The 133448-nt window shown below is 47.0% G+C and overlaps 14 protein-coding genes, 1 long non-coding RNA gene and 2 pseudogenes across 20 annotated transcripts in view; 10 read left to right on the top strand and 7 right to left on the bottom strand.

Annotated features, from left to right (window-relative positions):
- LOC120685501 (thaumatin-like protein 1) overlaps positions 1-5277 on the top strand; it is a 7709-nt gene extending 2432 nt beyond the window's left edge. Inside the window, exons 1-3 of one of the 3 annotated variants that reach the window (XM_039967477.1) lie at positions 3032-3172; positions 3289-3985; positions 4378-5277. In XM_039967477.1, the coding sequence (XP_039823411.1) occupies positions 3121-3172; positions 3289-3985; positions 4378-4594 (966 nt within the window). In that variant the 5' untranslated portion in view covers positions 3032-3120 and the 3' untranslated portion in view covers positions 4595-5277. Of the gene's footprint in view, positions 1266-3031; positions 3173-3288; positions 3986-4377 lie in introns of those variants that run through there. The other 2 variants (XM_039967468.1, XR_005679608.1) reach the window with 2 other exon arrangements.
- A 17460-nt stretch (positions 5278-22737) lies between these two features.
- On the top strand, positions 22738-25640 carry LOC120685495 (thaumatin-like protein 1). Its single transcript, XM_039967455.1, has 3 exons — positions 22738-23126; positions 23265-23952; positions 24607-25640. Exons 1-3 carry the CDS (start codon positions 23057-23059, stop codon positions 24779-24781), a joined length of 933 nt encoding a protein of 310 aa, XP_039823389.1. The 5' UTR covers positions 22738-23056; the 3' UTR covers positions 24782-25640.
- A 12537-nt stretch (positions 25641-38177) lies between these two features.
- LOC120696140 (E3 ubiquitin-protein ligase EL5-like) lies at positions 38178-38943 on the top strand. Its single transcript, XM_039979286.1, has one exon. It carries the CDS (start codon positions 38198-38200, stop codon positions 38777-38779), a length of 582 nt encoding a protein of 193 aa, XP_039835220.1. The 5' UTR covers positions 38178-38197; the 3' UTR covers positions 38780-38943.
- A 651-nt stretch (positions 38944-39594) lies between these two features.
- Positions 39595-42058, bottom strand: LOC120685486. 3 transcript variants are annotated; one of them, XR_005679601.1, is made up of 4 exons: positions 40839-42058; positions 40516-40754; positions 40253-40339; positions 39595-39795 (listed from the first exon to the last, which is right to left on the bottom strand). XR_005679601.1 is itself a non-coding variant. In XM_039967441.1 (3 exons), the coding sequence occupies exons 1-3, from the start codon at positions 40684-40686 to the stop codon at positions 39727-39729; spliced, it is 327 nt and encodes a 108-aa protein (XP_039823375.1). In that variant the 5' UTR covers positions 40687-42058; the 3' UTR covers positions 39595-39726. The 3 variants fall into 3 exon arrangements, 1 of the variants encoding a protein (XP_039823375.1); XR_005679600.1 differs by having other exon boundaries at positions 40516-40699; XM_039967441.1 differs by having other exon boundaries at positions 40516-42058.
- Positions 42059-46217: 4159 nt separating this feature from the next.
- On the top strand, positions 46218-46842 carry LOC120696139 (protein TIFY 11b-like). The gene has a single exon (XM_039979285.1). The coding sequence runs from the start codon at positions 46274-46276 to the stop codon at positions 46769-46771; it is 498 nt and encodes a 165-aa protein (XP_039835219.1). The 5' UTR covers positions 46218-46273; the 3' UTR covers positions 46772-46842.
- Positions 46843-54563: 7721 nt separating this feature from the next.
- LOC120695458 lies at positions 54564-61057 on the bottom strand. The gene is made up of 3 exons (XM_039978704.1): positions 60603-61057; positions 58958-59228; positions 54564-54665 (listed from the first exon to the last, which is right to left on the bottom strand). The coding sequence occupies exons 1-3, from the start codon at positions 61055-61057 to the stop codon at positions 54564-54566; spliced, it is 828 nt and encodes a 275-aa protein (XP_039834638.1).
- A 957-nt stretch (positions 61058-62014) lies between these two features.
- On the bottom strand, positions 62015-64128 carry LOC120685467 (annotated as a pseudogene).
- A 148-nt stretch (positions 64129-64276) lies between these two features.
- Positions 64277-68065, bottom strand: LOC120685474 (protein XAP5 CIRCADIAN TIMEKEEPER). Of its 2 annotated transcripts, none has more exons than XM_039967432.1 (12): positions 67714-68065; positions 67161-67226; positions 67010-67074; positions 66790-66902; positions 66009-66081; positions 65830-65906; positions 65660-65721; positions 65443-65574; positions 65292-65345; positions 64835-64900; positions 64678-64752; positions 64277-64575 (listed from the first exon to the last, which is right to left on the bottom strand). In XM_039967432.1, the coding sequence occupies exons 1-12, from the start codon at positions 67876-67878 to the stop codon at positions 64525-64527; spliced, it is 999 nt and encodes a 332-aa protein (XP_039823366.1). In that variant the 5' UTR covers positions 67879-68065; the 3' UTR covers positions 64277-64524. The 2 variants fall into 2 exon arrangements, with proteins under 2 accessions (XP_039823366.1, XP_039823359.1); XM_039967425.1 differs by having other exon boundaries at positions 66009-66084; positions 67714-68064.
- A 1295-nt stretch (positions 68066-69360) lies between these two features.
- Positions 69361-73278, bottom strand: LOC120685461 (E3 ubiquitin ligase BIG BROTHER-related-like). The gene is made up of 7 exons (XM_039967406.1): positions 72894-73278; positions 72435-72807; positions 72302-72351; positions 71232-71273; positions 71008-71129; positions 70813-70921; positions 69361-69762 (listed from the first exon to the last, which is right to left on the bottom strand). The coding sequence occupies exons 1-7, from the start codon at positions 73131-73133 to the stop codon at positions 69679-69681; spliced, it is 1020 nt and encodes a 339-aa protein (XP_039823340.1). The 5' UTR covers positions 73134-73278; the 3' UTR covers positions 69361-69678.
- A 308-nt stretch (positions 73279-73586) lies between these two features.
- Positions 73587-75353, top strand: LOC120696138. The gene is made up of 8 exons (XM_039979284.1): positions 73587-73726; positions 73820-73975; positions 74076-74138; positions 74210-74350; positions 74576-74650; positions 74884-74967; positions 75043-75096; positions 75172-75353. The coding sequence occupies exons 1-8, from the start codon at positions 73702-73704 to the stop codon at positions 75255-75257; spliced, it is 684 nt and encodes a 227-aa protein (XP_039835218.1). The 5' UTR covers positions 73587-73701; the 3' UTR covers positions 75258-75353.
- Positions 75354-76164: 811 nt separating this feature from the next.
- On the top strand, positions 76165-77379 carry LOC120695457. Its single transcript, XM_039978703.1, has 3 exons — positions 76165-76396; positions 76480-77231; positions 77323-77379. The coding sequence occupies exons 1-3, from the start codon at positions 76225-76227 to the stop codon at positions 77377-77379; spliced, it is 981 nt and encodes a 326-aa protein (XP_039834637.1). The 5' UTR covers positions 76165-76224.
- Positions 77380-92189: 14810 nt separating this feature from the next.
- Positions 92190-93187, top strand: LOC120685460. Its single transcript, XR_005679566.1, has 2 exons — positions 92190-92934; positions 93029-93187. It is a non-coding gene; the product is annotated as an uncharacterized LOC120685460 (long non-coding RNA).
- Positions 93188-96463: 3276 nt separating this feature from the next.
- LOC120685456 lies at positions 96464-99538 on the top strand (annotated as a pseudogene).
- Positions 99539-100588: 1050 nt separating this feature from the next.
- LOC120685437 (triosephosphate isomerase, chloroplastic-like) lies at positions 100589-104426 on the top strand. The gene is made up of 9 exons (XM_039967366.1): positions 100589-100980; positions 101078-101104; positions 101817-101886; positions 102549-102672; positions 102885-102969; positions 103056-103188; positions 103300-103473; positions 103690-103772; positions 104105-104426. The coding sequence occupies exons 1-9, from the start codon at positions 100819-100821 to the stop codon at positions 104159-104161; spliced, it is 915 nt and encodes a 304-aa protein (XP_039823300.1). The 5' UTR covers positions 100589-100818; the 3' UTR covers positions 104162-104426.
- Positions 104427-105337: 911 nt separating this feature from the next.
- Positions 105338-108650, bottom strand: LOC120685427 (transcription initiation factor IIB-like). The gene is made up of 7 exons (XM_039967356.1): positions 108094-108650; positions 107313-107337; positions 106686-106815; positions 106454-106584; positions 106267-106355; positions 105748-105824; positions 105338-105675 (listed from the first exon to the last, which is right to left on the bottom strand). Exons 1-7 carry the CDS (start codon positions 108444-108446, stop codon positions 105542-105544), a joined length of 939 nt encoding a protein of 312 aa, XP_039823290.1. The 5' UTR covers positions 108447-108650; the 3' UTR covers positions 105338-105541.
- Positions 108651-109590: 940 nt separating this feature from the next.
- LOC120685447 (ER lumen protein-retaining receptor erd-2.2-like) lies at positions 109591-113225 on the bottom strand. Its single transcript, XM_039967372.1, has 6 exons — positions 112895-113225; positions 111553-111752; positions 110699-110839; positions 110542-110622; positions 110029-110153; positions 109591-109947 (listed from the first exon to the last, which is right to left on the bottom strand). The coding sequence occupies exons 1-6, from the start codon at positions 113115-113117 to the stop codon at positions 109899-109901; spliced, it is 819 nt and encodes a 272-aa protein (XP_039823306.1). The 5' UTR covers positions 113118-113225; the 3' UTR covers positions 109591-109898.
- A 5770-nt stretch (positions 113226-118995) lies between these two features.
- Positions 118996-121825, top strand: LOC120685419 (seipin-2-like). The gene is made up of 2 exons (XM_039967344.1): positions 118996-120036; positions 121303-121825. The coding sequence occupies exons 1-2, from the start codon at positions 119086-119088 to the stop codon at positions 121702-121704; spliced, it is 1353 nt and encodes a 450-aa protein (XP_039823278.1). The 5' UTR covers positions 118996-119085; the 3' UTR covers positions 121705-121825.
- The last annotated feature ends 11623 nt before the right edge of the window (positions 121826-133448 follow it).

The raw sequence follows: 133448 nt of genomic DNA, 5'->3' as shown, positions 1-133448 counted from the left end.
TTCGTTGAGCGAAGGCAAGTCCAACCTTTTCTCTTTTGATCATATTTATCCCAGTTTTTTTAAACACAACCCGTAGAAGCCTATTTAAAAGTGCATTCAATTGGTATATAAAATCTTAAAATATTTTACTGCTTGATGTAGTTAAATACCCAATTGAAAGGCCACACCTTGCTATTGTTTAAATTCTGATTATTCCTTGACAACCTAAGATTTATCTCTAAACATGATTAGCTCTGTTTAGATGAATGCCTTGATAAATGACACTAGCATGCTTAGGATTTATTTATGCAATATTACTCACTGTCATTTATCAAATGCACTCATTTACAAATGAGAAAAATGGGATGGTTGTTTTAAAAGGTGTGAGTTGAATTTATAAAGTATAATGAACATGGTGATGATGATGGTGATTACCCAGAGATGGGGCGGAATAGGGTCCATGTGTGGGACTACTGGAGGTTTGACTCGAGCCTGTATGGTTCGGTCTTGTAGTTGTCCGCCTTGTCTCGATTAAGAACCGGTATTTGACAGGATTCTAGTCAAGTATTATAGTGCAACCATATAGCTAAATGGGCACTGGCCTTAGCTTATTAAGTCAGTCGGCCCAAGAGGATGCTGCCGCCCGAGTGCTCGAGGAGCTCGTCGGTGTCGGGGTAGCTAACCCGGTCAGATGTATAGAGCCGAGACACTCCTACAGTCTGTCGTGTAGCATATTTTGGGTCCGACTGATGTAACGGCTTTGTCATGTTAGCTTGCCAACACATCTAAGGAATTGTGTATATGCTCGCTGATTATGCGCTGGCATCAAAGCGAAACATGTCGTATGGATAAAGTGTACAACCTCTGCAGAGTGTAAAACTATTCGAATAGCCGTGCAGAGTGTAAAACTATTCGAATAGCCGTGCTCACGGTCAAGAGCACTTGAACTAGACAGCTGGTTTTAGAGCTTTTAAAACCTTTTTGATAAAATGGGACTTGGGTATGATTTTGAAAATGTCCGGCAAGAGTGCCGTGGGCTGCTGCGGACGGGGTGTCCGGTAGCATTAAAAGTTGAACTCACTTCTTTTTATATATACTTATAAATATGACTATATTACTCTTTTGCTAAAATGCCTTTACAAAATCAACCATGCATGAGTAAAAATATGCTTTCGCAAAATAAACCCAGCCACTTCCTTGTACTCCATTATGCATGAAATTTTTATCCCCCTCCGTAGGGCGGGGTTGGACTTGCTGAGTACTTTTGTACTCACCCTTACCTGCGTTTACAGAGACGGTTCAACGCCGGAGAAATCTACCCGTAGTCGTCGCGTCCGCACCCGACTTGCCTGTGGCGTGGGACATCACGATGCTGAGTGCTTCATCAATGTTGTTTTAGCTTTAGCACCAGCTATCTTTCTTTCTATTCTTCTTTTATTTTGGATTGAAATTCATAAACCGCTGTCATACGAACGGACTGGAATTGTACCGCATGTGACTCCTGTGTAAGCGGGGGTCGTGACAGCAAATCAGTATGGCAATGGTATAAGCAGAACAAATTCAATGCAGTTCTGGGCTTAAACTAGATACTACAAAAGCAATGCCAAATGTAGGAACTATAATTGACGCAGTGGCACCAACCCAGTTCTCCTAAGTAAATCATCCCAAGGTAGCAATGCATAAACTTTAAAAAAAAATACGATGGCACGTGAAGATATCAAGTGAACCTTAGGTCACCCCACAAAAAAATTATGGAAAAGAAAAGAGCGAGCTCTAAGTCCAGCTGTCAGAAAAATACGCAAGCCATTCTTTCGAAAAAGAAAACACGCATGCAAATCCCCAAACTCACCTGAACTTTGCGATGGATGATGCGGAGCAAGTTGGCCCAAAGACGAAACACTCTTTGTAGCTTTGCCTTCAGCGATCGTACACGAACTACTGAGCTAGTACAAAAAAAAAGACGAAGAAGAATAGGAGCTGTTTCGGGCAGAAAAAGAACCACTTGGAAAATGATTGAATTTTCCAACTACAAAAGGCGCATTTTGCATCTGTCAGAGAAGCATGATGGAAGCAGAGTGCAGTTTAGTAGTGATCGCGGAGATGGGATCAAGCATGACTTTGAACAAATGCTGAAATGCAGATGCCGATGCGTGCACAGTTGGCGGCGAATTCGAAGCTCCCCCCAGTGAGATTCTCCACCGCGAATCCCGCTCGCCGCCCGCGCTGCCCCTGGGATGACGAATGTCTCTGCAGCCCCACACATGGGCATGGCATGGCGCATCTCCTCTAGATTCACAACGCCGTGTTCCTCCCCACGGCCCCCGGTTCAAAGCATCCGCTTCAAGCTACTGCAAAGACGGAGCGGATCTTCGGTGATCTAGCGTAAAGCAGGCATGGTAAAAACTGCAAGTGATCATCATTAGGATTAGACGGCGAAGCAGATCGGTAATTATGCATACTTGTTTATCTTTCTTCCATCTTCCACTTGCGGATGGAGATGGGTGTGCACAGTGGCTGACGGGTTCTTGCTGACAACTGACGCAAACCACGTGGACGCCCCCGATTGGGAGCTGCGCACTCGAACGTTGAGCCAGCTGCATCAAGAGACAGTGCCAGAGGCGCCACGAGACAGCGCTGTCCGATGCAGCGCCGCCGGAGCCCCCCGTCAGATGGTTGGCGGGCACAGGTGGAGTACAGGACAACCTGTTGACCGCACACTGTGTCACTGCGCCCCCCAACACGCACCACCGTCCATCACGAGCTCCCATGTCCTCTTATAAGTCGGCGCAAGATTTTACGGTGTCGCCGTGTTTAGTTGCAAAAATTTTACGGTGTAAAACACTGTATTACTTTCGTTTGTATTTGGTAATTATTGTCCCGTTATAGATTAATTAAGCTCATTAGATTCGTCTCGTGATTTACAAGCAAACTATGCAATTAGTTTTTTATTTCGTGTAGATTTAATACTTCATGCATGCGTTAAAAAATTCGATGTGACGGAGAATCTTGTAAAGTTTTGGAATTTTGGATGCAACTAAACAGGGCCGCATCGCCCGGCCTACAAAGTCCAATCAAATCGAGAACGAGCGCCATCTCCTGTCTCCTCTGATCTTGCTGTAGCCGTCTCTCTACCTTTCTGCAATGGCGGCTCATCTGCTGCTCTCCGTGTCTCTCCTCCTGAGCTCACTCTCCGGTACGGCGACGCCATTGGTGACCAGTCGCAAGCTTGCTTTTTGCATGCGTGGCGACGCGGCGTGTGCAATGTCGCTGACAGCGTCGTGTTTGCTTGCTCTGTGTATGTGTGTGCAGGGGCTGTGTCCACGACGTTCACTTTGACCAACTCCTGCGGCTACACGGTGTGGCCGGGTCTGCTGTCGAGCGCGGGCTCGCCGCCGCTCTCCACGACGGGCTTCGAGCTGGCGCCGGGGGAGTCGCGCTCCGTGGACGCGCCCGCGGCGTGGTCGGGCCGCATCTGGGGCCGCACGCTCTGCGCCGCGGACCCGGGGTCCGGGCGCTTCTCCTGCGCCACGGGCGAGTGCGGGTCCGGGGCGGTGGAGTGCGGCGGCGGCAGCGCCGCCCCGCCCACCACGCTCGCGGAGTTCACGCTGAACGGCGCCGGCGGGAACGACTTCTACGACGTGAGCCTCGTGGACGGGTCCAACCTGCCAGTGGTGGTGGTGCCGCAGGGCGGCGCCGGCGCGACGTGCGGCGCGACGGGGTGCCTGGTGGACCTGAACGGGCCGTGCCCGGCGGACCTGAAGGTGGTGGGCGCCGGCGGCGCCGGCATCGCGTGCAAGAGCGCGTGCGAGGCGTACGGGCGGCCCCAGGACTGCTGCAGCGGCGACTATGGCACCCCCGCGACGTGCCAGCCGTCGGCCAGCTCGCAGTTCTTCAAGAACGCGTGCCCGCGCGCCTACAGCTACGCCTACGACGACGCCACCTCCACCTTCACCTGCGCGTCCGGCACCGCCACCTACCTCATCACGTTCTGCCCTAGCATCTCCAGGTAACACACAATTAAGCTAATGCAAATTAAGCTACTGCTACGCACCATGCCACCATCATCAATTAGTGTCTACTAGCTAGAGATAGCCTTGTTGTAGTCATGCGTACCAGCAGCGACTGCTTCTGGAAAAGCCCAGGCAGACGCGAATTGAATCATTGGCACCAACGTGAGTCGCCATGAATGAAACAGATGGCTTGATCAATGCATGATCACGTATGCCTTATGCTATGATTACCCGTAGGTTTAGCGTTTTATGCCACCTAAATGATGAGCTCCTCGCAATGGAGTAGCAGTCAGCCAGTCATGTAGATGGTTGGTCGCACAACAGCAGATTGATTCTGTCACGTCCATTTCCGTTTTCGCTAACCCAGCTCTTGTCTGCACTGCACCAGCCTCAAGTCGTCCGTGAGCAGCACCACCAACCCGCCGCCGTCCGGCTCCCTGCCCCTGATCAACGACACGGTCTCCTTCGCCGGCCGGGGCGACGGGTACTCGTCCTCGTACCCCTACGCGTCCGCGTCGCCGCCGGCCCCGTGCCCCCTCGCGCTCGCGGCCGCCGCCGCGCTCACGTGGCTCCTCGCCGCCCCGCGCCACCAACTGCGGTTGTAGAGCGATCGGCCGAGCCAGAGCGCCCCACGCGCCACGGGCCACGGCGCCCCGTGGCGCGCGGTCGCTGCCGACCTCCGCGTCAGCGCGCGCCGCCCGTGCCCGGTGCCCCTCTCCCAGCCAGGGAGGCAGGCATGGGCAGGGGGGCTCGTGGAGCCGCGTGGCCGCCCATGCGCCGGCCATGTGCCGGGGCGGCCCGGGCGCTTTGACCTCGGGCCGGAGCGCTAATTGTATAGTCTAAAATTATTGCGGATCGGGGGAGTAGTATGATTTTGCAAGCGAAGCAAGGTGGTCTCTCGGGTACAAAGCTTGATTTGTTTAATTAGAATGGAGGGCGTTGATCCTCAAGATTGAGAACTCCTTGTTCGGCCGGCGGATTCAGCCGAATTCAGCCAGTCACAACAGTATTTTTCTCTCACGCAAAATCAGCCCAGCCACCAGCCAACCAGCCAGCCAACAGTATTTTCCTCTCACGCGAAATCAGCCAGCCAGCCGAACAAGGCTTTTTTGAGATGGGTGAAGTGAATACAACTGGAGAGAGCAGAACAGAACCAGGTGGGTTGGGTGCGAAGTGTGTGCAGACATGGGTCGGTGGATCACATGACTGACATGACATTAACTTGTTTTCATGGTCTCTGAATTCTGAACCCTGAAAAATGGATGGATCGGATGGCTATTGTTTTTTCTATTTCCTCTTTCTTTTGAACTCTTTTTTTTATCGTGCCATGGGTTGGTTTCTGGCTTCTGGGCTCCTGGCATGAGAACGGGGTTAAAAGTGCCGGGACTAGGGATAGATCTTGTTGGTTAATGGTTACTGTTTGTGCGAAGTCTGATGGTACAGTTGCACTGGTGGTATTTGAGTAGTCACTGTCTGATTCCTCCGCGATTTTCTGCATTCAGCGTACTCGGTCGGCAGCAGATCAGACCAGCCGGCTGCCCCAAAGTGTGTGTGTGGCTGGGTCCACCTAATTAGAGCACGCTGCACTGCATCTGCACGCATGCATTCATATGCAGGTGCAGATGCTGATTCTTTTGTCTCTTGCACAGCTAGAGCGGAATTATTCACCCCCAGTAAAATCCAGCAACTAGTGACCGTTTTTCTTTGACTCAGGCACCGTTTAGTTCCCACCCATAAACCTGGTAAACACAAAACAACATCACATCAAATATTTTGATATATACATGAAATATTAAATATAGTCTATTTACAAAACTTTTTATATAGATGGGCTGTAAATCGCGAGACGAATCTAATGAGCCTACTTAATCCATGATTTGCAACAGTGATGCTAATAACTATCCACTAATTATTAATTAATCATGAATTAATTAGCATCATTAGATTCGTCTTGCAATTTACAACCCATGTGTAAAATTTTTTATAAATAGACTTTATTTAGTATTTTAAATTAGCAAAATTCCAACATAAAAAAATTTACACTGTAACTAAACACGGGCTCATGTTAATTGGTAGTACTGTACTTGCACGTGTCGATGTCGACTTGACGTCCGCAATTCGCCAGTAAAACTTGTCTGGGAGCCGGGGCCCTACCACAATTCTCGGAAAAAAATCTCGTATGGATGTAGTACTAAATGAAATTTATTTGCAAAACTTTTTCACGGATGAGTATAACTTTTCATGACAAATCTAATGACAGTAATTAATCGATGATTGGTTACAGCGATGCTACAGTAACCAATCTCTAATCGCGCGGTCGAATGGCTCATTAGGTTCGTCTCGTGAAATAGAACAAGGCTGTGGAGTTAGTTTTGTAAATTGACTTTATTTAGTATCTCTAATTATTAGTCAAAATTTTTGTGCTACCAGTAGCACTACCAACCAAACAGGGCCTGTAAAATACCAGAGGCGGACGCGGGCGGTTTTTTCTTTTTTATATTTAAAAAAATTAAAATTTCAAAAATATATGTCGGTTTTGGAAAATTTCAAAAATATACCCCGGTCGCCCTATGGGGGGCGACAGGACTCAAATGTAATTTTTTTTCTTCAAATTTGCAACGAAGTCCCTGGAGAAAAAAAAAGAGGGGGGCCTGTCGCCCGTTGGGGGGGCGACAGGCCCCTGTCGCCCACCCCAGGGGCGACAGGCCAGTGGGCCCGCCAGGGGGGCCGGTCGCCCCTCCTGCGGGCGACAGGGGGGGCCTGTCGCCCCCCCCCCCCACGGGCGACCGGGTCAGCCTCCCATATAAGGCCCTCTCATTCCCTCCCCTCATTTCCTCCTCTCATTTGACCTCAAAAAATCCAAAAAAATCCAGAAAAAAGAGAGGGGTGAGAAGAAGGGAAGCGGCGAAGCTCTGCCGAATTCCGCACTTGTGATCTACCGGTAACTTTCGTATAAATTCGTTGATATTGTATAACAATTTAATTTAATTAGCAGATTAGCTGAATTAGATTTGGTGCTTTAGAACACTGGTTTAGTATTACAATTTGAGTACTATTACAGACTTTTTCAAATAAAATAATTATACATTAGAATAGAATTATGATAGTACCTTATTGATATTGCAGTATAAGACAATAGAATTATAACAGTACCTATATTTTCACGCATCGATTTGGTATACGATATGTGCATTGCTTAAATTATGGTTTGTTATTTGGCGCACCATACTATAGCGCCAATGTCTTCGTCAGGATCAACCTACATTCCGTAGAGCAAGTGTAAAGCCACCGTACCCAAAGGAATTAATGTGCCAATGTGCTTCTGCGGTTCGTTATGCAAGTTCATGCAATCTGAGGTTTTAGGAGATGACTACGGCATGAGGTTCTTTATGTGTGAGAACTACGAATATGATCCACCTAAGCGATATGGAAAAGACCGGGCCAAGGTAGCAGGATAACATATGCTATTTTTCTATATGACCTAACATTGAATTATGATTCTAACTTGTGTTGGACAAAGTCTCCTCCGCCTCTTTGTGATTTTATGCAGTGGTTCGACACCGTGCAGTCGCAGCAGGCAAAGGACATTGTGGAACAAAAAGAAAGATGGGCAGCAGAACGTTGGCGCCGAATGAAGCACGAGGAGCAGCAAGAGGAGAAGCGCAACAAAGACCAAGAAGAGATCCGCAAGAGGATGGAGGAGGTGGATCGTAAGGCGGTGGCCGAACGTGAAGCTGACAGGGATAGAAAGCGAGAGAGGGCACGCCGTGCGAAGGAAGCCGGGCCCGAAGCAATTAGGAAGGGCAAATATCCTAGGTGCACTCAGTAGAGTAGTACCATGTAATCCCGGTATTTTACATTCTATAAGGCATGGTAGGTTTAGATGCAACAAGAAATTATCTTGTCGCGTGCACATGCCACTGCAATTAGTTGTTTATGTTTTAAGTTAAGAGCTTAACTCTGTGTGTTGTAGCCTTTACCATTAATTTGCAGTTGTAGCCGGGAGTCTATGAAATCTTTGAACTTTTCCTTAATATTTTCGGAGCTTTTCATGTCACTAGAATACTAAAAAAACACACATTAATATAACGATAAGAATTAAGAACTAAGAAATACATCAGGGTCTGCTGCTAAAAAGCTCAGCACGGCGATCACAGGTTTCCCAAATGTCGCATTGTTTGCCTAGACATACGTGACAAAAGACGACAACCTAATAGCAGTGCTCTTCCAACATTTCAAAAAGATGTGACAACACGGCAACCACACCAGCTCACCTTCAAAGCATTCTCTCTGGCGAGGACGACGAACCTGTCATTATACAGCGAAGGTCTGTGGCGTGTAGTGGGGAAGGCGGCATCTAGGCGCGATCGACCGAGCGGCAGTAATGCAGTGCTGTGAGTCTGCATGCACAGAGATGCATCGAGTAGTGAAATTATGACGATTAGGCCGGTGCCCTGCAGTGTTCCGGGCGATGGGATATGTCGGGGCAGTGCAATAATCACGAGTGAGCGCTGTAGAGCGTGCAAGTGCTGAAGTCATGAGCAGTGAGACGTCGTGTCGTTGTTTAAAGTGGGAGGAGTGAGCGGTGTTGAGCGTGCGAGGGTACAAATCAAGAGCAACGAGAGGTCGTGTCCGTGTTTAAAGTGGTACGAGTGAGCGCTGTGGAGCGTGCGAATACTATAGGCTTTTCATGTTCATTTACACTCCACACTCCGGTTATCAGACCTTTGTGCGCCTATAAATACTCACCAGTTTGTGAACTCGCAGCACCACTCAAACACCAAAGCTTATTGTATACCCAATGTCTGGAGGTGGGTCTAGCGGGAAGAATTACTATGGTTTTGGGAAAGGAAAAGGGGGAAGAAAGGGAGACCCCATAATATGGGAGGGGCCTCTTGGACCTGGTTCCTTTCCGGAACCAGTGTTTGAGTTTCCGCCACAGCACAAGAGTGAATTTACCAATGAAACTCCTCTTCGACAATACGATAACCGTAGAGAACCGTGGCCAAAATACAGACATGGTGAGGACTGCTTAGTGCAGATGTGCACCGACGGGATGGATGGCGGTCGGCGTTTCTTTAAATGTCCACACGCATGGGTAATACTTGGTTGTTTCATTTCTTTATCTTCAAGGAGACACCTTACCTGGAATTTGTTTTGCAGTCTTCCGATGCTACAGAAAACTGTGGTTTTACTAGGTGGGTAGATCCTGCACCAATTGATTCTGTTCAGGAGTTCGTCGAGTACCTCCAGATAAAGATCTTTGATCTGGAATGTAAGGTGAACCATTATGAGGAAGTGAGCGAGGCTAACAAAGACGACGAAGTTGATGATACCAGCAATGCAGCCGGTTCACAGGATGAACCATGCACTATTCCTTACTACAACTGCCCTTGTCACAAGAAGAAGGGCCATGCGCCTCCGGCACCACCGCCTGCACCACCTGCAATGGGTGGATACTACGGAGAAGGCTCAACACAGTTTGCTACGTGGGGGTACGGCTACTAGGACTACCCTAGTGCTAGTGACATGCTGCATCATTGTGTTTATTCTGTTTTTTTTAAATTACCTAAGGCATGTTAGGTTAGTCCGGAATCTGTTTACCGTAGTTTGCAACGGGTTCTGACATGCCACTGTATGTGTGATGTGTGTTTCATTATCGTTGTATTATGATGTAAAATTTGGTGGTTCACATTATTACTTCTCGTCACCCCTCTTTTTTTTCTGAATTTTTAGTCTCAAATGACAAAGGGAATGGCGGCGAATGGTGGCCAGGGTTTAAGCAATAACGGAAGCAGCAGCAATTAGTGGATTCATGTTGAGTTCCTCGTGTCAAAAAAAAAGAAATGGTTAAGGATAAAATCAACCAAGAAATTATTACTTCGAACTTCTAAGCTCTATTGGTAGAAGTAACTAATAAGTACAAATAAATGATAATCGAAATCGTCCGAATTGCTTCGAGATCTCGTTTTTAGTTTCTAATCATTATAGGTTTGTGAAATCTGCATCTACCAGACATCCGCGCTGACAAAAAAGTTTATAGTTCGAAATCACATGAAAAGTAGTTTCTCTAGTGTCATCCTTTAGAGGCCGCATCGCCCACCAAAATTGACATCCGACACCTTCCGTAAATTTCATGATAATTCGAACTCGATTTCCAAATCCTTCTGCAAATATATCACAATAAATCTTCGGACGCTGGAGGAATTTTATGAAATTCAATAGGCTTTGTTGGCCACACAGGACCCTGTCGCCCCCCAACGGGCGACAGGGGCCTGTCGCCCCTGGGGTGGGCGACAGGGGCCTGTCGCCCCCCAACGGGCGACAGGCCCCTTTTTTTTCTCCAGGGACTTCGTTGCAAATTTGAAGAAAAAAAAATTACATTTGAGCCCTGTCGCCCCCATAGGGCGACCGGGGTATATTTTTGAAATTTTCCAAAACCGACATATATTTTTGAAATTTTAATTTTTTTTAAATATAAAAAAGAAAAAACCGCCGGACGCGGACACGACCAACAGACCGAGACAGGGCAAAACATAATAGCTGGGCCCGAGGCTACAAGCCAGTGGCCCAAGTACTGCTGGGCCGCCTCCACAATTCCACTCACGCACTCTTGGAGCTTTTTTATTTTTATATTTTTCGAAAATATTTTTTACAGAAATATATTTTCAATATCACATTTTACAGTTTTGTACCCCTACCGCCCGGCAGAGGGGCGGTAGGGGGCCTGCCGCCCAGCAGCGGGGCGGCTAGGACTTATATGTAAATTTAAAAAAAATTTATTTGCGCGGAAGCCCTTGGCGGGAGCCTGCCGCCCCCCTGGCGGGCGGCAGGCCCCCTGCCGCCAACCCACTGGGCGGCAGGAGGCCTGCCGCCCGCCAGGGGGGCGGCAGGCTCCCCACTCCTGTATAAAAGGGTTTCCCTCCCCCTCCCCCCTCATTTGCTTCCCACGACATCCAGAGAGCGGGAGGGAGAGAGGAGGGGTGAGGGAGAGAGTTGTAACGGCGAAGTCTTGCCGGATTTTGGATCCTAACCGCAGGTAATAAATTTTTCTCAACTTTCTCGATCTAAATTTATAGTATGTTTAATTCTATAATTAGTTTATGCAGCAGTAATGATATTTTCGCGATTTAGGTAATGTTTTTAATATAATTTAGGTAGAATTAAGATTAGGTAGAATTAAGATTAGTTTTTAGAAAACCCAATTAGGTTTACCAACAACTTTTGTGGTATTGATTAGTTGTTTAATACAAGAAAAAATTTCGAGAAATAGTCATAAATTGTAGAAAATATTAGAAAAGTATATGAAACATTCAGATAAATTGTAGAAAATGCAGAAAAATTTAGAAAATGTTAGAAAAATATATTTATAAAAATATATTGTAAAAAATTGTAGGAAATGTACGAAAATATATTTATGAAAATTTAAGATAAATTGTAGAAAAATGTAGAAAAATTGTAGAAAATGCAGAAAACATATATTTTTTTGTGTTAGGTATGGCCGGAGATACGCCAGCTCTACTTGACGGAGTCATAGACTCGTCGCACCGGTCCTTTCTTGCTGTGGTTCAGCGCGTGAAACTTAACGTGCTGCGTCCACGTCCACCAGCGGAGTTTATTCCTGTTGAGCCACGATGGGTGCCCAGGTGATATGTCGTCGGATTATATTTTTAAAAATACGTTTGTTTCGTATACGTTTCGTACATAATGTACTTACATTTGATCGTTCTATTTTTCAGGTTGAGTGAGGCTGGTCTTCTTACTATAGGTCGTCTTGCTGAGAGTGGTTTAGTATAGCTGGACAGGTCCCTACTGACGGCTCTAGTTGATAGATGGAGGCCTGAGACAAACACCTTCCACCTCCATTGTGGGGAGATGACACCAACCCTACAGGACGTTGCGATGCTGCTGGGTCTTCCTATCAGTGGGGATGCCATAGGGCCTTGTGTCGTCCCGCCTACATGGTTGGACGATCTAGAAGAGCGTTTTGCAAATATTGATATCACGATTGATGTAGAAGAGCACCCAAAAGCAACAGGCCCTGCCAAGACATGGATCCTCCAGTTCTAGGTACATACCTTATTATGGAACGATTAATGTTAGAGTTATGCTTTTTACTAGTGCAGTTATGGTTTTATTTTATAATTGATCTCGTACTCATAAATGTTCATCTTTTCTATGCAGCCCGACAATTTTGCACATGATGCTGATGATGATAGCGTCACTCGATCCCTTGAGGCATACCTGTTGTGGTTGTTTGGATACATAATGTTCAACAACTCACACGGGGCCTATGTGGATAGGGTGCTTGTGCCTTACGCACTGGAGATCGCAGAGGCAGCTGTGGAGGAAATGCCTCAATACAGTTGGGGTGCAGCGGTACTTGCAGCCACGTACCGTAGCCTCTGCAAGGCATCGGTGCAAAATAAGCACAATGCAATTCTTACAGGATGTCCAATTCTGCTACAGCTTTGGTCGTACGAGAGGATAGCAATTGGTCGCCCGATTGTCGACCACTCACCGTATGAGCTGGATATGTACGGTGACACCGAGGACGATAGGCCCACCATGGGGAATCTCTGGTACGCTCGTCAGGTACGGAAATAACTGCTACTCGTACTATTCTGTTGGCAATTCTGTTGCTTTGTTTTACCTTCTTTGTATTTCTTATTTGTACATATTATTATTAATTTTGTGCAGAAGAGGTGGGCCCACGTACAGTCTTGTCGGGCCTATCCTGATTTTGTTGCTGATTTTGATCGGTTGACACCTGAAGACGTCGTGTGGGAGCCCTACTCCGAGTTGGCTATAAACACTCGTGCACCGATCGGGATATCTTCGGTTTGCTTTCAGGACCAGGCCTTATGGATGACAACTATAGTGTTGGTGTACGACGTTTACATTGAGGCTCACTGCTCGGACAGAGTTAGGAGACAGTTCGGTCAAAGGCAGTTGTATCCTGTGCCGTCAGCATTGGATCGGGTCGAACGCCATGACCACAGGTAACAATTCATATACTATTTCAGTGACTATGCATTGTATAGTTAACTAATCATATTTGACTAAATTGTTTTCAATATTTAGTTTATCGAGGACTGGGCAACCCTTCTCCAACATGTGGGTGACAAGGGTGCAGCCTTGGGTCGACGGCTGGGACCAGGCAGAGGAGAACGTGGCGCTTGCGACTCCTGCACACACGGAGGCTTCGTACAGGGCGTAACTGAGCTGGTACCAGCCTCATACTCGTTGCCGCTTGATATATGCTGACATGCAACCACAGCCGCATGTTGCGACAGCACAGGATGGGTACGCACGACATAGGGATGAAGCATTAGCTGGGGCGGTGAGTCAAAATTATCATCGCTTTTCAAATACTTTGGATTACATTGTTAATGTCTTTTTTTTCTTGCTTGCAGTTTGAAATGTGCAGGTTGATGGACTTAGATGCCAGGGCGAATTTGATGAGGATTCGAGGGGGATCTATGATGGATAGGAATGAGCAAGAGTCGGCCTGGACCCGAGTTTCACAAAGAGCCCATTCCATGCTTGAAGCCTTTGGTAGCCGGACATCGTACGATGACTCGTACGGTTCGTCTCAAGCCTCGACCTCGTTTCCTTGTGGTCCCACACAGCAGCAGTCTTCCCAAGCACCTTATTGGTCTCAGCAGCATTATCCAGGTACGTGAGGATATTTACTAACTTCCTACTTTGAAGCCAACAATTAATTCTCAGTCCATACAGGTGATGCACACCCACCTTACCAACCTCACGGAGGGACTCAGTTTAGTACCATGGCACCAGCTGCAGGGATGTCATTTCAACCAACACAGGCACCACCACGACCTTTCGGTAAACATATAGTTAATATCTTAATTTCAATTAATTGTGGTACGAAGTCTAATTCCTTTTGTATTTACATATAGGATCACAACAGGTGTATGATGCTGGACCTTCTTCGTATTACCCTACGGCGACAGCAGAAGGAACGCAAGGTAAATACCTAATCTGTAGCCCGAATTTATCATGTGCTTCTTATCTCTATGAATATTTTAAATAATTTGAACGGTTTACAGGATCGCACCACCAGCTTCCTGATATGGGTCATTCCTCGTATCCACCACCACCAGGTACGTATGATGAATATATACCAAAATATATGACTTATAAGACGATATTAAGATATCTTAATTGCTACTGTATAGGGTCCACACAGGATACCTTTGAGGCGAACTTCGAAGATTGGAGTCGGTTATTTTCTACACCTAACCCGCAGGCCGATATTACCTTCCAGACACCTGTGCCCACCGGATGTCCAGGTAGAGACGTAGGGCCTCTAGAGCGACACACCTACTCTACAGACCACGTCCACGCTCAGCGTAAAAGAGGTCGACATGGCCGGGGTGGCCGGGGTGGTTAGGATGTGCTTCTAACTGTTTCTGTATTTTTGTTATGGACATGTCATCATGTTATACTTATTTCGTTCTCATACATCACCTATTTCGTTCTCATTTGTGTATGGGTGTGAATTGCTAACTTATACTTTTCATATTCATGTTCTTTACTAATGGTTTTTATTTGTATCCATATCTAAAACACATCTAATGGTGTCGTTCACAACAGGGAGCCTGCTGCCCCCCTGGCGGGCGGCAGGCCCCCTGCCTGCCAGTGGGTTGGCGGCAGGGGGCCTGCCGCCCGCCAGGGGGGCGGCAGGCTCCCGCCAAGAGCTTTCGCGCAAATAAATTTTTTAAATTTACATATAAGTCCCTACCGCCCCGCTGCTGGGCGGCAGGCCCCCTGCCGCCTCCTGCCGGGCGGTAGGGGTACAAAACTATAAAATGTGATATTGAAAATATATTTCTGTAAAAAATGTTTTCGAAAAATATAAAAATAAAAAAGCGCCGCACTCTCTCTTCAGGAGAAAAAAGCCTCCAAAGGTCCCAGAAGCAAATCCTACAAACCAAAACATGCTATGCTGCAGTCTTTACCAAGAAAACTGAACGAAACAATCTCGACCCTTCCGTCTCTTTCCTCTGCTACAGCTGAGAGAGGCGAAAAGGGGGCGAACGCCGGTTCCGGCAGTGGTTCAGCCGGCCTTCTCCTTCTCTGGCGGCTGGGATGGAGTTAGAGAGGGTGGAGGCCTGGGGAAGCGCCGTGCGGATGTACATAGAGTAGCTAGGTCTAGGGTCTGCTCGCCGGCGGTGGTCGTCGGCGGAGCTAGGTTTAGCCGGGGGGATGTTCCTCTGCGGCTTGTGTTCCAGGGCGGCGTCGACGAGGCGATGGCGGCGGCGTCGTGAGGAATAATACTTCAACTCCTCCTCGCCCTGATGGTGCTCCACTTCGGTGCCACCGGCGAGTTTGGAAGCTGTTGTACAGGAGTCCGGGCTTGGATCTTCGTCGCCCTTCAGGTGATGTTGCTCCTGCCCTTTTGCTTCAAGGATGCGGGATGTACTGCGGATGCTGTGGAAGGTGGCTGGATGGATCTGCCTCGGTCTTCCCTCGACAGCGGGGTCTATCGATGGCGAGTTCAGATCCAGGAGCAGGATGGGTCGAGGCGCGGCCTCGGTCGATGGGCGACCGCCGAAGGCTTCATCCCGCCGTTCGCGACGGGTGTCTTTTTCGACTCTTTTCAAAGCCTGTGGGCGATGGGATTCTTCCTGCTCAAGGTGATGCTCGGCGTCTTCTTCGGTGGCGGCGGCCGGCGACGAGGACGACGAGTGCCTTCGGCTTCCTCTGGATCCAGGGACTTCAGTGTAATTTTTATTTTCTGTCGGTTCCTTAGCGCAGTTCGGCTGGGGCAGCTGTTCCTGTATCCTCACAGTATGTTTCTGTATTTGTACGCATACTTGTACGTTTTTCTTACCTAGAAATACAAATACGTATTATCAAAAAAAAACTGAACGAAACAGCTGCTCCATGACAAATCTCAGATCATCATAAATGCAAAGATAAAAAGAGCCACCCACTCAGCAACAAAAGGCAGGCAGGGGGTCCCTGCGGTGGATCAGCAGCATCTAGCAGGTAAACTAGATTATCTCTATCTAGCCAGCATCTATCCATGGCAGTCAGGCAGGATCGGAATAGCATGGGAAGGGAGCGGCCGGATAGCCAAAAACAACACCGCGCTGACACCCCCGTGGCCCCCACCATGGCCCGCACCCAGAACCGGCCGCGGCCAACGAGAGAGCATCGCCGGACGAGACCGAGGAAAAAGACGATGCACTGAAGAACGCCGATGTGCAATGCCGACATGGCAGACGTATTCTCTTTATATCCCGGCAGGAAGAAGAAGAATAAAAGAAGGCGCCTCCCAAATCTCTCGCCTGCTTTTCCCGTCCGGTGTCCATGAATACATGCACGATTTGATTTCTTTTAGCATGCAACTTGACCCTGGGTTTCATCGCTTTGCTTGACATGGCACTGACATGACGCATCTGTTCTATCCTCCAGCGTCGTCTCCTGCACTCTCGTTATCTCGCCAGTAACTAGGCGTATAGCCCGCGCATTTACGTAGCTAGTATTGAAAATTCAAAAAATTATATGTCATTATGTCCTTACTTAAAGACTATACTATTTTTTTACCATACATCATCCTGTTCATTATTTTTAATTATGTCTTATTATTGATTAAAACAATTATCTACCTATAATAACAATTTGATTTGTTGAGCTTTAATAATATTATACAGATAATTATTCTTATTTTTAATTTTATTTTAATTGATTGTTGTTAGTTTTAGTTTTTTATTAATAGTATATATTTATAACTGTTACATAGCTAAATGATATTTTATATTTAATTTTTCATAATGGCATTGGTGGGTGATTTTTAATTAGGCACAGGGGTATTTTAGGCTAATTTTTATCGTAATGGCAGTGGTGAGTAATTTTTATTTTTCTATTTTTTTCGATTAATGTGAGAATTTCTAGACCTTCAGAACGAATGTGGAGGCTCCGTTTGTTGGCCAAATAATAAGATAAGTAGCAAGGTGGCCCGCGCTAATAGCGCGTGTAGCTAGTTTTTTTTATTTAATGTTTAAAAGCAGAAAAGAAGTTGCACCAACATTGGTAATAGCATAGAAAATATTGGTATCTATGTTTTTTATGTAAGCAATTTGCTTCCAACTAATATCTACCTGTGTCTTGCTGTGTTTTATTTTTCTTTGTTTTTAATTTCTCTAGCTATTTGTGCTAATAGCTCATGTTGTTTGTTTTGCGAAATTGACTGGAGGGCTTTGTTCATAGTTGGTTTGGCTTCTAACTATAAAAAAAACATCTCTTTATCATGGGACACTCATCAACCATCGCAATTTGCTGCAGGATATTATAATTTATTTTTTATTTAGAATAATTAGAAATGAATGAACGCAATTATACCCCTGCCGCCTAAAATCATTCCAAGTTCCCAACCCCATTTGCATCGAATCTCCAGAAAATCGAATCCGCCGGCCTCCACATGTTGCCTGCTCCGGCGCACGGTGGCCCTGGTGATGCTCACCTGTTATGGTGCATCAGCCTCTGCTTTGGTCCGTATAGCGTGGAGGTCCAGTTGCGGCCCTCCTACCGGCGGCGCGCTGGGGTCCTGCCGCCGCCAGCCGCCTGCTCGGCCCACCGCGTCGACTGCGCGCTTCGGTTTCTAGTGCACTGTGGCTTCGGTCGGAGCCCTCCTACCGGTGGCGTGCTGGCCCCTTCTGCCACCCGCCCATGCCGATATGCATCAGTCACCACCTCAGAACGCATGGCACGGAGCCTCCGGTCGCGTGCCTACTTCCGCCTGGTCGTGCCGCTGCACCAGCTTGCGTGGCGTTCGCCCGCGAGGCTGTGCCTGCATCATGGTGGGTCCGTCGGGGGACGTCCATCGCTCGGCTGCGAGTATGTGGCAGCAGCACGCCGGATCCGGCGGTCATGCAAATGGGAAACTTAAGAAATTTCCCTTTATTTAATAGCAGCTCAGATACAGAAACTCTTTACATAGAGTGTTTTTACTATTCGTTATATATATGTTTTTGTTAAAACAGTCAAGTGACTTAGCATTCTAATTTTTTTTACTGAAACATTTGTTTTGCTATCTTGCTTAGGTTTTTGAAGTAGCGAAATACAACCACAAATTGTTTTTGCAGTGAGAGCCTAGTGCAACCTCGAAGCTATGACACAGAGAAAGAAAGCCCACCGGTCAAGTGTGATGCTGGTGCCTTCTCGGTGACGACGCGCGGCGGCTCCGGCGATGTCGCACTCCTAGTTGGCCATCTATTTATTTACATGGCTGAGGGTGCGTTTAGTTGGTGAAAAAGTTTGGATTTTGGTACTGTAGCACATTTCGTTGTTACTTGACAAATAATATCCAATCATGGACTAATTAGACTTAAAAAATTCATCACGTAGTAATCAGTTAGACTATGTAATTAGTTATTTTTTTCAACTGCATTTAATGCTCCATGCATGTGTCCAAAAATTTAATATGATGGGTAATGTAGGAAATTTCTTTTGGTAACTAAACAGGGCCAAACTCTTTTCTTGTCCGAGATTTATAGCTATATCTATTGATCGGTATCTTTCAAAATACATGTATGTACCTGCTATACAATATCAAATACATTTTTTTGAAGGGTAGAGTACCAAATACATTTACCTACCTGATATGGAATATTAAATATTTTATTAATTGTGTTAAGCCAAGCCAGGTTACTTTGTCATGGCCGGACTCCTTTTCCGTCCAAGTGGATCTCTTTCCAATAGATTTTTTTATCATGTTGAATATATTGCCATGAACTCTTCTGATTATTTTAGACCGTTAGATCTTCATAAAATCTGACGGTGCAAATTCTTCTCTTTTTTAAATTAGTGAGAATTTCTAGACCTCTCGGCGAATGAGGTGGCTTCTTTGGACTTTTTTAACACTCCTTTATTAATATAATAGATATAATCCTTTCGTCATTTCGTGCTCGGACTCGAAGTGCATTTGCCTTCCTCTTCCTGTTCCTCTAGTCATGTCGAGACCGATCTGGCGCGGCGTAGACTCCACCTCAGCAGCACTGAGAGGCCTTGCCGCATTGACTTCAGGTCTTCCAGCTGCGTTAAGGGCCAGCAGAAACAGTGGCAGGGCAAGAGCGCACTCTCTGCTGCTCGCAATGGGGGAAAAGGATCCGCCGTAGTTCGGCAGCCTGCAGTTGGGCCATTGACAGGTGGGCCTGCATGTGTGGGGCCCACGTGTCAGGGACACCACTGCAGGGCACTCAACTGCAGCGGATCTCGTTCCGCAATGGGGTGCATGATGCGTCCTCTTTTGAGCACCCTTCTTTCGATGACCTGATCCGTTTATACTTTCCCCTTGCCATGCGTCCAAGAACAGCGGAGCGGAGTGCTAGCAGCAGCAGCATCCAGCATGGGCTGCTATTCGGAGGTCAAACGAATCTGTCCCATTTGGCCATTTCTCCACCTCGACAAGCAAAGGATCTACCTCCCTGTGCTTAGTCCGTAGTGAGTAGTGACACAGGCTCTGATGAGACACGAAACGGGGCCATATACAGAGGAGGTAGCTTGGGTTGGGGGAAACGCAACGCAATGCACGATTGCAAAGCTGGAACCTGCTAGCTCCTCGCCAATGGCCATGGTGGACGCGCCTGACTTGGCTTTGGCGATGCCAATGCAGTTCGAGAACAGTGGAGACTGACACACGAGACATGCCTTTTCCGCGGCTTCCTCTTCGCCTTTGCGTTTCTCCTTTTGTGAGACAGAGGAGAGACGACGCCGGAAAGGGGGGTCCAACGGCGAGGCGGAAAAGAGAGGGGCAGGGATCGGAGAGGAGATACACCTAGTGCCTAATCTCTTATCCGATATGCTGATCATCCGGGGCGCTTTACACGGCAGCAAATTGCGCGCCGAGGTTGGTGCGGGCGCCCGTCGTCGCTGCTTTTGCTTCCGCCCGAAGACAAAGCCGAGTCGACCAGAGCCCCATCGAATTGAGGTAACGAGCACCGTTCAGCTTGGCACTGCAATGCAGCAAGTCATCAGTTCTTAGTTTGTCTTTCAAGGACCGGGGATACACTCTGCAGCTTTGTGTTTTCGCTACTAGTCTATCCATCCATGATCTTGCATGGGCTAGTTAGAGATATCTAACAATTATCTATCTTACGCTTTCTTTAACCAATTAAATAATATTCTAATCCAGTATGATAAAGATACATATTTATTATTATGTAATTATAATAAATGTGATAGATTTTGTTATTAATAATTTTTTTTACTTTGCATCGCACCTCCATATATGTTTGATATATATTTAGTTGAGCACTTTGTTAATCTATGTGAACAATATAAAAATTGGTATTCTTATCTCTTCTCTTATACATAAATATATGATTAATATTTAATATATTAATAATGATAAATAAATAATTTATAATTTTATATTGATGCGCTTTAAAATTTTATACACGGGCTGAGGTTGGTTGCAAGCGTGTTGGGTCGCACATGCTGGAGCACACGCGCGCGCGCTCATGCAACTCCGCGCGCGCTCATGCAACTCCCCGATCTGCAATATCATTTTCACGCGAAAAGCTAGGTACTACGAACAGAACGTCCGGATTGAAATATCTGTCTAGAGAAGGAGCTTTTCGTGTCGCCGAACGGTGGAAAGGAACACATTTTTTCATTCCTCTTAATGGTCGGTCAGGTGCTTGTAATTCTCATTCCTCTTAATAAAATATGTGCTCAGACACGTTCGCGAAAAAAAAACGGTGGAAAGGAAGGGCTGCCGAACGCTGCTCTGGAGACCGGCCGGATCGAGCGCAGAGCCGCAGAGTCTCTGATCTGACGCCGTTCCAGAAAAAAAAAAAGCAGCAGCCGCGACGATCCAGCGTTGCAACGGCGCGATCGGTGTTGACTCTCGCCGAAAACGATGCTACCACGCCGTGTCCCTTGCATCCGACACTCCCCAGTACGTGTACCTGTCGTTGCGTTTTCACTTTTAAGGACGGACGAGACGAGAGTATAGATGTCCATCCGAGCGGCCCGGCACAGCCTGAGCCCGGGCCCGCCCTGGCCCGTTCACCTCCGGGCCGTGCGTGGCCCGGCACTATTCTTCAGCGGGCCGTGCCGGGTCAACCCACGGGCTCCGCCGACGGTCAGGCATGGGCCCACAGGCCTGTTTCGTGTCGGGCCAGCCCGCGGAGCCCGGCCTGCTTGTCGAGCTCGGGCCACCAGCGGCCCACGATGGGGGAGCCGACGACAGCGAGGCGCGGCCGCGCGGGTCGCGGCCTCGCAGGAGGAGGCGTGGCGGAGTGCGACAGCGGCGGGGAGGCAAGAGGAGAGGAAGTGCGGTGCTCGGCGGAGTTGCTTGTCGGCCGCGGGAGGAGGCTCGGCACTCGGCGGAAAGGCGGCGGAGAGGCGAGACCGTGAGAGGAGATCTAGGGTTAGCCGGCTAGGGTTGCGGGAGGAGGCGGCGGAGAGGCGACGCGGAGACGAGGAAGCGCGGGGCGGAGACGAGGAGGCGGAGGTCGACGCCGTGGAGCCGAGGAGGCTGCGGCCGGCGAGGCGGAGACGAGGAGGGGTGCGGGGCGGAGATGAGGAGGTGGCGGGGGTGCGGTGCGCCGACGAGGAGGTGATGGGGGAGGGCGCAAACTCGCTGTCTCGCGGAGACGAGGAGTCGGGGCGGGGGTCGGGGAGGAGGGGAGGGCGCTATGGAGGGGGGGTGGGCGGCGGGGCGCTGGGCTGTGTTGTGCTGTGGGCTGTGCTCCTGTGCTTTTGGAGTTAGCGGGCCGCTACCGTACCGGCCTGCTAACTCTATGCCGGGCCGTGGGCTGGGGCGACGGCCCAAGCCCCGGCATGAGGAGCGGGCCGGGCCAGTCCGAGCACGGTTTGAACCGGGCTGGGCCGTGCTTAGGCTAGGCCAAATTGGCCGTACTTCGGGCGGACTAACGGGCTACGGGCTGCATGGACATCTATAGACGAGATCCAGGCAGCCCTGCAGGGCTGGACGAGCAGGACCGGCCGACGCCCAGGCACCAGCGAGCCTGATACCTGTTCCGCGACCGGTTCTCTGTGCCGGAAACGGAGGAGGCCTGACGACACCACCCGCCGGCCCTGCGAACGACGGATCGTGTCGGGCCGAATCCGCCATGGGCGTTGCCTCCCGTCCCGTGCCGCCCACCCAAACCGACGACGGCGGGTGTGTGACGCCGCGCGCAGACAGAGGCCAGCGCCACGGCGAAAGGCAGGCGACCGCCACGCCCGAACGGAGCCGAGCAGCCGACGCCAGCGCGAGGCCCGGGGAGCTGAGGTCACCGCGGCTGATCGCGAGGGCTCACCCGCCGGCCTGTCCAAGAGCACACCAGTGTTGCGCCGAGAAAAAATAGCTTAGCACGGATCGATGGGGCGGCCGCCAAACGAATCGAGTGCCCCCACGGGAACAAACCATCGGAGGATGGTCTGCCATTCGTCGTCTCCTCTGCCAACGGCCGCCATGCGATGCTGCTTGACCTGCTTCGTTTCATCACGCTACATGCATGACACTCCTGACCAAGTCATCAGTTTTGTTTCTCTTTGGAAAAAAAAAGAAAAGAGGACAGAAGAAATCAAAGTCATAGAATAAGTGCACGAGGAGGTAAAGGAGCGTAAAAATCCCCAATCTTATCATCTTTTGAGAGACCTCCCTCCGCTCCGATTGATATCTGTGCACATATCATTGCTCGCCATGAGGAGGGAAAGGAACCGGGGGAAAAAGGGAGCTCGGAGTGGCGAAGGCCGCTGACGTCATCATGATCTATAAATGGCCAGGTGTGCAACGGAGTGAGCCTACAGCCTACACCAACCCTCCCCTCTCCGCCAGTCCTCCCACTCCGCAGTCTTGCACTGCACGACCCCGGTGCTGGTGGGCAGTGGCGCCACATCCTCCCTCCTCCGCCGGCTTCGCCTCTCAGCCAACCGCCGCTGCTTACCCCATATAGTTAGCTCAAACTGCCATTTCAAGCACTTGCCGGTCACCCTTGCCAAAATTGATGAGCCTCCTGTTCCTGTCTGGCACAAGCATTTAAAAATTGCTGGAGCTCGATTTCGTAGAAAGTCAGTGTCCGATGGCTTCTTTGATCAGCTCGTCGGCTTCAGTTCTCAGCCTGTCGTTCGTGATCCTGTCGACCTTTCAAGGTACTACTGGCAATGGTGGATCTTTGGTTTTTCCTGTTGAGTTTTGAGCTTCAATTCGTACGTGTCGCCCCGCATCAATCCATGGTTTTCTCGATCTTACCGATGGAATGTCTGACCGACTGTCATCTGTGCGCCCAGGGGCGGTGGCCGGGATCACGTTCACGTTCACGAACCGGTGCGGCGGCACGGTGTGGCCGGGGGTGCTGGCCAACTCGGGGAGCTCGCCGCTGCAGACGACGGGGTTCGCGCTGGGCGCGGGCGAGGCGCGGTCGCTGACGGTGCCCGCGGGGTGGTCGGGCCGGTTCTGGGCGCGCACGGGCTGCGCCTTCGACGCGTCCGGCAAGGGGTCGTGCGCGACGGGGGACTGCGGGTCCGGCGAGGTGGAGTGCCACGGCCGGGGCGCCGCGCCGCCGGCGACGCTGGCGGAGTTCACGCTGGGCGGCAGCGGGGGCAAGGACTACTACGACGTGAGCCTGGTGGACGGGTACAACCTGCCCATGGTGGTGGAGGCGGCAGCGCCCGGGTGCCCCGTGACGGGGTGCCTGGTGGACCTCAACGAGCGGTGCCCCGCGGAGCTGCGCGCCGGGCAGGGGCCGGCGCAGGCGTGCCGCAGCGCGTGCGAGGCGTTCGGCCGCCCCGAGTACTGCTGCAGCGGCGACTACGGCAACCCGGACACGTGCCGCCCCTCCGTCTACTCGCAGATGTTCAAGACGGCGTGCCCGCGCTCCTACAGCTACGCCTACGACGACGCCACCTCCACCTTCACCTGCACCGCCACCGACTACTCCATCACCTTCTGCCCGCCGCGAGCCGGCACGCCCAACAGGTAACAAACGAACGCCGCGCCACCCCTGCTTTGCGTGCGCACCGTGTCCAACAATCCCTTTTCGATTTGGTCTCGCTGCAGAGCCAAACCTTTCCAGCCAAACGCCTTTCCTAGCATCTGCTGCTTGAAAAATCAAACACGGTCAAGGAAGGCCCTCTCTGCACTTGCTTGAGGCAACAGCACAGCAGTATTGGGAGATTTCTTTTGCATTGGGATTTTTTTTTTCCTTTTGGAGGGACAGATTTTTACACTGGGGATATGGCGTGGCAGAAGCCCATGGTTGACACTGACGGACGTAATGGCCGGAGAATATGATAGGAGCATCTCCAACCTCCCGGATTGCTTAGAAAATATTTTTTTTTGTTGGCAACAGAAGCATCGAAATGGGATGGGGAAAGGAGGCGCTTTAAATTGTTCGCCTCGCTTCTTTTGCCGCCACCGCCTTTGTTCCTTCCCCAGTCACCAGTCCCCTCGCTAGTGGCGGTTGAGTTAAAAGTCGCCCGTGCCTAGTTGGCACAGCAAGCCATGGATAGCCCAAGAAAAGCTTCGAATCTTACCACTCACAGTTCGTCGATCGATCTTTGCTTATGAGAATGTTCAATGTTGTATGGCCGAATCGTTCTGATCAGAGCCATGTCGGCGACATTTCTGCAGCCAGAAGGCGACCAAGGACCCCTCGCCGAGGCCCAACGACGTGCAGCTGGAGGGCGACTCCTGGCTGGCGAGCCTGGCGACCGGCGAGATGGACGGCGCGACGTCGACGGCGGTGGCGTCGTTGCAGCTCCAGGCCGCGTTTGCCACGGCCGCAGTCGTTGCCTTGCTGATATGACGGAAGGGGCTCGCAGCCCTCGCGTGGCGAGACGGCGGCTCTCGATCGGCAGCGGGAGTGGCCGGAGTCGCTTTCGGGATTCAATACAGGATTGGAGCAAGTAGGATGAAGACGTGAAGCATATTCCTTTTAGCCTTTTGTCTTGTGGATAGAGGAGTTGACGAGGTGGCAACTATACAGCTTCTAGTGCTACGGTGACGGTGTCGGTCAACAAGCACGCTCTGCATTAGGCCCTGTTTAGATGTTTACCCTTTAACCTTGTAAACGCAAAAAAAAACATCACATCGAATGTTTTAACACATGCATGAAGTACTAAATGAAGTCTATTTATAAAACCTTTTGCATGAATGGGCTGTACATCACGAGACGAATCTAATGAGCCTACTTAATACATGATTTGCAACAGTGATGCTACAGTAACCATCCGCTAATTATAGATTAATCATGAATTAGTTAGCATCATTAAATTCGTCTCGCGATTTACAACCCATCTGTGCAAAAAATTTTGTAAATAGACTTTATTTAATACTTCAAATTAGTAAGATTCTATCGCAAATTTTTTTGCGTTGGAACTAAACACAGCCTTAGTTTATTTTCGATCCCTTCAGCAACACACATGTCACTCCAGTTTCTTTTTTTCCCTGTATACACTGTTTATTTATTTCCTTATTCTTCTTCTATCTCTTCTTGTCACATGCAGCATTCTAAGTAGAGAAGTATAGCAAGATTTAGCACACCTACTCGCCATGTCTTGATTTGGTGTTTTACTTTTCTGAAAGTTTGAGATATGGATGACACCAAGGACTTTGATATTCCTTGACATTTGTTCTCGCTCACTTCTTATGCTTTCCAACACTGAGTTTGAGATGTTAATGACAACCAAGGATTTCTTGTTTTTGAAGTTTTTTCCTATAGCAACCTTTTGAAGTTTAAACACAGATAAGAATCTCCTAGAAAGAGCAAGATTTGATCGATACTGTTATTTGAGTGATCATCACAGTTCATTTAGATACGGTGAATCAGCTAAAAAGAAAACGGGGGTGCAGATCTTAATTTCAAAGGATCCGTGGGCCCACGGAGATATGGTCATCAGAAGGAAAAGGTAAATGATCACATATACATAAACCTCGAAGAAACTAGATATGGCCTAGTAGGCAGTAGCAGTTCATTGTCAAATGCAGATAGACGTCCCGTCATAGTCACTGCAAGTAATTACTGAATGCCATTCTATCTCACAACTCCAGCAAAGCAGCATTTACAACAGAAGAGGTGATACCGACATCTGTTCTAAAAGTATCAACAGAACGAGCCTAGCTGTCTCCTGCATTTTTCCCCCTAGTGTCCATTCAGCACTGTTAAAAAGGCCTATGGAGTCAATCATAGACGAACAATATTGTTGGTCCCTGAAAAACATTCGAGCCTTCCTTTTCTACTTTCTTTTGGAGCCTCAGCTCAGCTCGGCATGTTGATGCCTGAATCGAATCTCCTTACAAACAACATTGCATCTTCAGCTACAATGCCCTCGCGGGCATCCCTTACTTTTCTCACTTTTGCAGTTCTGTCAGGCAAAAAACCCACCTGTACGATTCCGCTTACCCTTTACAGTTAACGAGTAATGGATTTTCTCCAAAATATCAAACTAGGAGCCTAGGAGGAATATGCCCTGTGATGTTACAGTAGATGACACCTGGCTTCTTACTGTTAGAAATATCTAGCTGTGTAGGAATTAATCAAGAATGTCACAATTATACCTGCATTATCAAATTGAAAACTAAGTACAAATTATACAGCAGTGATGTGATACGATTTTTTCAATGTTCACTCACCTTTTCGAAAAGAAAACCTGAGATTTGTACAGGTGCACTTATACCGTTACACATCAGATTCCACATAAAGCTAAGATCAACAGCATCCATCCCTTATGCACATATATATGCACAGAATTGTCGTTGTCTATTTTTGACAGATTGTAATATCGGTGTTAAATGGGTTGAAAGTATCTCCAAGGAAATTTCAATGATGTATGCTGTTTCAACATGTGCTTTATGGTGAGGTGCCATTGATGTGCCCTCCTGGAATAAAGTGAACCAAAGGTGATTCTGAATTGCAGGCTAACCAATTGTGATTTGTGAGCGTTAAAAAATGTGCCTGATTTGGATAGGGACATATGACATTAATCACCATGGACCACCCTAAAAATTTATGCTCTTCGCCATATTAGCATCAACTCAAACAAATTGTGTAAATAATCAGTACCACACAATCTGAGCAATATGCATGTTAGTTTCAACCTGGATAGTCAAGATGTAAAAAATTGTGTATGCAGTCCAGCAGATCTTGTAATCTGGTAGTTTTGTATAAGTTAGTTTACTAAAAGGGACAAAAAATATTCAAGTAGTAATTAGATCCAATTTTTAGTTAAAAAAAGTGTTAAGAAAGAAGAAAAGGTTTGGTAATCATATAATCCTGAATCACTCACTTCCGTTCATTAAGAACATTTGCAACTCACCACCAACCTTAGACAGCTGTTAGGTGCATCAACATGTAGTTTTATAACCTAGATGCAGTGCATGCACTCCACTGACCCACCTCATAGGCTTATACTCTCTTCATACTCGAAAAGAAAGTGGTTTTGGACAGTGAAACGGTCTCCAAAGTTTAACTTTGACTTATTATTTTTATAAAAATATTTATCGCAAAATGATATATTTATATTTTTATGAAAGTATTTTTCAAGACAAATCTATTCATATGGTTTTGTATTTTGAAACTCAACAACTTAAAAGTTATTTATGATTTATATTTCCAAAATGTTTGACCCAAACCTTGTCCACAATGACTTTCTTTTCGAGTATGGAGAGAGTTCTTCAGAACTGCATAGGTAATTCAGTGCACAGGTAAAGCTTAACAAGAGTAAAATGTTCGCCATCGTGTAGCCATAGTCACCAAGTTCCACTTCCCAGGACAATGAGATCGTCGGGAACATGATACATTTTACACAGCGGGGACGGAAATGTTACCGCGTTCACGAGGAATACCGGAGCGTTCCGCGTTCCCGGTGACTGTGTCTAGCTCGGTCAAGACTGGATGAATAAAATAGTAAAACAAAACGAAAATCCACAAACTGATGAAAGTTACTTAATTCAGATTTGTACTTGGTGCTACGAAGAAGAAAAGAAGTCTGAATAGATACTGCAGGATGTCTGATTAAGACAATCTGCTCTCCAAAAATCTACTTTTTGTCAGAGCAAACGAGATAAATGTAAACTCCTTTTTTTGGAACAAGTTCTGCACTCAACTCCAAATGAGAGCATGTACATATATGCAGCCAAAGAGGCAAGAATATCAAGATTAGTCAGTTTTATCGAGGCGTAACCCACCTCCGGCAGCCTATTTGCCTTACCGATCTACCTACCACCATGCGATTTTTTTAACCTTTTTAATAATATTTTAATTTAAACCCGGTTGCCGTTTTATTTGCACGGCATAGCCCGTTTGGTCGCGCCATCCGTACTGGCGCGACAATTAGCTTTTGTCGCGCCAGTCCGGGTGGCGCGACAGGCGTGCCATGCTGGTGCTGTGACCTGGACCTGCGCCACGTGGGCACTGACGTGTTCGGCTCTGTCGCGACAAGTTTTGTCGCGCCATGCGGGCTGGCGCGACAAGTCTAATGTCATGGGCCCGTGCCAGCCTCTTCTCCCCCACCCCCTTTCTTCCCTCTCTTCCTCCCGGCCACTCCGCCTCCAGAGAGGCCGCCGCCGGCGTCCTCCCAGATCCCCTCCAAATCCGGCGTTTTGGAGGGGGTAAAGTGGGGGGAATCGTTCCCCTACATCCCCTGAAGGTATTCCCCTAATTATTTCATCGTTTAACCATGCACATTAGTAGATATTTGTGGTTCATGGTGATTAGGGTTTGGTTTTTGATTTAAGAAAAAGTGTTGTAGTTGATATGGTAGTCATGATTAGATGTTTGGATGACATGTAGATGTTTATCTGCTCGCGATTTGGACGTGAGGTAGCACGTGCATGCACCGATTAATAGGTATTGTATGATTGAATAGAGGGAAAAATAATATCTTTGTGATGCCAATATTAACTACTTGTTCATGAATTTTTACATGTGCACATTGTAGTAGTTCTTCATTTTATTTGCACACTGCAACCTCTTTAATCATGTGAATGCTCGTAAAACTTGTAGTAAGCACTAAGTAGCTTGGAAATTTTGTGGTGCTTGCATAGATTTGGGCACAAATGAAATGAATTGAGCTAATATTTTTTTAGCAACTTAAGCATTAGCAGATGTAGGCTGTAAATATTTGTTGAGCTTAGATTTTTCATATATAAGATTAATGAGCACATTTCTGTCGATATATTTAGGCACATAGTATTATAGAGTACTTGTTGCTGCTGTAATTAATAGTGGCTTTGGATCATATTTTTAGATATCTGAATATACCTAGACATGGACGAATTAGTTCGGTTCTTTCACGGGGGTATGATTAAGGAAAATGGAGAGTTTGAGAATATGATAGAGGATGTAGAACTTTTCGATAGTTCTCCATCGTTCACGGATTTGGTAGACCGAGTTGTTTCAAAGCATTCTTGTGGCATTGATGAAATAACTCTGAGGGGCAGATTTGACGGCGGTAAAGCTAGAGTACATTATGTTATGCTGACATTGGAATCGGAGATGCATTGGAGGAAGTACAAGGATATAGTTGCGCGTGCAAATGTGGTTTGTTAGGAGGTTGTTGTTGAAATAACCCGTACATCTAGATCACAAGAACCAGTTGGGATAGTAGATGAAACTCCATTTCGTATTGAAAATATAACTCAAGAGTCAACTGTTGTAAAAGATGTCCCAAATCTCACTTGTGCTAGTGAATTTGTTGCGGATTATGATATGGCCGTCGCTTGCGATCGTTTCGACAATGGTACCTTCGAGGAGGAGGATGACAGGGGTGCTGGAGAGGATGATGATATTTCTTTAGGTTCAGAGGACAATGAATACGATAGTAGTGATGATGAGAACGATGATGAAGCCACTGGGGAAGAAGAACCGGAGGGTAATGCTAGGGCGCCCCAAGCAGAGCAGGAAAATGATGATGGCGACGGATCCAGCCCTAGTGATGAGGAAATAAGTGGTGATGAGGAGTGTAGGGATGGGGCAATGGGTCGGGCTGTTAATAATGCTGAGGCACGATTTAGTTATACCGCTGAAGAGTTGCGCATGATGAAGCTAGCCCATGTTGAAGTCCCGGCGGTTTCAAATGCTAAGGATCTTAGTAGGATCCATAGAGCCATTTGTGACTCATATATCTTTGAAAGCGAGTATGTAATTGATAGTGACAGTCCAGAGATTCGCAAGGGCATGAAGTTCAATTCACTTCCAGAGTTGCAGTTTTTCTTGGTTGATTATGCAGTGCGTCATCATCGTCCATTTAATGTGGTTCATTCGGACAAGAGCGTATGATACGATGTGCTATGCAAGCAGGGGTGCCTATGGGTGTATGGTCACAGATTGTTAGGGGCACAGGTCAATGGAAAATCACCAGAGTAATACAGCCTCACACATGTGCATCCTCGATACCGAAGCAAGTTCACGCGCAGTGCACGGCACGTTACCTAGCACATCGCATTCTTGGTATTGTTCGGAAGGACAGCGACACATCAGTTCCTTCGCTTATGGAGTCAATTTTCGGCATGTGTTCTTACCGGGTGAAGTACTCGAAAGCATGGCGTGCAAAACAACATGCTATAGCTCTTTGCTGGGGAGATTGGCTAGAGTCATATGTAAGGGTGCCCAGAGTCTTGACGGGCATGTCCCTATACAATACAGGGATTAGATAATTCATACACACGGGAAACATGATGCTTCCTCACAACGGAGTGTACAAGCACGTTTTACAAAGGGTGTTCTGGTGCTTTCCCCAGTGTGCTGAATCATTCCAACATTGCCGACCTGTGATCCTCGTGGATGCCACATTCTTGACGGGTAAATACAAGGGGACACTAATGATGGTAGTTGTGGTGGATCCAGAGAGACAACTAGTTCCGTTAGCCTTTGCTTTGACCGAAGGAGAAAACAACGACAGCTGGTCCTGATACATGAAGCTGGTGCAGCGATATGTCTTGGGTCCCTCCAGGCAAGTTTGTATGATTTTTGACCGGCACCATGGCCTCCTAAACTGCGCTAAAGAGCACATGGATGGATTTCCCCCTCTTGTGCATAGGTGGTGAATGCGACACTTTGCAGCAAACATGTGGAGGCGTCAGAAAAAGAAGGAACTAATTGGGAAACTAAAGTTGCTTTGTTCAGTGCTCACGGAGAAAGCTTTTGAAGAAAAACTTGCAGATTTGGAGAAGGAAATGAATGACACGGCCAAGGAGTGGCTGAAAGGCGAGATGGTTGACAAGGATAAATGGCCTCTTGCTTATGATGAAGGTGGGAAGCGATACGATATCATGACCACGAACAACACTGAGTCATTAAACAATATATTTAGGGGTATTCGGTCAAGACCTATTGCAGGCATTGTAGAGTACTCATTCGAGAAGTTGAATGAGTACTTCATCGATAGATGGGGTAAAGCCCGGAGTTTGTTGGATAAGGGTGAACAATGGGGACTAATAGCGGAGGAACACCTGAAGGATGCTGAGGATATATCGGTGAACCAACTTGCAGCACCTTACGGCCCTGAAAGAATGATTTATGGTGTTAGAGGTGCGGGTGGTACAAATATAGGAGGAGAGAGTCATAGAGGATGCCATTACAAAGTGGACCTCAGATCTGGCGAGTGCACTTGCATGACACCACAGCTGTTACACCTTCCATGCTCCCACCTAATAACGGCATGTAAAGCTCGAGGACTTTGTTTCAAAAGCCCCACTTATTTGAGTCCGTATTATGCTCGGTCGAACACAATCAACATATGGGAGTCCAGTTTTGAGCCTTACCTCGATCCGTCCCAATGGCCCGAGTACAAGGGACTAGAGTACGTGCCGGATGCGTCGCTATTGAAACCTAAAAAAGGAAGGAGGCGGAAGAAAAGGCTCAAAGGTGACATGGACGAGTCGCAAGGTCGGGCTAGTGCGGACTATGGCACCGGTGATTTCGATGAGGACAGGAGCCAGAACCGTTGCTCCAAGTGCCATAGATTTTGTTCTCAGTGCAAGTGTAAGAAGAAAAAGAAATAAAAAAGAAAAAGAACGGCCCAACTTAACCCGAGTAAGAGAAGAAGGCATAGAACACAGGTTTGTGCTTAGTATGAATAATAATTAGCAATACAAGTTTAATTAGAGTTTATTGTTACTCTACAATCGTTGTTGCGATAATATTTATTAATCGTCTATATTTATTGTTTAAAATAGAGTTCATTTTTCTGTTGGTTCTAACTGATCAAGTTTTGATTTGTCACTGCAGGATGGCGCACCCCAGGTTCCCCCTACTGGAGATGTTCTACGACTCCAAGCACCGAGCACACGTCCTAGTTGACCGTGGGGAGGTTAGTATTTGTTTTACCAAGTACTTCAATTTATATAATTTTTTCTTGCCCTCTAACGACTCGTTTGCTATGCTACCAGGCGCTGCAGCCCCTCCGCGCACGTACCCACTCCCCACTTCGGTGGGATGAGCGGTACGTGTCGTATCTTCGCCGGGCCGGGATGCTTCCTCTTGCGCGTGTTGTCTGTGCAGGGCTCCCGGTTATGGATGCCCCTCTTCTGACTGCTTTTGTGGACCGATGGAGGCCAGAGACACATTCATTCCATTTACCTTGTGGGGAGGTCAGCATCACTTTGCAAGATGTGGCGATGATTCTCGGGCTACCTTTAGAGGGCAATGCAGTGATCGGCATGATTCAGACTGATGGTTGGAGGGATATGGTGGAGGCACACATTGGGATTCGACCTCCAGAACCACCTAAGGGAGTCAAGGATAGGAAGACTTCAGGGGTTAGCTTGACTTGGTTGAAGCAGAATTTCAACCATTGTCCTCAGAGAGCACCTCAGGAGGCTGTAGAGCGGTATGCTCGCGTGTGGTTGTGGCACCTGTTAGGGGGTTTCCTGTTTCCTGATGGTTCCGGGAACACCATCTCATGGATGGTCCTTCCAATTCTGGGACAGCAGTGGGAGAACATCGCTCGGTACAGCTGGGGGTCGGCAGGAATAGCTTGGCTTTACGGGAAGCTTTGTGACGCATGTCGACGTGTTGGCAATGACTTGAACCTAGGAGGTTGTGCATACCTCCTGCAAATCTGGATTTGGGAGCAGTTTTCAGTCGGACGGCCATACCGTGGAGAACTAGAGGTAATTTTTGGCTTACAATTTAATTTTGAGTTTAGTGCACATTATCTGTTGTTCTTAACCCTAACTTTTCTCTGTTTGCAGCCGTGGCCGCACCATGATCCTGGGTCAAGGCCCACCGTTGCTTACTATTGGAAGAACATTGGAGCTGTCAGAGGGGATCCTTTGCGCCGCTACATGCGTTACATGGACTAGGGGCTAGACTTTTCAGTGACTAGGCTTTTCAGGGGCTAGACTTTTCAGTGACTAGGCTTTTCAGTGACTGGCGTCTACGATATCTACATTTTTCAGTGATTTGATGTTTCAGCCAGTCCTCTTTACAGTAAATAGGTTGTACGAGATAAGCTTTTCAGTGCCCAATCCCGTCATGCGCGTGGAGCAAATTGATTCCACTAGACCATCTACGCACCAAATCCCGAGTATTATAAAAGGACCCCAACCATCTCATTGCCGTTCAGCAGTATAACGAGCCTTCCAAACATAAGCTGAGAGAAACCATGTCGTGGATGCAAGGACCCATTGATCCGCCTCCTCCGCACCCAAACTTAGAAGTTAGAACCAGATCATTCTACGGTGCGCACAATGCCCTTCCAGTACAATTATGGCCACATTGTCATCATGAAAACGACGTTGTTGTACAGATCTACGAGCTGTTTGGTGATGCAGGACGATGGTTCTTCCGTTGTCCTTACTATGAGGTTTGATATATTCGACATCTATGTTTTATTTCATGGTCGCACATTTCTGTAAACAGATAAGCATCTAATTCATATTTATTTAACGTAGACTTCAGATTGTGGGTTCACTTACTGGATTGATGGTGCTATGGAAGTCCATGTTCAAGAATACATACGTCACCTCCACGTACTGAACCAGCAAAAGGATTTAGAGATCAATATGAAGCATGTCAAATCAACCAACTTCTAATTGAGAATCAAGAGAAGTCGACGATGGCCGAGCGCATCACACAATTGGAAGAAGAGCTGCACCAGAAGCGTGCCAAGAACTTGACGAGACGCTTCATGCTACCGACAATTACAGGACGGCGGAACTATTATGGTTAGTGGACATGGATTCATGTGCCCAACTCTACTTGGGCACGCTTCATGCCACAACAACTTATGCATCTCTACTTGCAAATGTAATATCAAATTATCCATCCTGTATTTCTATATCCATATTTTAGGTGTCTAGTACTTTTCATTTCAATGAGGATTTATCCGTCCATGTAACATGTGTACGTTATGTCACTTGATATGTATGGATCCATCTAACATATCATTTTCCACCCTAAAATTTTAGTTCAAACAATGAAGATGACCCATCATTACATTGCACACGATACAAACTAAATAAATTCTAAATTTCATAACCATATAATGGTCGAAACTAGATATAAAGTCTCATACACATACGACAACCACATGAATACTTAAAGCACATAAATAGTCCAGCAATAAAAAAATCTGTCACACACATAGTCGAGCCATACATAGAGTCCATACATCCACAAATAAAACTACCTAATCAGAGTCACCTTCAATCAAAAGCTCTCCCCAACCATCATCATCATCATCATCTCCATCATCTTGGACTACAGCTTTCCTCTTTCTTGCCTCAATTTGGGACACTATGACCTCTACTTCTGCTGCATTTATTGCCCACCACTCGTCATCATCTCCATCATCAGGAACGTGGTCATGGTCAGAACCACTCTTCCCTTTGTACTGCACTGCACTATTCCCTTGGTTATTGACTACATGTGTGTCGATGGACAAGTCTTGGACCACTGTCTTCATTGCCTCAATCTGAGAAGGCCTCACGCGTACTTCCGCTCCGGCCAAGTCAGCAACGAGTGCTTTCATTACCTCCAATTGTGCCTCTTTTGCAATTTTGGCTTCCTTTGCTTTCAACCTTACCGCATCAACGTCAACACCCCTTCTTGAAGCCTCTTTCCACTGAAAGTGGTGTTCCCACGTTCCTTTAGGAAAAACCTTCGTAAAATCACATGCACGCAGTTTAGCCGCACTTATCTTTTCTTCCGAGTACATGCTTCTGTTCTTCCTCCAAAAAGTGATGAGTTCCTCTAGACACTCAAGAACAAGCTTGCCCGAATTTCCATATTTGGCAACTAAGTCAACGGCAACTGGACCAAAAAGTATCCTTTCGTCAGGAAGAGGAACTTTGTACTCACGCCTTATCTTGTCCTTTTTTCAAGGGTCTTTCTCGTCTTATACGGTTCGGCACTACGACCCAACTTAATCATAAGATCCTCCCTTCCAGGAAAGGTCTCCCAGTCACAGTTTCTTCCCTCCTACACAACATGAAATGTATTGGCCAACTGGATGACAAACAAAAAATTTAAACAAGCATAGAAGGGAAAAATGTCATTTACCCAAAAGAGACCAAAAGAGTTGCCACAATACCAACCGTAGCCCAACTCCATTGGAATGACACCCCTTCGAGCCAAAATGCCACATTTGCAACGAGGTCTTGGAGCCCGCTCACACGGACATTTCTCCTTACCACTCTCAAATTCTTTAATTTGCTCTTCAGTGTAGTACCAGTTAATCTTGGGGCCGTAGATGTACTCCTGGAAGTCTTATAAAGGCCATCCATCCTGCATGAAAACAGGATATGCAATACAAAGATACTCGGTTAAATATTAGGTCATGCTAAACCAATTCAAAACCATTGCTAAAAAATCTTACATGAGTGGTTAGCCTGCAACGGAAGAATGGAGTAAATTTTTTAGGGAGCTCAAGGTTGGGATGCTGCAGCTTGGAAGGATGTCCATAGTAGCAAAGGGGAGGGTTCTGCACGCGGATGCACGCTACCGCTTGCTTTTCTTCATTGGTCATTGGAGGAGGATTAGGTGGAGGAGGCACCCACCTCTTGAACTCATTGAGTGGCTTTGTCTCATCCTTATCATATGGGAAAAACCGGATCCTAGGGTCAAACTTGTCTGGTCCATCAATCCATTGAAAGAACATACACGGCTCTGTCCAGTAATATGTATCTCTTCCGGCACTCACAGTGTGCATTTCCGACTTAACAGAACACATGTAGTACGTTCTAGCAGCTGTGGTCGGCCACCTAGATTGCTTCACCTCTGCCGGAATACCACATTCACAATTTGGGACAGGTAGTGCTGGAGGAACTGGGGCATCCTCGCATCTTACTGTAAGATACTGTATCTCAACCTTACGCTTGCGTTCCGCCATCAACCTAAAGACAATACATAGTACCACGATGGAGAAGTATCTAAATGTTAGACATCCACATTCATTTTCTCCAACTCTCCATTTTCTTTATACATACTCCGTGCAACAACTGAGCGAAATCATCTATCTACAAAGAAAGCAACTACAAAAACAATTCCATGTTGCCTATTATCCATGAATGAAACTCATATTAATAGGTCATCAATCCTAATATCATTCCCTCTACTCAATTCTAGAATAGATATTAATCGGTACATGCACGTACTACCTCACGTCCAAATCGCGAGCAGAGTACCATCTACCTACGTGTCATCCAAAACTTTAATCATAACTACACTATCAACTACCACATCACTTCTCAAATCAATATCCAAACCCTAATCACCTTGAACCACTAATGTACATGGTCAAACGAAGAAATAATAGGGGCAATACCTTCGAGGAAGGATGGGGAACGATTTCCCCCACTTTTCTCTCCACAAAACGCCGGATTTTAGAGGGATCTGGGGGGGGGGGGGCGAATGGCCGGCGGCGGCTTGAGCAAGCCTCTCAGCTCAGGCAGGAGGGGGAAGAAAGGAAGGGTGGGGGAGGAGTGGGCCTGCGCGGCCCCAGGACATAGCGCCAGGCGGGGCGGCGCGACAATCTTGTCGCGCCATTGCATGTGGCGCGACAGGCGTGCCCACGTCACCTGCCTGCGTGGCTCGCCACAACCCCCTGCCAACGTGGCACGCCTGTTGCGCCACCCGTACTGGTGCGACAGAGGCTAATTGTTTAGCCAGTACGGATGACGCGACCAAACGGGCTATGCCGTGCAAATAAAACAGTAGTCGGGTTAAAATTAAAATATTATTTAAAAAAGTTAAAAATAAAAAAAAACCCACCATGCCGACTGCCCTGTTTTGCCTAATGCCATGGGCGAAGCACGGCTGGGGGCTGGGGCACTGCCGTACAATTGGCGCAGGAAAAAAAAAGCAAAGGCACATCGTACTTCGCCGGCGGCGGCTGCCGCCACGGCCACTAGCCGGAGGCCGGAGCACCGTCGTCCGACCACGATGCTCGTATGGCCCGTTTCGCCGTGTTTTCGTAGGAACGCTTGGGGTTTGGGGCCCAGTGTGTTCGCAGGGCCAACAAGGCTCGCATCGTGGTCCTGGGCCTGGTGCGTGGACGTCTATCTCTACGAGCAGCTAGTTTGTTTTGAGCCCAGACACACCTTCATATGGGCTTTGCACACGACCATTTTTTGAATAATACAATCTGGAACAGCGAATCCTCCTCGTGCGCCGCCGTAGTCCGTAGGCCGCCGTGCTAGCTGGAACCGACGCGGGACGACGGACGGACGGAGCACGATCATCATTTGTCACGAGGCCAAATTCAATTCCAGCTCCAGCTCCAGCTCCAGCTCGACCGCCCTAATTTCAGCCACGCGCTCTGGGGTCTCCACGGCCACAAGCGGATCACGCAGTTCCCCTCGGGTGCTCTCCACTCTCCACGTCTCCAGAGCAGCACCCGGGGATCGATCGATACGCGCCGCCCTCCCAGCCGTCACGCGGATTCGCACGCGCGCGCGGCCCAGCCGCCCGAGCCCGGGTGGGCTGGCTCCAGCGCGCGCCCGGTGGACAGCGAGGCACACGGGCACGGCACGCTGCCATGCATTGCAACTATGCAACGGAAGCCGCAGCAGAAACCGAAGTCGCATGACGGCGGCGGCGGCGGCAGTGAGCCGAAGCTTCCGCCCGCCTTCCGCGCTCCGTGTCCCCGCAACCTGGCCATGCGCGGCCGTACGCGCATCCTCGAAACCCGCCTCCGTGTCGCGCCGCGTATATACAGCTGGCGTCCCGCACCGTGCTAGCTACTAGCGGAGAGCGAGCAGTGTGATCATATCGATCGCCATGCGCCCGTGCGGCGGCGCGCGGGAGCACTACTCCTCCTCCGGCCGCAGCCTCCTCGGCGCGCCGCCGGTGGAGGCCCCGTCGTTCGAGGCGCAGCGCGCGCACCTGGAGCGGGCGCTCGGGGCGGCCACGACCGTGGTCTTCCTCGCCAGCGTCTCCTACGTCGCGCTCACCACCGTCTTCGGCTGCCTCTGCGCCGGCGCCGGCGGCCGCGGGTCCCGGCGACGCGACCGCGAGCAGCCCGCGGCCGCCGCGGAGGAGACCAAGCGCGCGCTCGAGGAGATCCCCGTGGTGGTGGTGGTGGCGGCGCCGGCGCGGGACCCTGGTCGCGGCGGCGGGGGCGAGGAGCCGGCGGGGGAGGAGTGCGCGGTGTGCCTGGCGGAGTACGCGGGCGGGGAGGAGGTGCGCGTGCTGCCCGCCTGCCGCCACGGGTTCCACCGGGAGTGCGTGGACCGGTGGCTGCTCACGCGCGCGCCCACCTGCCCCGTCTGCCGCGCCACCGTCGCCGCCCGCCCCGAGGAGCACGACGCCAAGTCCTGCGCGAGGGCCGGCGACGCCGCGCTTCCTGCCGTAGGACCCTAGAATGTGGCAACGCCGTGCTTACTATAGCAGCGTGTAGGAAAGGAATCTGTAATGGTGTTCAGCTCAGCGGTGGCTCAGCCTTGTTGTCAAGAACACGGCATTCGTTGTAGGCGGAAGGAGAGAACAACATCGATTCGATCAGTGAGATGGCATGCTAGATCAAAGTGTTTTTCTTGAGAAAATGAGTAGTGGTGTCCAATCTTTCCCGTCGATGCCATCTTCCCTCGGCTCATGTTGGAATCAGGCCCAGCTTCTGATCCGTGTTCGTACTGGCACGGGCGTGTCCATCCTGATCCGTGTCCGATCATAACATATCCTATTAGATTTCCAATTATTATTTCTGAAAGGTTCAGATATGTTGCAATATCTGACGTTCTGAATAGCTGCTGCTGTGTAGCAGTAGCAGCTTGGCCTCTACCGCACGCCCGCGGTCAAGCTCGCTAGCAGCGCTGCGTCGTGCTCCCTACGGCCGTTTCAAACGGCGGCAGGAACAAACCACTTCGGCAGACGGCTTACCGCCATATGGAACAGTGGCTTTTACCTTACCACGGGATGGAATCAGCTGTAGCCATTTCATCGCCATACATTTCCATCCCTGCCCAGACAACGGCTTCCAAAATAACCACAAAGAACTCCCAATATCATAACATTGAATGTTACTGCCATGTTTGGTTCAGTCATTGCAGAACGCTGGAAAATCAACCAACGAATTAGGAGCATCAAAATTCCAAAGAACCAGCAGGTAACCCCGCGCTGCAGGCGGGCACCAAGCTGACAGTACACACGCATATGTCGGTATACAAATACGCAATAGATTTAGGTGCAGTGGCAAAGGTGGTATATATCAGGCAATTGTCATTCAAACGTAACATTTAGTTTTGTACGATGTGTAGACAGCTTGTTCATAATGTTATATTTTGATGGCAGCCATTGATGGCAGAAAGATACTAATTTTGCATATGTGCTGAATAAAAGACGCAGAAATGTACTGTCTTTGCACTTGAAGCAACTGATACCTGTGTACAGATGCAAAAGCAGGTTCAAAAATCTGATGGTAAAAGTAAAAGAGATTAACAAAAATGCAGTGCACTATTATGGATCATGAAGCAAGCAGAAACAGAATAATATAAACATGGCACCAAACCTATGCAGCCCTTACTATGAGGACGGAACCTATGCAGCCCTTACTATGTACTATGAGGATGGAACCTATGCAGCCCTTACAATGAGGATGGCATGTATCACAGATTTAACTTAAAATAACAAACGTTGCATGAAGCAATGATAAGATTATCAATGCTGTGGAGAACAAATGGCAATGGCAAGGAAACATTAATACTACATATGTATTTATATCAAAAGGTTTAGGAATCGATTCTGTCTTTGAAAAAGCTAAAGTTACTAAGAAACAGAGCTCTGTATCAGCATGGAAGATACTATGAAGGAATCATGGATGGGAAAATGATTACATACTGGGAAAGGAGTCCTGCTGTAGGCCTGCATTACACAATAGAACATGTAACTCAAAAAGGCATCTACTATGCAGCCCTTAGACCAAACCTGAAATAGCAAGAGTGTGTCAGCGAATAACTAATTGTTGGTAGATGTTTCTGAAGAAAATACTATGCAATGGGAGTGCTTGCCTAGCCTCAGAACATTGTAGAAGAAAACAAAAGAAAATGAGAGGGAAAATATGTTATTAGGCCGTATACAGGTAGTTAGTTTAAACATAGTACCCTGTTCGGCTGTTCTGCTCCAGCACCAGCCAACATTGTTTTCCTCTCACACCACTCCAGCAGCAGCCTCCAGCCACCAACCAGCCAGCAATATTTTTCTCTCACACCACTCCAGCAGCAGCCTCCAGTACCAGCACAGCGAACAGGGGCAGGCAGAAAAAAAATCGCCATTGGATCAGGCAGCCTGATTCAGGCATTAGTAGGTAGTAGCCTTACAGATGAGTACCGAAACAGTGACACTATAGGCAGAAAAAATCGCCACACCATGAATGCACGGAGAGTTTGCAATTTGCATTGGAGAGGACAACTGATAGAAGAATCACCTGGAGGCGATATAAGCCGGTGCGTAACAGGTCGCTGCGATGGGAGGTGAGATCCCGAAATAGAGCTTCGTAAATGAGAAGGTGGCAAGGCTGAGATATGATTTGCTAACTTGGCATAAATGAAATGAAGCTTTCCCTTTGGTGGAAACAGGCAGTGAAGAAATCTGTCAACTCCCATATTACCTGTGGAAAGGGCACTCTGTAAATATCATATAACATAACATAAGTAGCTGTTAGAATTAAATTCACCTAGTGAGGAATACAATGTGGAGTAGGAATATGAAGTTACAACAACAATAGTAGCTCGGTAATTGTTGGAACTTCTCAGCGAAACAGCTTTTCAAAAAAAGAGATTTGTTAGGGCATCCGCAACGGTTGTAGAGATCAAGCTCTCTTTAACTCATCCAACTCAACTATAGAGAGTGTCTATAGATTATGCACCCAACAGATTGACTACATCCCATCTCAGTGGGTCCCACGAGTCACGATTTTTTAATCTTCATCCCCCTCATTTGCTCTCTAGCTCCCTCATCTGCCCATCTTCCTCACGCCGGCAGCCACCTCCACCTTCAACTCCGACCACCCATGTCCCACGCTCTTCGTCTGCTTGCGCATCTGCGCGACGGCAAATCAGTGTTGCGCCATGAGCTCCGGCGTCGCCGGCTCCTCCACGCTCCGGCGGTGGCACGCGAGCTTCGGCAACCCTCCTCCTTCGCGTGCCCAGGCGGGAGCTCGGTACCTGCGCTGTCGACGCCGCGCCCGCCAGCAGCTATGGGCCCGTGCTACCGATGCCGCTCCCTCCGGCCGCTCCTGCTCCACGCCCGCGCTGCCGTTCCCTCCCTGCCTTGCCGCTCAGCTCCTGTTATCGCTCACCCCGCTGACCGCGATGAGCACCTCGAGCTCAGCTGTGCTGGAGGCCGCCAGCGATGCTTGTCCGCATCCTCCGAGTCCCACGTCCCCGTCAACGTCCTCAAGCGCCGCGAGCTCTCGGCCAGACACCAGCAACACCTAGCTTGGCCATGGCGGACCAGGTATGGAGGCAGCGAGGAAGGATGCGAAGGGGGAAGAGAGAAGAGAGACGTGGTGAATTGCTCATGGTGGGACCCGCTGTATTTGGAAACTGTGCTATCGGCTCTCGCTTGATGTAGCGACATGGTCTTTTCTCTTTGTTTTTTTATGTGGAAATGCTGACATGTACTCCTGTAGAGAGCCTTAACGGCCTGTTGCGGCTGCCCTTAGAGCATGTTTTATAGTTTCCTCCGCTCGTCGCCGCTTGCGGGCGGCAAGGCGCGCGCTAGAGGATGAGTCCCGCTGCTGTTTAATGTTTAGATTCCCTCGTCCAATCGCAGCACGCACAGCGCAATTTCGCCCACCGCAGCCAGCGAGGAGCTACCCATCTGTTCTCAATTTCTCTCCCCTCCACGTAATCATGCGCCGGCTATCCGCCGGCCATAATACCTGCTCTTAGTGAAGATAAAGCGGGTGAACATTTCCAAGTGGACGAATATTTCAGGTCTGGCTTACTAGGACTTGCCATTTGATACATTTAAAGCGCCTTTGAGTCATATGTTCATCTCATGTAACTAATGAATTCGTACTAATAAGTCTTTTAAAATAAGTGCCCACCAATTTTTTTAGTTAAGGGCAGGAGCGCTGCCAGATCATATAAGAAGAAGAATGCAAATACTTACATAGGTTATGATTACATAAATAAAAAGGTGACTCGAACTCTTAGAAACTAGCAACATGTTTAAACTAGGTAAGCACCCGACCCTCACACGCTTGTTGTCTTATTTTCATTTCTTCCTTGATCAAACTCAGAATTATGATAGGCGGATGTGAGATCCCTTGAAAAATTCTCCTATTCTGTTCGTTCCACATATTCCAAACCGTGTAAAGCAAGATGACGGCGACCTTGCTTCTGTTTTTTGTGCTTGAGGCCTGCAGCGAGGAGTTCCACCATTCGTCAACTTGAACTCCTGGTAGTGGCACATCGATGAGCCCTTCCGTCCAATCCCTAACCAAAACCCATATCTCCTTAGCAAAACAACACTGCAAACAAAAACTGCCAGGTCATGGGATATTGCGATGCCGACCATGCTGGGGATAGTGGCACACGAAGATCAACCACTGTATATTTCTTCAGTTTAGGATCAGGAACCATATTATGGTGCAGCAAGAGACAACCAACTGTGACATTATCTAGTACTGAAGCAGAGTATCGTTCAGCAGCAATGGCAGCACATGAAAGCACATGGCTCAAGCAATTAATGGAGGACCTCCACCAGCTGCCAGAATACCATGTAAGGATTTTCTGTGATAGTTTATCTTCTATTCGTTTGGTGGAAAATCCAGTATTCCACGCAAGGACCAAGCACATAGAAATTCACTATCACTATATAAGAGAAAAGGTACTTGAGGGAGAGATTGAGATGGTGCCTACCAAGACAGAAGAACATATTGCTTATATCCTCACCAAGGGCCTACACAAGATAAAGTTTGAGAAGTTTCGAAAGGCGCTTGACATGGTCTGCAAGACAACTCTAGAGGAAAGTTTGCCTTGAGAGGGAGTGTTGAAAAGAGTGCAAGGAAAACTTCTAGAGTGTTCTTCACAATGCTAGAATGAGATATTTTCTATGAACACATCTAGAATTAGTAATAAATAAATTTAGAATATGTTAAAATATTTTGGAATTCTCTAGAAGGGGACACTTGTCCTAATATTATGTCTCCCCTTGGCTTATAAATAGAGACCCCCTCCCTTGCCATGGCATCCATCCATGAGCATGGTAGATGAGAGGTGCTAGTGTTAGGGTCTTCCAGTTAAGCAATATAGTTACTTAGTGTATAAGTTGTGATCCATCGAAGGTTGGCTCTGTCACCCGGGACCACAAAGGGTCTGGGCTTTATCGTAGGTTGGCTCTGCCACCCGGAAGCCAGCTTCATCTGTTGGTAGGCTCTGCCACCCGGAAGTAAAAAGACGGCTCTGACGGCAAAAGGACCCAATACACTAAGTAACTAGAAATTTGAGAGGCTGATCGACTCTATAGTGAGTTGGTGTGTCATATGTGTAGGTCCTCATCAAAGTGGGTATTAGGGCCACCTCGATTTTCCAACATTTGCATATCCAGAACCAAGGTTGGATCGGGATACCATTGCAGTTTCTAGGTCATCCCTAAGCTTCCTCTGCAGAAAAAGCTTCAACTCCTCCAAACCCCTTTTCTTTGTCTCCAAAAATGTTAGGTTAAGCATCCACCAAGCTTTCTGGGAAGCCTTGTCACGGTTTAGTGTGGCTGTCATATCTACATCAAGTGTGATGGGTGCGTGGAAGGGTACAACTGGACTAGGAACAACATATTCATACTTATTAGGAAATTCTCCAGACTGAAAAAAGAAAAAAAACAACGCGATTAGAAAGAGAAAACTAAAGAAACAGCGATTTATAAAAGAAAACTCCCACCAGTTTAGAAAGAGAGTAGTTACCACTGATGGAAGGTACGACACTTATTGTATCCCTTGGTTTCTCTCATCCAGATTAGACCCACGATCTGGCATTCACTGTTATCCATGGCAATGTTTCGCTTCCAGTCCCAATGTGAAGCTCCAAAACAAGCAATTCCTTGTTGCAGCGTTCCATCCAAGCACAGAACATCTCCTGATCGGCTCTCTCTCTAGAGTAGTCTTCGTTCGGCTCTTGTAGTCGAGTAGCTCTGGATTCATCACCCTGTATCCAAGCAATCTAGCACGGGTGTTGTCCTTCATTTGAACAGCATCCCGAAGCGAGATCCGCGCATCCACTTGAAATGCAACAGCATTGGTATCCCGGTTTCCCATATTTGTCTTGGCATCAACAAGGCTCGAGACAGTCATGACTGTCTGAGCCATCGCTACACAGTCGAGTAGCTGTCGAGGCGAAGTGCTGATCTACACACGTGACCAAATCCCAGAAATTTTTGGCATGCAGAAATGGAAGGACAGAACCATGCCAAAACGATAATAACATTCAAATGGAAGTCTAATTATATAATCGTGGGTTATGAACTTTAACAGAGGCGGAATCGACGAACCGACGGGTGGCACGTGTAATTGCGGCGGCGGCGCTCGAAACGGCAACGACGGCGCTCGGACCGGCGGTGGCACTCGTCCCCGTTGAGAAGAAGCTCAACCCAAACCCTATTCCTAGTGGGATTCGTGGCCTGAGAGCGCGGCTAGGTCGCCTCTGATCGCGCAGATCTTGTCGTTCATAAGCACTCAGTCAGACGCGTAAATATTTGCAAAAAAGACCTCCAACTTTACTAGAATCAACCTGCGGTTGAAAATTCGGAAATCGAGCTGTTTTTACAGAAATTACAGAAAGTCGCCCACACGTTACAACAACAACATAGCCTTTTTTCCCCAAGCAAATTGGGGTAGGCTAGAGATGAAACCCGAAAAAAATAAGTTCAAGGTTCAGGCACATTGATAGCTAGTCTCCAAGTGCTCCTATCCAAAGCTATCTCTTTAGAGATATTCCAATCCTTAAGGTCTCTCTTAACCGACTCATCACACGTCAGTTTAGGTCTACCTCTACCCCTCTTTACATTATCGACCCGCTCAAGAACCCCATCACGCACCGGCACCTCAGGAGGCCTTCGTTGGACATGTCCAAACCATCTCAGCCGATGCTGGGTAAGTTTATCCTCAATTGGTGCCACTCCGACCCTATCCCGAATAACTTCGTTCCGGACTCTATCCCTCCTTGTGTGCCCGCAAAACCACCGCAACATCCGCATCTCTACTACACTCAGTTGCTGGACATGTCACCTTTTTGTAGGCCAACATTCAGCACCGTATAGCATCGCCGGACGAATTGTTGCCCTATAGAATTTGCCTTTTAGCTTTTGTGGCACCCTCTTGTCACAAAGGATGCCAGAAGCTTGCCGCCATTTCAACCAGCCAGCTGAAATTCTATGCCTAACATCTTCATCAATGTCGTCATCCTTTTGTAGCACCAACCCTAAATACCAAAAAGTATCCTTCTGGACCACCACTTGTCCATCTAGACTAACGTCTCCCCTCTCATGCCTAGTCGCGCTGAAATCGCACGTCATGTACTCGGTCTTGGTCCTACAAAGTCTGAACCCTTTCGACTCTAACGTGCGTCTCCACAGCTCTAACTTCCTGTTAACCCCTGCCCTACTCTCGTCAACTAGCACCACATCATCAGCAAAGAGCATACACCAAGAGATCTCACCTTGTATATACTTTGTGACCTTATCCATCACTAAAGCAAATAAATAAGGATTTCCCATTTTTCCCTTCCTCGTCTCTCATTTCCCATTTTTTCCCCGTTTTCCCTTTTTTCCCATCTCCCATTTCCCCCCGTTTTCCCTTTTTTCCCCTTCCTCGCTCACTGTCCTGGTCTGCCTCGTCGGCGCTGGCGGCCCGTCCGCGTGATGGATTCGGCCACCGGCGCCGCTATCGAGGTCGTCATCGCCGCACCAGAGGACGCCGCGCCGGCGCACAACGGTCAGCGGACCCACCCGCCGTCGCACGCGTTCGGGCACGTCCCCGCGATGGGGGAGTACAAGGTGCTCCGCATCTCCGCCGCGAGTGGGGAGGAAGCGGCCGGGCCCGCGTCCACGGCGGCGCCGCTCACCATCTTCTACGGCGGGTGGGTGTTCGTGTTCGAGGACCTCCGTCTGGTCGCGGCGGCGGGGGCGAGGAGCCGGCGGGGGAGGTGTGCGCGGTGTGCCTGGCGGAGTACGAGGGCGGGGAGGAGGTGCGCGTGCTGCCCGCCTGCCGCCACGGGTTCCACCGGGAGTGCGTGGACCGGTGGTTGTTCACGGGCGCGCTCACCTGCCCCGTCTGCCGCGCCACCGTCGCCGCCCGCCCCGAGGAGCACGACGCCAAGTCCTGCGCCAGGGCCGGCGATGCCGCGCTTCCTGCCGTAGGAAAGGAATCTGTAATGGTGTTCAGCTCAGCGGAGGCTCAGCCTTGTTGTCAAGAACACGGCATTCCTTGTAGGTGGAAGGAGAGAACAACATTGATTCGATCAATAAGTGGCGGAGCCAGGATTGAAACATAGAGGGGGCTAATTTACTAATGCTGATAATTAGGAGAGACCACATCTTGTTAATGAGCAACATTAACAATGAAATTAAAGAGATTTATGTGTAGTTACACCAACATTAGGGGGCCATGGCCCCTGCCCGCCCCCCTTGTCTCCGCCCCTGCGATCAATGAGATGTTATGCTAGATCAAAATGTTTTTCTTGAGAGCACGCCCGCAGTCAAGCTCGGTCAGGCCGCGTCGACGACACCATCCGCCATGAACCCGACACGAGGTTGAGGCCAGCCGTTGCGAGGCATAGCAGCACTACCATTCGTCGGCTCACCGGGCTCGCGCCAGCACACCACGGAACTCTCGTCTGCGACGCCCGCACTGCAGCTGCGCGCCTGCGCCGGCCATGGCCTGCCCTGCACCGCGGCCTGGCGCCGGCTACTCAGCTCGCCGCGTGGCAGTCGTGTTCCGTGCCAGCCACCCACTAGCCGTGCTGACGAACGCTGTCGATGAGTTTCATCTCATCCCCGTGCCGTGCGGCTGTGTCGCGTACCACACTCGCCACCTCCAGCTAGGCGCCGCAGAGTCGGCTGCAAATGAAGACGACGAAGGCCAAGTCTTGTTGGGCTGAGAGGGGCCGGGTGTTGCGCTTACGGAGGAGCATGAGTGTTGTAGCATCACGGTTGGATGGAAAATGAACGGGACAGATCGGTGACTGCAGGCAACAGTCGAGGAGCCTGACTGCAGACGATCTGGTTCCGCTCCGTACCGCGGTTTCAAGGAACCAGATCCTCTGCAGTTGGGCTTCTTGACTTCACTCTGCAGTCACGCGATATCAGCCGTCAATCCGTGATCCTACAATGCTCCCGTGCTAGCGCTCGCGCGCGGCTCTCCTAGCCGTTGGCTCTTTATCACGGCTCTCGTGGCCGACGGCTCGCTCTCCTCGGCAACTCATCCCCCCCGCCTCCTCCCTCGTCCCCTGCGCCGCGGGCTCGCGTCCCGGCGAGGCGCCGCCGTGGGAGCGCCCGATCCTCGCCGCCCAGCCTCCTCCCTCGTAGGCCTTCCCTGCTGGAGAGGATCAAGCGCAGCAGCAAGAGCGCAAGGGACGGCCCGCTGCTGTTCGGCACCCAATTGATGAAGCACGAAGGGAAAGACGACGAACTGGTGGTTGAAGCCGCACCACAAGGAGCAAAGCAATCGTCCCATCGGAGTCCCAGGAAAAGCAGCCGCCGACGGCCGTTCAGGTGGACAAGGCCAAGCTCTACTGCTCCATGTGCGCTGCTTGTTGACGCCTCCCATCTACCAGGTCGGGTTCATGATTTGATTTCTGTGTGCAAGCTTAGCTTCCCTCATCTCTGCAATCTGCGCACATAATTTCGATTACTAGTGGTTCATGGTCGTCATCTCCTGTTGGCGTGCAGTGCGCGGTGGGGCACCTGGCGAGCTACAGCTGCCGCGTCAAGCTCTCGGGCCGCCATTGCCGGACCTGCCGCGACCGCGGCACCGCCTCCTCCGCCTATGCGCACTGTCCTGGCCTCGACTTCTTCTTCGCCGACCTCCGCGTGCCGTGCGACTTCGAGCAGTACGACTGCAAGGCCTATGTCCCCTACTTCCGCGGCGCCAACCACGGCTGCAGCTCCCTTCTCTGCTCGCTGCGGAGGCGCGGACGCTAGCCGCCCACCTCGCCGTCGACCACTACTGGGCCCTCCACGACGTCGCCTACGGCACACCGCTTCCGGTCGCCGTGCCCTTGCCCGCGGCGGCGCCAGCCTCGGACCTCCGGCTGCTGCGCGGGACGACGCGTCGCTATTCCTGATGGCCGCGGGCCCGTTGGGCGGCGGCGCGCCGGTGTCGGTGGTGCTCGTCCAGGCCACGGCCAGCCCTCCGGCGCTCCCGCGGTACACGTGCACCTTCTATACGAACCCGCCCCCGGGCGCGGCGGCGCCTCGCCGGGACGCGAGCCCGCGGCGCAGGGGATGAGTTGCCGAGGAGAGTGAGCCGTCGCCCACGAGAGCTGCGAGAAAGAGCCAGCAGCTAGGAGAGCCGCGCGCGAGCGCTAGCACGGGAGCATCGTAGGATCACGGGTCGACGGTTGATATCGTGTGACTGCAGAGTGAAGTCAAGAAGCCCGACTGCAGAGAATCTAGTTCCGGTTTCAAACGGCGGCGGGATCAGACCACCTCGGCACACGGCTTATCGCCATATGGAACAGTGGCTTTTACCTTACCACTGAATGAATCAGCTGTAGCCATTTCATCCGGCTGTAGAGGTATAGATTTGCACCTTCGCAAAATGGGTTTGAGCTTACACCGATAACCACAACCAATCTCAATAATCAATCCTCAATGTGCTTCCACTGAATCTGAACTTCAAACATTGAACTGCAAGCTCTTTCCAGTCTAACTGAAATGCAAATGGCAGCAAACCAGCTAAGATGGCAGAATAAGTGACACCAAAACATAAAATGTGTATCGGTAGTCCCAATATGGTCTTGTGAGTCACACAAATAGGACCATAGACATAGAGCATGCGATGTACTCTCTCCGTTCCAAATTATAAGTCATTCCAAAAATCTTGGAGAGTCAAACCATCTCAAAGTTTGACCAAAATTGTAGAGAGAAATATAAAGATTTATGACATCAAATAGATGCACTATGAAAATATAGCTAACAAAGAATATAATGATACTTAATTGGTATCATAAATGTTATTATCTTGTCATATAAATTTGGTTAAACTTGAAAAACTTTGACTCTCCAAAATTCTTGGAATGACTTATAATTTGGAACGGAGGGAGTAAAAAAGATGACCAAATGTTTCCGAGTAAATGGATGCAGCAAAGGGTCTCCAGTAAATAAGCCATACATCTCCATCCCTGCCCAGACAACGGCTTCCAAAATAACCACAAAGAACTCCCAATATCATAACATTGAATGTTACTGCCATGTTTGGTTCAGTCATTGCAGAACGCTGGAAAATCAACCAACGAATTAATAGGAGCATCAAAATTCCAAAGAACCAGCAGGTATCCCCGCGCTGCAGGCGGGCACCAAGCTGACAGTACAGACGCGTATGTCAGTATACAAATATGCAGTAGATTTAGGTGCAGTGGCAAAGGTGGTATATATTAGGCAATTGTCATTCAAACGTAACATTTAGTTTCGTACGATGTGTAGACAGCTTGTACATAATGCTATATTTTGATGGCAGCCATTGATGGCAGAAGGATACTAATTTTGCATACGCAGAAATGTACTGTCTTTGCACTTGAAGCAACTGATACCTGTGTACAGATGCAAAAGCAGGTTCAAAATCTGATGGTAAAAGTAAAAGAGATTAACAAAAAATGCAGTGCACTATTATGGATCATGAAGCAAACAGAAACAGAATAATATAAACATGGCACGAAACCTATGCAGCCCTTACTATCAGGATGGAACCTATGCAGCCCTTACTATAAGGATGGCATGCGTTACAGATTTGACTTAAAATAACAAAAGTTGCATGAAGCAATGATAAGATTATCAATGCTGTGGAGAACAGATGGCAATGGCAAGGAAACATTAATACTACATATGCATTTATCAAAAGGTTTAGGAATCAATTCTCATTCTTTGAAAAAGCTAATGTTACTAAGAAACAGAATTCTGTATTGGTAAACAGCGCGGAAGATACTATGGAGGAATCATGGATGGGAAAATGATTACATACTAGGAAAGGAATCCTTCTGTAGGCGTGCATTACATAATAGAACAGGTAACTGAAAAAGCATCTAGTCTATGCAGCCCTTAGAACAAACCTGAAATAGCAAGAGTTGTGTCAGTGAATAACTAATTGTTGGTAGATGTTTCTGAAGAAAATACTATGCAATGGGAGTACTTGCCTAGCCTGAGAACATTGTAGAAGAAAACAAAAGAAAATGAGAGGGAAAATATGTTAGGCCGTATACAGGTAGTTAGTTTAAGCATAGTAGCATCATCTTAGGATCAGGCATTAGCAGCTGTACAGATGAGTACCGACACGGTGGCACTATAGGAAGAAAAATTTTCCACACCATGAATGCACGGGGAGTTTGCGTTGGAGAGGAAAAGTGATGGAAGAATCACCTGGAGGCAATATAAGCCAGCGCGTAACAGGTTGCTGCGATGGGAGGTGAGATCCCAAAATAGAGCTTCGTAAATGAGAAGGTGGCAAGGCTGAGATATGATTTGCTGATAGTTCCCCGCTGGTGGTGCCTACATCACAAACCCAAACCATCTGGTTGGCAGATGAGTACCAAAATTGCGACACTGCAGGCAGAAAAATTCGTGACACCATCAATACACAGCTATCACAGTGGTCAACAGATACAGTGAGTTAAATAAAGAATTAATGTATGGTGCATCATGAATGAAATAGTACTGGTTTCGGAGCAAACATGTAATAGTCAACTAAGCATATATGAGCTGTTGTGGAAACTGTACTGTCATTGAAACAATGCAGATACAACTAAGATCTGAACATTCAGATAATTGTTGGCTTGAACAGCGGGGTAAAGTAAGTCACCACTTTATAAAATAATCTGTCCATGTGGAAATGGAACAAAGATAAATAGAAGGAAAAGAGTACGAAGTCTGAAGCAAAGATAAATAAAAGGACAATTTATATGAAATTAAGGTATCTCTAGCACTGTGAAACAAAATGAGCAGAAGATATATAGTAAGATCTTGCAAGCTAATTAATACCATTATTGGCCTTATTCTGAAGGCACATCTCAGAAGTGGAGCAGCTACAGAATAAGGTAATAAGTAACATAATTGCTTACTAACTGTTTGCAGCTGTTACATCCCATGAAGCAAGCCATGTGGAAAGGATCAACAATTATAATTTTTTTTTGCATATTGTTGTTCACAGCAGTAGCAACATATCAGGTGGCATAAAGAGTTTAGGAGCAGAGTTTCATACTTGCGGTACATTTTTTTAAAAAAAATTGCATACATGCATTTTGAGGCATGCATGAAGATAGTATGGAAAGAATGAGATATTTGTGTCACCTGCACTGTAAACTTCACAGAATGGATGCAACTTTGGCAGTATCTAACTTGGCATAAATAAAATGAAGGCAGTGAAGAAATCTGTCAGCTCCCATATTACCTGTGGAAAGGGCACTCTCTAAATATCATATTACATAAGTAGCTGTTAGAATTAAATTCACTTGGTGAGGAATGCAATGTGGAGTAGGAATATGAAATTGCAACAACAATAGTAGGTCGGTAATTGTTGGAATTTCTCTGCGAAACAACTTTTCAAAAAAGAGATTTGTTAGCGAAGCTAAAGCTGATGAACATTATCAAGTGGACGAATATTCCAGGTCTGGCTTGCTAGGATTTGCAGTTTGATACATTTAAAGCGCCTTTGAGTCATAGGAGGTTCATCTCGTGTAACTAATGAATTTGTACTAATAGACCTTCAAATAAGTGCCCCCTAAATTATGAAGAGACTTTTTGTAGGAATATCCAAAGGATAAGCCACGTGACTGCATATAAAGCAATATGCCAGTTTTTTATTTGGGGGGACATGATGGGTGAGACATCTGGGCAGGGAGGAACTCAAGGCCATCCTGTTCCTCCTCTGGTTCCTGAACCTGAAGCTGAGCAAGTTGTGGCGCCAAGACCCGGAGCAGTGGTGGGTGAAGGCCATGGTAGAAGGATGGTTGAAGAAAGGATCTTGGAGCAGCTAAAATGGATCGAGAAGCTAGTTTTTGTTTGCATCATGCATGTTTTGTATGCAATCATGAAGAAGTAAAAGTAGTAGATGGAATGCTGTTGGTTAAATCAGTGGTAGCATGATGGAATGCTTTTGGTTGTATGAATGGATGGGTGGATCAATGAATGAATGTCTTGATGAATCCCAGAATTATAAGTTGTAAAAAAATGGACCACATCCAGGACAAAGACCATAAATCATAGCACAAGCAGCTACTAACATTGGAAATAACATGATCACAGTTTTAGTCATCCACAACCCTAAGTAGCTAAAGTAGACCACATTCATAACCCTCACAAAGTAGCAAAAGTAGAACACATCCAGGAGACAGTTGATCAGTTTTTTGTCATCCAGAATGATCTAACAAATTCAAAAGCCCCATCAATTTACAAAATGAGCTTGCCACACATCAAACAAGCAACTTCTTCTTGCTCCTGGTTCCCATTGCAGGGTTGTCTGGAGAACTTGGGACCTTGCTTCTTGTATTCATGGCTGGACTCCCTAGGCCTTGTGCTTGCACCATAGCAATTGCTTCCTTTTTCTTCTTTATAGGTAGCTTGGATGTCTGGCCACCAGAGTGATTCTGCCGCAGTCCTCCATCTGGGATTTCAGGGCTGATAGTGACAAGATCAATCTGGTTAGACCCACTACCAGATTTTTTATTGCAGACATATAGAACTGAGTTAGTTAGAACACATGATCAGTTTTGTACTAATTGATGATGAGGAACAATTGCTAACCTAATGGACTCAGAAGCTGTAGATGGTGTTGAGCTTTTTTTCTTCTTTGCATCAGCTGCAGTTGTGCTTGTGCTCTTCCTCTTCTTTCCGGTAGTTCTTTCGGTTGTGCTTGTGCTTGTGCTCTTGCGCTTCATCCTAATGACGGGTTTCTTCAAACGCTTCCCACGGTCCGTGCCATCCAGCCCAGCCTGTGACAGCGGCAGGTGCGGCGCTGGTTGTGGTGGTGGGGGCGGCGGCGCTGGCTGAGGCGGAGTGGTGGGTACTGCGGCAGTTGCTTCATCTTCGAATCTGGAGTCCAGGGAAGCTTTGCGGTCAAGATCCGACAGGAAGGCCTAATCGTCAGCTATGAGGCGAGCGGCTTGGGCGAAGGCGGGCGCGCACGGGTCGTGGGGGCCGATGCGGTTGAGCACGTCGAAGGCGCGGCGATACAAAGTTTTGATGAAGCCAGGGTTGCGGGCGGCCAGGACGGTGGGGATGAGGTCAAAGACGGAGTAGGGATCGGGGGCCCCGTACAGGAGGCACTGACGCTGGGCGGCGCGGAGGGCGATGGCAGCGACCAAGAGGATGTCGGCGAGAGGAGCGCATGGGTCGACGGTAAGGTCATAGACAAGTAATGGCCAGCTGCGCTCGGGGTTGCCCACTGCCAGCAACTTCTTGGCATTGTCCACATACCGCCTCGCCTCTACCTGCTCGGCGGGGTCCATGGCTGGCTACCGGGGGATGGAAGGATCCATGGCTCGCCACTGGGGGCACAGCAACCCGCCATGGAAAGGAAGCCACGCCCGTGCCCGCAATTCAGAGATATCACGAATCGGCAACCGACGGGCTCCGGCCGGTGAGGCTCCGAGCGAAGCCTCCACGCGGTGAGCGCACGACGCTGGAGGAGCTGGATCGGAACGGGCGTATCGACCTTATCAGGGTGGGAGGGGTGGCGGCCGAGAGAGAGATGAGGGGGCGGGCCGCGGGCGCGCGGCGATGGCCCTATTTGAATCCAACAACTCTGCTTTTTAGGCCCGCACACAGCCAAAAAAAAGTCTTTCAAGATACCTATTTTAGATTGAGACTAACAAATTTGCTATCGGACGAGAATGCAGGCCCATGTCACCCTGCCAGCATGGAGGAGTGATGCAAAATGACCGTCCTGCCCCTCTTAGAATTCCCCTTCATCCAATCATCCCCCATCGGTCGAGCCCGCTCGTTAGTTCCATCCCTTCCCGCTCACTCCTCTCTTCTCCCCCGCCCGCTCCCGCCGCCGCGGCGACTTCGACAGCGACTCCAGTTCTTTCAAGATGAAACATTCCTGCAATGACATAAACCAATTAAGTATTTGGGTATATGGATGACATTCACATAAAGAAAGTTATCTCTAAGAATACAAAGCAAAATATAGCATGATAAATACATTTGCTCCAGAAAAGGATTCACTACGGGAGACAGGAACTTCAAAGACCATTTTCCTCACGGCAAAGGCTTTGCCGTGTGCAACACACGGCAAAGGCCACACGGCAAACAAACATCGGCAAAGGCTGTTTTTGCCGTGTGCCTTTTGTCGGGCACACGGCAAAGAGTATGCGGTGTGCTAGATGTGACCCACGGCAAACAAAATACAAGAAATAAAAAAAATGCTACGGGCTCGCCGCCTACCACTGCTGCCCTGCTCGACCCGCCGGAGCCAGCTCCAGCCGTCGTCGCGCCGCCGGACTTCCGCCGCCGCGCCCCTGGACCTCGACCACCGCGCCCCTAGACCTCTGTAACACCCGGTTTATAAAAGGACATAAACCGAACAATCATATACGTGCCAGGATCAAGTCACACATATATACAATAGAATGAACAATATATCACAGCACATATCACGTAAAAAGATATAATAAAGCGAATACGAATGTTATTTATTACATTAATGACAAAATGTCTGATACAGCGGAAGCGTAAAATACATATACGAAAACTCTCGGAAGCTGAGCGCCACAGGGACGTCGACTGGGAGACGAACGCCTAGAAGTCCTCGTACTCCTGGTAGCTCTGGGTGAACTCCCTCGCGTTGGCAGGAACTGAGCAGCAGTAGAGTATCCCCAAAAAGAACAAGGAAAAAAGAGTAGAGTAGGCAAGAGTGAGTACACAACTTGTACTCAACAAGTATAACACAAACTATGAGGCTCTAAGGTTGGCTGACTCAACTTCATTAGCTTTTAATCTTGGCAAAATTTTATTAGAACTAATTACTACAAGTTGATAAAATTACCATAACCCAGTTACATAGTAATTAATCAAATTAATTAAGAACTTCTGAGAACCACAGCGAAACCACCAAGGTAACCCCACTAATCAAAAGAAGGATCCGGCCCGCTCATGACCGTGAGCACGACTAGTATACCAGTTTTACACTCTGCAGAGGTTGCACATCTTTACCCACAAGTCGTGAACTACGCTAGTTGTTCATCACACTTTCGTAGGTGAGATGGCTAGCAAACTCACTACGAAGCCGTTACAAAGAATCTCGTTGGTAAGGAGTAACCGCGAGGGTTGGATCGGCGACTATGGAGCAGGTCTAGTGGGCGTCAAGACACGGAGCACAGACGAGGCCACTCAGCACGAGGGCCATAGAAGCTTACCACCCTTGCCCCACAGGTAAGTTACTCCAAACCAAAAAGACCTAATTAGTAAGTCAAGACCGTCCCATTCCAGTCTTGTGGTTGCACGGTTGTCCCAGGTTGTCGCTCTAATGACGTACGGTCCTTATGGAGAGTAGCTAGCAAAAAACATAGTGCGAGCCCCCTAAACCAAGTTTCTAGAAAAATAAATTTTAACGAGACGTGAGTCGCTCAAGCACAGAACACAGAGGGCCACTCTCAGAATTAAGTTGCATAAGACCATTAACAATTTAATTAAAAAGGACCATGAGTGAGAGCGCAGCACCTAGCACAACTAACCAAAAAATGCAATCCAAGGGATATATATATAGGTAATAAAGTGGCTTGGAAAGTCCTTATAGGCATACAGTATTAAAATACATTATGAAATTGTATTAAAAGTGATGGGTGTTGTTCATGTTATACTTGCCTTTCTCAAAGTTCTCCTGCTGCTCAAACTGTTGTGAAGACGGTGGCTGCTCCGGGTAATGGTACTGATGCTCCTCCGGTAGCTCAACGTCTACTCACGAACACATGGCCAAAAACAAGGCAACAACATAAACATACATGCAAACAAAGGCTAACACTAAGAAACAGTACAACAATACATAAAAACAACGAGCAAAACTAAGCTAGAACTATTTTACGCATTACAACGATCGCGTGGACATAAAGAACACCTAAAACGGAGCTAGAACGTGAAAACTTGGCCTAAAAACAAGATCCAGGGACCTATCTGCGAGAAAGACTAAGTTTCCAGGGGTTTTCTGCAAAAACCAGGGACTTATGCGTAAAAACTAGAAAGATCTGAGGGCTGACGTGCAAAAAGACCTGGGCTGGACGACGGGTTCTATTTTAGAAAAACTCAGGGACCTAAACGTTAAAAACAGGAGCTGGTTGGAAATACTTTTGAACGTGACTGGACGGCGGGTTGTTTTTGGAAAAACATAGGGGCTACTTTGCATAAACGCCAGCGCTGACCGTTACACGATTCTTTTGACTCGGCACGGGTTAACGCGGGCCATTGGATTCAGGGGCGGAGACAAGGGGAGGGGGCGGGTAGGGGCCTGGCCCCCCTAATGATCCCGTAGCACCATTATAGCACCATTATAAAAAATGGAACTTACCCTAGCGGCAGCCTGCGGCAAGACTGTTGCCCCCCCCAATCACTGCTTGCCCCCCTGATCAAATCCTGGCTCCGCCCATGATTGGATTTACATCGGGCGGTTTAGGGCGCGGGGTCGCGGGGGGGGGGGGGGGGGCGCTGACCGCCGGAGCGTCGCTCCGCAGCGGCGAGCTCACCGAAGATGGCTGATCCAACGTTACACGGGTCCGTTCGGGCTGCGGTCTGGTGCAAAAGCTCAAGCGCAACACATGTAATTCACTGGGGCATCGTGCGAGGGTCGAGGATGCCCGGAGCATGGAGCTCGGCGGTGGAGGCGGCACTACGGCTACGGAGTTCACGTATACGCGACACCGGGCCTCCTTTCTGGGCTCAAAGTTATTAGCGAGCTACTGTGCGTGTGCGCAAAACCAGAACGCAGCACGGGCAGGGCTGTGCCGCGCTGCAACAGTCCCGCCACTGCGGGGCTGCGACGGTGGAGCACCGGCGGCAGTGCTCTCGCTCCAGGGGGGTCTACGTGCTAAGGTAACTGATGCAAAAGGTGGAGGGGGTCATGGGGGTGCTCACCGTGCACTGGGTCGGTCGGAGGGGTGTCGCAGGGAGGCCGGCGACGAGGTTGCGCGGTGGCGTTCGGGCAGCGCTCGGGCGGAGCTCAAGGAGGAGACGCGGTGGTGGATCTCCGAGCTCCTGGTCTCTTCGGGCTGACTCGTGCTGATGCTGCGAAGACAGAGCCGGGTTCAACACGGGCTAATCCGCACCTGTAACGAGGAATTGCTGCGGTGGAGCAAACTCACCGGTGTTGGGTCTCGGTCAGATTCACGGTGTTGCACAGGTCGGGGTCGAGGATGAAGGCCCCAGGGAGCTTCACATCAGTGAGGCAAAGCAGGTACGGTGGCTGGCCGGGATTGGGGAGCTGCTGGGCGGCGAGATCGCGGTGGCGTAGAGCTTCAGCACGGTGGAGGCAGGGTGTGGTGGTGGCGCTGTGGTGCAGGAGCGACGGCGTGGATGCGGTTGCGGGCGCAGAGGGTCATGGTGGGGTGTTTAAAGAAGCTGGGCGAGATTCTCGGCGTGTGGGCGAGGAAGGGGATCCCCGGCGATCTTGCCGGTGATCTTGGGCACGGGCGGAGTGGATCGCGCCAACGGCTCGATGATCACGGCTCGAGATATGGCTTCTAGAAGAGGACAACGCGAGCGGGTCTGGACGGTGGGTCTGCAGGAGCTGGGGGTCCACGGGCAGCGAGGTCGCGGCGCGGAGGGCCATCGGCAGAGGAACTCGGCGTGGGGACGAAGAAAGGAAAGAGGAGGAAGAAGCGCTGCCGAAAGGGGCGCAGCTGTCAGTGAGCGGGCTGGGAGAGGAACGCGCGGGCTGGCGTGAGGGAGGAGGTGAGTTGGGCCTGGCGCGGGAGTCTGGGCAGGTGCGGGAAAGGGAAGGAGTGGGAGCGGGTTGGGCCGAAGTGGGGTGAGGAAGTGGGCCGGCCGGGTTTGGGCTTGGGTCCCGTTGGGTTTTCGGGGTTTTCCTATTGCCTTTCTTTTTCCTATCTCTTTTCTTTTTCAAACCTACTCAAACTATTCGAATTCAAATAAAATTTGAATTCAAACCGTAAACACTCAACCAATAAATTTTATGCACCAGCATGAATGCAACAAGTTTAAACCTAGAAAATTTTTAATTACTTGTGAAAGAAAATTAAATTAAATGCAAGTCTAAGCATATTAAATCCAAGAAAAAAAATTAAATAAAGCCAATTAAATTTATTATTAAATGCTGAAATTTAAATTAGGGTGTTACAACCTTAGCCGCCGCGCCCCTGGACCTCGGCCGCCACACCCATGGACATCCGCGGCGGCGGCCGCCACCACCACCACTGTCCCACCGCCAGCTGCACTCCCGCCGCCACCCACTGCCACCACCGTTGTTGCGCCGGGGAGGGAGCTCGCGGCCGCACCGCCGGAGGGAGCTCGAGGTCGATGCGCCGCCGCCGGGGTAGAGGAGGCCGCCGTAGATCCCGCCGTCCGGCCTCGAGCTCCCTCCGGCATCCATGCGCCTGTGCCACCGCCTGGGCTTAGAGGGGAGAAAGGGGAGGGTAGGGAGGGAGGCGGTGGAGGCAGGGAGGAGGAGGAGAGAGGGAGGCAGCGGGGGCCGGGGGAGGGAGAGTGGTGAGGGGTGTTAATAAAGGTAGGGTTTTGATAGGAAGCTGGCCGGCGCGGGTTTAATGGGCTGGATTTGGGCTGGCTTTGCCGTGCGCCAAAGCCAGTGTGCCCAATTCCGGCCCACGACAAAGTTTTATTTTTCAAAAATTATTTGAAATGTATTTAATTAGTTAAATATAGCAAATAAATATAAAAATATATCAAATTTTAACATGGAGTACCACATGTTATATGTGAAGAGTAAAAAAACTTTTGAAGTTGAACTCAAATTCTACCGTCACTTTCACTCCAAACATAACCGCATCCTTCTAAACTCTCCGAGTCTTCTCTGGAGATATTTTTGTTTGTAAGCATCGTACTGAAAAAATTACGAAACCTACTCAATTTTTTACCACTGCCTCCACATATGATATAACGAGGTATTGACAAATCTCATGATTTTCAGACTTTATTTACTTTTTTTAGAATTTTAAAATCATCTGGACACACGTTCGTGGGCGCGTTTTCTAGACAAAATGTTGAAAATTTCTTTTCATTTCATGTGTAAGGCCTCAAACTGGACTAAATAACATGAATATCATTTTTTTCACTAATTTTATTCTATTATTTGAGTCACTTGCAGTTAAAATTTGACTTGATTCAAAAAATTGCTTGAAATGTAATTAATTAGTTAAATATAGCAAAATAATTTAAAAATGTACCAAATTTGAACATGGAGTACTACATGATGTGTGTGGAGGGTAGAAAAAGTTTCGAGGTGAGAAGTGAAAAAAAATTATGACTTTGCCGTGTGCCGAAAATAACACACGGTAAACTATTGCTTTTACCATGTGAAAAAAAAGCACACGGCAAAGTCTTTGCCGTGTGCTAACACATGGCAAAGCATGAATTTTGCCGTATGCTTTTTTTGCCGTGCGTTTTTGTCGTGGCACACGGCAAAGTGGCCCTTTACCGTGTGCCCGACAAAAAACACACGGCAAAGACCTAAGCACACGACATTCTAGCGATTTCCGGTAGTGATTGTAGACGCTATTTCAGAGAGATGTTTCAGAGAGAGTAGCGGAGCCAAGATTAGGGAACACATAGTTCACAGTTTAACTCGATACATCCAACCAAATCTACCCTCTCTCTCATACACATTGCTGGTAAAATAAGACACGCCCAAGATGGCGATTACAAGTTCATTCTATTCAGGGGCTTCTTTAAACGCTTTCCGCAGCCCAGGCCATCCAGCCCAGCCTGTGCTGTGACAGCCTGTGCTGTCGGCAGCCGCGGCGTCATCTGCAGCGCTGGCTGAGGCGGAGCAGTGGGTACTGCGGCGGCTGCTTCATCTTCGAATCTAGAGTCCAGGGAAGCTTTGCGGTCAGGATCCGACAGGAAGGCCCAGGCATCAGCTACGAGGCAAGCGGCCTGGGTGAAGGCGGGCGTGCACGGGTCGTAGGGGCCGGTGTGGTTGAGCACGTCGGAGGCGCGGCGATAGTATCTTTCGATGACGGCAGGGTCGCGGGCGGCTGGGACGGTGGGGATGAGGCCAAAGACGGAGTAGGGTTCTGGGGCCCCGCACGGGAGGCGCTCGTGCTGGGCGGCGCGAAGGGCGGTGGCGACGACATAGAGGAGCTCGCCGCGAGGGACGCATGGGTCGATGGTGAGGACACGGATGAGTAACCGCCAGCAGCGCTCAGGGTCGCCCGCCATCAGGAAATCCTTGGCAATGCGCACACACTCCTCCGCCTCGCGCTGATTGGCGAGGTCCTCGGTTCGCCGCTGGGGAAGGTAAGGAAACATGGCTCGCCGCTGGGGGCACAGCAACCCACCACGGGAAGGAAGCGACGCCCGTGCCCGCAATCCGCGGCCACGCCCGTGTGCCCCGCAACTCTAGCGGCGAGCGCGCGGCGCTGGAGGAGCTGGATCGGGGTATCGGGAAGGGAAGGGGTGGCGGCCGAGAGAGAGCCGAGAGGTAAAGAAATGAGGGGGTGAGCAGATAAAACCCTAGCACTTGAGTGTGTATATATAGTATGTATGCGTGGGGGCAAATTAAACCCGCAAGCCCGAGCGCATGCAAGGCTGCAATGCCGAAATTTGTTCACCACTCACCATGGGCCAGAGCAGGGGCGGATACAGGAGGGGGGCTAGGGGGGCTCAAGCCCCCCCTAAGCTCCCCTAATTACACGTAAAACACTATAGCAAGACCTCCAAATCACCATTAAATCTTCACACAAATCAACATCTATATTATTTCAACCCTCCTTGCCTCCAATCCTGCATCCGCCACGGGCCAGAGAGATCAAACCCAGAGAGATCAACCCCCCCCCCCCCCCCCCCCCCCCGCACGATCGAAAGAAGCAGGAGCGCTTTGGCCTGATCCCGATTCCCGAGCTGCCCGGCAGGGCCACTCCGCCAGCAGGCAGCCGTAGCTCGGCGCGCAGGTGATCCGTGATCGGTGATGCATGTACACGCATGAAGCAGTCCTGGCTCTGGCGACGGCGCCGGCGAGGCTGGGCCTGCGTCCTCTAAATCTTTAAACATGAGTGTCATCATCGGATCGATGACTGTAAGCAAGGCATAAATACTGGACAATACTCAGCTGGTTCTTTTAGAAAATTATTAATCCAAGCTACCTTGTGCTTCTGTACAAGTATTAGATTTCCAATCCGTTCCGAAGGATTCAGATATGTTGCGATTTCTTCACATCAGTTGACTCGTGCAGATATGGATCAACTTTTAGTACCACAACACCTGTAGTTTAGTTTCATGAATCATGCTAAATTTGACAGTATACAGGACAATAAACAAAAGAAGCAGCATACTGCATACATACGGCGGGTGGATCATATACTATCCTAAATCAGGCAGCATACGGTAGCATGTTTTACACAGAATTTACTACCCCAATCCACAAAACAAACCATAGCCTCAGATCAGACCATCACCATCCGAAAGCAACACTACAGAAATGACCATCCAAGCCCCAACACGATGGAAGGGACAACAAACTAAAACACAAAGCCCAACGCCGTCGTCTCCATCACAGCGAACAAGGCCAGTCTGCCGCGCTCGCTTCCCGACCACCCGCCGGAGCTCTCCTCCAACGCCTGCCCCTCGCCGTTGAGCAGCTGCGGCTGCTGGCCGAACACGCCTTGCCCCTCTGGCTGCTGCCCGTGGCCGAAGGGTACCCCGGGCGCGGCCTGCTTCCCGGCACCCGCGCCGTGCGCGCCCGGCGCCAGCGCGTCCGGCACCGGCGGCGAGGCTCCGAGGGGCAGCTGGTGCGGATGCGCCGGCCCGTGCGGGTGCGGCATGCCGGCAGGGGATGGTCCCGAGAAGGGCCCGCCGCCTGGTGAGCCTGGTTCGCCAGGCGGCGTGGCGATGCCTGGGAGTGATGAGTCGTCGCCGGCGCCGGGCGGAGGGGTGGCGAGTGGCACGCCGAAAGGGGGCGCAACTGGCGTGTCAGGGCCAAAGGTAGCCGGAGCAGGAGGCGGTGACGGGTACAGTGGCTGGTCCGGCGACACGTCAGCTAGAGGGGGTGGCGGCAGCGGCTGGTCCGGCGCCGGCGGCGGTGGCAGAGTAGGCAGGTCCGGCAAGTCCGGTGACGCGTCTGCTGGCGGCGGTGCCAGTGGCTGCTCGGGCGCCGTGTCAACTGGCGGCTGAACCGGCATGCCCGGCAACGTGTCGACGGGTGGCGGCGCTGGTTGGTCTCCGGAAGAAAAGTCCGTGCTCGTCCCTGCACCGGCAAGAGTCGCTGACGGCGGCGTCACGAGTTTCGAACCGGCGGTCGACGGTGGTGGGAGCACGCTGTCCGTCGAAGGTGCCGGGGACACCGGCAAGGGTGCCCCGCACTGCTGCCCCGTCCAGGGCTCGCCGCTTGCCGCCCACACGGCCACACCTTCCTTGCTAATGATCTTCATGTCGCCGCCGTCGTCAAGGCTCAGCGTCCAAGGGTCGGCGGCGTCGACCCCGGTGTCCCACAACGAGTGCCCGCCCGTGAAGAGCTCGAGCCCGACCGGCGAGAAGGCCAGGTCGCACGCGTCGGCGCCGCGCCACCGGCGTGCAGTCCGACTCCCACACGCTGCCGCCGGCGCCCGCCTGCTGGACTTGGACATAGCACGTGTCGCCGCCGAGGCCGCCGGCACTGTCCACTGCGCGGCAGAGGTAGGCGGCGAACGACCCGGAGGGCGAGGTGAGGAACGGCTGCGCGCTCTGGCCGTCGACGTCAGGAACAACTGCCGGCGCCACGGCGGCGATGACCTGCTGCTCGGTGCTCCTAGAGATGTAGGAATTGGAGGAGACGGCTATGGAACTGGAGAAGCGCGCCAAGAGGAGGAGGATGGCGAGGGAAGCCATGGAGATCGATGTGTGGTGAGGCAGGCTGGCAATGGGAGGGGGTTGGGTTTTTGAAGCGAGTTAGAGGAGGGTTTGGTGTAGCTTTACAGTGTAGTGGTAGTAGGAGAGAGGTGAGCATTGCATGGAGCAGAGGGAATCTTAGTCCTAATCCTGTTTGGTCTAGGTTTCAGTCAGTTAAGATAGCTCATGCTAGTGTGGTTTAGTGCAACTGATTGGGATGATCATGGTTCATATGCCACTCTTATTGTACAAACCTGTTCCAACAGGTAGGGCATTAGGTGATAGGCTAGTGCAGTTGATATATAGCAGCGTCTACTAAGCTGCCACGATGCTACCTGCCAGAATTGAGAAAGGAAGCCTTTCTACCAAGAATTCAGGATGACTTGTACTTTGCCGCCGTTAGTTTGATAGACTAGCATGAACAAAGATGAAGCTCACATTATGCCACCAAGGAAGTCTAATACATTTGTCGCAAAGCATGAACCTATTCTGCAAATCAACGATAGACAACGGCAAGTTATAGATATATATCCAGAGGAGTCACACGACAATCATCGCTTATATGAGATCAATTTGTAACAGGACATTATAGTGTTCTTAAAAAATTCAAAATATAAAATGGGAAATATGAGCCATAAAAAGGTACAGGTTTCACATGACTAGTAATAAAAATGCGAAATTTTGCCATTCACTGAATGTTATAACAGAGTATAATCAAACATTGAAAATATTTGCAAACAAAAGTACAGATGTGGTAGTAATTCCAGGCATCAAAAGTAAATCGCACATTCATACAACACTAATAACCTTTCCTATTCCACTCATGACACATCGCATCATTCTCATACAATGTGGTAGTAATTCCAGGCATCTCAAGTACAAATAACTTAGCTCTGTATGTGATATTCTACACTCTAGTCCCCATGGATTGTGTAGCGCTCCCACTTTTTAGTTGGGTCATAGATCTGCAATATAATTTGAATCATCAGCAAACAAATGAAACTACTGTGAAATAAAAAGTGAAATAAATGAAGCATGGAAGATATAAGATTGTGAAATTGTCGAACCTCCCATCTTGAGGCCGGGAATATATGCTTGTTTTTCTCATACCAATGCCTCTCTACAACCTTCCCCGCGTGAGACTGCAATCATCAAACATGGTTTTAGAATGCAACATATGAGAAACTAGAAACTGCGAATAGGACATTGCAAAACATGCATCACCTCATCCTTCTCTTTCGTTGCATCGGCGATGGTACGGACATCCTCATGAACATCAAAATGGAAAAGCTGCCAATAGAAATCAGGCAGTAAATGTTTAAACTTTTAGGCCAGAAAGAGCTAGTCCATCTAAAAAACAGAAACATCAGTAAGCAACCAAATTTGTACATTAAATTATAAAATATTTTGGTTTCAGCTCCAATATTCTTAAAATGACAAATTAATGAGGATAAGAAAGAAAAAAGAAACTGCTAGTCTTCCTTGATAAAATAGAAACAGTGATCAGTTGTAAGAAGGTACAGACCACACAAGTTGAAAACATCAACACAGAAAGAAACCATCATGCATTAGTTACACATTAATATTTTTTTTACCCAAAAATCTAGAAAAAAAGCTATAGAACAAACAATGTATTTGAGCTGAACATAATATCCATGTGCCCAAAAAGAACAAGAATTACCGGTCCACTCTTGCCCCTCGCTTTGTTAATAATTAATTCATAGAAGCTGTGTTGCTGTCAAACAAAAAGAGGGAACATGGAATAAGAAAACGGTTCAATGAATCTAAACAAAACTATGTAACTTAAGAGAGAAGAAACTAAGCTTGCATACATGAGGAATGATAAGATCCTCCTTCACATAAAGCAGGTTCTCAACTGATGTTGTCCGTACTTCACGGAACTCAGGGGCAAGCTGCTGTTGAACAGCCCTTAGGAATTCTCCAATAGTGTCACCTTTACGAACCTGGCATTGTAGTAGGCTATGTTTTAATTGTGCAGTTCAAATTTCAAAGACTGCAAGCCCAAGTTCAGTTATGGTCAAAATTAACCTGGATAACTCTCCTGTGCCCAGTCCCATCCCAGTAACTGTAGGTAATTGAGAGAGGTTCATCTGAAATGTGACATAAAATGGTTGATCGTATAGGAATAAAAAATCATCCGAAATGCAAGTTATAGTACATTAATTAAGATGAATAATGCTATCAGAATGTGGCAATACTTTTGATCAACTCCTGCTCACGCAACCACTGCTTCTTCAGTCGTTCTCGTTCTGCTTGTTCCTCTGCCTCCCTCTCTCTGAAGGATCATTCTTAGCAAATAGCTTGCAGGTCAAATAAAGCTTGGAAATGAAGAATCAATCAAAACTCCTAAGTACTAGTCGCAAACTAACAGAAATACCTGTCTGGTAGAAAACTTGTTTCGACAGTTGGATCTTTTCCAAGTTTGATAGGGCCATTTTTCTTTTGAGTTTCTTCTGTACAGAATACCAAGAATTATGTTCATATTAGCTTCGAAGTAATTTTATAATTCTTGGGTAGTTTCAGGTAATAGTTTACGAGTCAAGACAGAAGACACTGAGACATGTCGCCAGTGTCAATAAAAGAGAACAAATCTGTTCTAGATTAAGCCATGAACAAAACCCATTTAATTCGCCTTGGTGTTTCTCTACAGGTCAACTATACACAAAATATAGTAATGTCGATCAAACTTCATCACCTCACCAGTTCAACAACTGAAGCAAAGTTAAAAGCAAATGGCTCCCATAGATATAAGCTTTCAAACTCAAGACTGCTACAGAAAGAAATGCAACACCAGAGTCCTCATTGGCCTAAAGCATCAAGACAATGCTTCACCAAAAAGCTTGTAGAATTTGAAAGCTACAGCGCAATAGGCAATTATTGGAAGACGGAAACAGGTACATGAACAAATTATATACATGTGTACATTTAATATTAATCATCAAATGATCCAGACTATGCTAGCAAACGAAATATGAAATGATAAGCAATAATCACCACACACAAGTAGGGAAATAGTGAAACAAAGAAAAAACCTTGTTCAATGCAATAGACCACAGATGGTACCAAAAAAAGTGAAAAGGTATGATAGACAAATGTCCATAAATGAGGTAAGGAAACAATAGAATAGTAAGACCACGGATGGGTTAGAAGGAGCGTACGATTCTCAAAATCATCTTCATCACTTCCATTCTCAATGTCATCACAGAAAGATAATCGTGGATCACCCTTCACTCTCCTCTTTTTCCTTTTCTGCATTTGTAATTCTTCTTCTCTGCGACAGGAAACACATCATGACATCATTGTTTTGTTAAGGGAAAGAATACATCGATATTTTATATCTAACAGAATAACAGGCTAGGATGCAAAGTTCAAACTCACTCTTGTTGCAACTTCTGAAGTTTCTCTTTCTCTTCCTCCTCGATCTTGGTTCGGATGTTAACCCTCTGCTCGATCATATAGCCGATAAATTAGATGGAAAGTCAAAAATGGTGCTGGCAAAAACTAATGTATGTAGAAATTGCGTAATTACCTTTTCCACATACTGCTCTCTCGTGACGAGACCAACTGTTTCCTTCTTAAATGCAGTCTCAAGAATCTGAATGTAACAGCTATTAATGTTAGCTCGTGAAACAAAAATTCAAAGGTATATACAAAATGTTGTGACATACTGACATCCTGCTTCCGAAAATTCAAATGATTATCAAACGACTGGATAACATATATATATATGGTCGTGGAACTGAAAACACATAACTTGGTCTGTGATATAGCAAACACAGAAAATACTATCTCTTCATCGGTCCCGCAGCAAAAGCCATGCGTGGAAAAGCTACTCGAAATTGGATCGTACAGGCGTAAATCAAACAGAGTAAAATCAAGCACAGATCAAGTATAGCCCCATGGCAGCTTTTGCTAACTCAAGTAAAGCTAACTAGGTGAAAATACAGGCAAATACAAGGTTCAAATCCTGAACAACGCTCGAGTTTTATTAGGAAAATGACATGGGGACACTAAAAATTATAGATAGGATTTGGTAGCGAGGCAGATGGGAGGGCAAGGGAAGCCGCCGTGACAGCAATTACCTCGGAGGTGCTGGAGCCGAACTGCAGGAGGCCGGGCTGCCCGTCGGCAGACTTGTTCTTCAGCTCCTCGATCTTGCGGCGCTCCGCCTCGCGCTGCTTCTCCAGCCGCCGGATCTTCACCGCGTCCTGCGCCGTCCCCACGTACCCATCGCCGAACCCCGACATCCTCCTCACCTCCCGTGAGGGAGCGTTACGCCCTTCGACCCTCCTCCTAGGTCAGAGTATAGTTGCGGGCCTCGGCCGGGCGGAGGGCGGAGGCGACCGCCGGAGCGGGGGAGAGAGGAAGGGAAGGAACAGGGATTTGGCGTCGGGAGCGACTCGCTGCTGCGGCGCCGGCGAGCCACGGAGTGCATAGGTAGGTTGTGGGCCTAACCGACTTACACCTTTTTTTTTTAGAGGAAACCGACTTACACCTGACCCCTAATTGAGTTGGGCCAGATCATTCAAGGCCCACGACAGCCCAACAGTCAGCTTACTTCGTCCTTGAATTAGCAGGCTCATTTATTTTTCTTTTCCCTTCAGAAAAGCACTCATTTCATACCCCTAATTGAGTTGGGCCAGATCATTCAAGGCCCACGACAGCCCAACAGTCAGCTTACCTCGTCCTTGAATTAGCAGGCTCATTTATGTTTCTTTTCCCTTCAGAAAAGCACTCATTTCATTTAGAGAGGTTGCACTGCAACTCAGACTATTCACAGTGCATGCATACTCACATCTATGAACGCACGTACCTAAAGAACCGGCAGTATACACTGATCCACATTCCAAAAAAAAACGAAAACATCTACAGATGTGTTCCATATTGGTATTTGTTTTCCCTTTCTACGATTACTGACACATGCTAAAACTAGGGCCCTTGCATGTGTAGTTGGACACCAGAGTCATAATCTCATGACTACACCGGTCAGAAAAAGGGTACAGCAATTTAACTAATACCGAGAGCGATCTACATTCTAGTAACAAAAACAGGGGAAGTTTTAACAGTCATATACCATAGGCTCAAGAGCCATGCAGGTACAAGTTCAATTGAGCAAGGCTTCCTACTGACGAAGAAGAAACGAGAACAGAAATTCAGAATCTTGTTGCCAACAGACAACATGCGACGGCAGGCATAGACGGGAATTCAGCTCCCTCACGACTTCAGATCGCTCCTGATCTCCATCCTGGCTTCCGCGAGCAACTGCCCCCGGCCTGAGGCATGGTCCAGCTCCAGCAGCGGTGGGGATGGCCCTCGGGCTGCCTGAAAACTCTGTGGCGCGACGGCCGGCGGCACCAGCGCGTTGGCACCAGGATGGCCGCGGCAGGAGTCGGAAAAGACGCCGTGAAGTGGCCCAACGGGTTGCATGGATCGGATGAGCCAGGTTTCCCTTCCCCCAAAATCTCCTTGATGCACCATGTCTCCGGGTTTGAGAGCTGCTTTGTTCAGAGACTGCCAAGAAGATATGTAAAGGGTCACCGGCTTGGGCAGGTAAAGCCACCTGTACAGACCGGCTTTACCTGCCTATATAAAGCCTTCTTATAGTAGCTTATTTCTATTCCCTACATTACATATTCATACTCAAAATGCCAACTTGTTCGTGACCACTCAAAATGTCATAAGCAATAATGTCATCAGCATTTAACAAGCAAATATACACGATGATCATGGGACCAGTAAAAAGAATGACTAAATAATATATAAATATAATCAGTGCATTTATGGATCATACTACAGCCACAAGGCGTCCCAAGGGAACATAAAGCATTTCGGCAAGGCAGAGAAAGTTCAGTGAGCAGAGCCAAGAGAAAAAGAGTGAAACGAGGATTAAATATTTCCTGACCTCCTTGCATGTTTTTTTTTGTTTGAAACACAATATCCTTTCATGTTCTAATAAGTTTTTCTGCTTTTGCTTCAACAATACAGATGCTACACTGATGCTGCTAGTTATTCCCATTAAGTGCCGAAAATGGCCATATGAGAGTGGGTCACGCTTCCTTGTTGCCCGAGGCTGAAACTTCTGCCTCCTTGTTGCCCGAGGTTGAAACTTCTGTGCTGCACATAGGGCATACCTGCAATAATCAGAAATATTTTGTCAAATCTTGGGCCAAGATGTGTCATGGTTAGAAGTGTCCGCATCACATTAATTATAAAACATGTTAAAATTGCTGCAGCCAAACGGTATGCATAATGGGAGTACATCTGTAGCCTACAGCTAGTCACTGTGCCAGATAGTGAGATATCTGTCAAGCCAACCATTTGACAGGAAAACTAACTTTGACCTCACTACAGTTGCAGCAACTACATCGGATTTGCCAGCTTCCATGGATAAATAAAATTTTGAAGGCAAAGTTTTCTTGATCGATAGAGTATGACAACTCAATACAGACTTATTAGCTCGTGAATAAATAAACAGGAAATGGCTGCAGACAATAATGATGGCACTAGTACTTAGAACACTAATAGAAAGATGTAAATGTTGACAGACTGGAGTGATTGAAGGAACAAAAGGTATTTGAAAAGAGTGCGGACATTTAACTAACTTCCAAATCTCCCCATGATTAATGTGGTTGACCATAAAATACTACAGAAGTATTTTATCTAAACAGCATGCAAAAGCCTATATCCCCAACGATCCATTAATGCATTCAGCATATCAGCTTCCAAGGTTTGCGAATTTGCTGAACCTTTCAAATGTTACTGCGGTACTCTATCAAGCAAACAACAGAATATTGTTCTTTCAAATTTACAAATGGCTACCCTGATACTGTGTTCCTCAATACCATTGACATCCTATATTTTATATGCGACCATTTTTCTTAAATTTCCAATGGCAAACAATGGTGCAAGGGTACATCTAAAAACAGCTACACAATTAGAAGAAAAAGAACAACATCAGTACATACACCATGAGCCTGCCTAATGGCCAACAGAATTATCTTGAAGTTTTTGGTAAAAAGAAACAATGACTAGAAGTAACTATCAAACATAGTAATACTGTGCAACCTAATTGGGATGTAAACATTCCTCCTTCAGGTGCATGTGTGTGACATTCAAGGATGCGAGTACAAGTAAACTTTCTAGCCACTCAAATATGTAAAGCTTAAGAAGGTCCATCATACCTTATTTATTTGCAGCCACTGGTTTATGCATTCAGGGTGGTATGAGTGCTTGCAGGGAAGTGCAATCAAAGATTCACCTTCCTCAAATTCCACACGACAAATTACACATCTATCAACAATAATTATGCATCAGGACTTCATATACAGAACAAAAGGTTATTACAAGCTATTAAACTTTCAATTATTTTAACATACTGCTCTGCGTTGCCATCCTGAACATTTTGTGTCTTGTACTTCACTGAAGGTAAAGAGGCAAGTGTATCAGCAGAGAGACCTCTGCTTTCTGTACCAACTACTTCACCCAATGCGATTAGCTCCTGAAATCAATATGAGAACCATTAACATGCCATGTTGATGTTTAAAGCTTCAAATGAAGGGCTTGGGGAATTAAGGGTAAGACAACAAGAAATGCAACTTGCCTCATAAGAGTATTCATCTGGATCAACCTCCTGCCATGCCTCCTGGGTTTATAAAAGCATATAGAAGTGTAAACTGTCAATCATTCATCATAGTTAATTGATTACCAAAAGTATGAAAGAAAATAAGATCGATATGTGAACAAAGACATAAATTTCCTGTATGGAAATTGTAGGACTAGTTGGGAAATATGCCTCGATTCCTAGAGGATCTGAGGTGTGAGGACAATAGTAGAACCTGATCAGTTATAATAAATTACATATACTATGTTGCTTCTTGATCATATTGCTAGAAGGCCAGATAATTCAGTCTAAGTAAGGAGAACCCAATAGTAACACTTAATAACATCCAAACTAGACAAGGTTTCCTGTTTAGGTCCTGAACTCCAAAGAACTGTAAGAAAATAATGCTCATCATTTAAAGATGACAAACAAGAAAAAGTTGCAATCTAACTGAATAGCAATGAATCCTTGCTAACTTTTGCTAGAACATGCAGATAGCACTTCAAATGGCTGAGATAAAAGACTATGCATGTCCCCATGACCACTTCCAGAAAGGCCTTAGTCTAGCGTGGCTTTATTTACCATCAACATTTAAGCCACCATTCACATAGCAACAACATTTCATTTTCAGTTAGAAATGCATAACTAGAATTCAATGAATGAGTAATTGAATATTCCCTTCAGTGAAAAAGAAAACGCAGACCCCTAAAATCTATGCAATCAAAGTGCAACAATTTTCAAAGAGAAAGAGTAGATGTGTTTCAGGTAGGAAAGAATGACAACAATTTAACAAAAGGGAAGTGTCATGGTGTCAATAAAAACAAAGTCAGAATTATTATAACTGCGCCAATAAAATATGGCGCCAATCATGCTCAGTTTTACGGAATAACTTTATCCATCTTTGCATTAATCAATGAAGAAGCAATCACTATCACTAGTTTATATGCACAGAAATCAACAATTGAGGAGACAGTAATAACATTTTGTTTCTCAAGACCATTAATTGCAACTTCAAGTGAAACCCTTCTAACAAAGGTATAGTTTATCAACTATAAGAGATGAATCACAACCTGTGGATCATTTACATGATCCTCCTCATGCTCCACATCCACTGCTCGCCCTGCAAGGGAAAGCTAAAATTACAAACCAGCAGCCAACTAAAATGTGAACTGAGCTGGGGGAAAAGGAACCGTTTGTACTCACAATCGCTGAGACCAGCGAGAGCCATAAGTCGCGCAGCGACCTCACGCTCCTCAGCATCCTGCAGCGCGCGCGCGTAAGCCTCATCGTCCTCAAAGTCCGCGGGATCTACCTCCGGCTCCCCTTCCTCATCCTCCTCGAACTCCTCGTCGTAGTCGCTCCCCTCGGCACCCTCGGAACCCTCGGCGCCCTCGCCCTCGCCATCAGCATCGCCCGCGGGGTGCTCGTGGTGGTGGACGCGGAGGTGGTGCTCCAGCTCCTCCTCGTAGTCGTCCTCGCCTTCCTCGTCGTACTCATAGCTCCCGGCCTCGGAGCTCCCGTAGTCGCTTCCCTCGCCGCCGCCACCGTTCATCCGTAGCAACATGTACGCCCGCTCCTGCACCGATCCGAAGGACGGGTTAATCGGGGGGTCGAGGAACCCTAGGAATCGCCGCGAGGCCGTGAGATCTCGTCGCCGCTTACCTGCTCCTGCAGGACGCGGGCGAGGGCGAGGTCAGCCTCCTCCTGGCTGAGGGCCGTGAAAGGCCGCCTCGACGCGTCGGCCGCAGCCGCGGCCGCGGCCGCGGCGGCACCATCGTCCCCGGCCCCGGCGGCCGCCGCGGCAGGTGGGGGCGGATTCGAACCGGGGTTGAGCTCGGCGCTGGGCTTATCGCCGCCGCCGCCGCCCCCGCCCCCGCCGCCGCTCCCCTTCGAATCTTCCATGGCGGCCGCGGAGTCCAGGGGCGGTGCGGTTCGAGTCCAGGCGTGCGGTTCCGCAGAGGGACCGGAGGGGGGGGGGGGGGGGGGGGGGGGGGGCGGGGGCGAAGTCCAGGGAGGGGCGGAGTCCAGGGATGGGCGGACGCACAGGGATTGACGGACATACAGACGAGCGGACACACCGTGACTTCGTTCTTTTTAGGTAGTATTTGTTTCGAAATTTTAAGTACTTGAATTACTAATAGTTGAACTACCAAGGGTTTAATTATTGGTACATGTACACGACTGTACACTCTCAACACCCGTGTGTTCAGCCTGTTACACTTTTTCTGACTGGCTCATAATGTGATCAGGGGACTGCTCAAATACTGCCCAGACACAACACACTCTCAACACCCGTGTGTTCAGCCTGTTACATTTTTTTCTAACAGGCTCATAATGTGATCAGGTGACTGCAGAAATACTGCCCAGTCACAACTCACGAGTCGTCGGAAGGTGTGTTTAGACTGGGAGAGTTAGAACTTTTGTTGAGCCTGGGAGAGCTGAACCTGTATCGTTCCGATTGGTAAATGCAATGGGTCCTCCCAACAATAAGAAAGGTACTAATTTTCTTCTTTCCCTTTATCATATTATTTTTATCTTTATTAAGTATCCGTTCCAAGTACACGTCTCACGAAATACCACTGGATAAGGTCCTGGCCTTGCCGTTGATGCTCTTGAACTTCGAAGAGAGCGGCAACGAGCCCGTTGTGCCGCAATGACAGATGAGCAAAGAGAGGAAAAGAACAGGAAGCGTCGTGAGGCATACAGACGGAAAAAGAGCTATGCAAACAAGGAAAATGAACCAGGTTTGACCCTGTTGGATCCAAACTGACACTTTGATCTTGTGCTTAACTGTTGTTTCCCTGACCTTTTCCTCATCTGAATCTTCTTTTAAATCTACGGCAGGTTGTAACATACATGTTTTCAAATCGAGTAATGCTGATACTAATATAGCCAAACATCCAACAGGTATTTTTGTTTTCATTTCTTGGTCGGCATTCTACATCTATGGATAACAAACCCATTTTTAATGTCTTTAGGAATTTCTGGCCTGAGACGAGAAAGTGACAGGGCCCTGAGTGACTTGAATTCAAATGATAAAAGGCTTGAAACGAACAAGAAGATGCGTGAAGCTTATCCGATGAAGAAAGACGTAACCAAGGGCGCAAAAATTTCATCAGGTGCGTGTCCTTCTGATGAACATACTCTGACTTGCCTATCATGCAGTTCTTATGCTTAACATCAATGTGAATGGAACTATATGTCTTCATGTGAATGGAATGCATGATAATTTTTGCTGGTGGACGTGTCCAACTGATCCCTGTGTAGACTACTATGGTGCTTTTCATAATAGAATCACCATTTAAGTTATGTTATCATCTGAATCCCGGTGAGATCCACTGCAGATTTAAATTTCAAGGATGGTGCTGCTGAAGAACATGCACACATCTCTAGCACTGTCCAGCTTCTGCCCGCTAATGGTAATTTGCCTGTCATGCAGTTCTTATGCTCAACATTGACGTGAATTGAACTATATGTCTTCACTTGAATGAAATGCATAATAGTTTTGTTTATTAGTTCAGAAATTATTAGAAATTAGTTTTTTGTGGTGCACGTGTCCAACTGAACCCGTGCAGACTACTATGGTGCTTTTCATAATAGAATCACCATTTAAGTTATGTTGTCATCTGAACCCTGGTGAGATCCACTGCAGATTTAAATTTCAATGATGGTGCTGATGAACAACATATAGAATGCGTCTCGTGCACTGCGCCAACCAACGAGCATCCCCCCACTGGTATGCTATATATGTTTTCATATGCTGTGATGTACACGCCCAGCTGATGAACAAGCACTAACTTGTTTGCCGTAGATGACGAAAATGATGCACCCATCACCAGCACTCCTATCGTTGAGCATCCCGCTGGTAATATGCACCCATCATTTTTCATGCCTTTCACATTTTATTGGTTCGACTTATAGTGGTGGTGTTCTTAATCAGATTCGACCCCGGTGGGTACGGTGGAGTCTAATCTCTCTGACGCATATACAGATGTACCACCAGGTGCGTGGAATCTTTGGTTTTGACCAAATGATTGGGATATATAATGTGCAACTACCTGTCCAAATTCTTCATTTTGTATACTGTATACGTTTTTAATATTAAATTTCATACTGCTGGCTTGTTTGTGTTGGTAAAATAATTTTTTATATCGTAATTAAATGCTAAGTTGTGTTTATTAAGTATGAATGATGATTGCAAACGTCTGATGGTGTGATCTTAATAATTTATTTACAGTAATTGGCTATACACACTTGCCCGCATGTGCGGATACCTCAAGTGTGAGTGTAAAGTCCTGTAAGACACGAACCTTAACAGACGATCAACGGGCTAGAAAAAATAAACGTCGTCGTGAATTATACCATGAGAAAAACCAATCGAAGAAGCAAACGAAGACTGGTGCAGAACGTAATCGAGATTACAAGAGAAGGTTAAAAGATTTCTGGGAAAACAATCTACACCCAGAATCCATCGCCTTGGAAAATCCTCAATTTACCCCTGAAATCATATTGCCCACCAGGGTCAATCCAAATTAATTGCTGAAGATATTGAAATCTTGTTGAACAGACCGCCGCTCTTCGTTCCATTTCCAGTTGATCAAGGTTTAGACAACAAAGAGATTGAAAAAACCAATAAATTGCCATCTGCACACCAACCCCGACGACAGCGTGTTCCTCTCGGGGAGAGACAAAACCATTTAGCCCGTCGCAATCTCTTATTTGAAGCCACAATTGGAAGAAAGTACTTGGGTCCCCCCGATGAGATCCCCGATGTGGCGAATGAGATCCCCGATGTGGTGGATGCTCCAACACAATCTAACGTCGTTAACACTGGTGAATGCCTCTTATTTTTTTTACCCTATTTCATTTTTAACACTATTTCTATTTGCATCCTAAATCAACATTGAATATATAGGAGCAACATACCCAAATCGAGCGCATCACGCATATCCAGAGACACAAGAATCCGCTGTTGGTGCATCAATCGTTGAGGATGGTAATTTATTCAAAGCTATATTTTTTTCAAACTCAACAAACTATTCAGCTAAACCTCTTTCTAATTACCAACGTGTCACATAAAACACTCCAAAACGCAAATGGTGATGATGATGTTGTATTTGAGGAGGACGAGGAAGAGGACGAGGATTATCTATTTGCGGGACAAGGTATTTCTATTAAAAAATGTTTATTAAAAATAACCTTTGATAAATTAATAATAATATGTTATTATCTATTGTATTAAATATAGAAGAAGAAGACGAAGTCGACGTGGAAATCAACCTTGACGATGAAGATAACGGTGTGCCAGATGTGTTGAATCCTTATGACGTGGTCTATGCCAATGTTCCATCTGAAACACATAAGTTAGAGGCGGTGGAGAATTGCAAGCACTGCAATGCTAAGAAGTTTGCGCACAAAACTCCAGGGTTTTGTTGTCGTAGTGGGCAGATACATTTATCCACCCCCGACACACCGCCTGAGCTTATGAGGCTGTGGACAGCTTCAGATGCTGATGCAAGGCACTTCCGTTCTAACATCAGATTCTTCAACGGTCATTTCTCATTTACTTCGCTATATTGTCACCTTGATCGCATGACCACGAACATGCGTAATGGAGGTGTGTATACGTTCCGTGCCTATGGTCAAATTTACCACAATTTACGTTCATTTGGTAAAGAGGAGGGTGCTGAACCAAGACATCTTGAGTTGTATTTCCATGATGATGATCCTTCGCTCGAGCTTCGTTATCGAAGATGTCGAGAGGAATGCTTAAGGAAAGACAAGGAAGTCATCGATAGGTTGGTTGCGATCATGCGGGGCAGCCCATACTCTGAGCATTTTAGGACTTTGGGTGCAGTTGATGATCTGGAGGATTATCATGTGGAATTAAATCTTGACCAAAGGTTGGACCAGCGAACCTACAATGTACCTATCACATCAGAGGTTGCTGCAGTTTGGATAGAGGGTAGCAAGCGTCATGGGCAGTTCGAGCATAGCGTTGTACTCCAAGGGAAGGATAGATCTATTCACGGCATTCGATCATACCATGGGTGTTATGATGCTCTGTCATACCCACTATTCTTCCCTAGAGGTGAGCTTGGGTGGCACAATTGCATCTCAAAGGTGGGAGTCACAGCGGATCAAGTAAATGCTGCCTGTGAACTCCGAAAGGCACGTGCAGACGGCGAGGATCTAGGTACATTATCAAACGCATATATTTACTTTTTCCTATGATTTAGTAATTGCATATATTTACTTTTTTCTATGATTTAGTAATTACAATAACAACTACATTCTCCATTCATGTAGGGAGTGCTGGAAATTTATGTGTCACAGTGCGTGACTACTACTGCTACAAATTTCAAATGCGTCCTGGTATTTTCAATCCAATGTTTTATGGCAAGCGTCTTTTTCAACAATTTGCCATTGATACATATGTTATTGAAAGCTCTCGATTAGATTACATCCGAAATAATCAGGATAGTCTCAGAGCCGACCTGTACCAGGGTCTTGTCGATAGTTTGAACGCTGGTGAGGGTCGAGCCGATGCTGTTGGAAGACATACTGTCCTTTCTACAACATTCATCAGAGGCCCTCATGATATGAGGCGTCGGTATATGGATGCAATGGCCCTGGTACGCAAGTACAGCAAGCCGGATATCTTTCTAACAATGACCTGCAATCCTAACTGGGATGAGACCAGGAATGAACTTTATCCATGCCAGTCAGCACAAGATCGACCGGATCTTGTATCCCGTGTGTTCAGGGCGAAGCTGGAGGCTATGAAAATAAAGTTGTTGAAGAATGATATACTTGGAAAGGTTCGGGCGTACGTGTATGTTGTGGAATTTCAGAAGAGGGGTCTACCACATGCTCACTTCTTGCTCATAATGAAAAGGAAATGGAAGCTCACATGCCCGGAGTAGTATGACCGACTTATATGTGTTGAGCTGCCAAACAAGAAGAAATATCCAGAGTTGTACATAATGGTGACTAAGCATATGATGCATGGGCCGTGCGGTGTGCTAAACCCAAATTGTCCATGTACTAAGGGTCGTTCTTCATGCAAAAATCATTATCCGCGTCCCTTCGCGGAATCCACCTCACAGGGTAAAGATTCTTACCCAATATATCGTCGTCGTGACAATGGGTCTAAAGAGAAGGTTCAAGGTTATGAGCTTGACAATCGGTGGGTTGTGTTGGAAATATGCCCTAGAGGCAATCATATTTCTTTGTATTCATGATTAACAAAGTGTTCCTTGAATATCCATGGATGACAACTTGTATTGATTAATGCTTATGTGAAGTATTTGTGAAACTCTTTACTTGTATGGATATTCTAAAATGTTCCTAGTCGGAGTTCATGTGAGGACACACATGAATATTAGACTAGCACATGTATTAGTTGATTGACTACGTTTCACAAGTCATGGACATGGAGATATCAAACTAATAATGTGGGTTCATGTGAGACATAAGACAGAACTGACCCAACACGAGATGATGACTTCTTATTACACAATATGTACGCTGTGTCCTAAGATCTGAGATCGTCGTATGTACTCAAGATGTGAACCGACTTACCTAGGAGCCATCAAACGCTACACCGTAACAGGGTAGTTATAAAGGTGGCTTTCGGGTCTGTTAAGAAGCATGCTGTGAGACATAGTCGGTCAAGATGGGATTTGCCCCTCTCTATAAGAGAGATATCTCTGGGCCCCTCGAGTGATTCAGATCAAGAAATGCATGGCCATGCTAGGGTTAAGAGTTAACCAAGGATTCCGAATCACATGATCGAGAAAGAGTGGTCGGCTTTAAGCTAGACCAAATATCGTGATGCAAAGGGAACATCATATATATGATATTGTGGCGGCTCGTCTGATATGATCTTTACGTGCGCATAGGAGTTGACATGTCTTGCTAGAGGCCACTATCTACTATTGGGTCGAGTAAGAGTACTCGGGCCATGTCTATTCGCATGTGAGCCCATAGTAGGGATGGCAACGGGTATATACCCGCCGGATAGTTCTATCCCATACCCGTACCCGTGAAAAAAAATTATACCCGCTACAATACCCATACCCGTGTGCGGGTACGAAATCGTTCCCATACCCGTACCCGTCGGGTAAAATAAACCCGATGGGTAACCCGTACCCGATTAGATACCCGCTATGCACATATTAAATAACACAAAACTAATAAATATATGATATAAATACAATCACAAATCATCAAATATAAGTAAATAAGAGGAAGACAATAATTAATAACATAGCAACAAACAAATTGATCAATTGTTTGAATATATATACCTATATGGATCTAATTTATTATGTTCTATGGATGATTGTTGCAGGTATAAATTACCCATGGGTACGTGGGTATGTGTAGTTCACACCCGTACCCGCACCCGCCTACCCGACGGGTAGAGGATTGTTCCCATTAACATACCCACGGGTGAAGAATTCATTCCATACCCTCCTTTATATCGGGTAAAACCTGTCGGGTATTCGGGTATCGGGTACCCATTGCCATCTCTAGCCCATAGGGTCACACACATAAGGGAAAGAAGCCTGATAAGGATGAGATCCGAAAGAATGGACTTAGGTGCACTAATGGGCCATTTAGGCCCAAAAGGGGGCACCCAAGGTGAGGCCCAAGGCAGCCCACCTAAGAGGCTATATAAACAGAGGAGGGGGCGCCTAAAAACCATAACCCTAACCTCTTCTCGTGCGCGAACAGTACCCTGCTACAGTACCCCCCTGAACAGTAGCGATGCTACAGTGCCGCCCCCTCCATCCTGTGCGGCAAGCCCTAGGTCGCCCTCGCGGACCTAGCAGTCCGGATCACGACGCTTCTTCTCGTATGTGTGGACTTCGTGGAGGTGATGCGCTTGCTGCACAAGGACGAGCCGTTCGTGAGGTGGTTCACGCAACTACACTACCGGCTTCCATCTGCACTACACCGACGCGCTACAGAAGTTCCGCAATCGCGCATCGAGTGGTAATCCCGTGATATATAACTGCAGTAATCCTGATTTATGTGGTAGAAAATTTTTGTTTTTGCTACCCCATATTCCAACAGCGGTATCAAGAGCCAGTGCTGTCTTGTTATAGATTCGGATATGTGCATATGGAGATATGCGTATTTTCAGATCGATCTATGACCTAGTTTCGTAAACTAGCTGCGAAGGTTGTGCAACGACATACTCCTACCGGTCGGTTTTCCACCATCGGAGTTAAGTGATGCACATAAACCCGGTCGCTGCGGTTGGAGATCAATGTGATTGGTCGAATCGAAACTTAGGTGTAACACCCCAGTGTTAATTTTACGCTAATCCCGTGTTTAATCTCTAATCGTGGCTTAATCGCGTCATTAGCGTTAATCGTGTTCGCATATTAAACATTATTTTAGCTATGTTCGACCCCGTTTTTCTCGATGATCCGAACCTCAAATCAACATTCGCCCAAAACGAAAGTTGTAGATCTTCTTTTTCTCTACAACTTTTATTTTGGCCAAATCTCAAGTTCCTATATCAAAATTTGAGTTTTGGACAGTCAAAGGCAAATAAAAAATGGTCAAATTGAACACTGTGCTTCTCTTATTCGACACTGTGCGCGCCCGACGCCCGAAGCCTGGACGCCGGCGAGCTCGTCCACGCGTCGACGATCGTTCCCCGACCTCGGCGTCTGAGCGCTGCCCTTATCCTCGCGCGAGCACTGGAAGCTTCTCACCCCTTCCCTTCCCTTCCTCGCCTTCCTCGCGTTCGCGTCGCGCACAGCACGAGCTGGGCGGCCGCCGTTCGCTACGCCGGCCATCCCCGTCGTCCCTGCTTCGATTCGCTGCGCCCCGAGCTGAGTAACCTCGCCCTCCACCTTCACCACCCCTCCCTGAGCCCGTTCATCCTTTTTCCAAGCCGAATCAAGCCGCCATCCGCCATTGCCGTTCGTCCCGGAGCTTTACCCCCCTCCGTCGAGCTCCCACCTCCGACCTTCCTATGCTCGAATTGAGCCCTCGGTGAGCTCCCCAGCAACCTCCTCTCGCTCCCCGACCTTTTTCCCGCCGAAATCCACCACCACCGCCGCCGGTTTGCAGCCGCGCCGTCGTGGCCGCCCGAGCGCCGCCGCTGCGCCCGCCGCGGGCTGCCTCCGTGCGGGCCCCAGCTGTGTGGCCGTGCGCCCCGGAGCTGCTCGGCCTCCCTGAACCCCGTGCCGCCCACTCCCGCCGCCGCCTTGCTCCGCAGTGGCCGGAACGCCGCCACCGCAAGCCGCCGCCGCCCTACCCCATGCGCGCTCCTATTCCCCGCCCCGCGCGCACGCCCCTGACCCCCGACCGCCCCGGTCGGGGCTCGGCCCAGCCGCGCCGCCGGCCGGCCACCGCCGGCGGGAGCCGCGCCGCCGCGGTTGGCCTGGCAGCGCGCCGGCCTTGGCCCGAGCGGGTGAAGCAAGGGAGGGGGAAGGCAGCTGGGCCGGCGCCCACTTACATGTGGGGCCCGGCTGTCAGCCCCCTTTTTAATGATTTTTGTTTTTTTATATATTCGGCTGATAATTCTTAATTGCATAATAAATCACAGGAAAATCCTAAAAATACAAACCCAATTTTGTTAGGTCTCTAAAATCAATATCTTCGGAGGAAAAATACTTGTGCATGTGAAATGTCACTTTTGCCCCTGATGAAAATTCAGTTTGCGTTTAAGTTAGTTTAATTAATACCGGTTGTTCCGTTGTTCCAAAAATTATGAAATTTATTCAGTAGATTACTCTTCGTATGGGTAGTTCAGTGAAAAATTTCTAGGTGCATGGCCTATGTGCATGTTTGTGGATCTGTTAGTGTTTGATTTCTTTTCTAAGGTTAAAATAAATACTTTCGATCATCAATAAATGTTGGCAAAATATTGTTTCATGCTTTATCAATAGCTCATCATTCTGGCAAATTTTGGTTGCTAGATCATGTCCTCAAGTTAAGTTTTTGCATTTGTTTAGTTTCTAGCTATATCTTTCACTTTCCAAAAGTATTGCTAAGCCATTCTTTTCTGCATGTTTCAATCCATCAAGTTATGTCATTTCTGGGTGAAGTATAATAACCCTTGTTTGACTAGACATGTTTGGCAAATTCTTATTGGTGAGTGCTTGCAATGATTTGAGTTAAGTTAACTTGTACGTCATGTTGAGGTTAAATTTAATTACCCCCTGTTATCAATAAATGCTGGAAAATCATGGTTGCTTGTTAATTCCAACAATATAAGTTAGTCCTGTATAAGTTATGTTAACCTCGCGAGAACTAGTTCATGGGTTGCTTGTATTTATTTTACTTTTATGCCTTGCTGGTTAAATAAATTGTCCTAGTTGTTCTTTCTTGCTTTATATCTTTGCTTAGCCTTTTCTAAGCAAGATAGTAATGCTTTTTAGTAGGAAACACTTCAGGCTAAAATTCTTGAATGAACTCTCGTGTTGCAGCACCAACTCTTGTGCCTTTTGAGTTTGATTGTTGTGTTTACTCGATAAATGATTGCCCAGTCATGTCTTTTCTTAATTGCATTGCATTTGCATCGTTGCATATCATCTAGGTACGCTGAGTGTACGACACGTGGAATTAGAGGGCAATGTTGAAGCCGAGCCAGAAGATGTTGCACGGGTGGACCAATCCAGAAGACGGAAGGACCGACTGGAGTGCATGCTTGGACTGGGATGATGTCAAGTCGGTGCAAGACTACAAGCTAACTAACTGACTTTGTGTCAAACCCAGGCAAGCCCTGGAGCATAACCCCTAATTTGAGTATTCAATGTTTATTTAAGTATTTGTGCATTTATGTTTTTAGGAGTTGTATGGAACCCTAGTATGCATGTTTCTCCCTAGGTACCTATGAGTCTATACTAGTATACATGTGTCGTTAGTATTGCCATGCTTAACTAGGATCCGGTAGAAGTCGAGTGATTGCTGTCACTCGCGAGCTATAGGTTTCTGTTACTTATGGCAACGTGGCTTGAGAATGAATCAAGGAGGAAAGAGAAATAGAGACCGGGCGGAGATGATTTTGGTTTTGGATATGGAATGGAGGGAAAGTAAGCCTCCGCCTGTGTCGATTGAGGATCGTACCGTTGTTGGCCCTGCTGACCGAGTTTGAACAGTACTAACCACATGCCGGAAGTAGGAGGTAGTCGAAACCGGTAAGCTAATTACCTGATTTGCAACGATACTTTGAATCGTGACCTGCTACTCTGGGAGTGGGATGATGGCGGGTGTTGGAATGTATGTCGCCTTCGGGTTCTCTGGGAGTTCGCCGTGAGGGGCCCTTCACCCGGGTTTTGGCAGGCGTGATTCAGACGTCGGGGTAATGATGGGAATAGTTGACGCGTGTGGCCCGGCGTGGTTTGCATGTGTCGTGTGAGTTAGGTCCACCTTGCAAGGTTAAATCGGATCGATTCGCCGTCTCTCTCGGTTAAGAGAACCTTGGTCACTGCGTCACATCATAGTAAAAGATTGATTTGAGTTTGGAAAGTTGAGATTATGAGATATGACTGTGGTAATCTAAAAAGATAATGTGATCAACCATGCGTGCTCTAGATATTCAGACAAACCTAGTTGGTATTTGTATAATAAATTTGAGTTAAAATATTGAAAGTAAGGATCCACTATTAGTAGCTTTTCAGCAAAACAAACCCAGAGCCAAAAGCCTGCATGTCTAGGAGTCGGCTAAGTATATACCATAGTCGGGTAAGCCTTGCTGAGTATTAGTATACTCAGGGTTTGTTGTTACCCTGTTTTCAGGTATCTACTGCTGGCTGGAACTAACCAGGATTCACATCGGTGGGCTCGATGTGACGTCCTCACGTCATCGTAGTAATCGTTGTTTTTCTAAACTAAACTTCTATTTAATTTCCGCTGCATTTTGAACTCTGATATTTTATGTAGATTTGTTTGCAAAACTCCGCATTGTAAATTAAATTTGAGAACTTTTATCTGCTTGTAATCATCTGTGCTCACCTTCGGGTGAGACTTCCGGTGTTTTCGATCCTTAACCCAGCAGGCTGCCGGATTACACCGTTTTAAGTGCGCGGTGGCTTGATTAATATTTAAAATGATAGTTAGCGCACTTAAGCCGGTTTAATTTGGGCGGTGCTGCAACATTAGGGAATAAGCCAGATGCATGAGATGCATAGGGCAGTAGATTGGATCTACTGCGAATTCCGTTTTTGTTGTAAAAGCGTGTTTTACAGTAAAACAATCATAACTTTTGCATATGAACTCAGATTTAGGCGAACTTTATATCGATTTGTATCTACAGAAAAAGTTAGACTTGGTTCAGAACAGAAACACTGTTTCTGCAAAATTTAGATTTTGCGAAATTCGGCCCAAAAGATAGAGTTTTCGGTGTTTTAAGTTCGGACGTCGGAATCGCATAACTCTGTTTTGCAGGTTTTTTGATCGGTATGGCCTCTATGTGTATGTGATGCATGTGTGTAATTATTTCATGACCTGCGTGTCGTGATTATGACAATTCAGCTGGAGCCATATGAATTGTTGCATTTGATGTAATGGCCTGCGTGCCAACCTGTGATGATCCAAGTCGTGAATGTAATTTTATTTACTAGCTATTAGGTGTAATAGCAAGTTCTAGTTTTTGGAGTTTTCATCACATGAAGGATGGTGCACATGTACATGAAGATGGAGATCTACATGGCGAACAAGTTCTATGGAGATGGAGATCACCAGAAGAACAAGGGCCATACTGATTCTCAATTATGTGCTTGCCGTTCTTGATGTTTTACTACTACGTGCGTCATAGTAGAAGTAGAACGATCCCTCACAAACTTCGAGCTATCATGCCCTACCAACTAAACCTTGCACTGTCACATGTCTTGTACGATTGGTGGTGGGTCTATGAAATTAGGGCACCACTGGTTTTCCTTGACTAGACAGGCTATATCGGATACATGCACGCATAAAAAGGTTGGTTAGCTTGACAAGGTCATCTTAACGGTTAAGGATCTAGGGGCATAAAGGTTGGGAGTGAGACATGGAGATGTCACCCAACAACAAGAGTCATATGTGATATGATTAGCAAAGAGTTGCTTACCGATCTATCTAGTCTTCTAGCGGTGATGCTAAAGCTCACTAGTCGACTTGATAGTTGTGGGTCTTGAATTGCTAAGAATCAATAGAGGGATGTTGATTTTAGTCGGAGTAAATTCTGTTAATTGCTTAATATCGTTCACTCCATCATGAATACATTTGTCATAGTATTTTGCATTATTATTTTGTTGTAGATCATGGTCCGCAATAACACCCAATCCTTTTCATTGTGTTCGGTCCTTGAGAAGGACAAACTAAATGGGACTAACTATGCGGATTGGATCCGCAACCTGAGAATTGTTCTCAGGGCAGAGAAAAAGAAAGATGTTCTAGATACCCCATTACCAGAAGAGCCTGCTAATGATGCACCTGCTGAGGAAAAGACTGCTTACAGAAAGGCTTGTGACAACAACCTTGAAGTAAGCTGCCTTATGCTCGCTTGCATGGAACCTGACATACAGATGCAGTTCGAGACAAACCATGAGGCACACGATATGATTGTGGCGCTTCAGGACATGTTTCAAACTCAGGCCAGGACTGAAATGTTCAATGTGTCCAAGGCCTTTGTTGAGAGCAAGCTGGCAGAAGGCGCTGCAATGGGTCCGTATGTAATCAAGATGGTTGGTTACACACAGAGGTTGGAGAAGCTGGGCTTCCCACTTGGCCAAGAGTTGGCCACTGATTTTATTCTCGCCTCTTTACCGCCAAGCTATGGGAACTTCATCTCGAACTACCACATGCAAGTGGCTGAGAAGGGCTTGAATGAGCTGTGCGGCATGCTCAAGACGGCAGAGAGTGACATCAAGAAAAGCACAAGTGGTGGCCATGTGATGGCTGTCCAGAATAAGCCTACTTTCAAGAAGAAAGGTTCTTCTTGGAAGAAGAAGAAGGGCAAGGCTAAGGTTGCGAACCCCAAGCCAAACCCTACACTCAAGGCTAAACCTAGACCAACTGCAGACAAGGAGTGCTTTCATTGTCACCAGCCAGGACACTGGAAGAGGAACTGCAAGCTGTACCTAGCCACACAGAAGAATCGTTCTTCCACCTCGGGTACGCTTGTTGTTCATATTACAAAAATATTTCTCGCTGACTCTTATGTTAATTCTTGGGTATTTGATACCGGATCGGTTGCTCATATATGCAATTCGATGCAGGGAATGACAAAGAGTAGAAGTGTTGAAAGAGGAGAAGTTGACTTCCGCGTCGGCAATAATGCAAGAGTTGCTAATGTGGCCGTCGGGACGATGCAACTTCACCTACCATTAGGATTTGTCTTGGATCTTAGTAATTGTTATTTTGTTCCTAGTTTGAGTCGAAACATTCTGTCTCCTTCATGTTTATGAAGGATGGATATTCTTTTGCGAGTGAAAACAATGGTTATGCTATCTCTAAGAATAACATGTTTGTGGCTTTTGCGTCCATTGTGAATGGGCTATTTGTTTTAAATCTTGATGATTCACCTATCTGTAATATTAATGCTAAAAGGCCTCGGCTTGCTGATTTGAATCCTACCTACATGTGGCATTGTCGTCTCGGTCATATAAGCGAGAAACGCATGAAGAAGCTCCATTCGGATGGACTTCTAACTTCGTTTGATTTTGAGTTATACGTGATATGCGAAGCTTGTTTGCTAGGCAAGATGACCAAGACGCCATTCACAGGTTTTCTAGAGAGAGCATCGGACTTACTGGAACTCATACATCCTGATGTATGTGGACCAATGAGCTCAATTGCTAGAGGTGGATTCCAATACTTCATTACTTTCACTGATCACTTGAGTAGATATGGCTATGTCTACTTGATGAAGCATAAGTCTGAAACTTTTGAAAAGTTCAAAGAATTTCAGAGTGAAGTTGAAAATCTGTGTGGCAAGAAAATTAAAGCTTTACGATCTGATCGTGGAGGTGAATATCTGAGCCACAAGTTTAGCAATCATCTAAAGAGTTGCGGAATTGTTCCACAACTTATGCCGCCTGGAACACCTCAGAGAAACAGTGTGTCTGAGCGACGTAATCGAACTCTGTTGGACATGGTTCGATCAATGATGAGCCAGTCGGACCTACCGTTATCGTTTTGGGGTTACACTCTAGAAACAGCAGCTTTCACATTAAATAGGGTGCCATCAAAATCCGTAGATAAGACACCATATGAGATATGGACTGGCAAGACTCCCAGTTTGTCTTTTCTAAAGATTTGGGGTTGTGAAGCATTTGTCAAACGACTCCAGTCGGACAAGCTTGCACCCAAATCGGATAAGTGCATATTTGTGGGATACCCAAAGGAGACCTTAGGGTATTACTTCTACAATCGATCTGAGGGCAAAGTGTTTGTCGCTCGGAACAGAGTTTTCCTAGAGAAAGAGTTTCTCAAAGAAGAGAAAAGTGGAAGAACGGTGCAACTCGAAGAAATTCGAGATGAGCCAATAGGACAAGACTCTACAAGTGACGCTAATGTAGCTGAACAAGTTGAGATGCCTATGGCAACAGAAGCACCTCCGCAACCACGAAGGTCAGCAAGGCTCCACGCAGCGCAAGAATTATTATTGTTAGACAATGATGAGCCTGCAACATATGTAGAGGCGATGGCAGGCCCTGACTCTGAGAAATGGCAAGATGCCATAAAATCCGAAATAGAATCCATGAAGGAAAATCAAGTTTGGAACTTGATAGACCCGTCTGATGGTGTGAGAACCATCGAGGGCAAATGGATCTATAAGAAGAAGAAAGATATAGATGGAAATGTTCACATCTATAAAGCTCGACTTGTCGTAAAAGGTGTTTCGACAAATTCAAGGAGTTGACTACGACGAGACTTTCTCGCCCGTGGCGATGCTTAAATCTGTTCAGATTATTCTAGCTATTGTTGCATATTTCGATTATGAAATATGGCAGATGGATGTCAAAACAGCTTTCCTTAATGGAAATCTGACCGAGGACGTGTATATGATGCAGCCCGAGGGTTTTATCGATCCGACCAATGCTGGAAAGATATGCAAGCTTCAAAAATCCATTTATGGATTAAAGCAAGCATCTCGGAGTTGGAATATTCGTTTTGATGAAGTAGTCAAAGGGTTTGGCTTCACTAAAAACGAAGAAGAAGCTTGTGTTTACAAGAAGGAAAGTGGGAGCTCTGTTGCATTTCTAATATTGTATGTAGATGACATACTGCTGATTAGAAATAATATTCCTATGCTTGAGTCCGTAAAGACTTCACTGAAAAATAGTTTTTCGATGAAGGATTTAGGTGAAGCAGCATACATACTGGGCATCAAGATCTATAGAGATAGATCAAAGAGGCTTATAGAATTAAGCCAAGATACTTACATTGACAAAGTGTTGAAGCGGTTCAACATGGAAGAGGCAAAGAAAGGGTTCTTGCCTATGTCACATGGCATACATCTTAGCAAGACTCAGTGTCCTACGACGACTGATGAGCGAGAGCGCATGAGCAAAGTTCCATATGCCTCAGCAATTGGATAAGGAAGTTCCTTATTGAGTTTGGTGTGTTCCCTAATGCCTCTAGCCCGCTGGATCTCTACTGTGACAACAGTGGAGCCATTGTGCAAGCTAATGAGCCAATGAATCACCAGAAGAGTAAACACGTTATGCGGCGATTTCATCTCATTCGAGAGTTCATCGATCGGGGTGAGATCAAGATATGCAAAATACACACGGACCTGAACATTTCAGATCCATTGACAAAACCCCTTCCACAGCCCAAGCATGAGAGGCACACAAGAGCAATGGGTATTAGATACATTCTGGATTGACTCTAGTGCAAGTGGGAGACTGTTGGAAATATGCCCTAGAGGCAATCATATTTCCTTGTATTCATGATTAACAAAGTGTTCCTTGAATATCCATGGATGACAACTTGTATTGATTAATGCTTATGTGAATTATTTGTGAAACTCTTTACTTGTATGGATATTCTAAAATGTTCCTAGTCGGAGTTCATGTGAGGACACACATGAATATTAGACTAGCACATGTATTAGTTGATTGACTACGTTTCACAAGTTATGGACATGGGGATGTCAAACTAATAATGTGGGTTCATGTGAGACATGAGACAGAACTAATTCAACACGAGATGATGACTTCTTATTACACAATATGTACGCTGTGTCCTAGTATGTACTCAAGATGTGAACCGACTTACTTAGGAGCCATCAAACGCTACACCGTAACAGGGTAGTTATAAAGGTGGCTTTCGGGTCTGTCAAGAAGCATGCTGCGAGACATAGTCGGTCAAGATGGGATTTGCCCCTCTCTATAAGAGAGATATCTCTGGGCCCCTCGAGTGATTCGGATCAAGAAATGCATGGCCATGCTAGGGTTAAGAGTTAACCAAGGATTCCGAATCACAGGATCGAGAAAGAGTGGTCGACTTTAAGCTAGACCAAATATCGTGAGGCAAAGGGAACATCATGTATATGATATTGTGGCGGCTCATCTGATATGATCTTTACGTGCGCATAGGAGTTGACATGTCTTACTAGAGGCCACTGTCTACTATTGCGCCGAGTAAGAGTACTCGGGCCATGTCTATTCGCATGTGAGCCCATAGGGTCACACACTTAAGGGAAAGAAGCCTGATAAGGATGAGATCCGAATTAGACTGGGCTTAGGTGCACTAATGGGCCATTTAGGCCCAAAAGGGGGCACCCAAGGTGGGGCCCAAGGTATCCCACCTAAGGGGCTATATAAACAGAGGAGGGGGCGCCTAAAAACCCTAACCCTAGCCTTTTCTCGTGCGTGAACAGTACCACCCCCTCCCTCCTGTGCGCCAAGCCCTAGGTCGCCCTCGCGGACCTAGCAGTCCGGATCGCGATGCTTCTTTCCGTATGTGTGGACTTCGTGGAGGTGCTGCGCTTGCTGCACAAGGACGAGCCGTTCGTGAGGTGGTTCACGCAACTGCACTGCCGGCTTCAATCTGCACTACACCGACGTGCTACAGAAGTTCCGCAACCACGCGTCTAGTGGTAATCCCGTGATTTATAACTGCAGTAATCCTGATTTATGTGGTAGAAATTTTTTGTTTTTGCTACCCCATATTCCTACAGGTTGTCCCTTATAACCCGCACCTTACTGCGTGCGTTCAATTGTCACATAAATATTGAGGCATGTAGCAGTATTAAATCGGTAAAGTATTTATTCAAGTATGTATACAAAAGTCATGATCGAGCTTCAATAGCAATTAGGGAGTCTGGCTAGGCGGATAAAGAAGGGAACGTAGATGAGATCAAAGCTTATAGAGACGCTCGATGGGTGACACCACCATAGGCGTTGTGGAGGATATATAGTTTTGACCTTAGTAAAAAATCATCCCCCCGTAAAACAACTTCAGCTCCATCTTCCCGACATGCACATGATGTCATTTCACAATCGTCAAAAGATTGAGCACGTTGTTAATAAACCAGGTGCCGATGAATCAATGTTGACTGCATATTTTAAAGCAAACAGGTTGCACGAGTCTGCTCGCAACATATTATATCGTGATTTCCCAGAATTTTTCACATGGCAGTCTGATGGTAAATTTTGGCGTCCAAGGGAACGAGCTAACACTGGGCAAGTTGGGAGGATCGTATCAGCTCATCCAGCTGAAGGTGAACGCTACTATCTCTGGATTCTCCTAAATCATGTGGCTGGAGCAACTTCATATGAAGATTTGAGAACCGTTGGTGGCGTGATACAACCTTCTTTCCGTGAAGCTGCTGAGAAAAGAGGGTTGATTGAGGAGGACAGCTCACTTGATGAGTGTCTTTCTGAAGCTGCCTTGTATCAGATGCCATCATCACTACGAAGGCTTTTTGCAACAATATTAGTATTTTGTGAACCAAGTGATGTATTCGCACTCTGGCAAAAACACTTGGACGCAATGTCTGAGGATTATCGTCGCAACAATCCATCAGATGCTATCATTGAGCAGATGGTCCTAATTGATATTAGAAATATGCTGTAATCAATGGGGAAGGATATAAAATCATTCCCTCTTCCTGAGATTGATAACACTTATGATGACTCTTGTGGTGTTCCACGGGAGATATTCGAGGAATCCAATATAGAGAGCACCGAGGATGACGTGGCCTTATCAGAATCCCTTAACAATGAGCAGAGGGTTGCTTATGATGAGATCTTGTCATCTATTGATTCCAATGACGACGATTTGTTTTTTGTGGATGGCCCTGGTGGCACCGGGAAAACATTCTTGTATAGGGCTTTGCTTGCCAAAGTCCGCAGTCAGAACAAGATTGTTGTTGCAACTACTACGTCTGGGATTGCTGCATCCATAATGCCCGGTGGGAGAACAACACATTCACGTTTCAAGATTCCACTTACAATTGATAGTGGTGGATATTGTAGTTTCACTAAACAAAGTGGTACAACGACTCTGCTACGCACTGCTTCTTTGATTGTTTGGGATGAGGTTTCTATGATCAAGAAACAAGCAGTGGAGGCATTGGACAATAGCATGCGTGATATAATGGATAGGCCAGATTTGCCTTTTGGTGGGAAGACTGTTGTGTTTGGGGGAGACTTTAGGCAGGTCCTACCGGTTGTCAGGAAGGGGTCGAGGGCTCAGATAGTGGATGCTTCGTTACGCAGGTCATACCTGTGGGATTATATACATCACCTATAGCTTGTGCGCAACATGAGAGCGCACAGTGACCCATGGTTTGCTGAATATCTTTTGCGCATTGGCAACAGAATAGAGGAGGGCAATGCTGATGGTGAAATCCGTCTCCTAGATGAAATTTGTGTGCCATATACTGGAGATGGCAATGATCTTGATAGATTAATCCAGTGCATCTTCCCTAACCTTAATGAGAACATGGTAGACACGGACTACATCACTTCTAGAGCTATTTTGTCCACACACGGACTACATCACTTCTAGAGCTATTTTGTCCACACGCAATGATTGGGTTGATAGGATTAATATGAAGATGATTGGATCTTTCCAAGGTGGGGAGGTGGAGTATCATAGTTTTGATTCTACTGTAGATGATCCACACAACTATTATCCATCAGAGTTTCTTAACACCCTTACACCCAATGGATTGCCTCCACATGATGTGTTAAAGCTAAAGGTGGGTTGTCCAATAATATTGCTTCGGAACATTGATCCTGCAAATGGTTTATGTAATGGTACGAGGTTAGTTGTCCGTGGTTTCCAAAGAAATACTATAGATGCTGAAATCGTGTTGGGCCAGCATGCTGGAAAACGAGTTTTCCTCCCTCGGATACCCATATGCCCCTCTGATGACGAGATGTTCCCGTTTCAATTCAAAAGAAAATAGTTTCCTATCCGGCTCAGTTTTGCCATGACGGTCAACAAGTCACAAGGTCAGACTATTCCTAACGTCGGTGTTTACCTCCCTGACCCCGTGTTCTCACATGGGCAATTGTATGTTGCAATGTCAAGGGCAACTGCTAGAACAAACATCAAGATTCTAGCACTTCCACCGAATGCCACTGAGCTCGAGGAAGAAGCTAAAAAGGAAAAGAAAATTGCTAAAAAAAGGGTAAGGACACTGTCAATAACAAGAAAGAAAAGAAAAAGATTCCAGTATATACATGTACGAAGAATATTGTATACAAGGAGGTCCTAACGGGATAATACAAAGGTATTATATAGTCCTAATTATTGCCTATAATTAATGCTGTTTTCCAAGTTGAGTCTTTATGCATCTAACACTTCTCTTTGTTTCATCAGTGTAGATTTGTGTGACAATGTGTTCATCTGCCTCTGTCCAAGAAAATCAAAAAAAACTCGGCCGGGTGGGGAAAGACCGCCCCACCGGTATTGACTTTCTAGAAGAAGCATCGGCTTCCCCGACCGAGAAAATCCCCGAACCCTGGCCCCGCCCTGACACTGGGGGCCGTAGCCCATGGGAACCCTGCCTGGGCCATGTAAGGGTCCTCAGGCCGACCTGGGCGTCCACACCAGTGCATTGGCACCGGGGCCAGCGAGGGGATTTTTTTAACCTCAGCCTGAAATTCGCTCCCACGGGGAGTCGAACCCAGGACCTGAGGAGTGCCGCTGGGTTCCTCTAACCAACTCAGCTAGAGGCCCTTTGGCTCTGTCCAAGAAAATCATATGCTTACTCTTCGAAATGTGTCTCAGGTCTGGTCATGGATATATTGCGGCTAGAGAGCTCCATACGAATATGTTGCTCGTGCTTTTGTTAATTTAACAGAGCAGAGTCCTATGCATATTCTACTATTCATGTATAATCTTGTACTTCACTTTGTCATGTATATTGTTGAGTGTAATATACTTCTCTTTTTGTCTAGACATTTGAATTAGATATATGAGATAAATTATTCAAACTATGTTTATGAGAATATTGATATTGTGATTTTGTCTAGATGAATTCTTAATCCATTATGGATAGTTTGATTTCATCAAATGCAATATTTTTTGGACGTGTAGAATATTGTTTTGGGTTTACTTTTGTTCACTCATAGCACTGGAATGGTTCTTTCAAGTCTAAATTAGTCTTATAATATCATGTTGTTAAGACCAACCTCGTGCTACCCATGCTATACATTACTTTGAGTAAACTTTTACCACTGTAATTGAATTTTGAAGAAGTTATATAAAATTGAATTATGAATTGATAAAATTTTTGCAGCCCGTAGCAACGCACAGGCACGAACCTAGTTCCATTAAAATTCTCGTTTATTTTTACTTATGTAGTAATCTATTTCAAAAAAATTGAACTATGAGAAATGAAAATAAAAAAGTGAGAAAATCTTCACTTCACTCAACATATTTAGATTATAAACTAAGCGAGACGGAAGGAGGTTCCGCCACCGTAAACGGGTGGGGGTTCACCTGCTTGGCCTGAAAGCTCACCGACCAGTGGGTTATGTGTGTTTGGACCCACGTGTGCCGTCGATGTAGCTGACTACTATTGCTTTCAGAGTTTCTCGATTCGGAATGATCGAGCTCCGGTAGAATCTCCGACATTCCTGGCGCGTGCCAACTTCACCTTGGTGATTCGCGCCGAATTCGGCAACATGTAAGCCTGGGCATAAAATACCGAGAAACGAATACCGAACCAAAATTACCGAAACCAAAATATTCGGTTCCTATTTCGGTTCCGAGTTTTCAGGAACCGAATTACCGAGGTAAATACCGAAACCGAACCGAGTTTACCGAACTTACATGAAATGTGATAAGTTTGAGTATTGTTATATTAGTGATTGTACTATTGTAGACTACTCTATTACGTATTTTGGCACTCACACTTATAGTCATGTGGACTTTTATATGTATTTATATTTTGCACTATTATTATCTATGAAATGATGTTAAAATTAGTCTTTAAACCTACTATTACATCCTCTCTACGATCAGTTTGGTACTGTTCGGTAAATACCGAAACCGAACCGAATTTACCGATACCGAATTTCCTCGGTACCAAGTTTTTTTTGAACCGATCGGTACCAATTTCTGAAGAACCGAATTTGCAATGGTACCAAAGAACCGAACCGATTGGTTCGGTATTTACCGAATGCCCAGGGTGAGCAACATGTACTGTACTTTTCATGCTTCCGTGATTTGTAATGTATAAAGAGCTTTATTATTTTGCTTCCAAAATGTTGGTATGCAAAAAATGTGGGCAAGTGCTATTCAAACTTTCCAATATTTTAGTAGAAAAAATTGGAATGGCCACGTGGGCATGCCAACATATATTGGTATGAAACCAAGCCGGCTTAAAGTTTAGACCCCGTTTGGATCAGTTATTGGATTTCAAAGTATTAGATTTTGGGTAGATTTACAAAAGTTGAGTTCTGAATAAATGGCCTGGTTATCCGTCGCAGCTTGTCCCGTAAATGGTAATCGATCGTGATCTTATCAGCCCGAAATCTTAGGGGCAGCGAAGCCACACCAAAAATCGGTTATTGGCTCTTGGGTTCACAAATATCCTCTTTATACTTTTCTTTCTTTCGACAGTTGACATAAGTTCACCCGTGTCTATTAGAAGCGCACATATGGTACAGTATACTTCGCTCAGGACACCAGCTTACCATACAATGGAACACACTGTAATTAGCCAACAATATTTTTCTCTCACACCAAACTAGCACCAGCCACCAGCCAGCCTGCAGTACTTTTCTCTCACACCAAACCAGCACAGCGAACAGAGTAAGTAACTTCTTACTCATTCCATTTTCTAAACATACAATGTCTAGAATAAGCTAAGACTCCGTCCGTTCCATCGTATTCTATATTGTAGGTTATTATATAGTTTTTGTTATGTAACTGTATATTATATAGCATATATGTAGATGTATAGCTAAAATTATGTACTTGTATTTGCTAAAACGTTATATAATTAGGAATGGAGAGAGTTGCTAAAATAAACTGATTCGTCAGTTATTGTTTTTTTTTCAGCATTTGAATCGTAGAATGCAACTTGCAGACTGTTACGATCTTACAAATTGAATCAACAAGTCTCCTTGAAAATATTTGAAACAAACAATTCTCATCAGATTGTAACAATTGACAATATATATTATCACAATCAATAACATATGTCCCCTCTGCTGATTACTCCCCCTACCCCACAAAGAGTGTATTTTTAGAAAATTTCAAACACATCACTAATCCAAATAAATAATTTTGTTACCTCTAATTATTTTTGCCAATTGTGATTGAAAACCGTGTTATTTATTTAATTTTTTGGATCCTCAACAAATACATATGCATTGGAACTAGAAAAATAATATCTACTAAGTATTTGATTGGCTCGATGTGTTTTTTCTATGCAACGCTTTTTTGGTACTTGATATTGCCTTAACTAGATGGATCTCATTACAAGCTAAAACTATATTGTTTGTGAGATAAAATTTGAATGCTAAAACTACACTTATTTTAGGAGGGATGGAGTATATGCTAAGCACCAATCCACATTTATTGAGGGAAACCAATCCACATTTTAGAGGCTAAAATAAACAAAACCTAAATACATATTCCCAAAGTTCAAGCTGCTTCATTTCTGGGTTCGTGCTGTGACCTTTTTAGTCAAGCCCATCATTCATTTCAGCCCATCACAAAACGTGGTTGCAATTCGAGCCGAAAATGAAATTCGATTTGGGCTCCATTGCCACATATTCCCACAATTCCCACTCTAGCCCATTACGCAAAGGAGGCGCGAGATAGAAGCAAAGCCTGCCCTAACTCACCGCTCCCCGCCGCCTCCACCGACCTCCTGACGCCGCCCGCCGTTCCCCTCCCTTCTTCTCCGCTGCCGGCTGCCACCACCTGCTCCCAACCGAGCGGCCAGGATGCGGGTTAAGAAGCGTTCGAAGCACCGCAAAGCGGTCAAGTTATATTCCATCTGCTTCATCTTCCGCGAGCCTTACAAGGTCCTCATCGACGGCACCTTCGTCCACCACCTCAGCACCCAGCGCCTCCTCCCGGCCGATGAGGCACTCTGCGACCTCCTATCGGCCTCCAGGACGCCATCCCTCTTCACCTCCAAGTGTATCATCGCAGAGCTCCGGCGACTCGGCAAGTCACATGCCGAATCTTTCGACAACGCTCAGCTTCTCACCACAATCAAGTAGGTTCCTATTCTTTCCACAGTATTGCCACCTTCGCAGATAGTACTATTCTTTCTTTCTTTTCTTATCAGTAACTTCCAATTGGTGCTCCGGCTTGAGTTAATCCCGTTGCACGTTGCGGCTTGGTTGTTCACCGCTTCATTGTAACTCCATCGATCTGAGACTGTGGTTATTTGATTTTTTTAAATAAAAAAATGAGTAAATTTCACCAGCGGTCCCTGAACTTGTCCCGAGTTCTCATCCCGGTCCCGGTACTCTCAAAATGCACGTCTAGGTCCCTGAACTTGTCCCGAGTTCTCATCCCGGTCCCGGTACTCTCAAAATGCACGTCTAGGTCCCTGAACTTGTCTCGAGTTCTCATCGCGGTCCATGAACTTGCTAATCTGTTTAATATAGGTCAAAACCTCCATAACATGCGCTCCAAACAGTACGATTAAGTGAACTGATAGGTGGGGCCCATATGATAGTCACACCTCTCCCTTCTCCCTCCTCTCTTGCTCCCAACGTCGCCGCCCATGGCCATGGCCATCTTCAACCTTGAGAATGGGGAAGGGGGCAGGCTCGGGCGAGGGGGTCGCCGGCTCGCCGGCCGGGGCGGCGCTATGCGGGCCCACGGGCGCTGGACCGGGACCAGGACCGGAGCGGGGCTCGCCCGCCAGGGTGCGCCGACGGTGGTGGCCATGGAGGGCGCCGCCCTCGGGGTGGCACGACATCCACAGGGAGTGGGGTAGCCGAGGGTCGTGTGGGACGACGGCCTTGACGGCAGCGCGGCTGGGTAGGGAGGGCGTGGGGCCGGTGGAGGGGCGGCGGGGATGCGGGGTCTGCCGTCGGCGTGGCCAAGCGGCGGTTGGGGCATGAACGAGGACCGGGGCGGCGCGGAGCTGAGGTCCATCGTGGCAGCGCAGGCGCACGGGTGGCGACGGACGGGTCCGGCGGCGCCCATACAGAGGGAGGAGGGAGAAGGGAGAGGTGTGACTGCCATATGGGCCCCACCTATCAGTTCACTTAATCGTACTGTTTGGAGCGCATGTTATGGAGATTTGGACCTATATGAAACAAATTAGCAAGTTCATGGACCGGGATGAGAACTCGGGACAAGTTCAGGGACCTAGACATGCATTTTGAGAGTACCGGGACCGGGATGAGAACTCGGGACAAGTTCAGGGACCGCTGGTGAAATTTACTCTAAAAAAATAGTGCATCTTCAGTTCAGAAATGCCCTTGCATGAACATAATATCAACTTCATACATCAGAAAACCAAATTACAATCTTTCTGCATGCTATGTGGACCCTGAGTAGCCAATTTTGTCTCAGTCTCAGTTTTTGTTGTCTGGAATGTAAGCTGCAATTGGAATTCAGACCACTTCAGAATGCATTTTGGTAGCCTTTGTTTGGCCCATGACCTTTTCGCTGGTTTTAGGTATCATGTTCTTTCCTGGCATAACAATTACAGTTGAGTAGCTGGTGCCTTTAGTTTTGTGCCATTCCTGGATATGGTCTTCCGTTCCCAACTTGAGTTTTGTATTGCCATCAGATGAGCACTGGTAAATCAAATGAGCCTAATTATGATGAACTTACTTTCTGTTTCTCTGGATTTCTCGTGTGTTACCAGGTGTGAGCATGACAAGGTTGTCAGTGCAGTGAATTGTATCCTATCACTGATAGGTGATAAGAATCCTGAGCGTTTCTTTGTTGCCACCCAAGACGCTTATCTCCGGTAAAAGCTAAGAGAGGTATTGACAATCTTCATCTGCTCTGTGTATCTCGATTTCTTTTTCTTTAGAAAACAAAATCGAGTGAACCCTACTTCCGATCTTGTCTGAGTTGCATCAATTTACTCATGTACTTTGTTTGTTTCCATGTAGATTCCTGGAGTTCCTGTTATATATGGGCTGAAGAACTCCTTATTTATAGAGCAACCCTCTGTTCAGCAACACAAGTTTGCTCAATTGGACGAGGAGAAGCGTCTCAATATGGATATATCTGAGTATAAGAAGTTAATGAAGGCTGCATCAGAAGGAACGACAACTAGTGAAAATAGAAGTGACGGAGAACAACATGAGAGGCCTATCAGTTCCCTTGTAAAAAATACACTTGGTGGTGCAGATAAAAGCAAGTTTAAAAGAAACAGAGCAAAGGTTATATTTACAGTCATTGCCTTTTTGGTATCTTTTGTTGTGTGGTTGACTATATCCAGTGTTTATTATCTAGCAGGCATCAGCAGTGGCTGGGTTTGCTACTCTAGATCTATTTCTTGTACCAAATGTTAACAAGTATCCTTTTGCAGGGTCCAAACCCACTCTCCTGCAAGAAAAAAAAAACCAAAGCCCCAGTCCTCGGCTATTCAAAATCAGGTATATTTTTGTCACGTAGCATTCTGTCCCCCACAGCAGTTTAGTGCTACACAGGAAGCATGTCCATCATAAACATCTGTCTCATATTGTAAAATCAAGTTTGGTTCAGGGATAGCAGCTAAACACATTATCTTGGTTTTATTTGTTTCAGGATACCATGACTACATAATAGCTGATGTCTTAACTTCTTAATCATGACTCACAAGCACTGACGACCTCTGTTCTGCAGGGGGGCTACGGTTGATGGCGAGGCAAAGAGAAAGAGGGTTCGTAAGCGGAAGAGGAGCCAGAAAGATATCAAACAAGCAGAGACGACGAGCTAAATGGGCTTGCATACAAGTTTCAGTGCTCTTGCTGCGTCTCCATCTTGACACCTGAGGACCTGAACATGAACTAAGTCAACTAGGAGAAACTTCATTTGGGGGGAAAAACTTTGAAGACTTATCTCCCACAAGATTCAGGATGCCATGCCATGCTTTTTATATGCTGACAATGTTATGTCATACCATGCTCCTTATATGCTGACAATGTTATGCTATGCCATGGCAAACTCCTATGCCGACGATGTTCCTTGCGATGTACTAGTACTTACCGTTTGCAGTAATCATGATCTCTAGAGGCTGCAGCTTGAATTTTTTGCAGCAATATGCAACATATGCCAAACTGCCATTAATTTTTTTTTGAAAGGGTAAACTGGCAAAACAGCCAATAATGTTCCAAGCGCCTGTTTGGCTCGCTATTTAATGCTGTTTGTTAACCGTAACATGTGCTTCTCGAGAGAGGTCGTTTCAAGTAGTTGCAACCGTATAGGTACATTAGGTCGAGCAACATTAGAATTTAGAACTGCTTGGTTTCCAACAAAACAAAATTGTGGACGAACAGATGATATACCAATAAGCTACGTAGCTGCTAGCTAGTTCCAAGCCAAAGCTCTAGAACTCGAAGCTAAGTCCATGGCTAGCTCACCGCTCACGCCCAAAAGTTGGTCTTGTTTGTGGTCACGACCGCAATAAGCTTGTAGCATCGCACATCTCTATCTTGGCTTGGATTCATGGGCGGCGACGCTTGCACAAGAAACAAAGTGCCAAAAAAAAAACACAGATACAAACACATTTCACGGCGTCCGTATCTCCGGAATGCCTCTCTGTCCACCTTGCACGTGTACGCCATGGATCCAGCAGAAGCGGCCTGTCGCCCTCCAGCTCCAGCTGGGCCGGCCCAGCGGCGCCCTGGGTATCTCCGCTCGGCTCGAAACGTCGTCGTGGCCTTGGGTGCCCTATCCCGTGGGCCGATAAGGCGCGGGGACGGCCATACAAAAAGCCGTGGCCGCGGACCCTCGCACGGGTCGCTGTCCCTCGCCTACCCCGCTCGCCCGCCCCCCGGACGCTCGCGCCCCCTCCTGCCCTGCGCCGCGCCCCTGCCCGCTTGCCCCCTCCCCCCGCTGTCCGGTCGTCCATCCGGTGGCTGCGGCTGCGCGCATCATCCGACCTCGCGAACCGGAACCACCACCAGGACGGCTGCTAGACTCGAGCCTCGCCCTCCCCCTCCTCCCACCAACTGCAGCAGCGAGACAGAGAATGGCTGCGGCGCCGTGGTCCCTCGCGTGCTCCTCCCGCGTCTCCCGCCCCGCGGACCTCCGCCGCACGGCGGCGGCCCCTGCTGATGCCCCGCAGCAGCTCCGCCTCGGCCGCTCCCGCCGCCGCGCGCAGCGCACCGTCGCCATGGCTGGATCCGGCAAGGTGCGCCGCCGCCCTTGTTTTTTTTTTTGACTAGCCGTGTCTAATTAATAATCTGCCCATGTGGCTCACGCTCTCGCTCGCTTGCTCTCTGTTGCAGTTCTTCGTGGGGGGCAACTGGAAGTGCGTAAGTGCCTGCCCTGCTTCTGCAGCCTCACGCGCCTTGGGTGTCCGAACTTATGAGGGTGGAGATGCTCTCTTGTAACTGCGCCATCTTATGGTTGCTGGCACCTTGGGCATTCCATACGGGACCGGGATGGGATTTTGTCGTCATCCATGCATCGTCATGTACATGGTCGTTTCTAGAAATAGGATCTCTTGTCTGCTGCCCAGCTTAGCTGGGCCTACCGAATCCCTTTTTTGTTCGGTGTATTTGAAATGTTTCTACCATGTCGCATCTTTCGGTTTCGGGAGAAAAGAAAAAAATAGTTGAGAACCCAGGGAATGTTATCACTTCTTGTTTGCTGAGAAAGAGAAGCCTTGGCGCTTCCTTGATCTTGTTTGCTAAACCTGGAGAGGCCTAGAGGGGGGCGAGGAGATGTAGAAAAATGGCGGATGTTGTGTCACCTATTGAGTTGTGATTGCTTATTAGTGATAGGGTCTACAAGTTCCATTGCAATCAAGCTTGAAATTTGTAGGTTCCTACTTTTCTGGGGTGTCTTTAGATGAGCTAACCTGACTCAGTTGTCTTGAAGAATCATCTTGTTTTGTATATGAAGTTTCTTCACTTAGGGAGCTTATCTTAACTAAGCCGTATCCCTTACTGTTTTTAGTCAAATATCTTACAATTTCCGGTGTTGATGTCTTTTTTTTACTCCCTTCGTTTTCCCTCACTTCAGAATGGAACAAAGGACTCCATTAGCAAGCTTGTCTCTGAATTGAATGCTGCTACACTCGAAACTGATGTAGGTAAGGCCATTTGTCTCGTCTTCACATATCTCAGTCTTCCTCTTTATATGATGTTCGCATTTCATGAATGCATTTGATTGGTATTTCTAATGTTGTCCTATTGCAGATAGGTTTCCATCAATTTTAATGTGGATACCTCACTAAATATTTGCAATGTTTATTTTATTAGTTTCATTTATTTGCTTCCGTGATGTACAGTGCTAACAACAGCTGACAACCGAAGTGTAAATCCGTCGCTAATTCCAACATGTTTACATCTTTCAAGAAAACTAGGGGAAAATGTAGTAGGGAAGCTATTTCCTTAATACTCCTGATAAGGTTTGCTAGTGACTTTCAGAATCCTCGTTTTTCTGCAAGAAACCTAAGATGCAGCTACCTGGATCCTGTATGAGTGCCATATGGCATGGAAACATTTCTTCTGTTGAAACAAAACAATACATCTATCTCTGGTTCTGCATGTTCTGTACGAGCAATTTAATTTTATGCTAGTTTAGATGAAATTTTACTTATGGGCTTCCAATTATCACGAGAACCTAGTATCTCCTGGTGGAAGACACGTGTAATAGAGATGATTATTTATAATATACTGTGCCTACTTTACTGCTTGTTTTTTTATTGATGCAGCAAGGATACTAATGTGTGGAGTTTTTTAAATACTGCAGATGTTGTGGTGGCACCTCCATTCATTTATATTGACCAGGTCAAGAATTCACTAACTGGTCGTATTGAGGTTTCTGCTCAGAATGTATGGATCGGAAAAGGAGGAGCCTACACTGGAGAGATCAGGTTGGGTACTGGTTCAGCGATACCTGAAACTTGTCCCTTTTCTTTCCCATACATGGAGATTGCAGCTATGTGTACAGTAGTTGCGATAAAAACAACATTTTGTTGTATTTGTGTTATTGGATGAACCTTGTATGATAGTTCATGAAGGGCTAGGATTTGTTTTGATTTCTGCTTCGCTGATAGAATTTTACCTTTCCCTAAAAAAACTACAGTGCAGAACAATTGGTGGACATAGGCTGTCAATGGGTTATTCTTGGGCACTCTGAGCGTAGAAATATTATTGGTGAAACTGATGAGGTAACTATTACATTCACCGTATGGTAATTGATCAGTGCTTGCAGAAATGGAGATTCAGAGCATTATAACAAGCTGTTTGGATGCAGTTTATCGGGAAGAAGGCTGCATATGCATTGAGCCAAAATATTAAGGTTATTGCCTGCATAGGAGAGCTGTTGGAAGAGAGGGAAGCAGGGAAAACTTTCGATGTTTGTTTTAAGCAGATGAAGGCTTATGCAGGTGAAATTTCTTGGTTTTTACAAAAAGAAATTAGGGCTTCTTGAGAAAGAACAGTAGACCATTGATTTAATTTGAGGTGTTGATATATATGCAATATGTATCTGCTTTCAGATAGTATTTCAAACTGGGCCGATGTTGTAATTGCATACGAGCCTGTTTGGGCAATTGGAACTGGAAAAGTTGCTACTCCTGAACAAGCCCAGGAAGTCCATGCTGCCATACGCGATTGGTTGAAGACCAATGTATCACCTGATGGTGCCTCTAGCATTCGAATAATTTATGGAGGTTGGTTTTTCATCCATATATGAATCAATGTCCTCTGATTTCTTTTCTTCCAAACTAATGGTCAGAAGATTGAAATTAGGATTCATGATTTACTAATTTAGTGTGAAAGATTAACTCTTAAAGCTGCAATTTATCTACAGATACTATTGTGTTTCATTTCAGTTATAGCACGACTTACTGACTCTGAAAGATCATCTTCCTATGCTTCTGTTGCAGGTTCTGTAAATGCTGGCAATTGTGCGGAGCTTGCAAAGAAAGAAGACATTGATGGTTTTCTTGTTGGTGGTGCCTCTTTGAAGGTATGAGAAATTAACATCGGCTCTTGAAACATACCCTCTTTTGTTCTGTAGCCTTTATTGGCAGTTGCTAATGCTTGCAGCTCCTAAACTCATCATGAAACTTTGATTCTGTATTTCCAAATATCAATTGCGTTTAACAAGACTATCTACATTAATTTCCCTTCAGTTGTAGTTTAAAGTCATCTGCCTGCAAATTTTGTGTTCATTCTCAGTGGTGTCAAATAGGATTGTATATTCATCTCTCCGCTCCGCATGCAGCATATTAGTTGTAAAACCTTTACTGCTACATAATCTCTGATCAGCGAAGTGTAACTATTTCTTGGTGTTTGCAGGGCCCGGACTTCGCCACCATTATCAACTCAGTGACTTCTAAGAAAGTTGCAGCATGATGCACTCGGCTAGAAATAAGTGATCGCAAGAGAGGCAGCTCGGCTGCCGTACCATAGGCCTTGTGGGAGGTGCTCCGTGTGATGGTGTGCAGTCACCTCCTCCGTCTGGTTTTTTGCTGATTTGTAGCACGAAAAAAAATAATGCAAGATCCCATCTTTTTTGTTGTCGACTTGTTGTAGACCTTGTGTACGTGACGGGAGTTCAGTTGTACGTGAGTGGTCAGTAAAACACGTGAAATAATATACTCACTGGAATTGCTGAGGATGTTGTGCTGTGATCCTTAGAAAAAAGATTTGCCAGTCAAGGCGAGATGGGAACTGGTAAGACTATGGTCAGCTGCCAGTGCTGTTCTCTTTCTAACAGCGATTTGCCTGGACGAGTAGCCCCGGGCGTTGCCGTCTGCCTGCTTACGAATCGCCTGGTTTCTTCCACAGTTATCCTCCAAGGCTACGCCACAAGTTGGAGGCGAGAAGCCAGACAAACTGGCTGGCCACGTTAAACGGGCGGACGCCCACGCCATGGACGGCTTCGTTTCGGCAACCCCCAGTGACCAGGGCGCGCGCCCCGGCCGGCTAGGGGTCACAAGCCGCGAGTGTGTCGCGCACTGGTGCGTCAAACAAACCCATCCTCTGATGTCCAACGCCCAGCAGAACGACTGTTATCCACGGACCACACCCTTTTCCCCTTTTCCGGATGGCAGCCGCCTGTTGAAACCTGAACCTCCGGCCACTGGCCAGTGGCCGCTGCTGGCAAGCGACAAACGCCGCATGAACGGTAGCTTTCTTCCAAGGTTCACCACCCTGACAGAGTTTTGTGCTAAATATTATGCCCGTTTAGTTCGTGAAAATTTGTGGATTTTGACACTAGCACTTTTATTGTTATTTGATAATTAATGTCCAATTATGGACTAATTAGACTTAAAAGATTCGTCTCATGCTAATCAGTTAGACTATATAATTAGTTATTTTTTAACTACATTAATGCTCTATGCATATGTACAAAAATTCGATATGACGGTTGCTGTAGAAATTTTTTTGGAAACTCAACAGGGCCTTAGTGGAGATGGGTACATCATTGTGGTTTCTTCAGAAAGATGCCGATGAGAGTTCAGTAAACAAAACTAGAATTTGGTTGCTATCTACATTTGCACCCCCGGCGCATACGAAAATGACAACTTGGCCATCCAACAATTCCTTAGGTGGTAGGTAATGTACGAAACTTGCCATCACTGAAAGAAATTCGATCTGATGAGGACAACTTTTGTTCTCATGCCCACATAAAGTTAACCAGGGACAGTACAGTCACCAGGGACAACATCACTCTTCTTTGACAAATCTAATTCCGACTTATGTAACAATGAAAAAGAAAAAAAAAGCTTCCTAAGGTGTGCAGAGATTCTTTAGGTCTTCCTCCTTGGCGTAAGTGTTAGGGATAAGTCTTGAAGCATAGGGATACAGATCCTTGTATGAATTTCTGATGGTGCCTTCTGCCACACCAGTAGCCAAGGAAATATCTGCAAGGAAGTCACTGTTATCATCGATACATCAGTGAGAGGGAGAGGAGAGCACGGGACACCAATCCAAACCTTTAAGTGGTTTTTTGTCCTCTGAGAGTTGGGTTATCATATAAATTACCGCTGCTGCAATTGAGATAGGGCTCCTCCTGCACAAAAGGTTGAAAAGAAGTGTTTCCATCAAGAGATGTGCGCTACATATCTGACCGAGTAGGAATTTTTCATGTCTAGGAATCATAGCATGTCTATCATACACGATACAAACGAATTAACGAAACATTAAGTTCCATCTTGGCTTGTGATAGATTTATGTGTTGCAGCCTGGAACATAAACTAAATATGAAAGCAATTATATGAGCACTTACTCTGATCATAGGGTCATCTGCCTAATATTCATCTAAGCTTGAATCTAAGCATCAGCGAATCATCGATTTGAAAGCTTGAATCTAAGCATTAGTGATTTGAAAGCCACAACCAGACTGAAGCAACAATTTTGAAGATAAACAAGACACTTTCATGCCACAGAAGGCCCTAACTGCAATAAAATGGAAATAAGCCAGGCTAGCACGTGTAGAGCCAGAAATGACAAACCTTATATCAAGCTCCTCTGAGCGTTGAACTGCCTCCTGGGCTGCTTTAACAGCTTGATTGTTCATCCCAAGAGTTGAACAGAAACGCCTCTGCAATTTGTCAGTTTATAAGCTACCAATTTAAGAAATAAGAAAATTACCAACTCCGACAACAATACAAAGCTAATATATACTTGAGGCCAACATACCAGAAAATCTCCAGCATGAATGGTTCCCATCTCCATAGATTGCCCCATCTCAACTTCCAGCTGTTTCACTATAAATTCTTTTGCTCTGCCAATTTCTTTCTTCGTTGCTCCATTAGCAACTGAACATATTTCTGCAACAATACAACACAAAACAAGAAAATGGAATTGAATGCATGCATGGTTATGAATCCAAATGTCCAGAAAATCTAGAATTGCTCAGAACACTATGTACCTTTCACAGTTCTAGGCCTATCTTCTTGTCTACAAGCAATATACAGACAAGCAGCTAGTATAGCATCTTGATTTCTTCCCCTGATAGACTTGAGATCTTCAACCTTCTTGTAGATTTCATTGGCTCGGTCCTTGAGAAAAAAAATAGAAAAAACAAATAATCACTACATAGCAGAAATTTACCTGAATTATGCTTCTGTATCGAACACTGGAAGCAGCAATGAGTTCAATCACAATTGGTATTCAGAAAAACGTTACATGTATCTATATCTTCAAGAAGATAGGATAGGCATATACGCTACATGTAATCTGGCACACAATAGGTAACACAATAGGGATCCCTACTCTTAGCATATACGCTAGCACAAATTTTGTAAAGATACCTACATGTAATCTGATGAATCACAAATATAAATACCAAGGGAGCATACAAAACAGAGGTCAGAATAGGTTTCAGTAGTTTGCAAGAGGCCAATTATCAACAAACCATTCCATCAGCACACCTATAGATAGTAAATCACAGCTAGCACTTGCAGGCTGCAACCTTGCAGGTATAGCCAAGTTGCTATAAAAAATGCAGGCAGCTAAATTATAATACTATAATGACAATAAACATCAGATTCCTTACCTTAATAGTAGCCACAAGACCCAACCTGCGACAGACAGATCATTCATGTCAGCATATTGTAGAAATCCAGATGTTACAAAGGTAAAGATCCACACAACTTCAGTAGTAAATCAAATTACCAATGCACATAACCTTGAGCACTGTACATTTATTCACCCAAATCAGAAACATGTTGCGAGTTTTTTTACAGTATAAATTCCCCACTCTAGAATGATGCTTCACTAGGCCACATCACATGCCTCAGGCATAGGTACTACATGCCATCACGATCAACTTGTCGATGCTTTACCGTGCATAATATGATGATGCAGAGGTGCAAGCAGCCAAGCAGCCCATCTATTTAACTAGAACCTATTGTGTGCCAGATAAAAAACAAATTTTTGGCATTCCCTGTTGAAATTAATGGTATTAGATCAATTCCCAGGTTAAGGAAGTACGAAATTTCCGTAGATCCAAGGGGAAATCATCCAGCACCTGACCCAGGCACAATATAGCAAGGCACTAGACGTCTGTAGATCAATCAGACGTTCCAAATCTAGACCCAGCAGGCGTAAACCAACCCTGAAAACCGACATCACACTCCTCTTGACATCTAAATCCATCTCCTAAAACCCAAATCAGGCAGCGTCACGCGCGCCCACGATCACCACGGTATATATCCTAGAAATCGACGCAACCCAACGGCGCCACCGCATAATCTGATTGAATCGAATCGAGCCGGGGGCGTAAGAAAGGGGAGGATTGGAGCGGAGATGGGGAGGGACGGGAGGCGAGGAGGAACCTGTCGGCCATGTTGGCGATGGTGCGGAAGGCGAGGATGAGGGATCGGTCGGGGTTGGAGCCGCGGTTCTGCCACCTGCCGAGCGACGAGGAGAGGAAGTCGCCCTGCGCGCCGTTGGGCTTGGCGATGACGGTGGAGAGGCCGCCGTCGGTGAGGAGCGGGTTGGTGGGCCCGCCGACACGGACGGGGTCGTTGTCGTTGGACTCGTTGGCGAAGGTGCGCCACTCGGAGGTCTCGTCGACGGAGTGCGCCTCGAGGACGAGGCCGCACTCGGTGCACACGGTGTCCCCCGCGGAGTGGTCGAACGCCACCTCCGTCTGCTTCTTGCAGTCCGGGCAGAAGGAGTCGCTCATCTCGCCCGACCCGCCCTGCCTCCCCCCCTCTCCTCTCCTCTCCTCCCGCGCGCTGCCGGTGGTGCTGTGCTTAGGGAAGGGGCGATTTGGGGGCGTGGACGGGGACTCCGCCCACGGAGCGGAGGGGAGGGGAGGGGACGGGGGAGGGATTGAGGGAAGAGAGAGAGAGAGAGAGAGAGAGAGAGAGAGAGAGAGAGCAGAGAGGCGGACGGGGGGCAGAGGGGAGTTTGGGTTGGGCTTTTATGAGTTCGGCGAGAGTTTCGTGCTTGGTCCGCGCCGGTTTCTGTTTGGGTCGCGCGTGCTGGCCTGCGGCCGCTGCTGCTGGTGCGACGCGGTGGCGCACGGCGTGCGGTCAAGCCCGGAGCTTGGAGATGTGGGAATGGATCCGGCCGCCGCTAGACTAGACGTGAGTGAGACGGCGGTGGGACCGACCGACTTGCTAAGTTGCTAGTCAGACTGACGGAGGGCAAGGCTTCGCCGCACGCCGCTTCCGGTTCCGGTGCTGCGCGGCGACCGCAGCAGGTTCCAGCAATCCAGCCCAAGGCCAGAAGAGCGCATGCTTTTGTCGTGGCAAACAGAAACGGCAAAGTTTTACGCCTTCGCGTGAGTGCGATAGAGATGGCGAAGGTTTACGATGACATTCCCAGCTCCCAAGTCGTAAAGAGGAAGCGTCCGAGGAGCGATCCACCTGCCATGCATTACAGGCGGTTTAACTTCAATCGCAGACTCGCAGTAACCTTTTTCGCTTTTCGGACACGAAGGGCAACAGCCAAAACGCCGCCCCGCCGCGGGGGGGGGGGGGGGGGGGGGGCAGCCCAGCACGAGGAGCACGGCCTTCTGCTCATGCACTCCTGACACCTTCGCATTGTTCTGTTTGGTCAACAAACAGAGGGAATTGACTTCAAAAAAAAAAACAGAGGGAATTGCAAACGGAACTGGTGTGAGCTCTCCCAAGACAGAAAGCATGAGGCAACGGCTATCCATCCTAAATCCAACTAGACCATTAAGTGACGGGCGAGGAAGGAACCCCTCCCTGCTCCTGATAATCTCAATGCCAAGCGAATACGACATGATGCCCTTCGTTCCACGATTTTCACATGGCGAGTTCTGCAATCTCAAGCCAATTTATTTGTGGGCTGAAGCATAAGAAAGCATGCTGAGATTATAATCCAAGAGAGACCATTAACCACCTGATTGTAAGACCACGACAGTGATACAGAAGCTAAGTACTCTGAGATTAGGTACGACTATAAACAGTCTCAATTGCAGCCTATCTTTTAAGAGGACCCTCGCAGCAATTTTTGTCATAAATAGTCACAACCTGTAACATCAACTAAAAGAGGCTCCGGTCTCACATTAGATACGAGACACAGGTCGGGGGCTAGAGCATAACTGTTTTTCAGGGTACATAAGAATGGGTGAACCACGAAGTTTTGTAGCCTGCTCAACTCCTTACACCACCCCCGAGGGAAGCCGTAGCACCAGTTGCCCACCAACCAGACTGTATAATGACAATCACTTATTAGACGATCTCTCCAAAGTAACAATACACTAAGCTTAAAATCCGCGATACTGAACGTACCTCTTCACATAGTAGTAGCAGAAATCCGCAAGGATGAATGTCTGCACGATTTCTGACAGAAGCACCATAGATGGCCACAAACCATAGCCGAGAGCTGTCAACAGACGGCCACGCGTGTCCAAAACCTGTTACAGAATTTATTGCTTCCGATGATAAGGGTTCGATACCATTGCCATAAGTGCGTTTAAGCAATGTGAACACATTTGAGAATTCAAATTATTTTGGTATTTCGTGGCTATGGGTAACTATAATGGTCAGAATACTGCAATCACCGGATTTGACTTCATTTGCTTACTCCCACCACCCAAAAACAAGAAATTTGGTTGTTGAACAAAAATGGAATCACACGCATTGCTTAGCAAAAAAGAGTCCTCACACATCTACTAATGACAAGAGACATTGCCGAACATTTTCTGTTAGCTATAAGAACCAATGGCAGCAAAAATGAATGCTGCTACAAAATCATATAGCTGTGTACGTATTGGCTCAGGAGTTGTATTGCGAAAGACAAACCTGTAGAACCCAGTGGGCACAGCTAAGAAACCTTGCGACCCCCAACGCAAATACATAATGAGCTGTAAACGGTTCAACAATCTGCAAAAGATGGTACACCCAAGTCAACTTATTATCCTGCAATCAAGGGATCCGAATGGCAAGATAGTGAGACTACCTTAGTATTTTGCATCAAGCGTAATTGTGGCAGCACGGAAACAGCTTCCAAGTAAACACAGAATGCCCAGGAGACCCGGTTCACAATGTTGTGTGATGTCGAAGGATGAATAAGTAGTGCCAGTGCAGCACAAGGTACCACCTTGAAAGGAAATAACAAAAGCCCAAGAACAATAAGATAGCATTTATATACAACTAAGATGCGCAATGCTGTGGCAGAACAAGTAAAACTAGGCAGTATAGGTCTAATGCCTTCTGTTAGCAGAAGCATCATCTGCCCACGGTCCCAAATATAAGTTCACAATGTCTATTTGATTGCTTTACAGCACTTTAGAAGATGCTACAACAAAAAATTGGGAGATGTAATTCTCAATAAATAAAGACCCGCACAAACAAAGTAGAGCCATTAATATCCAGGGAAGGGAAAAAAAGATACAGATCTCAGTTGCTAAAACAGTTCTAGATTTATGTTAGGTGCATGAAAAATTAATCGTAGAAAACACCACCACAGGCTGTAATGCAAGACAGGAAAACATGACTTAGCTCAGTTTATTCAGATATGGTCCACAGAAGCGTGTAAGAAAAGAGTACAGAGAGTAGACGAAACTGTTACTAACGAAACAGAGACATGAATTTTAAAAAGAAAGTTGGAAAGGCGATCCTTGATGTGCACTCTAATCATAAAGCACAGCCATTTCAGTACAAACCAAATAAATTTAAACGCTAATGTGGCTCTTGTGCAGAAACTAGACAGCTCCAATTCAATATCTATTGACAAAGGAATGAGAAATCGAAATCTAAGTACAGTTGCTTATCTAAATGCATAAATTGCCAAGACATAATTTGATTTCTTACCACATAGTACAATGCAAAATTATCCTTGTCCACCATATAAGTTGATCTCAGTTTAAACCGTATCATGTAAATAACAAACAGTGTGGCTACAAGTGTGGCAGTGTCCAGAATTGTATGGATGTCATACTCCATGACAAAGCTGCAGTACAGTCTAACAGCTAGGAACAAAGCAGTTAAATCCTGAGACTTGAGGGATAGTCCTGCAAGATGAAAATGGAAGGACTTAAAATTTTAGATTCCTCATAAAGTAGATCATAATACCTAAGAAGAAATTCTGACAAACTAGTATCAGTATGCTATCTTCCCACATACAGACAATACTGAAGAAACACATACGTTGAATGGTGAATTTTAGGGTAATTTTTACAGCTTCAAGTGGGAAAAAAATGTAAGATCGCAACAAACGATCAATATGAGACTAGGGGGCTGTTTGGTTTGGCGCCTACGGCGCCACGCCGTGCCACACATCGTGCGCCGCAAGTGTGGCGGCCGAATCGGCCGCCGCAGGTTAGGCGCGGTGTGGCGCCGTAGGCGCCAAACCAAACACGCCCTAGATTCACCAAGTAACAGAATCACAAGCTAAAACTCAATACTCTGCAGCTCAATAAGTTTATATTGCACACATGAATACTCTGTAGACCTCTGATATGATAATTCCAAATCCGAATTGTAAACCACGACAGGTAGCTACACAACTGATCCTTATAAAATCTATGAAAAAAAACTCAAATGCCTGCAGTATACAAGATAAAAACTGTGCAACTGGATTCAGGGGTCCTTTATTTGGGAATCAAATACTAACAGAATGCACAAGTTATTAGAAGTAATTCTAATAAGCAAGTAGATATTGAAAGTGCCAGTAAGACCAAGAACTGGAAACTACATTCCATGATACTGATTCACGAGGTGGTTTCTCCGAATTTTTGAAACAATTAATCCCATCACACTACACCATCCTGAAATTGGAGCCTAATAAACCTTGAAAAATTTGTCCCGGTCGAATCAAAGCATATAATGTAGTCAAGCGAGAATTGCAGCTCCAAAATATACCAGATCAGTAATTTAGACCCAAACCCCGAAACATAACAGCTACACATAAGGGGTATTCAGAAACCCGAATAGATCGAATAATTATTCCAACCTGGCGCCTCCTACATGTACACCGTAGTAAACCGCCTCTTCTCCGTGAGGAAAATTGCAAATCATGTCGGAAAATCCTTCTTCTAAGACGCTGAATCGACTGGCCAAATCCTACAAAATCCTAGACCCTAGCGACGCTGGCACGGGCCGGGCGATCTCGACAGATCGGGACCGGGTGTGGAAGGGGCGGAAGGGAACGAACCGGCGCAGGTCTTCTCCTTGGTGAGCTTGTAGATAAGGACGCCGATGCCGAGCGCGTGCGCGGCCTCGGCGGCGACGAAGAGGTTGTCGTGGTCGTGGACGATGAAGCGGATGAAGACGAGCGCAGCCATGCCGGTGACCACGGCCAGGAAGGCCTTCACCTTGGGCGGCTGCCGCCGCACCCACGACGTCACCGCGCCGAGCGGCCGCTTCGTCCCCCTCATCGCGTCTTCCCTCCTCGGTCGCCTCGCGTTCGCACCACCACCACCTCCGGTCGAAGAACACGGGGAGTGTTTTCTTATTATTATTTTTCCTCGTTATTTATTTTTCTTTCTCTCTTCCTGCGAGAGTAGAGTATATTTGGTGGGGGCGTCGGAGAGATCGGGGGCGGACGGAGTTAGGCTGCGTTGGTAGTTTGGCCTTTTTGCCGTTTGGAGTGAGAGGCACGCGGGGGGAATTTTTTCTTTTTTATATTTAAAAAAAATTAAAATTTCAAAAATATATGTCGGTTTTGGAAAATTTCAAAAATATATCCCGGTCGCTCTATGGGGGCGACAGGGCTCAAATGTAATTTTTTTTTCTTCAAATTTGCAACGAAGTCTCTGGAGAAAAAAAAGAGGGGGTCCTGTCGCCCCCCCACGGGCGACCGGGTCAGCCCGCCTATATAAGGCCTCCCCCTCATTCCCTCCTCTCATTTGACCTCAAAAAATCCAGAAAATAGAGAGGGGTGAGAAGAAGGGAAGCAGCGAAGCTCTGCCGAATTCCGCACTTGTGATCTACCGGTAACTTTCGTATAAATTCGTTGATATTGTATAACAATTTAATTTAATTAGCAGATTAGCTGAATTAGATTTGGTGCTTTAGAACACTTACAGACTTTTTCAAATAAAATAATTATATATTAGAATAGAATTATGATAGTCTCTTATTGATATTGCAGTATAAGACAATAGAATTATAACAGTACCTATATTTTCACGCATCGATTTGGTATATGCTATGTGCATTGCTTAAATTATGGTTTGTTATTTGGCGCACCACACTATAGCGCCAATGTCTTCGTCAGGATCAACCTACATTTCGTGGAGCAAGTGTAAAGGCACCGTACCCAAAGAAATTGATGTGCCAATGTGCTTCTGCGGTTCGTTATGCAAGTTCATGCAATCTGAGGTTTTAGGAGATGACTACGGCATGAGGTTCTTTATGTGTGAGAACTACGAATATGATCCACCTAAGCGATATGGCAAAGACCGGGCCAAGGTAGCAGGACAACATACGCTATTTTTCTATATGACCTAACATTGAGTTATGATTCTAACTTGTGTTGGACAAAGTCTCCTCCGCCTCTTTGTGATTTTATGCAGTGGTTCGACACCGTGCAGTCGCAGCAGGCAAAGGACATTGTCGAACAAAAAGCAAGATGGGCTGCAGAACGTTGGCGCCGAATGAAGCACGAGGAACAGCAAGAGGAGAAGCGCAACAAAGAGCAAGAAGAGATCCGCAAGAGGATGGAGGAGGTGGATCGTAAGGCGGCGGCCGAACGTGAAGCTGACAGGGAGAGAAAGCGAGAGAGGGCACGCCGTGCGAAGGAAGCCGGGCCCGAAGCAATTAGGAAGGACAAATATCCTAGGTGCACTCAGTAGAGTAGTACCATGTAATCCTGACATTTTACATTCCATAAGGCATGGTAGGTTTAGATGCAACAAGAAATTATCTTGTCGCGTGCACATGCCACTGCAATTAGTTGTTTGTGTTTTAAGTTGAGAGCTTAACTCTGTGTGTTGTAGCCTTTACCATTAATTTGCAGTTGTAGCCGGGAGTCTATGAAATCTTTGAACTTTTCTTTAATATTTTCGGAGCTTTTCATGTCACTAGAATACTAAAAAACACACATTAATATAACGATAAGAATTAAGAACTAAGAAATACATTAGGGTCTGCTGCTAAAAAGCTCGAATAGCTCAAAATAGGAACCATAGTGTATCTAGCTGCGAGTACGAGATCACAGGTTGCCACTGCTCAGCACGGCGATCACGGGTTTTCCAAATGTCGCATTCTTTGCTCAGACATACGTGACAAAAGACGACAACCCAATAGCAGTGCTCTTCCAACATTTCAAAAAGATGTGACAACACGGCAACCACACCAGCTCACCTTCAAAGCAGTCTCTCTGGCGAGGACGACGGACCTGCCATTCTACAGCGAAGGTCTGTGGCGTGTAGTGGGGAAGGCGGCATCTAGGCGCGATCGACCGAGCGGCAGTAATGCAGTGCTGTGAGTCTGCATGCACAGAGATGCATCGAGTAGTCATTTCGAGAATCGAATCTAGCCTTTTCAGTGTTAGGTCAGCTAGCCTCTTCACTGTGTTGTCATGTAGGTTTTTTTAGGTGCATTTACACTCCACACTCCGGGTATCAGACCTTTGTGCGCCTATAAATACTCCCAAGTTTGTGAACTCCCAGCACAACTCAAACTTCAAACCTCATTGTATACCCAATGTCTGGAGGTGGGTCTAGCGGGAAGAATTACTATGGTTTTGGAAAAGGAAAAGGGGGAAGAAAGGGAGACCCCATAATATGGGAGGGGCCTTTTGGACCTGATTCCTTTCCGGAACCAGTGTTTGAGTTTCCGCCACAGCACAAAAGTGAATTTACCAATGAAACTCCTCTTCGACAATACGATAACCGTAGAGAACCGTGGCCAAAATGCAGACATGGTGAGGACTGCTTAGTGCAGATGTGCACCGACGGGATGGATGGTGGTCGGCGTTTCTTTAAATGTCCACATGCATGGGTAATACTCGGTTGTTTCATTTCTTTATCTTCAATGAGACACCTTACATGGAATTTGTTTTGCAGACTTCCGATGCACCAGAAAACTGTGGTTTTACTAGGTGGGTAGATCCTGCACCATTTGATTCTGTTCAGGAGTTCATCGAGTACCTCCAGATAAAGATCTTTGATCTGGAATGTAAGGTGGACCATTATGAGGAAGTGAGCGAGGGTAACAAAGACGACGAAGTTGATGATATCAGCAATGCAGCCATTTCACAGGATGAACCATGCACTATTCCTTACTGCAACTGCCCTTGTCACAAGAAGAAGGGCCATGCGCCTCCGGCACCACCTCCTGCACCACCTGCAATGGGTGGATACTGCGGAGAAGGCTCAACGCAGTTTGCTACGTGGGGGTACGGCTACTAGGACTACCCTAGTGCTAGTGACATGCTGTATCATTGTGTTTATTCTGTTTTTTTAAATTACCTAAGGCATGTTAGGTTAGTCCGGAATCTGTTTACCGTAGTTTGCAACGGGTTCTGACATGCCACTGCATGTGTGATGTGTGTTTCATTATCGTTGTATTATGATGTAAAATTTGGTGGTTCACATTACGTAATGCATTTCTTAGTTCTTATTTCTTATCGTTATATTAATTACATGTGTGTTTTTAAGTTACCTGTAGATTAGGAGTACGCAATTCGGCAGAGCTTCGCCGCTTTTCTTCTCCTCACCCCTCTCTTTTTTTCTGAATTTTTAGGCTCAAATGACAAAGGGAATGGCGGCAAATGGTGGCCAGGATTTAAGCAATAACGGAAGCAGCAGCAATTAGTGGATTCATGTTGAGTTCCTCGTGTCAAAAAAAATAGTTAAGGATACAATCAACCAAGAAATTATTACTTCGAACTTCTAAGCTCTATTGGTAGAAGTAACTAATAAGTACAAATAAATGATAATCGAAATCGTCCGAATTGCTTCGAGACCTCGTTTTTAGTTTCTAATCATTATAGGTTTGTGTAAATCAACGTGAAATCTGCATCTACCAGACATCCGCGCTGACAAAAAAGTTTATAGTTCGAAATCACATGAAAAGTAGTTTCTCTAGTGTCATCCTTTAGAGGCCGCATCACCCACCAAAATTGACATCCGACACCTTCCGTAAATTTCATGATAATTCGAACTCGATTTCCAAATCCTTCTGCAAATATATCACAATAAATCTTCGGACGCTGGAGGAATTTTATGCAATTCAATAGGCTTTGTTGGCCAAACACAGGATCCTGTCGCCCCCCCCAACGGGCGACAGGGGCCTGTCGCCCCTGGGGTGGGCGACAGGGGCCTGTCGCCCGTTGGGGGGGCGACAGGCCCCCCTCTTTTTTTTTCTCCAGGGACTTCGTTGTAAATTTGAAGAAGAAAAAATTACATTTGAGCCCTGTCGCCCCCCATAGGGCGACCGGGTATATTTTTGAAATTTTCCAAAACCGACATATATTTTTGAAATTTTAATTTTTTTAAATATATAAAAAAAATTCCCGCGCGGGGTTAACGTGAGGCCTGTGCCATGGGAGATTTTGGCCCTCCACACTTCTATGTTTTGCCTCACATTTTAAATTCAGTGGCAACTTATCTCCAGATTATTATTCTCTTTTCTTCGCAATATCCAATTTAGTATCGATTCATTGTTTCCCCCGGATAAAATGGTGCGACAAAAATAAAGGAGGTATCCGCTTACCTATGTGTTTTATCACATGTTTTATTACCTTCTTGGCGAATTATCTGCCAACTATTCTTCTTCTTTCACGTAGCTAATTCTAGCAGCCTTTTGTTGTCCATCCCAGATAAATGGCACTAGTGATCGGCTAGGTTTTGAGATTTTTGGTTGTCTACCGTCTAGCAAGTGCCAAAGGTAAGTGCCAGACAAATGTGTGCTTGATGTGGCTCCGTAAGTGCCAAAGGTGTACACGTCCAGTGAGGGCTCTAGTCTCTGTACACGTTGTCTAGCTTGTCTTAGAACTTGCCTTTTCGTTTCTAACCATCAGATAAAAGGGATCGGTAGTTCAGTACTGAAAAGAAGATCCGTGATCATTTGTGTGGGGCGGGCTTTTGCCTTAGGGCCTTAGCTGAATCGGCATGAAACTTGGTTTCTGAATGCTTCGATCATCTTTTTTTTCCCCTTTGAAAAAACGAATGCTTCGATCAGCAGCTTGCTCTACAAATTCGGAGATATCGATGGGACTAGAACCAGCATGCTATGCATTGTGCATGGTCAGAGCATCAGATCTGCATCGCCGCTCGTTTCACAGGGCCTCAAGGGGTGAAGTGTGCTGCTAGCTTAGGTTACTGTGTCCCTCATCTGATGGGCCAAATCCATCAACCATGACCTGGAGAACGTCTTCCTGGCAAGCCCGCGAGACTGTGGGATCAGTTTCTCTGTTCTTCGGAGTTCAGAGATGACCCATGAGGATGGATTGGGTACACGCGGGGCAATGCGGTGGGAGGAGCGAGGTGGCATGCCAGCAAGGAGCTAGCTCAACACGTGGGACTGTGGGAGGACTCTTGGACCGAATCACACGTGACCCCCCACCCCACGCCTTTCTTGTTGCGTGCACCGGTGCACGAGTCCAAAGTTTTCGTCAGTAGTTTGGACTTTGGCGCATATCAGTTGCAGAGGGGATTTTTGAAAGAGTAAGCATATCCGTGTTCTTTGGAAAACTGGGTACGAATTCTTATCTCTCTCAAGGTCCTCAGTGGACAGAAGCAAAACGTCGGCTGGCGATTCTCAAAATTATTTGGATGAATTGTTTTGCTTTGGTTCCAACTTCCAATACTTGCTTTATGAAAATATGGAGGAATCTACATTAAAAGTGTTATGATCTTAACAATTTAGACTACTCTCAAAAGAAAAAATCTTAACGGGGGGGGGGGGGGGGGGGAGAGTACAAGCGTTAGTGCGTTACGTGAAGCTGTAAAAAATGCAACATCCAATCATGTGAGTTAGTGAGAAAAGTATAGTCTTTTTGATGTGGTTTAAGCCCCTCCCATGGGATAAATAAAAAGCATAAAAACCATTTAATTTAGTTTACATCATATTAATCGTATAACACTTTCTCGGAAAACTTGGAACGCAGAGCTGCATGCGAGCTGTGCAAATCATGCTAAACTTAGTAAAATCATTTTCAGCGAAATTCCCTCCTATCTCTCTCAGATTTACCAATTTAAACCTTGGGAATCTAGATAGTATTTGAGAAAATAGAAAAGAAATAACTCAAAACAGCGAGGTGGTATAGCGAAAATACCCCCGCCCGTCTTCTCCCACCGGCCACGATTCCTCTCCTTCCAGTTCCAGCCTTCACGAATCCCTCCCAATCCCAAATGCTTCTACACCGCCACCGCCTCGTCCCAATTCCATACCACCATGACCACCCATCCCACCGATCGCCCGCCCATGGACGACGACGACCCCTCTGCCGCCACCGCCTCCTCCTCCCCCGCCTACGACGATACCTTCTTCGATGCCCTTGATTCGCTCCCCTCCGCCTCCCCTTCCCCTTCCCCTCCCCACACCCCCTCCTCCTCCACCCTCCGCCGCCGCCCGCGCCGCGCAAAATTTCAAAAGCAGGCCGACCCCATCCCCTCCGATTCTCCCTCGGCCTCCGCAGCCACCTCTACCGTCACAGCCGTCGAAGACGAACCTCAAAAGCCTGACTCATCCGAGGCCACCAGTGCCGCCCCCCGCACTGATCCATCCCCCGTGGAGGAGGAAGGGGAGGAGGGGGAGGAGGCGCACGAGAAGGCCAAGGATGCTGATGTTGAGGCGGAGGCGCCTGCTCCTGCGCCGACACCATCGCCGGCCCCGAGCATTCTCGAGCACCTCGCCGTGCTCGTCATTAAGGCGGTGGTCTTCCAGGTCAGCGCGCTCATCAGCTGCCTAACGTTCCCGGTCCGGCTGCTGCAATGGTGGTTCCTCTTCGTGACCGACCCGCTCGGCCTGGCCCGGCGAGCGAGGGCGTGGGCGCTCGGTTTGGCTGGGGACGCCGCCGGCGCTCTGACCGCGCGGCTTGGAGGTGGGGATGGCGTGGGGAAGGTGGCGCAAAGGTTGTTGTGGGGGTCGTTCTGGGCTGTGTACGTCTGTGTGGTTCTGTGTGCGCTGCTGGTTAGGGCGTTCCTGGGAGGGGGCCTCCTGGTGGGAAGAATTGTGGAGAAGCCTGTGCAGGTTACTGAGACCCTGAATTTCGATTTCACCAAGCCTAGCCCGATGGCGTTTGTACCAGTATTGCGGTTGGTGCCGCCGAATCAGCGAATGCAGCTTGAGGTATCGCTGACACTGCCGGAGTCTGATTACAACCGGAGGCTCGGTGTTTTCCAGGTATTTTGTTGTGGGCTCTTGTGAAAGCAGCTTTGCTTGTTAGTTCCCTTTGATGAAAGTAATCATTCACTGCCGAGAAAAGGAATGACATCTGAATGAAACTTTGCAAATGAATTGGTATTAACAGTGTAGACAAACATGTTTTGCATTTTATCTTGTAGTTGCCCAATATGCTTGATTAATGAAAAGATACATTTTTGTACTCTATCATTCATCGAGGGGTTTAAATGCTTGATAAAAAGGCATCATCTTTAGAAGGGTCTGTGTTATGTTTTCTACATTGGTGACATGCATTTTCAACTGTAGTGCCGGGGATTGCATTATGTGCACTCATTTATAAATCTATCCTCTAGTTACACTATGTTCATTAGCTGTCAAGAAAAAGAATTGCATCTGATTGGAGCTTTGTGAATGAACTGATGGTAACAATGTTGGCTGAAGCATGCTTCTGCGTTTCGTCATAGCTGCATACTTAACTTATGAGAAGATAACAATAGTGAACTCTGTTGTAATTTGAGAGGCCTTGCATAAATGTTTGAAAAGATACCTAGATTAGAAGGGTCTCTCTGTTCTGTAATTCTGTGACCTGCATTTTGACAGGTCACAATGAGTTGGAGTTTGCATTCCGCATACTCATCTCTTTGAAGACATTCATTAGCTGTGAAGAAAAGAATTATATCCAATTGAAGCTTTGTAGATGAATCAACGTAGGCTGAGTTATGCTTCTGAATTGCATCTCACATGTGCATAGTGTACCTTATAACAATTTAACATCTGTTCTGCATTGAGAGGTTCTATTTAAATTCCTGATTAAAATATTCCAAGAGTGGAATGGTTCTTATTTGCTCTTGTGGTTCCTTGGCCAGTTGGCCTGCTTTGTGAATTGGGCACATCATGTAGGGGTTTGCATTGTGACAGGTCATGTGGAGTTGTGGTTTGCATTCGACATACTCATCTCTTTGGAGACATTCATTAATTGTTAAGAAAAGAATGATATCCAGTTGAAGCAGTATAGATAGATTAATGGATGTTAAAAATGTAGGCATCATTGTGTAGTGTACATGATGATAAGATTACAATTGTGACATCTGTTCGCCGTTGAGACAGTCTATTGAAATGCTGATTAAAAGATACTGGCAGTGAAACAATTTGTGTTTAGTCATTTGGTTCCTGGCCTGCATTTTGAACTGGACAGCTGGCGTTTGGGTTTGCGTTGTATAAACTGACTATAATTTCAATCTCATGCGCATCCTCCATTGTTCTCAGGTTAAGGCAGAGTTCCTATCTGCAGATGGCAAAGTGATCTCAACATCGAGTCAACCATGCATGCTTAAGTTCAAGAGTGCTCACATGCACTTCATAGAGACATTTCTCCGAAGCGTTTCCCTCTTGTCTGGCTACTCCTCAGAATCCCAGATTATTAGACTAAAAATGAGGGGTATCACTGAGGGTTTGGAACCAACAACTGGAGTAAGGATAGTACTAGGACAAAGAGCAGAGTTTGGTCCCGGTGCAGGCATCCCGGAGATCTACGCTGCATCACTAAAGCTTGAGGCTGAACTCCCTCTTTTCAAGAGGTTACTCTGGAACTGGAGATGGACCCTTTTTGTTTGGAGCAGTATGGGTCTCTTTGTTTTCGAGTTGGCTGTTTACACTTGTGTGTTGTAGACCATGTATATTTCCCAGGAGCGGACACAATGTTGCTGCTCCATAGTCTAACTTATGTAATGTACAACTCCAAAATAAATGAAAAAGATCCTGTTGATGTGGTGCGATGGACCACTAGCCACTGATGCAGCAGGCATATGCAGCTATGTTTCAAGTATTACCACCAGATAGTAAGCACTAACATTTGACAGGGGGCTTAGCAAGCAAACAGCGCAGTGGTTGAGTTCATACAAACCCAGCCAGTACCAACCATCAAGAGATACACTGGGTGTCAGGGGGGGCAGAGACGACCTCGCATATAAACGTGGATGATATGCAGTGCAGACAGCGATCCACTGTAACACTGGATACTCCGGTCATTGGCCCGGATATTCCGGGCGTGGAGTTTCTATTTCTCTAATTTAGTCATCTGGATCCCACAAATATAATAAATACTTTATTTTTTTTCTCTCACCCTCACCAGCACTCTCTCTCTCTCACGCCACTCCCTCTCCCTCTCACTCCCTCACCGTGGCCTCCCTCTCCCTCACAAGCTCTCCCTCTCCCCAAATCCCAAACTCCAAATCCTCCACCCCGAATCGATCCCAAGACCAAGGAGACTTCGAATCCGCGTGGAGGGCCATCTTCCCCACGTATTCCTACCTGGGGTGCCCTCGGTTTCAAGATCTTCGCGCAGAGAAAAGCTCGTTCAAGGTACTCCAACTTGTGCCGCCCTGATCTATCTTTTTAGGAGGTTCTAGGTGATTTCCTTTGGTCAATCATCTCTATATGCATCCTTGAACTAGGATTCAAGAGGGTGTCAAATTTTGTGGGATGGTTTTGCCAAAAATCAAGATTTCAGTTTTTAGGGCGAAAATGCTGTCGGGCCCGGAGACTCCGGGTATAAGCCCGGATACTCCGGGTTTTGGAAAACTCCGGGCGAAACTCCGGGTATAAGCCCGGATACTCCGGGTTTGGGACACTCCGGGGGAAACTCCGGGTATAGGCCCGGAAACTCCAGACTTGGGAGTCCGGATACTCCGGGTATTCGTCCGGATACTCCGGATTTTTGGGGAATGTTTTGGGCTAGGGAGTGCAATTTTTTATGTAAATTACTAGTAGTTGCATCTAGTCATTGGCTATTTTAAGGTTGCAACCCATTTATGCATTTCTCGTGGCAATTGCATACGTGTAGAAACCGCAACCGAGGAGGTCGTGTATGAGGTGGTTGCGGAGCCACCGGAGCCGCTGGAGCAGGCCCAGCAGGAGGAGAGGCGTGAGAACCCGGCCCAAGGCCCAGTTCACCCTAGTACCCAGCAGCAACCCGAAGACAAGCCCCGGTGCATATCCTACTATTTAAAATTATGTCACATATATATATGTCTTTAATAATTGTGCATTATGTTTAGGAATTGTTTGAAACTTTAGCTGCATGATTCCTGGGTTTTCCTGGGCCTTATACTAGTAGGAATAGGTCGTTAGCACTGCTATGCTTAATAGGGCTCGATAGAAGTCGAGTGATAATTCTGTCACGTGAGATATAGGATGTCTCTATATTGCAGTATATGAATTATTATATTCAAGATGGAAGGTATGGGATGAGAGACCGGATGGGGAAAGGTGTAGCCTAATCTGTGTTGATGAAGGACCATTCCGTTGTCGGCTGTGCTGATCGGGGATTGAATTGTACTAACCGCATGCCGGGAGTAGGAGTGTAACATCCCAGTTTTCATCACAATTAAGGGGGAGTGTTAAAATATATAATGCAAACTCATAGAAGGTTCTATAAAAAACAAGGATAAACCATGACATAATTTTGTTCACCATGACAAAAGTTCTAGAATGTTCCACAGGAATCATAAGAAGACATGAAGCTTGGATATTTTCTTATCATGGTAAATTTTAGAATTTTCTAGAAATAAATATTTGTAGGGAACTTAGATATTTGTAGGGAACTTAGATATTTGTAGGGAACTTCCTAGAGTGTGACATGTGTCACTCATCCAAGAGGGTATGCGTGCCTATATAAGGAGGGTGCCACCCCTTGCCATGCCATACTACTCCACTCCATCCCACACACATCCAAGGGCATGGTAGAAGTGAGCATAGATAGAGTGTGCTAGGTGTGTGTTCCTTTGTTGCTCCAATAAGTTAAGCGTTTTTATAAGTGTTAGTCTCCCGGTTAAACTTAGCACTTAGTGTATAAGTTGTGATCCATCGAAGGTTGGCTCTGTCACCCGGGATCACAAAAGGGTCTGGGCTTCATCGAAGGTTGGCTCTGCCACCCGAAAGCCAGCTTCATCTGTTGGTAGGCTCTGCCTCCCGGAAGCAAAAGGTGGCTCTATCGTCAAAAGGACCCAGTACACTAAGTAACTAGAAGCTGACCGACTCTGAAGTGAGTTGGTGTAGATCCTCAACTTAGTAGGACCACCTCAATTTCCAACAATCACTAAAATAAAACTTATGTTGCAATTAAACTAGTAACGTAAAATAATACTAACGTTATACGAGGTATTACATAATTACTAGGCAAACTATTTTATACTCTTGCCTTGCGTTAGTACATTCGTTCCCTCCAGTAACCAGCATACGCACGCTTGCACCTACGACAAAAATCATCTCGTCTCCATAAAAGCCTCTCGAGTCACCGTACCATGTCATAATTCCCAGACAATCATGACAGCGCCTACCTCCTTTGCCATAACTTCATCATTCCCTGGAAGCCACAGAGTACCCACACCATTGACCTTGAAATGACCCGTCATGGCAGCACCCACCTCGCCATAAATCGGGATCGCCACGCACAGTGCCGGCCGAGATTTTTCCGCTCGCGACACGCGCGACACGCCGGCCCCACGACGGGACCGCGCACTGCCGCCTGCATCACGCCGTGCCGCCCACTCCCGCGTCCCCACCTCGCCCACACCGCTGCAGCGTCCTCGCCGGCTTTGCCGCCTCGGCGCTCGCGCCTTCAGTGCTGTCACTATTCGTGTTGATGACGAGCTGCCGCAGCCCACGCCGTCGCCCGTCCCTGCGCGACGCCGCTGCTGCTCTCCTCGCCTATAAAAGGAGCAAGGCCGTGACGAGCCCCGTCACCAGCCCAAGCACACCGAGCCGCTTCGCTCTGCTAGTTGAACCACTCCTCCCGAGCCCAGCTCACTCACGAGACGAAGCTCCAACAGTTGGCCCTCTTCCTCGAGCTGTTCCACGCCAAGGTGAGATGGCAGGTAGCTCCCCAACCATTAACTCCACAACACTAATAGAGGCCCAAAACACCCACCAGGCCGTGAGCACTTAATCCAAATCATTCTACCAATCAATACTGTAAACTCAATATCTCCTTGATATCAACTCCTTTTCACGTAACTCTTTTTCCTTAACTCTACTCAAATCATATACTATCTATTCCTCCTATTTTCATCTCCATTTGAGCTTATTTTATTGCTTGCTTGTGTTTGTTTGCCGGTTGTGCCGTTTTCGCCCGTAGATCACGGAGTGACCGAGGAGGAGCCTGCCAAGGAGCCAGAAGACCCATACCACGAGCAGGAAGCCGCCGCCGCCGACGCGTACGCAAGCGAAGGCAAGTTTCATCGACCCCTACGTGAGCGGTTGCATCCATGTGAGGACGTTAAGCTGTAGCCTGGGTCTAGGATCGATTACATATACCAGTACTTGAGTGATTGAGTGTGCTCATGCATGCATCTGAGTAGTCATGCATATCCAGAGCTGAGAATAGGATACGAAGGGATCTGGCTGAGACCAGGGCAGCTGGGTGTGCTGGAGCCGGTGCTACCGTGGTGGTAGATTGGCGGGTGAGTGCTACCGTGGTGGTAGGCTTGAGTTGACATGTTGAGGGATGATTGCTGCCCTGGTGAACCATAAGGACCGAGTTGTTTTAACATCTCACCTATCTTACTTTAGTACGACCACAGGTTCCGGTATGGGCCGGACTTAGCCTAATCCCACTGGTTAGCCTGATGGTCGCAGGGATGGTTTACGGGTATAGACCATTGGGGTCAGGGCCCGAGGGTTTGTGCGGCCGGGCTGGGGCGTGACCACGGCTGGGTGTCGGCTATGTCGGTTGTCCGTTCGGGCAGTCGAACGTGTGGGTACAGTGTACGACCTCTGCAGAGTGTATAATCCATTCGAATGGTCCGTGTCCACGGTATGGACATGCTACGGTGTGGTCCTGACAACTAGTGAGCTACCTACTGTGGGTTGTGTCGGGAAGAGTTGCATACCATTAGTTGCATTGCTAATGCATTGTGCTCAATGTGCGTCGTGCATGTCATTTCCCCTCCCGTAGGGCGAGGTGGAGCTTGCTGAGTACTTTTGTACTCACCCCTGTTGATTTTTCTCCAGAGGATCCTGATTTTGTGCCAGAAGACTACGAGTAGATCGTGTCCGCACCCAAGCTAATCGAGTGGAGCCGTGATGGATGAAGAGCTAGTCCTCTATGCCGCCATGCTAGTCGTTATCCTATGGTTGTTCTGTGTAGCATTGTGTTGTCACTTCACTCCTTGTGTACGTGTTGAATAAAGCTCTATATGACTCTGGACTCCACTTGATGTAACATGTATTATGCCGGAGACTTTATTCGGTAATTAATACATGGTTTAGCCTTGATCTTCGGGTCGGGGCGCTTCAAGGAGGCAGTCGAAACCGGTAAGCTGAGTACTGCTTTGCTTCGAAAGATACAGGAACCCGCACCCAACTCCTGGGGCGAGTCGAGTAGTCGTGGAGAATTGGGATGCATATGTTTACTTTTGGTGGTCTCACGTTGAGCTCGGCTGACCATATGTCGTTGGGCTGGTTCTTGTAGTTCGAGGCGGGGAGGGGAAAGGTTGGTGCGTGGGGTCCGACGGGGCTTTTGTATGCCGTGTTGGTTAGGTCCACCTTGCAAGGTTAAATCGGATCGATCCGTCGTGTCTCGCGGTCATGGGAGCCTTGATCTCTTGGTCACATCGTAGCAAGGAAATGAATTAAAAGATATGAGATGCAGGCTGATATTATCTAATTATTGAATTGTTCACCATGATTGTTGTAGATTTGCAAATCATAGAGGATTAGTAAATTGATTACTTTATATTGAAGCTAAAACATAGAAAAATAAGGACTCACCTGTAATTGCTTTTTTTCCGCAAAACCAACCACTAGCCAAAAAAGCTTGCATGTCTAGAATATGTGGGCTAAGTATACCCAATAGACGGGTAAGACTTACTGAGTATTAGTATACTCAGAGTTTGTTGCCACAATTATTTCAGGACACCCCGACATTGACTTCTGCCCCTGTTGTGTTAAGTTCATCTGCCAGGATGCAGACGGGTGGAAGGTGGAGGAGCGAGACCCTTAGGTTAGGGAATTGTCGGGTTGTACACTTGAGGGCAGAGTGTTCAGCCTTTCTGTTTTGCGCAGACCGGTCTGACCGGTGGTGTCGGCAGGGTAGCGCCGACCGGTCCAACCGGTTGGATGAACCGGTCTGACCGGTCATGGTTAGTCAGGGCTTTTGAAGGCTAGTGTAGTTGTAGGATCTAGTCTATTCGAATTTTAGTACATCGGTTGTAAAGTTTGTAAATTATGCAACTCTTGTAAATTATGTGTATATTTGAACTCGGGTTGTAAAACCTAATGTTTTGTACTCATATAGTGTATGTATTTTTAAGTATTATATTGTGCTTGTACCATCTGCGCCCTCCTTCGCGGGGGACTACCGGTGTTGTTTCGATCGGGCCGTGGGTTGAGAAAGGATCGCCAAATTAAGCCGTTAAGCTAATGCGCCCGATTTGTTCAAATGACGACCATTATGCTTAATTAGAGTTTTAATTTGGCGGTTCCGTCACATTCCCTACCCTTCGCCATTCGACACACTCGAGAGGAGATCAGCCAATGCTGAAAGAAAAAGGTCAACAATGATGTGGGGGTTGTGATGAGAGTAAGCTATCGACAATGATGTGGGGGCGTGTGATGAGAGTAAGCTATGGATGTGGATGATTGGACTGGGAGGGAACGGGAGGCGTCGGGCGCAACTTGGACTTCCGGAAGGAGAGCTGAAGGCCTCCGAAGCAGCCTTTTCTTGAAGCCCGGCTATAGATGTCCATTCGGGCCGCCCGGCCCGGCCCGTGCCCGGGCCCGGCCTGGCCCGGTCATCTCCGGGCCGTGCCTGACCCGGCCCAACTCCTTAGCGGGCCATGCCGTGCTAGCCCACGGGCTGCACCGACGGCCCAGGCACGAGCCCACGGGCCCATTTCGTGCCGGTCCGGCCCAAAAAGCACGCCCCATTCCGCCACTGCCACGGCGACCCGCTTGCTGGCTACTGCGCCTTCCCCCACAGCCGCGCCCGCTGGCCGCCGTTTGCTCCTACCCTCCGCACCCGCCAGCCGCCGACGCGCCGTCCGCCCTAGGCCCCCAGCCTCGCTTGCCGCCGCGGATCTGCTGCTCTCCCGGCCGGATCTGCTGCTCCACCAAAGAGAGGGGGCGATGCCGTGGCCTGCGGATGCGCGGAGACGGAGGGAGGATGGAGGGAGGTGGCAGCTTGGTTAGGTGGTGGAGCGGGAGCCGGTCAGCTGGGGAGGGAGCGCCGGAGCGGGCGAGCCGCGAGCGGCTGAGGCGCGGAGTGACGTGCCGGCGTCGGAGCCTCGGAGGTGGAGCCTGGAGGAGAGGGTGAAGGGAGGGAGGCGTCGGAGGTGGAGTGGAGGGAGGAGACGTTCGGAGGCGGCGAGGCGCTGGGGTGGAGTCGTGGAGAATGACGGAGGAGAGGAGGGGGGAGGCAGAGGGAGGGATGTGGTGCTTGATGGGCCGGGGTTGCGGGCCGCCAACAGGCCGGCCTGTTTCCCTCGTGCCGGGCCGGGCCGCCCGGCGTGCTGGGCTGGCGGCCCATACCCGGCACGCCTTGCCGGGCCGTGCCAACCCGGGCACGATGCAGGCCGGGCCAAAAAACCGAGCTTTCGGACGGGCTGTCGGGCTGCGGGCTGCATGGACAACTATACGCCCGGCTGTAGCATCCCTGAAACCCTTGTACGCTGCCTGTGTCACTGCCAAAGGTGTTCGGTTCAGGCGCATGGAAACTGAACTAGTTTTTGAGCTGGTGAAGCTCAAAAACTAATTTCATATGGCTTCTACTTTATTTTTGCACGGGTTTATAAAACGGATCAACACGATAGAAGGGACCACATCGCTTTAACTAGTTTCCCTCTTTAACTTTTAAATTTTACTTCTGCACAGGATGGAAGCCTATAGCAGGGCCTATAGCAAGATTGTTAAATTTTACTCCTGCACAAACTAGCTTGGACAGTAGCAGTTACTTTGGAATTAGAGATGGACCCTTTTTGTTTGGAGAAGTATGGGACTCTTTGTTTTAGAATTGTTGTTCACACTTCGTGTGCTGAGACCCTGTATATTCCCCAAGAGCGGACACAATGTTGCTGCTCCGTCCGTAATCCAACTTATGTAATGTACAACTCCAAATAAATGAAAAGATCGTGTCGATGTGGTGCGATGGACCTGTAGCCACTGATACAGGCATGCAGCTATGTTTCATGTTTTGCCACCAGACAGTAGCATTGTCAGGGCTAGCAAGTAAACCTGGCGGTGGTTGAGTTCATTCAAACCCAGCCAGTGCCAACCATCAAAGACATATATGATATACAGGCAACAGTTCCCCACCCTCTTTTAACTTGCCATTTTACACGCTTTGAGAAGGGGGTGGCGAATGCTGAGACTAAAGGAAAAAGAAGGATTGATTTGGCCATTTGGGAGTAGGGATGGTAGTGGGTCATGGTTCTAGTGGTATCTTCACAGCCCAACAAGATTCTTAAATTTTTTAATTTAAAATTATATAAGATTAAAATCCGGCTCTTTTAGAATCCGATCCTTCAATTTTCTAGTTCAAAATATTGGGTCATTTACCATCCTAATTTAGGAGTGGGGTACGGTGAGAAGGAGGCATATGGACGGTGGAGGGAACGAGAGGCGTCGGGGAAGATACGACCCACGGTCGCAACTTTGCTTTCTGGAAGTCGCGCCAAAGGAGGACCTCCTTGGCGTAGGAACATTTGGTGAGCAGGTGATGAGCGGATTCTGGGGTGCTGGAGCACAGCTGACACCTGACAGAAAGTGATAGTTGCTTCGGCATTTTTTTTCTGGTTGACTGCAGTCAAAATTCAAAAATGGGATGTTCTTGGCTACCAGCCATGCGAAGAACGGCAAGGCTTCGATGCATATCTAATTGATTGATTGGACGCACATGCACCTGAGTCTAGTGTGATATCAGTGAGACACACATTTTAGGATGAACTCCGACATGTTTTTTGTTCCTAAACTGTGTGTAACTACACGGTTTCCACGCAACTTTGTGATGTTTAGAACTATGCTTAACAAAGCGTCAATGAAATTCATGCTACCTTTTATTATCGCGGAACGGTAGCTGCACCTGATATTTCTTTTCCTTTTGTCTTATCACAAAACTCACACGGCATCTAAATTCTGCCCACATCAGGCACGCGCTAATCTTGTCTGACGCTGCACTGTTATACGCTTGTTTTTCTTAAGCAGTGGTTGCATTCATTCAGTTCCTTGCAAACTGGTCTATGCTGGTTCATTTGCACCGGGCCGGCAGGAGATGACCAGATCAAGTAAATAAATGCGGAGGATCTCCTGTGCAAGCTCTACTAATTCACCCGCACAGGCTACTCCTATTTAACACCGGACCAACCATATTGTCTGTATCATGCACCCCCATTTCAGTTCACTGCGGTACTGCAGCTGCTTACACACCAATCTGCATCATCTATTGGCAGCCACAAGCAAGAGCAGGCAGACTAGCAGGAACTAGTGCGACGAGAGTTAGCCATTGCCCATTGAGAGATGGAGGGAACTGGAGGTGGGGGAAGAAACGACCACCAGCTGGTGCCGAGTCCCAGGCCCGAGCCCGCACAGGATGATGCAGACTAATGCATTGTCACAATCCTCGGTGGACACGCCTGATCCTCAGCAGGGGGCGGGGCTGCATGGGGACCTCATCCCAAGAAGTTAGTATCCGCCGTCATGCCTTTTTGCCGTAAACTGGTGGGTGTGAGTTGGGAGAAGAATGGAACCGTCGAGTTCTCCAGGGAGTAATGGATGGTGTACATGTGGGTGTGGCATGCACGGCGAAAGAGAACATCGACATGGGTAGCGCGAGATCCGCAGCACGCAGTGGGGCAGAGAATTAAGACTTCATATGACCTCTTACCGAATGTAGGTTCTGTTTCTTGTGCTAGGACCACGACCATCCGAGTACGAGCGCATTTGGGTCAGTTGCATTCACGTTAAGAGTGTACGATCTCTGCAAAAAAAAAAAACTCTTAGGCAGCACGTACAGTAGTGGGCAGGAGGAGAGACGGATAAACAATCCTTTTGCAACACATGTACAACTTTGAATTATTTACGAAAGAGAGGGGAGAGTTGTCATGCTTCGTGGCAATAAAAAATTCTCTAGAATGAGATATTTTGCATCTTACAAATCTTTAGTTTAGACATCCCTCACATGAAAACTGAAGTGTTGGAATTTTCAAAAGTATCTACTTTGAGAAACAAATTAAAATATATTTTCGCTAAACACTTGAAATTTTGTCAACAACAATTGATAGTCCAATGTATGTGCTTTAATATGCATATGATCTTGTCATGTTTAAACTTGATTTAATAGTTCAAAATCTTGGTCAAATCCCTGTTTCAGCCATATTTGAATTTTGGTTAAAGTCTATCTACTATCTAACAGCTTGTAGCCACAACTTTTCGATTTTGTTTCTCCAAATCCTTCTACTAACCTATCCAATATTTTCGCCTGACCCTGAAGATTTGGACCGTGTTGGGCCTGATCTTTTCAATATTTTCAATTTAAACCGTGAAGATTTGGACCTAATGGCTCTAATAGAAGTTTTAGAGCACGTTGGGGCTGCAACTTTGGTAGTGACCATTTGAGTCAGTTATATACAAACATTTAAAATTTTTTTGGTCAAACATGACTACTTTGTATCTAAATAGCCTGACCGCCGGAGCTTCTCTAGCCAAATCCAAGTTACTCCGACCACCAAAACCAAATCGCCGGCATCCACACCTCCACTCCGAACCCCGCTATCGGTTGGCCTCGCCGTCGCCAAGAACGACCCGTCAAGGTCCGACCATGGTTGGCCTTGACTGGTCCACCAGGTCTTGTTGATGGCAGGCCCCGGGTTGTCAGTGACAAGATGGGTATCGGGGTAGAAGGGTCGGTAGAAAATGTTTGGTTAGGATTTATCTCGGTTTATTGAATTTCTTGTACATTGATTAATCTATACTATAAAAGTTGAAATAATTGAAACTCTTTCTCACCAAGATTAGGCCGACAACACCCTCACGGAGGTCTCACTTGTCAGGCCAAAGGTTTGACGAAAGTGGGTGTAGTGTAGACCCACGAAATTAATAGAAGAAAAATATTTCCACCAAAATTCTAATACTTTTTATACCAAGCACTTCATCTGCCCACCCCTTGTACCCACATATTTCTTTCCTTTGGCACACACTTTATTTTTTTTACACATGCATTCAGCCATAATTCACGTCATTATTTATTTTAGAAGGATAATAATTGACATTGTTGCATATAAAACCATACCAAAATGCTAAAAATGTAAACTCAGTTTTGTTAGTTCTGTTAAGAATAGAACTACAAAGGAAAAAATATTATATCCGGTTAAATTTCTGATTTTCCTTTGCCAAAAATTAGAACACGAAAAGTGTATTTTTATTGTGTTGTAATATTTCTGTGAATTTAAAACTCTTGTAAAATTTATAGTAGACTAATTTGCTCTTAGCTTCAGTAAATGTTTCATATCCACATACCATTGTTTGATATGTAAATCAATTTATCCATGTGCTAGTGTATTTCTAAGTTAATAAATCGATTATGCTTGAGAAAAATCTTGGTACATACAATTAGAACACTTAGCTTTATCAATATCTCTAACATGCTAGATTTTGTTGATCACCAGAATGTATTCATAACCTTATTTGGTGAATTTACTTAGTTTCTAGCTTTACTAACACAACTTGTAATATCATTTGTACATATATTTTTATTATTTTTCTTAGACTTTGTTGTACATAATGTGTACTTTTTTTTGTTCAGTCAGCACCAATAATAAGATGGGATTGTATAGCTTAATATTTTTCATGTCTTATTTACATGCTTATTTTGCATTACATTTTGAGCCTGTAGCTGACTGAATAATAAGATGATTGGATCACACAATGCACGGGAGAGATCCGGAGATGTACACGAGACCATACCACCACATAGAACGTGTGTTGCAGCCATCATTTCCAATTTTATTGAAGAACCACGGCATAGCAAGCTTGATAACTGCTCATGAATGTTGAGACTTCCGATCCCCTGCAAGAGATCGGATAAACACTCATATTGACAAGCACTAAATGCAAGTGCACGAACCCACCAAATACAAATACCCACCGTCACAGCGGCTACACAGACAGAGGTGATATATATACCTACTACCAGTTTGGTAGGAGCATACTAGGAGACGGATGAGAAAAGCATAGCGAGTAGCTGTGAGGAGGCGGCGGTGCGGTGAGATCCATTACGAGTGGGAAGCGTCAGGAAACAAGAGCTGTTGGCCAAGTGTCCATGCAGATAGCAGTTGCTCCCGCATTGCCTCAAGATTCCTCTAGCTAGTCTCCGACCAATAGCGTTAGCTCTTGGGCTGACTGAATGCGTCGATCGGAACTAC

Source organism: Panicum virgatum, chromosome 2K (assembly GCF_016808335.1).
Source record: "Panicum virgatum strain AP13 chromosome 2K, P.virgatum_v5, whole genome shotgun sequence".
NCBI lineage: Eukaryota > Viridiplantae > Streptophyta > Magnoliopsida > Poales > Poaceae > Panicum > Panicum virgatum.
Note: the sequence above shows the minus strand (reverse complement) of the source record. Positions and strands in the feature narration are given on the sequence as shown.

Bases quoted from the DNA above. Each gene is read 5' to 3' on its own strand.
- LOC120685495 (XM_039967455.1), top strand. From the start codon at position 23,057: ATGGCTTCTTTGATCAGCTCGTCGGCTTCAGTTCTCAGCCTGTCGTTC. The intron at 23,127-23,264 runs GTACTACTGGCA...CTGTGCGCCCAG, and splicing joins GATCCTGTCGACCTTTCAAG to GGGCGGTGGCCGGGATCACG. The intron at 23,953-24,606 runs GTAACAAACGAA...ACATTTCTGCAG, and splicing joins CGAGCCGGCACGCCCAACAG to CCAGAAGGCGACCAAGGACC.
- LOC120696140 (XM_039979286.1), top strand. From the start codon at position 38,198: ATGCGCCCGTGCGGCGGCGCGCGGGAGCACTACTCCTCCTCCGGCCGC.
- LOC120685486 (XM_039967441.1), bottom strand. From the start codon at position 40,686: ATGGCGATTTTTTTTCTGCCTGCCCCTGTTCGCTGTGCTGGTACTGGA. The intron at 40,340-40,515 runs GTACTATGTTTA...TTGCTATTTCAG, and splicing joins GAGCAGAACAGCCGAACAGG to GTTTGGTCTAAGGGCTGCAT. The intron at 39,796-40,252 runs GTATGTAATCAT...ATCTGTACACAG, and splicing joins ACAGCAGGACTCCTTTCCCA to GTATCAGTTGCTTCAAGTGC.
- LOC120696139 (XM_039979285.1), top strand. From the start codon at position 46,274: ATGGATTCGGCCACCGGCGCCGCTATCGAGGTCGTCATCGCCGCACCA.
- LOC120695458 (XM_039978704.1), bottom strand. From the start codon at position 61,057: ATGTTTCCTTACCTTCCCCAGCGGCGAACCGAGGACCTCGCCAATCAG. The intron at 59,229-60,602 runs TGAAGCAGCCGC...CTCCTCCTCCCT, and splicing joins CTGGACTCTAGATTCGAAGA to GCCTCCACCGCCTCCCTCCC. The intron at 54,666-58,957 runs GTCCATGGGTGT...ATGTCATTGCAG, and splicing joins TGGCGGCCGCCGCCGCGGAT to GAATGTTTCATCTTGAAAGA.
- LOC120685474 (XM_039967425.1), bottom strand. From the start codon at position 67,878: ATGTCGGGGTTCGGCGATGGGTACGTGGGGACGGCGCAGGACGCGGTG. The intron at 65,575-65,659 runs GTTAATTTTGAC...CTACAATGCCAG, and splicing joins GGCACAGGAGAGTTATCCAG to GTTCGTAAAGGTGACACTAT. The intron at 64,753-64,834 runs GTGATGCATGTT...TGATGATTGCAG, and splicing joins CAACGAAAGAGAAGGATGAG to TCTCACGCGGGGAAGGTTGT.
- LOC120685461 (XM_039967406.1), bottom strand. From the start codon at position 73,133: ATGGAAGATTCGAAGGGGAGCGGCGGCGGGGGCGGGGGCGGCGGCGGC. The intron at 72,808-72,893 runs GTAAGCGGCGAC...GGATCGGTGCAG, and splicing joins CCCGCGTCCTGCAGGAGCAG to GAGCGGGCGTACATGTTGCT. The intron at 69,763-70,812 runs GTATGATGGACC...TGATTATTGCAG, and splicing joins AGTGGCTGCAAATAAATAAG to GTATGCCCTATGTGCAGCAC.
- LOC120696138 (XM_039979284.1), top strand. From the start codon at position 73,702: ATGGGTCCTCCCAACAATAAGAAAG. The intron at 73,976-74,075 runs GTTTGACCCTGT...AATCTACGGCAG, and splicing joins AAACAAGGAAAATGAACCAG to GTTGTAACATACATGTTTTC. The intron at 74,651-74,883 runs GTAATTTGCCTG...GATCCACTGCAG, and splicing joins CCAGCTTCTGCCCGCTAATG to ATTTAAATTTCAATGATGGT.
- LOC120695457 (XM_039978703.1), top strand. From the start codon at position 76,225: ATGGTAATTTATTCAAAGCTATATTTTTTTCAAACTCAACAAACTATT. The intron at 76,397-76,479 runs GTATTTCTATTA...TATTAAATATAG, and splicing joins TTATCTATTTGCGGGACAAG to AAGAAGAAGACGAAGTCGAC. The intron at 77,232-77,322 runs GTACTCCAAGGG...TCTTCCCTAGAG, and splicing joins GGCAGTTCGAGCATAGCGTT to GTGAGCTTGGGTGGCACAAT.
- LOC120685437 (XM_039967366.1), top strand. From the start codon at position 100,819: ATGGCTGCGGCGCCGTGGTCCCTCGCGTGCTCCTCCCGCGTCTCCCGC. The intron at 101,887-102,548 runs GTAAGGCCATTT...TAAATACTGCAG, and splicing joins TACACTCGAAACTGATGTAG to ATGTTGTGGTGGCACCTCCA. The intron at 103,773-104,104 runs GTATGAGAAATT...TGGTGTTTGCAG, and splicing joins TTGGTGGTGCCTCTTTGAAG to GGCCCGGACTTCGCCACCAT.
- LOC120685427 (XM_039967356.1), bottom strand. From the start codon at position 108,446: ATGAGCGACTCCTTCTGCCCGGACTGCAAGAAGCAGACGGAGGTGGCG. The intron at 107,338-108,093 runs GTTCCTCCTCGC...TGTCTGTCGCAG, and splicing joins ATCGCCAACATGGCCGACAG to GTTGGGTCTTGTGGCTACTA. The intron at 105,676-105,747 runs GTTTGGATTGGT...ACTTCCTTGCAG, and splicing joins GGACAAAAAACCACTTAAAG to ATATTTCCTTGGCTACTGGT.
- LOC120685447 (XM_039967372.1), bottom strand. From the start codon at position 113,117: ATGAGGGGGACGAAGCGGCCGCTCGGCGCGGTGACGTCGTGGGTGCGG. The intron at 111,753-112,894 runs GTTCGTTCCCTT...TTCATCTTGCAG, and splicing joins CAAGGAGAAGACCTGCGCCG to GACTATCCCTCAAGTCTCAG. The intron at 110,840-111,552 runs GTAAGAAATCAA...TTTCCTTTCAAG, and splicing joins ATTTTGCATTGTACTATGTG to GTGGTACCTTGTGCTGCACT.
- LOC120685419 (XM_039967344.1), top strand. From the start codon at position 119,086: ATGACCACCCATCCCACCGATCGCCCGCCCATGGACGACGACGACCCC. The intron at 120,037-121,302 runs GTATTTTGTTGT...CATTGTTCTCAG, and splicing joins GGAGGCTCGGTGTTTTCCAG to GTTAAGGCAGAGTTCCTATC.